Source organism: Spinacia oleracea, chromosome 4 (assembly GCF_020520425.1).
Source record: "Spinacia oleracea cultivar Varoflay chromosome 4, BTI_SOV_V1, whole genome shotgun sequence".
NCBI classification, from domain to species: Eukaryota; Viridiplantae; Streptophyta; class Magnoliopsida; order Caryophyllales; family Amaranthaceae; genus Spinacia; species Spinacia oleracea.
The window spans coordinates 2,729,764-2,845,535 of NC_079490.1; the positions used below are offsets into that span (position 1 = coordinate 2,729,764).

Genomic DNA, 115,772 nt, shown 5'->3' on the forward strand with positions numbered 1-115,772 from the left:
GCCGTTTAGGCCGAAAATAGTCTAATTTCTTCGGAAATTAGACTATTTCCGACCCTTATTCTTGTTTTTTCATTGTTTTCTCTTTATGTATTGTCTTGTTTTGTTTTTTCTGTTGTTTGGTTCCCAACTTATTCTTGGGTTGTTCCCAATTTATTTGGGTTTTTCCTAGAGTTTTTTAAGTTCTTGATTCTCATCCATGGATGAGAATTTTTTTAGGGTTTTTAGGGTTTCAATAATTAGGAAGGAGATTTGGATTCATACAGGTTTAGGGTTTATCATCAACTCGTCAATCAGAACAATTCGTGCGCATATTGCGAAGGGCTCTACTTGGAAAGATGCGAAAACATCGAAAATCACTACTCGCGTTAAGCTAGAAGCGGTGGAGTACGAGATGTGCTTTAGGATGCAGAATAGTAATTGTTTTGATTGTAACAGTTATGTATTTTCTTTGAATCCGTGGTATGCAGATCTATTTTATTATTGTAGATGCCGTATGACTGATTATTAATGAAATTGTTCTTTCCCGTTAAAAAAAAATAAAAAAAATAGGTGAGGTGATTTTACCTACCTGGACAAAATTCCTCTCGAGCCAAACCAATATAGATTCACAGGAAGAACTCCTTAAGGAGTGGGAGGAAGGATAAGGGGATTCATAGCTTTTACAAAATTTCCTTTATATAAGTGTTTATACCAACCTTTTGGGTCAATAACTAACATTACTTCATACTTCGTACCAAGTATATATTTTATAAAAGGAAAATTTGGTAATATTAATTCAACCTTTGGCCGGTTTTCTTTTATTAATCCCACCTACGACATATTTTTTAATAATCCCACCTTTACTACCCAACGACTTTTATTGGGCTTAAGTGACCGATAACTGGTGAAAAAATCATCGAGATGGTGATGAATTGATGATGATGACTGAATACATCTAGAGAGAGTACTTCCACGTAGGGATATATTACCGCCGACAATAGGTTTATGACGTGTTGGGCCCAATAAAAGACGTTGGGCGGTAAAGGTGGGATTATTAAAAAATATGTCGTAGGTGGGCTTAATAAAAGAAAATCGGCAAAAAGTTGGATTAATATTACCAAATTTTCCTTTATAAAATCATGAATGTACTTTGGATTTTATTTTTCTCAATAGAACGAGCTTAATTCTCAATTCAATTATTGTTTCTAATTGTCAAAAAAAAAAAATATATATTGTTTCTTTTACCCTAATTACTTAATTGAAGTAGCGATGATCTGTTATAAAATTCAATTACAAATCATTATAAACAAAAAATGATACGCTAAATATCAATTTAACAAATACTCCGCATGTACTACTACCAAAGAGTATTGTGCATTTGTGCATGCAATCATAGTTTGTGTAACTATACCAATGATGTCTTGGCCTAGTGGTTAAGATTGAGGGCCTGTGTATAATAGGTCTCAGGTTCGAATCCCCCACCCCCATTTGTAATTTATATTACCTTTGTGGCTCATTCGCAACAAAAAAAATAGTTTGTGTAACTATTAATTTCGAACAAAAGGCAATAAAGAGTAGACACATGATTTGTAAGCCTACTCCCTACCAAAATAACAAAGTTAATGAAAAATAATACACGGAATATAAGTTTAACAAACACTCCTTACTCCAGCTCCGCACCTACTAAACATAGTAATGAGTATGGCGATAGTAATTTATATATGTAACTATTAATTTCGAACAAATGAAGTAGAGAATAGACACATGATTTGTTTGGCCTACTCCCTACTAACATAACTCAAACAATCAAAGTAAAAATTAAAAATTTGGTGTAAAGGAAAGAGGTTGGGGTAGCGGCAGCCTGTGAGGTATTTCATAATACCTCACAGGGGTATTTTCGTAAATTTACACAAATATCAAACAAATTAGGAATATGACAAAATGAGTAGGACAATAGGAAAATGACAAAATTAATAAATAAAAGAGAAGAGAATGACAGAAAAGAGGAGAGAGAAAGTGATATGAAGTACCATTTCTCTTTTACAATGTACCATTCTTTAAAAAACAAGTACTATTTTCTTTTAAAATGTACCATTCTTTAAAAACCTGTTGGAAATAATGCAAAGAAAGAGTATTACCATATTGTGAAAATGTCCCACATTGGTAGAAATGAAAAGGAGGCCTTTCAAGTGGAGTATTTAAAGAAAATAACTTTGTCCCACATGGAAAGAAAACAAGCTTTTCCCTTTGTTTAAATATAGGGAAGTAATGTTTATACTTTGAAGTACTTTCCCAAGTGTTGTGGGCTAGAAGGGGGAATCCCCACGCGCGCCGCCGCCGCCCGTCCGGCCGGTTCGTGTTCGTGGCACGTGCGCGGTGGGGCCTCCTTTTTGGGCCAAGTCGTAGCCGACGGTCCAGTCTTTATGAGGCCGGTCAGTTACGTAGCTCACTCCACAATCGTAACGGTCGTATTTATTACGTCCCTTGATTTTCGCTTCCGTTTTAATTACTCAAATCAATTCTGATTTTCAGTTATCAAAAGTTTTATTACATGATCAATTCTGATCAGCGGTTACAGGTGCTTTAATTACCCAATTAAACGTTAATTTTCGGTTACAAAATCTTAGTGGCTTTATAATCAGTTTGGGGATCAGTTTTGAAAGTACACCGAAAATCAAACTCTCTCTTCTCCTATTCTGAGCATTATTGTGAGTTCCATGTTTCTCCTTAGTTGAGTGCACATTTTGGAGAAACGCTGTGTAAAATCTTGGGGGGCAACGCCTTTTCCGATTGCACCATAGTCGGGGCGAATTTTGCTTCTAAGACAGTGTTTCGTAACACGTCACAGCTTTATTTACATCAAATATTCGGCCCACATTTTATTAACATTTTCGGATTTTACAGTCTTATTTCCTACAAAAACAAGTACCATTTTTTAACAAAACACCATTTTTTTTTACAAAATGTCATTCTTACTTAAAAAATACCATTTCATTTCATTTTTTGTACCATTACATCATTTGTTCGATCCATAATCGGTCAAAAAAAATATGACAACAAGCAGTTTTGTTTTTTCTCTATTTTCTCTATTTGTTGGTGTTATGTTTTTGGTGATACATCACAGCATGGGATTTTTACTTCCTCGTAAAGGAAAGCACAAGCAAGTTGAAGAAAATATACCACACATGGACATGGCAAATGAGCCCCCCACAAAATGGGGTCCCACCAATGAATGGAGGGGAAGAACTTCAGAAGTAAATGGTTGAGAGGGAAAGCTATGTGGACTTTGAAGTGAAGGTAAAAGATCTATTCACCTTTTTTTTATATAATTTGTTTTTTCCTATTAATTTTCATTTATATAAGTGTTTAATGTAACTTTTTAACTAAAGACTTTTATTTTTCTTCACCTTATTCTTATGGTTTATATTTTTTTTAATCAAAAGTTAGAATAAATAAAGAACAGTTCAGATCAAACCATAGTAGACCAGAGCATACCACGAAGAATGATACCAAATTAGAAAAATCAAACAGATCGACCAAGTAAAGAAAACAAAGCAAAGCTATGAATGTTTGTTATTTTGCATTTTATTTATTTACTCCATATTAAGATTTGGTTATGTTTAGTACACTAAGTAATGAAAATATAATACGCATTTTAAATCTCTCAAACTGTTGAATCAACCAAAACTCGAAGACCCTGAATCATGTGAATGCGCATTTGTCAACCCGACTCGAAAGTACCGATCAAAATCAACTCAAATCGAAAACAATTCATTATGATCCGACCCGATTCGACCCGTTTAACAGGTCTAATCCGTTCTATTGGACTTATTTTGACTGAACTTATATTATCTGAATTTAACTGAACTTATTTTATCTGAAAAAAAACTTATTTGTGTAAATGTTTGGAAAAAAAACTTATTTTAGATTATCTGAATTTATCTGAATTTAACAGAATTTATTTTATCTAAAATACGTCAAAATAAGTTGAAACAGAAATTACGAGGGAGGGTAAAAGATCAACTCACTTTAAAAATAAAAAATAAAATAATTTTAATTTATATAGAGAGGGTGTCATGTGACTTTTTGAACCCAACTAAGTTACAAATGCTAGCCAACAAATACTTTCTACTCGTACTCCCCTTTTTTTTCTCTCTCTCTCTCCTAAAAACTACACTCTTTGCCAATTTGCATAAATTCTGATTATTGGACTCACAAATCATCCAACATTTTTTCACTTCCCCCCAATTCTTTCTTTTTTTTCCAAAAATAAAAATAAGGTTGTTGATAATAGAATTTAGTATCAGAGAAAAAGGTCAGAAATTCAGAAGATTATATACTAAAAAGTCGTTATTACCCCCCATTGTTTCTGCTGTGATCTTCTTCTTTCTGCTGCTGATACTGTCTACTGCCACATTTTTTTGTTTTCTCTCTCCTCTGCTCTAAAATTCAGTTTTTTTTTTTTGTGGAAGAAGAAGAAGAATCCCTTTTATGGGTTTGCAGTCAATTTTATCATTTTGAGTAATAAGAGAATTCCCCATTTTTCTGAATTTTCTATTTTTTTTTGTTGTCTTAAATTCGGCACAATTAAGAGTTCGCACAATTAACCCAACAAAGAGAGCGGTGGTGGCTACTACAAGGAGATTAGCGTCGGATTCTGGTGCGTTTGCTGAATGGGTGGCTTCAGCTGCAAGCAACGCCGCTGATAAGAGTAATGATCTTTCACTGGGCTTCAATGCTGGGCCTGCAGCCGCCGTAACGGCGGCGTCTGCGGCGAGCTTGTGGCCCACTTCGTCGAGGGTGGGATACGGTCTTCCGCCTGAGATGGGGATGTTTGTTGTTGCTCCTGCAACTTCGTTTCAGCATGAGTCGTCGTTGATGTTGGATGGGCCGCACCACCATCACCACCACCATCATCATGGACATGGTGGTGGTGGTGGGAATAACGCCGCTACCGGGTTGGGAGTTGGGATGGGTGTCGGCGTTATTCCCCTCTTCAACGCTGGCCCTTGCCTTAACGTAGCTGGTGGAGGCGGCGGGGGTGGAGGTGGAGGAGAGGGTGGCGGTGGTGGTGGTGGTAATTTAGACGGACATGATTCTTTCATGGGCCGTAATCGGACGGGTGCAATGCAACTTTGGCAAACCCAACAACAACAAATGAACAATTACCCGAAGAAAAGCATCAATTTCGACCCGAATGGACTCGGGTCAAGTTTCCTCCACTCACCGCCGCCGTCTTCTGCGGTGGGGTGCGGTGGAAATCTGACGTGTCAAGACTGTGGAAACCAAGCTAAAAAAGACTGCAGTCATCGGAGGTGTAGGACTTGTTGTAGGAGTAGGGGTTTTGACTGTTCTACACATGTCAAGAGCACGTGGGTTCCCGCTGCACGGAGGAGAGAAAGGCAGATGGTGGGTGTAGTTTCCGGCGCAGCGGGGACCCACGGCACTGGTGGTGGAAGTGTGGGAGGTGGTGGTGGTGGAGGTGGTGGAGCTTCTTCCGGGTCTACTTCTGGGGCGAAAAAGCCTCGTCTTATCTCCTCTCAAAACACCGCAACAACCTCCCACACTTCCACCTCAAACACCCCTCCTCGAAGCTTCGACACCAGCTCCAGCCACCAAGGTAACTAACTAACTAACCATAAACCCTCCGTTCGGTATCGCTTTTTGTTTTCCGTTTTTTTACAAAATTAAAAATCAAAATATAAAAAACACACATTAGTTTCACTTTCAGTTCAAAATCAAGCTTGATTACTGTAAAATATAATAATTTTGTAGTTCATGATTCAACCTTACTTTTAAAACCAAAATATAAAAATCCCACATAGCAGTTTCCATTTTTTTGTTATCAGTTTTCAAAATCCGCATAATTAGTGTAAGTATAGCGTAAACATGATAATTTCTTAGTTCATGATTCAATCTAAATTATATTACTTTTAAAATCAAAAACTAAAAACCAAAATATAAAAACCATACACATTAGTTTCCATATTTTTTGTTATCAGTTCTCAAAATCAGCATGATTACCATTTCTTTTTGTTATCAGTTCTCAAAATCAGCCTGATTACTTAATATTTTAGTTCGTGATTTAATCTAAATCACATGTCTCTTAAACCAAAAACTGATAGTGATATCGAACTGTTTTTGATCAATGAGTACATATTTGATTTGATTTGATTTTGATTTTATATTTGATTTGATTTTGGTTGAAATAGATGCGAGCTTTAAGGAATCGTTGCCGGGGCAAGTGAGAACCCCCGCCGTGTTTAAGTGCGTAAGAGTGACGGCGGTGGAAGACGGCGAAGATGAGTTTGCATATCAAGCAATGGTGAAAATTGCTGGACATGTTTTCAAGGGCTTCTTATATGATCAAGGGGTTGAACCTAGAGATGGGTTTCCTAATTTATCCGAGTTACATTTAGGTGGTGGTAGTGGTGGTGGTGGAGGAAGCAGTGGTGGTGGTGGTGGAGGAAGAAATGGCGGTGGTGCGTCTTCTTCCTCGCCGCTTCTTGATCCATCTGATGTCTATGGAGCAGCAGCTTCTGGTACTGGTGGTTTGCTTGGAGGTTCAACTTATGGTAACAATATAAATTGACAAAAAGAATAAAACCCAAACCCCATTTTAGAAAAATAAATTATAAATAGTCTTAGAAGTATTTATTTATCTCTCTATCATGATCATGAGTAATTGAGGGAATTTTCCTCCTTTTTTTTTGAGTCTTTTCGAAAAATATTATTGTTGAAAATTTCAAAAGGACTCAAAATTAAATCAATTAAATTGTGATTTTACTACTACTACTAATATAGCTAGTAAAATCCTTCTTGTATCCATCATTAATTATTGATAATGGTATTATTATTCCGATTAATGAATAGGGTTTTCGACTCGAAATATAATCTTTTTACCTCTTCAATTATATCCAATTTCTTCTCCATATGAATTCATCATTCAGAAACTTGGCATGCAAGGAAACTTTTTCAATACATGATCTTAAATTCTTAATGTTTCTGTGATTTTCTGCCATTGGAATGTATGAATGATTTTCTTTGCAGAGAAAACCAAAGAAAAAAAGCTTTACTACTGCACATTTTCACAGAGAGACAAAGACAATAATATGGTATGAACATTTTTATTTCTCTTTACTGTTATGAACTCCTGTGCAATGTATGTAATGTCTTTTCTGTATTATTATTATTTTCTGAAGCAAAAAGGAATAATTCTTCATATTTTCCTGTAATTTTTCTGAAATATAACAAAAATCAACAGAAATCATAAACATATTTTCCGAGGCCAGAGTAACGTTTTTTGGGATACCCGATTAGTAAAACAGGAAACGTAATAAGAAACGGAGGGAGTATTAACATTTTTAACATATAATAGTGAATAATTCTTCATATTTTCCTGTAATTTTTCTGAAATATAACAGAAATCAACAAAAGTCATAAACATATTTTCCGAGCCTTGAGTAACTTTTTTGGGATACCCGATTAGGAAAACAGGAGACTTAATAAGAAACGGAGGAAGTATATATTAACATTTTAACATATAGTACTGAGTTATATTTTATGACTAAAAAAACATGGTATCATATCATATGTATATGATTTTTTTTCTGTTGTTTTTTCTGTTCTACCAAACTTATTTTCCCCTAACTTGCTGTTTGTTTTCAGTTTGGTTAGTTTAGTTCTAGATGAACTAGATATGTGAATGTATGTACCTCTTTCACCATTAATTATTAGTCTGGCTTGTTGTGGACTTTAAAGATTTGGGGATAGTTGTTGCAAAGTCACCATCATTTATTGGCACAAAAGAATTTTTATTTAAGGGTCTGTTATAGATCGTCTTATATAGCACATATAACTATACAAGTACTACAAGAATTGATTTTGACACACCCACTGTGATACACAGGTTTATGTGCTTTAATCAGCATAAGGTGTGTCAAAATCAGTTTTTCTGGTAATTATAACCCCGCCTCAGAGTAAAGATGGGCAAACTCGTTCATTCTCGAGAATTTAGTAGAGGGCGAGATCTAATTGTCGAGTGAACATTTAGTTTTCGCTTACTTATTTTAAGGCTAATTCGCATTTCTTTCTTGGATTAGTAACAAGTTTTTCAATTGCATGATGAATTAATCAATCAATGCCTTGATTTCCTTGTTTCTTTACCCTTTATATCTTCCTTAAGGGTGTGCTATAGATCGAGTTATATATAGCACATACGAGTAATGATAGGCAAACTCGTTCATTCTCGATATTTAATCGGGAAATCCCAAAACGCCGTAAAGATTTATGTTGGGGGGCGAGTCCTAATTATCGAGTAAACCTTTAGTTTTCGCTTAATTGTTTTAAGGTTAATACACATTTAGCAATGTCTTAGATGTCCTTGTTTCTTTACCTTTTTTATATACCTTAAGAAAAACTTCTGCTTTTTCCCTATTCTTTAGTTTCAAAATTTCAATCCTCTTATTTTCTACTATACCCTCAATGATTATACATCCTTGCTGTTTTGCATAAATTCTTTTACTGTTGAACACTGTACAAAATCTACATACATGTGCTTCTCGGGAAATGATTTTGGCATAACGTATAATTGATTTTGGCACACTACCGTGACACAGTTTTCCTTGCTCTACTCACAGTATCCATGTTTCTCAATGTTAGAATCAATGAGATCATCAACCTAGGATAAGTGTTGTGCTAATCCCTTTCGCGGCGCTTGGGATTTGGGAGTATTTGTTAATTAATCTTAATTTACACTTTTAATTAGTTTTTTTTGCCAACTTGATGTGATTCTATGTTTAATTATATAAACTATCACATGTTGTCGTTTAATTGTACTTTGTTCTTTAATAAGAACTGTGGATATGCATGCATTTTAACCTGTTTCTTCTTCTTTGTCTATTTTATGTTTTTGTATGCCTACAATTGCTGACTTATTATGGGTTTGTTTTGTTCTTACCCCTAATTTGGTGCCTCTCTTGGGATTTCTGCATTTTCTTAACAAAATTTTGGATTTTATTTTCTCAAGTTTTTAACCCTGGTGTAATTCAATGTATTTAGATGGATACGGGTTTTGGTACTAGGATTTGAAACATCGGAATTAAGTGTGTAGTTACTTAGAAAGTTTTACTCTGATCTTTACAAAATGGAAGAAGTTGCGTACCTAGTTGTCTTAAATGGAAGTAGTTTTCTACACCTCTAGAAAAATGAAACCGTTTGCTTATTGCAATTCCTCGAAAGTGTGACTAATTGACTCCTTTTCTTGATGGAGAGCTAGAGTTTAACGGGAAATGATTTTGGCGCACCATTTAATTGATTTTGGCACACCTTTTGTGAGAATACGGAAAATTGTGCTTTATTCACAAGAGTTGTATCAAAATCAACTGAGTGGTGTGCCAAAATCATTTCTCGATTGAGCTTAACCAAAAGATCGAGATGTCAAGGTGACCTCTCTGAATTCATGACATGTGAATCTATTATAGTGGATTGCATTTCTTTTAAAAAATTAGGTTAGTTTTGACATGCTAATTATCTACATTATGCATGAACATTAGGTTAGTTTTGCATCTTCATTAGGTTAGTAATGGACTAATGGTGTATCACATGCTATTAGACTCTAATTTTCCTGAAATTGTCGCCATCGTGTTAATTTACGAACCTAATTAACAATGTTGGTTAGTAATTTTGAGGAAAATTTGGTTTGATTCGGGCTAGAAGGGATGAAATTAGAGACTCTAATGAGATTGAGCATGCAGTAACTTTTAACATGTTTTTGAACTTTTTTACCTGTTCATGAAATGTTCAGAAACTCAGGAATTTACTGCTGATATGGTTTTCTTAAACATGGTGTTCGAATCTGCATCGTTTATGGCTAGGTAATTTGTTCAGTCCCGAGTTCTAATTTCGAGTTAACAGATCTGATCTCGATTTCATATAGAAGGCGAAAATGCAGTTAAAACTAGTTTCTGCTGTATAGATCTTCATCATCAGAAATCTCTGAAGATTTTCCTGTGCATTGCTTAAACATCAGACGATTTATCATAATTTTCCCTTAAGTATGGATTAGGGAGTATGTGTTTGTGTTAATTATGAGATTAGTTCATAATTGAAGTTGTTCTGGTCGAGAAAAAAAGATGTACTCCCTCCGTCATGAAGTTATAGACTAGCTAGTAATGACGTTTAGTCAATTTACGTACTTTCTTAAGATATCGGATTATCTTAATCCCGGTGTGTCCTAATTTCGCGATTATTTATGAACGGAGGGAGTATATGACGTGATTCGGGATTATACTTTTTTATGTATGTAGTTCTTGTTTGATGCTTTGTCCAGAAAGAGAATAGTAGTACACTATATCAAAGACTCCCTTTTTTCAGGGCTTGTGTGCTTTTACTTGAATCTTTTTGGGTTAAAGAATCTGTTTTTTTCTTTGTTGCATATGTAAATGTTGGGTTAAACCAATTTTTTTATGAATATGGAGTACAATGTTTGATAGTTCGTTGTTATGCTCGGTTTGGTTCAATTGAATTTGACTGAAATAAACCTCATTCTATTAAGATCTTCTTCCTAATAGAGTTCAGCCATGTTTGACAATTAGCGTTTAGTTTTAGCTGTTAGATGGTTTGACTAGATATTAGAGGTTAACTGTTTATATATTTTTTTGGTGTACCACCCGACTCACCCTTAGGCTAATCCGAATTTGGGGCGAGTTTTGAGTGGATAGGTTCCAGTCCCCTCCCAACTGTTGTTGTGGGGGGACCGAACACGGGGTCCTCCCTACCAAGTTCAACCTCGATCAATCACCACTGAACCAATAGGTTATTGGTGGTTAGCTGTTTATATTAGTTGTTTGTATAAAGTGTTAAGTAAATTTGTTGTTTAATGTGTCAAATGATTCTTAAAGAACATAAAATGATGTAGGTAAGTAAGAGTTGTAATTTCTTTCAATAATAGGAAAACATTGTCATTTTCTTCATACCCGCTTATTCAAACCCTATATTTTTTCATCGCAAACCTGTCTTCCAAACCTCTCATAACTAAACATTTTATTTTCTTCTTCTACGACTTGTGGAAGAAGTAAAATGTTTTGAGATCATGCACGTTGTTAGGTTCTATGCTCATTTTTAGGTTGATGGTGGTCCGTACAAGTGGGGTCTACTTGAAGATGCTTAAGTAGGGAACTTGTTCCAATAAATATGTGACCTTTGTTTGAACTTTAGGGTTAAAAATCTTAATGGGAATAATATTAAGCATATAGTTTAGTTATACCTTATATTAATTAATATAATATTAAGCATATAGTTAAGTTATACCTTATTATAGTATTAATATATCATATTAAGGTGTTGATTCTTGATTAGAGAAAAAACGGAAAGTAAGCAGAAAGGGGTGCCGAAAGGAAAAGTGGAACTTAGCAAGTTGTGGGAAAATGATTGGTTTTTGTATGTATTCTTTCATTCTTGCCACTAGGAATTTTTGAAGATGGAAACAATAATCAATTTAATATTCATTGATTTTATACCTTAATATTAGGGTTTTGTTTCATTGTTTTGAGGTTTTTTTGCTGGTAGCACAATTGGTTTTTACTATCGATCAGGGATAAGATCGTGTATTCTGTATCGACACCTTAATGTGTATTCCGTATCGACCAGGGATAAGATCGTGTATTCCGTATCGACACCCTAATGTGTATTTCGGTAGCACAATCCGTTTGTACTATCTTTGTTTACTTTTTTTTTTTACTATTGACTGGGGATAAGATGTACTACCTCCGTTTCAGAAAGTTCTTTACAGTTACTATTTGTACGGAATCAATGCAATATTTAACTATTAATATATCCACTTTCGTATGTGGAAAAATTATAAAAAGTTGATATTCTGAAAATAAATACCGAGACCAATCTAACAAGATCTTACATATAACGTTTTGATGTATATAATAGTGGGAATTACGGTCAAAGTTTTTATATTTTGAACACGTATCCAAAGCGTAAAGAATTTTCAGAAACGGAGGAAGTACTCCGTATGTGGGAAATTTAGAATTTTCGACACGCTTTTGTGGTGGTCAGAATAATTTTAGGGGAAGCCCTTAAGATCATGTCCATATACTTGACTGACGACAATTTCTGAGAATGTTACTGATTTTATGTTGGTTATCAGTTGTGGAAATCTGTTGACTTTTTTCTCTTCAACTTGTGTACATAAAATACCAAAGTTGACCTAGACCGATGTTGACTTTGTAATATTCAAAAATCAGGTCAACCTGTTGAATCTGTTACTGCAGTGTGCGAAATTAAGAATCAATGTCATTCTGTCAAAAAAAAAGAATCAATGTCATTCAAATTCAAAACATTAGGATGACAAAACACAATTAAGCTAAGTATACATTATGTTGTTCGCGTTCAGTTTCACTTTTCAGTTTTTGGTTTTTTGTGTTTTGAAAGTTGTATGATTTAGATTGAATCATGAAAAATAATTATACCTATAGTACGTAATCATGTTGATTTAAAAATCGACAACAAAAAGCTGGAAATTACTTTTTGTGGTTATCATATTTTAATTTTTAGTTTTGTAAGAAACAAAAAACTGGAAGAAAAAAAAGATAACGAACGGGCCCGTAGGTCGTAGCTTTGTTGAGTGGTGCAAGAAGTCATGTAACCAAGTTAATCTTCATATAGCAGTTGTTCACTTTGTATCTTAACCACTTGGTCTGAGCTTCTAATCTCAAACTTTGGGAATGAATAAGATAATTAGTTAGCCTTTTTACCTTTGACTGGATCATGCAGAACGATAGAACTAGTCACTGTTGTCAGCACCAGACGCCTTGTTACTAAAATAAAAAAATACTGAAGTCATTTTGTAAAACTTCATCCTAGTTAAGCTCTTTATACTTGAATGATAAAATGCAAATTATTTTTTTACAGTATAATATATATAACCCTAATTAGGCCTTGTTCTTCTAAACTTTATTTGGCTGAATTGAACTGAACTGAACTGAACTTAATGGAGCTGAAGTGAACTGAACTTAATGGAGCTGAACTGAACTGAACTGAACTTAATGGAGCTGGATTGAACTGAACTGAACTTAATGGAGCTGAACTGAACTTAATGAAGCTGAACTGAAATAAACTGAACTGAAATTAATGGAGCTGAACTGAACTGAATTAAACTGAAATTAACGGAACTGCAAAAAAGTCCAAAAGAACAGGGCCTTAAAGGGATTAGCAATAATATTAACCAAAATTAACATGGTAATAAAAGTAGGTCCATATCATTAGGATTACGTAAGTGGCATAGTGGTGTGCATGTGAAGCCGAAAGATAAGTCAAGTTGTTAAACGGCTTCTACTCTTATTTTATACACTCTTTTGTTACCCTTTTTGGGAGCACCATGTGCAAATCATTCTTACTTATGCATTAATATTGATGATCTACTTATTTTAATTAATTGAAATTTACCTAAAATTTGTGTATAAAATCCACTATAATAGTTATAGCCTTATAGAGTTATAGGTTAAGTAGCATAATTACGAAATTGATGATGATTGTGAAGCCGATTTCGGTGTGGTTAAACAAAATTGTTTTTTTAACGATAAATATTGGTTGTAATGATTTGAATAAAGGTAATAAGTTATGTTCGAGAAATTTAGATAATTGTGTTGGAAGTTCTTGGTGAAATCCATATAAGTTGTTCTACTCCCTCTGTCCCTTAATACTCGACCTGTTTTGACCGGACCACGATTGCCAATGCACAACTTTGACCACCGATTTCTTTAACTACATATTATAAAAACTTATAAAAATATTAATATCTTGAAAATATATATTAGATGAAGCCAACAATATATTATATACTAACCTTTGTTTTCATATACTAGAAATAAAATAACGTCAAAGTGAATTATGTGAATAGTACAAAAAGTCAAAACAGATCGAGTATTAAGGGATAAAGAAAGTAATTTCATAATTAATAAATTGGTCGAATAAAATTGATTGAAAATCTCAAGGAAATAACCTAATCACGTAAGTTCATGCTCTGTATAAGATAAGTTTAATTAGATCACTTTACCTCTGCATTTCCCCTCCGACAACCTATTACTATGTATTTATTAGTTGTTTGTATTAGATGGTATGACTAGCGGGTTGAATTAGCGATTTGTTTAAAGTGTTTGGCAATCAGTGTTAGTTGTTTAATGTATAAAATGGCCTATTAAAGACAATTGATATAAAGTGATGCAGAGTTATGATTTTATACAATATTAGGACAAGTTTGTCACTTTACACTAATTTCTACAAACCTCTAATGCAAAAAGCTCATAAATGAGCTTTTTCAAACTTAGTTTTTTCATCTTAGAACTCCTTTCCAAAACTTTATAACACTCTTATTAGATTTTTGAAATGATCACACCTATAATTCACCTAAAAAGTTATATTTCCTTCAAATCTTTCACTACATTGTATCTTTAACGACGGGTTAAAAATCCTGTCGCAAAAGCCTTTTGTGACGGGGCTAACAACCAAACAAAGACGAGAACAACCGTCACAAATGCCTTTTATGACGGATTTTCCATTAACGACGACCATTTTTTATGACGGGTTCGCGACATGAAATCTCGTCATTAACCAACGATTATTAGAATTTCGCGACGAGATTTCCCGTCGTTAATGGTACAATTTTTTGTACTGTTTCGTAGCCAAAACACTCCCTTATATGTATTTTTTTATCCACCTTTTCCCCTAATTGATTCCTCCATGTTCTTCCCCCTTTTCTCTTTAATAATTCTTCAATTACAAACATCTTTTATTTTTTTTTGGTCAAAAACATTAGGCGTTTTGGGCATTAACAAACACTAATATGTTCCAATAGTAAAAGATTAAAACGTACACGGCATATTAACTTAAAAAAAGCTAGTGTAAAAAGGAATAAATTGACATTACATATTCTTAATAATAAATCCAAAAAAAATCAAACTTTATAAAAAGTTACAAAAAGCATAATTGAATTTGTGTTGTCCCTCTAAAACTCAAGAGGCTAACTTCTAGAGGCAAGTGTTTTGTTTTTACATTCCTAAAATAGAAATTAAAGGTGCTATTATTAGAAGTTATTTAGAAAATGTGGTTACTAATACAAGGAAACATAAACTAAAGCATCTCTAAACTAGTGTTTGCTTGCTTGCTTTTGTGTTAATTACTTCTATTATTTTTGGTGAAAAATGAAAAGATATGACTTTTGAGGAACCATTTTTGGTAAAAAGGTTAATAGGAAATTAGTAATTGAGACTTAGAAGTTAAATCATGCTATAAAAGAAAGTCCAAATAATGTTATTATCGTTTTTTTTTTTTTTTGTGTTAAATGGATATGGATACACGTACATTTCATATACATGTAAAATTCTCTCTTTGTAATTGTAATTTATAGTGTACTTACAAGTGAGGTTGAGGAGTAGCTCGATTGGTAGTTACATAGCTTCTCATGAGATCTTACAAAGCTTCAAATGAGGCAAGTAGTTGCCTCGCTTCCCATAATATCTTAATCACGAATTGCCTGTTGGTAAAATGGTGATTGAAGCTGAATTTGGTAGGGAGTACTGCATGTTTGATCTCCCGCAACAACAATTGAGAGGGGACTGAAACCTATTCACTCATAATTCGCCCCGAATCCGGATTACCCCTAACTCCCTAAGGGTGAACCGAGGGGTAACACCAAAAATAAAAAACAACTTTTTGGCTGGATGAGGCAAGTAAAATAGAACAAATGTAGTAATTGTATTGGAAATTTATGACAAATCACGGTCAGTTTTTAGTTTAAATTATGATTTGATTTCCTTCATACTAAATAGCTTTTAAGCTACATGTAAAAGATAGCTGTAGGTCAGGCTAGATTGAACCCATAAGCCTAATTAGGCCCAACCCACACCATACCCATTAGTAACGGGCCGAACGGGCCAAAGGTTTCATAATTGGGCCCAGGCCCATGTGCCATTGTTCGTTTCAGGCCGGGCAAGCCGTCGTGACTAAACTTAATTTTATTATATTTTTGCGTATTTTACTATGCCATGTCAGGCCTTGTCATGCTTTTTTTCAAAAAGATGTGACGTAGGCCCGACCCACGAATTTGTGCCAGTGTCGGGCTATGCTTTTTTCATGCCCAAGCCGGGCTTTTTTTTTTCTTTTTTTCGTGCCATCTCGACCCACAACAATATTTAGTTATAGCATGAACGTTCACCAATTTCAAAAGTGCAAAAACTGATCAAAGTAGTATTAATTTGCATACCCGACAAAACAATTTCTTGATCCGCCACTGATATTTATTAAAACTCGAAAGCAATAACATCAAACATGCTTGTAAGTTTAAGCATGTTTTTAGGAGCATGCAACAACTCTAGGTTGTCTTACTCAAAAATCATCACAATCTAGTTCGCATTTGAACCCTAAAAAGCCAAAACACATAAAGCCGAGGTTTACATAAAAAGACGATTTCGCCCTTGCTAGGCCTAGTTGCTAGAGTGCCAAATAAAACTAGGGAAGATACCCTAGAAAGTGACTCATACAACCTCAAACAAGAGTGAGGAAAAATGGCATCTAGTAAAACATACATAACTTCTGCTCAAAACCCTAATAGACAAAAGGGTTTTTCAGTACATTCGACGTTTTTAATCTTTTCGGAACTTTGTTGATGACTAACTAAAATGGTCCTTTCTCACGACTCACGAGACGTTTGCTCCAGCAAGCTCTAATTGAGCAACGGCTGCATTGATCGCGTCCAACATGTCCATCTTCCCTTTACTCAGTGCCTCGTCTATCGGTGTCCTCTCGTGGCTGAACATTTAAAACAAATAAATAACTATCATTACTCTGTTTTGCTAGACTGCAGAGAACTCTTTAGTTCAGTGTATGGTTTACTGCCCGGTTTTGTAACACGGGATACTACGGTGCAATATAGTAGGGGTGTTCATCGGTCCAAACCCGGACCAGACCGGACTAAAGACCGGAATTTTGATAATTCAAGACCCGGAGACCGGACCGGTTTAGACCAGTTGTAGACCTATTTCAATATATATTTTTTTAATTTTTCTACAAAATATGGTAAAAAAGAGAATGATATATACCAACTGTTTAAGGCTTTTTTTGGAAGGTAAAATAAAATCTCACTATATAGTAATATTACAACAAATAAAAGGAGAAAATTAAGTTTTTAAATTGTTTGTATTATGTTTTTTTGAGGAAACATCGGTCCGGTCCAAAACCCGGTTTTAAAGGTTTTAGGACCGGACGGGAACGAAGACCGGAAAATGATATTTATCGACCCGGAGACCGGACCGATTGTCTCCGATCCGGACCGGTTTTTGCACACCCCTGCAAATCTACAATATATTGTTTGAACGTTTCGAATCAGAACAGAATAAACAGGGTTTGAAGATAGTTGTACCTGTTGAGGGTTGAGACATTTGCTCCAGCCAAAATCAAAGTTTTAACCACCTAAACCAGAACAGTAAATCAGTAAATCACCTAAATATGAACATAATACAGTGAATCAGACTCCGTAATTTATCAGTACCTCGATATGGCCATTCAAACAAGCCCAATGAAGAGGTGTGTTCTTCTCATCGTTCAAAGCATTTAGATCCTGTGTTTCATTCAAAAATGACTAGATGTTCGTTGAACAAAAGATAAAAGATGTGACTTGTACAAGAACCATAACACCCTGACTCCCTCCCTGACCAGGGATAGTTACTAACTATGTTACTTGGACTCTTCATTTTACCTCAAGTACCCGTGTCGGATCCTTGACACTCGGACATGGGTCCGGACATGGGTACGGACACTGAACACTTCATGTTTGGACCAAAATCATGATTCTTTTACGCAAAATAGCCGAGTCGGACACTTGGACACGTACCCGTGTCCGACATGGGTACCCGAGTCCGAGTAAAATAGGTTACGAAATGCTGCTTCCAGGATTGACAACTAACCCCACAGACCAACACGTCTTTCCAATAAACTTTTTCCTTACTTATGTGCGCCGTACGAAGCTCCCCAAAGTGTAACTTCCATCCCAAAATTACTCCACAAAACACGCACAACTATGGATTATCTTATCATATACGGTATGTTTTTGAAAAGGAAGATACAACTTATTGGTACAGGTAAGGAAACTCTAACAAAGGCACTGGCCGGCTAATAAGACTGATCAAGAACATCAACATTTGGGAGTCTGAGACCTTGCATAAGTTGCAAGTCTTGCGAACCATTATGATGTGCTCAAACAGCCAAACTTACTGAAACATTTTGTCCAAAAAGATTAAAGAAAAGGGCAAACTAGATAGGGATGACTCAAGAGAGACTATGAGAATCATCAAACACAATTCCGCGCATGACTAATACAAAGTATTAAGGTTCATGATAAGATCTTGCAAATGAATGTTTGTAAAAGTTTTCAGGAGACTTCATCAGTTTTTAAAGTGGGTGCTAGAACCCAGCAGAATTCATCGCTGAACCATCAACCATGACTAATTTGCACCAGCTTTAAAAATTTCGTGTTAGTCCTCACAACTTTTAGTGGGAAATTGAAAGTGCCTTGAATGACAATTTTTGAATATTATCTAAATAGACTTATAGACCACTTAGCACCATAAATAACTAGTGAATAGTGATTGAACTCAAAAAAAAACAGAGTGAGTAGTGTTTTAGGTGTAATTAAATTTCAATTCTACCAAATGATCAAGCGTGCTTAGTTCCACAAATTATGTACTATATAGATGAGGCGAAATCCACTTACCACACCTTTACTTATGAGGTATTCGACAATGCCATGGTTACCATTGGCCGCTGCCATATGAAGAGCTGCATGAATTAATTAAGGAAGATGAATTAACAGACTAACCATTAAAAAGATAAAATTGAGACAGAGTATGACAAGAATTTAGTAGTAGAGTCGACTATCAATCACTTGATTTGAAACGATAAGTCACTAATAAATCACAATGTTGGTCAGATTTTCCTTAATCTTAAAGGTGGAAACACATACGTTTTATTGCCAAAAAGTATATGGAAAAATGAAGAGTAGAAGATAGTAAAAGGATCTAAAACATTGCATCTTGTTCGACAAAAAAAATGCAACTTTAGGGTGGAGCCACCCTGTAACATAATCATAGGCTAATGACACTTGAGTCTATATGGATGGCCTCCCACACCATCACATGCAACAGCATAGCATCAATCATCACAAGGAAACGCGGTGCGCCGCCCTTGGCGGTAAGGTCGTTGGGCACCATCGGACAACGTGGTGCACCATCGGAAAAAGGGTCGTGTGGGTCAATGACGCATCGGAGTGCATCGGGATGCACTACCATGGGCAGGCAACAAGATGGGCAGCAGAAGTGTGTCTGGACAAGAGGAGTGGCAAGGCGCGCATACCCCCTATAGAGCTTTATATTGAATTAGCCATAAATTTCCAGTAAACACCCACGTGATAGTAACATAATAATTGGCTGGTTCGGAGACCAAATAAAGTCTAATGGAGCTATAACTTGGGGTCCCACCTGTTTTACCCCAATGAAGATTAAGGCCGGACCGGATCAGGCTGAGAATGACTCGTTTAGCAGCACGCCGTCTCGGATGGGAGTGCTCTAGGATGGACTTGCGCATTCAACCATGGATGAGTGTGGAAGGTTCTAGATTGGACTAGTCTAGAACACTCTTGTGTAAAAGCCTCCATATATCTAGGGGTTCCTAAGAAGGTAGGAACAATCTAGAATGTTGTAGGCTTTTCTTGTAAAGATGTATATAGAATGTTCTACAGATGGGGATGGTGGTTTATAAAGGCAAACAAGGATCATTTGTACATTCATAGAGTTTCCAATACAAGAAACCATTCACATAAGAAATTTAATCTTACTTCCTACTTAGAGTGATCAAGGAAACCCACGACACTAAGTGTGTCATTCGAGTGAGCGAGCATACGAGTGAGGGACTTGTGTGCTAGCTAATCGAAGATATTTCTAGCGCTAAGGAATCGTGCTACGAAGTAAACATAGACATTACGCATTGTGCCATCGTTGGAGAAAGCTTGACTCGTCTAAACATCAAGACTTGCAGAGTGACGCACAAGCAAGAAAAATAGGCAAAATGGTCAATACATGATAAGAGTTATACTGAAGGTACAAATAACGGGATGATAAGTTCATGGGTTGGTCCTCAACATTCAATGCATCAATGTAACATAGCCATGGAACACGTGTATATCAGTATATGCATGATAATTGCCAACTCAAGGAACACAACTTAAGGATTAGTATACAATCCTGTACCGTATAACCAAATGGTCAATACAAAAGGCAAAGTAATGGCCAATAAGATCATTCTCACATTTACTTTCTACTGTATATTCTGGTTGTTTGTCACAAAAAATATTTCTTTTAAGATTTGAATTTGCCAGCAAAATTATAAACGGTTGTTTCTCGCAAAATTAGACATATAAAAGGTCTGCTTTGAAAATTTTGTCTTTATTTAAAGACTAACCGAAAAGCGGAATGTAATTCATCTCATAACCAACCAGCAACAACGCCAAAGAGAGGGAGAGAGTGAGTAAGAGGAGAAAGAAAATATACGGAGTGGAAAAGACAATGTAAAAATCATCATCAGAATCCAAGTCAGAATCAAATTCATCATCAGTAGTATTATGATGAAAAGAAGGAATATTCTTGGAAATATAACTTATTTCGCATCTTCTTTCCATGTTTCTTTCTTTCCCTCTTTTCTTGGAAAGATGGGTAGCCTAAAAACATTGGCAAGAGTACACTAAAGGTATAAAAGCATTTAAATCAAACAACCAACGGAGTTCATGGTTTGGTCCTCAATAGTCAATGTAATTTAAGCATGGAACACGTGTATATGCATGATAATTGCCAACTCGACTACTCGAGGAACATAACTTATGGAATAGTATACAATCCTTTACTGACACTTAAAATCAAATAGTCAATACAAAAGGCATAGTAATGGCCAAAAAGATTTTCTGATTAATCAAAAGTTTATAGCACCATTTTCACAATATAACAAAGAGTCAAATACGGAGTAGTATTGTTTGTTAATGTTGGCATGTTGCAACTAAATAGTGATACAAACGGTCCAGTAAAAAGAACTAACATATATAATTGACCTCGCATAACAACAACGCAAGTAGAAGAAAGCAGAACAAGTCAGTTGAAGGCATCAAACCTGTTCGCCCTTGAGAATCTTTAGCATCAAGAGAGACTCCACCAGATGCTAGCCCTTTTAGATCCTCAAGATCATCGTATCTAGCAGCCTAAGCAGTAGAATAAAGATAAGTGATTTAGAGCAAAACTAATTCTTTATCATTGATTCCTTGGAACAAAACCTGCCATATCATAGTAGAAATTGTAGTAGCCTTTGTGGAATTTGATCCTACTTTAACTAATTTACTCCAATTTCCCCTCATTTCTATACATGATGAGGAGACGAGAATGGATGATGTTGGTAAAAGGGGTTAATTAAAAAAAACACAAGAATTCAGCAGCATATTAATCGATGAGCTCTCATACTAACAACCCCACAAAATAATTAACACCAATTACTTTGAACAACATAATTTTAGTATAATCACTTCTATAATCCATAAGTTTATTAAAAAGATTACCAAAATCCAGCAAAAGATTCTTCATTTATATAAATAAATTTGAAGGGTACAAATAATTCCCAGATGGGTTTCAAATTCATAATAGTTTGTCATGATTAGATAAATAAAACATGATAATTATCAGTTAATAATCTTGGCTTGAAATATAGGGATTAAGAAATTAATTCATGGAAATAATCAAATAAATAAATAATTGATAGTTTTATCATAGAAGAAAGTAATTACCTCAAGTAAGGCCTCAGCTTGCTCCACCATCTCCGGTGAAATCTCAGCCGCCGGAGTAGCTTCGGCGCCCATTTTTGTGGTCCCTCAAAATTTACAGAGAAAAGAGGAAAATAGAGAAGAGAGGTTTTGCGAGTTGTGTGGTGAACTCAAACTTTGTTCTTTTACAATGGGCTTTACAATTACCCATATTTTTGGGTATTAAATGGGCCTTTTGGTGGATCTTGGGTTTTAAAACGAATACAATAGTACTCCATATTAAAGACCCGATGGGTATATGCACAAAATAATACGAAGTAGTTATAGACCCGGTAAAACTGATCCGAATCTAATAATCCGATTTAAGACCTAGCAAAACTAATCCGCATACTATAAAAGCTCAAAATTTCCACAATTTTGTTTTCCTTTTGGGTAGAGAGAGCTACAAAACGCAAACAATGTAGACCGATCTCTTGTCTTAACACTTTAAGACTTTACAACTAAGCTGGTTGACATCCATAAATTTTCAACTTATACTCCAAACAACACAAAATTGAGCAAACAAAGTTGTATCATATTTAATTAACCGAATTTTAAAACAAGTTCAACCTTAACCACAATGACTATGAGCGATAAAAGAGATAAATTTCTATGTACAATCTACCGATTGTACCGTGCAAGGAGTTTTCATACCGCCATGGCTCCGTGACAATAACTACCGATTGTATTTTTTTAAAGGTGTCTCTTTAAGTCTGTTTATATATTAAAGCATATAGTAAATGATAATATTTTCCACTTGTCTTTTCTGTATCTTTCTCTTCATTTACCCACTTTACCAACCCATATGAACAATTTACCCCTACACTATTAATAGAGTAAAGTTTACGTTACCAAAAAATAAAGTAATTTTTTTTATAAGAGACGATCTTTTAGGGACGGGATGATAGTGGACACTTCACACATTCACACTTCACACAATCACACTAAGGCAAGCCCAAGTCACAATTTGCACCACATCCACAACCAAACAAATCAACCCCTATAATTTCCACGTGTCATGCCACAAACAGGTGGATCCATCAAGAAATGACACAACCAAAAACCCCAATATTTTTGGAGCAACAAGTCATTCAAAAATCAAAATAATTTACCCATTTTCAAAAATTGAAAAAAAAAATTAAAAAACATGGACCAATATTTATATCAACCACACCATTTCCAATTTGTTTTTTTAATTATTCCCTCACAAAATCAAAAAAAGGGAAGGGGCATTTTTCCATTCAAAAGGTCTTGCGCGCACAAGGTGTATAATAAATTTATTGTACACCAAGATAACTTTTATGCATTTTTTTTGTAACTTTAACTTATTTTTCTGTAACTTTTATATTATAAAAATTAAAAAGTTAATAGATAAACATTTTAAAGGGTTAAATGATTAATTTATACATTATTAGTGATTTTGAAGAAATAATTTTTATTCAAATGAAAAAATTTATCATTAAAAAATAGATAATTTTTACACATATAAAGGTAACTTTTAAGCATTTTGAGTCAACTTTTACTCCGGTATACAATATTTATTGTACACCCATTATAAATAAGAATTTGTGTTTTCCTCTTCTCCCTCATCCACTTTTTCTCTGTCAATAATTTTTTTTTTTTTTTGGGGCAGAATCCTGAAAAAGTATAAGAATTATCCCATCTTTGATTCTCTCTTCTTCCCCCTCCTTATTAGTTTCTTCCTTGGGGGATTCCCTTTTTATTTTTACCCCCCATTTTTCTCTCTCCATTTTTTTCTAATTTGAATCCTCCATAGTTTTAGCAATGACTTCACTCACCGCCTTTGTCGACGAACACCTTACTGCCGATCTCATCAATAACAATCAGGTAAACTAATTGAACCCTGATTCTTTAATTTTATTTTTGTAATGTTAAGTAGATCTTATTGGTTTTACTTGATTTTGATATGTGGGTTATTCGATTTATTAGGGTTTCATGTTTGAAATTGACGCAGTTTGAGGATATGAGGTTATTGTTTTGATTTCGGGTTCTGGGTCGTCGATTTATCAGGGTTTCATGTTTGAAATTGATCCCAAATTTGAGGATAGCAGGTTATTGTTTTGATTTTGGGTTCTTGGTCATTGATTTATTAGGGTTTCATGAGGGAAATTCATTTCTGTTTCGGGATTTGAGATTATTAGTTGATTTTAGCTTCTGGGTGATTGAAAAATGAGGGTTTCTTGGCTGGAATTGATCCCAATTTGGGGATTTGAGGTAGTTTATTTGATTTTGGCTTCTTGTAATTGATGAAACTAGGGTTTCTTGTCTGAAATTGACCCTGTAGTTTATTTCTTATTTTTGCTTCTGGGTGATTGAAAAATGAGGGTTTCTTGTCTCAAATTGATCCCAATTTGGGGATTTGAGGTAGTTTATTTGATTTTAGCTTATGGTCATTGATTGATCAAATATTTCTTGTCCGAGTTGATCAAGAGTTGGGGATTTGGTTTGATTTAATCAGCATTTGTTGATTTCTTTGTTGGTATTTGATTGGAACAGGGGAAAATGAAGGAGGAGGAGAGCGAAGAAGTTGAAAGGGGCGAAGTTAGTGCTGTGGTGATTCATGATGGTGTATGTGCCATTTGTTTGGATGATATTGAGCTTCAAGAAACTGCCCTTGTTAAAGGTTGCGAGCATGTTTACTGGTTTGTCTCGTCCTTTTTGTTTTCCTAAGACTTACATTTGGTCTATTAATTCGTTTTTATAGCATTTGATTGAGTGATTGTCGTGTTTTTGCTGTTCTTCCGATATTTGGTCACATGTTGAACGTCTCTTATGCAAATTTGCATTTTGGGAGAATTCGTGCGATTATAATTATCTTATCAAGTGTTATTGATTTGGGGCAAGAACGAAAATATGTCATCACATTGCATTGTTAATTGAACATATTCATCAGGTTAACATGAGAAGCTAGATTAGGTGATTCTAACGTAAATCTATTCTTTGACTGCTGTAAAAGGAAGGCATTATTACTTGTGCGCTTGATTAGAGGGGTTATTGGAGCAAAGAATCTGTTTCTTTTGTTGTGTAACTAACTACTCCATATTTTTTAACTGCTATGGAAGGAAAGCTTGCCATACTTCATACTTGTAGACTTGACATGGGAGATGTGGGATAAAATGTGGCACGTTTACTTGTGGTTAGATGTTAATGATTATTTTAGTGCTTAGTTTGATGATGAGCTCGGAATCAAAGGAATTTAGCAGTTCTGGTTCTGGTTCTGGTTCTCACCTGAATATACAATGTTAGTTCATGAGCAGTATCACAAGTGTGTCCTTATCATGGGGCTTGTTGAGCGCAGCCAAAATATATTCTGACACTTTTTTTATGTCATCTAAGTAGCTCTTGTAGTAGAAGCTAAAGGGCATATTTTCTTTCGCTTGCATAGATAAGTTTATCAGAAGTTCTATTAAATCCTTTAGAATTTAATTGTGTGGCAAAGTTATTTGGAATGGGTAGAACTGTTGTTGGATTCCAATCCAAAGTCTTTTGAAGGAAATGTTAATCTTATTTATTATGATCATGAATGGAATAAAATAATGGTGTGCTTTTCTTTCCATTACTTGAGTAAATCAGGAATGTTATTGATGCTTTTTTTGTTTCTTTTTCAGTGTGAACTGCATCCTGCAATGGGCGACATATCATGAGAATCCTAAATGCCCACAGTGCAAAAATCCATTTGAATCTCTTAGTGTTCATCGTTCACTCGATGGAAAGTACGTCTTTGATCTCTTCTCTTTGTTTGGAAATTTCCTTTCATCTTCACTTCCCTTTTAAAAGGGTATAAAAGAACATAAAAGCGGAAGTATAGGTATAGATATTTACTTCTCCCCTTCATTTATAGCGCACCTGATTTGCTACTTTATCAAAAAAAAAAATCTGCCATTGTTGATATACTCCGTAGTGTTGAAGGATTCATCATGTGCATTTTGCTTATGTATAGTGGTACTCTTCATCTTGCAGCTTGCACGACTACATGCTTGAAGAAAGTGTATGCTTGCTTGTGAGAGCCTCATGGTTTACACCTTTGGTTGTCGAACATCAAGATGACTTTTATGACGAACTGGAGGATATTTTGTACTACCAATACCAGTATCAATATGAATATGAGCATCTCAATGATGAAGATATTGAGGATGATTACTTTCACAACTCACCAAGCCTCCGCATTGGCAACCGTAGGTGGGGCGATAATGGATACGTAAGGGCGGGTCGCCTAGAGGCCCGACCGGTCCCTAGGTCAAACCCGCAAAACACCGGTGCTAGTTCATCCCGTCAGAGGAAACAGAAAGAAGTGGTGGAGAAAGATGTGGATAATGTCGGGTCTTCTTCTGATTCGTCTAAGAAGAAAGAGGTTGGAAAAGAGCTGGTTGGGCGCCGTGCCAAGAGGGCACTGAAGCGCGAGGCTGCTGACAAGGCGGCTGCGGCGAAACATCAACAGCATTTGGTTAGGTTAGGTAGGAGTATTTGATGATATGGGGGTGGCAATTCGGGTCAATGGGTCAGTTTCGGGTCTACGGGTCAGGTTTGGCACCCCTTGTACAGTATCTTTCGTCTCTTAATTTCCGCGTTGTAAAAATAACGGCACCATAGCTGACTGACTGGTTCTGTTTTAGTTTAAGAATTGTATACTCTGCTAAGTAGTAGATAACCTTAGTTATCATCATCATAACCCATTTATTTCTGGGTTGGAACTTCTTCAAGAAAGCTATTGCAACAACCTTTGAACTTGGTTCTTGTGAATTCTTTTGATTTGTTCATGTAAATACATTTATTGACCGCGTTTCTGTAAATATTTTGACTCTTTTTCTTTCCTCTCTTTATTTTTTCAGGTATCTACAAATCCTCTTTTGTGGAATCATGTTGTTGAACAATCTTTCATTTGCTTAGATAAGATTATGCTTTTTGATATGATCACATTTGCTAGGTTATTTCTCTGCGCACACTATTTTTGACTAGTTACCAGGTGAAACTAAAGATAGCTGACCCGACACGAAAAAGCCCAGCCTGATATCGGCACAAAAAAAGCACGGTCTGGCACGAAGCCGTGGGCCGGGCTTGGGCCACATTTTTTTGGAAAAAGCACGGCAAGACAAAGCACACTAAATTTAGTAAAATTGGGCTTATACACGACAGCCCGGCAATAGCCCATGGACCTGGGCCCTGTTTTGAACTTTTCAGCTCGCCGGACACTATGTAGGGTGGCCTAGCATGGGAACGACCCGCCACGACAACCTATGGGTCTGGGTCTGTTTTGAACTTTTCAGCCCGGCCCGACACAATGCAGAGTGGCCTGACTTCGGCCCGACCCACGGCCATCTTTAGGTGAAACTCCATCCCTACGAGAACCATGTTTGACCGGCGTTTGGTGATGGTGGACGGTGGTTGTTCAATCGTATTCGATCATAATTAGTCAAATGACTGCATGGCTATTTACATATAGCTAATCTGAATGATTTGTGAGAATGAGAACATCATTAGTTTCCTAACCATGTATTAAAAAACAGATATTTTGTTGTATTATTTCTTGGTGAATGAATTGACCTATTTGCTTGCCTTGCAACTCAGGAAAGTGGTAGCTAACAAAATAAATTGAATTGTGAAAGGAGTTGCAATCAAAAACCCTAGAATTCAATAAGTGGGACATCCCCCCAATTTGCTTTCAGTGGAGAGGGAGGCCTCATCACTAAAGAAGAAGTGGAAGCTGCATTGTCAAGCAAAGCAAAGGTCCTTTCTCTTCTTCATCTCTTCCTCTACTTTTAAATATCATTATCTTCTATATATGACCAAGCACATACTAACCATAATCATCTCAAAGATGAGAAAAAAGATCCAATTTTGAGTACATGTTTTACCTATAATTAGTAGTTAATTTTGAAAAACATATGGAGATTGGATAAGATCATAAGAGATAATTAGATAAAGATGTGGTTATTTTGGGTGGTGATTTGGGTTAAATTGGGTCGAATTCAGGTCAATCGGGTTCAGTTCAGGTCGGGTTCATTAAGAGTTGGGAAAATCTAACACGACACGAAACGGACACGAAAAAAGCGGGTTAGTGTCAAGGTTTTTACGACCTGTTTAGTTAAACGGATCAACACGATAAGACACGTTTAATTAAATGGGTTGGGTTAGTGTTGAGATTCTCAACACGAAACTGACATGAATTAAACCGTTTAAGAAAAAACAACCAATAATTTGATGTATTGGGTTATGAAATTTATAATGGAGCCAATTATATCGAAAAAACACGACAACACGACACGAACCGAACACGAGAAAAACGGGTTGGTATTAAGAGTTTTCGACACGATTAGTTAAACGGGTCTAAACGGCACAACACGTTTATTAAAAGGGCCAAATTAGTGTTGAGCTTTTCCAACCCCTTTATATTCGACACGGACACGAACACGACCCGACACGACACATTTGCCAACTCTAGCTTCATATTTCTCTCATGAACTTCAGGTCGGGTTCAAGTCGAGTTATCGGTAAAGTGTCAAGGATTGCTAGCTCTAGGTTATTATGATTGCAACCCTAAAAAAAAAAAAGGAATGACATTATATTCCTTTATAACATCATTATCATAGATGCATTCATTTATTTTTCTCCAATTCCACCTACTACTACCTTTCACCCACCTCAACTTGCTCAAATTCCTTCCATTCCACTGTTCATCCAAAATTCTTCTCTGTCTTTTTCTACTGAATTGTTTTATGCTTTGTCTTGAGTTCACTTCAAGTTGTTCTGTTCATACCTTTAAGAATCACCCAACTTTCTTACAACACTTAAAACAGAGTTTTTTTTTCTTATTTTAGTTAACTAATTAGCTTCTTCATAATCAAATCAAAATACTCTCTATTTTTTTTTTGTGTTAGCACCCGGTTCACCCTTAGGGCTAATCCGGATTCGGGGCGAGTTCTGGGTGGTTAGGTTCCAATCCCCTCCCAATTGTTATTGCGGACGAGTTCTCCCTACCAAGTTCAGCCCCAATTATCACCACTGAACCAACAGGCAATTGGTATCAAAATACTCTCTATAAAAAGCTTAACTTTTCTTTCACAAGTCTTTCCTTTTATAGTTTATCTGATTGAGAAAATGTTACATGATCCAAATCCATAAACATCAACCCAACTTTTTTTTAACCCTTTCTTCATCATGGATCAATTCGAATCATCATCAGGAAAGCTAGAAATCTTCATCCACCATGCTAGAAACATACACAACATATGCATCTATGATAACCAAGATGTTTACTCAAAATTCTCACTTACCTACAACCCGGATGAAATGGTTTCGACCCGGGTTGTTTTAGGAGGAGGTAAGAACCCGGAATTCGAGGAGAAGTTAGAGTTGTCTGTTAAGCAAATCGATTCAGTCCTCAAATGTGAGATTTGGATGTTGAGTAGGGTAAGAAACCTGTTGGAAGATCAACTTTTAGGGTTCTCTTTGGTACCGATTCCTTTGATTATTAACCAAGGTGGGAAAATAAGTTGTCAGAATTTCAGTCTTTCTTCAACCGATCTCTTTCATTCCCCTGCTGGAACTGTTCAGTTAAGTCTTTCATTATCAGAGAATTTCTCCTCTGTTTTTTCATCTGCGAATAACCTTAATTCGTCTATTTCTTCTGAAGTGGTTCTACTTGACCCGAATGATGATTATTCTAGTGTTCAGTTTCCTGATATAAGTGCAGTGAAAGAAGATCAGGTTATGGTTGCTGAGTATTTCAATTCGAATACCCGTTCTTTTGGGTCGTTTTTACATCTCGGGTCGGATTTAAAAGCCGGGTTTGATTACGAAATGGCCGGAAATTCTTCGGAAGAGAACGATCACGAACACGAACAAGAACACGAGAATCGGGATTCCGGGATTTTGAGCTCTACAACAAGTATAAGTGATGATCAACCTGAAACAGGGGAGAAACAGAGTGAGGTAGATGGTGAGACTAGAAATGGGGGGAAAATCAATGAAATAGATGATTGTACGGGTGAAAGTTCGGGTTATGGGAACCCGGGCCGGGTTTTTTCGGGTCAGGGAGAGGTGGAGCAGTCAGCAATGCAGCAGCAGATTGTGGATATGTATATGAAGAGTATGCAGCAATTTACAGAGTCTTTGGCAAATATGAAGCTGCCCATGGATCTTGATCCGGGCCCCGGTACGGGTACGGGTACGGGTAATGAAGGTCCAGGGAATGTGATCCGGGTTATGGAAAGGGGAAATGATTTGGATGTTGAAAACAAGAAGAAAGATGGTTCAAGAGTGTTTTATGGTAGCCGGGCTTTTTTTTGAAAATGGCAAAAAGATCTTCGAAGAAATTATTAGATGGTTCTAGATAACGTGAAAAACGGTTGAAATTGTACTCGGATCTAGTGAAAGTCAAAGATATTTGATGGTTCGAGACGTGGATTTCAACTAACTTACTCGGTAAAGTGTTGAGAGGTAACCTGGTACCAAAGATCTGGATCGAATCACGTCTACATCATTTGACTCTTCTTCGAACCGAAAAGAATCCAGTGAAAGATAGAGAATTCATGTGTTATGTTGAGTTAGTGACATGGTTAGTGAGTACTTGTGCCAAGGAGGAGGTAAGTTTTGATTGAACTTGAAACAATGTACGTAATCTAGATATATCAGCCTAGATTTTACTTGTGTATTCGGTCTCTGTCGTGAGTCGTGAGACTTGCTACCTTTCTAAATTTCAATCAAGTTATTGTATTTAAATGTTATGGTTAAGGCGTGAAATGTAAAATTGCTTACATGTAACACATTTAAAACGTTTTCTACATACACCCGAAACAAGTAGTTGTTACAAAAAAAACCTTTTCCCTTCTAGAAATTTAACTAATTTAACGGTTTAATGAGCATTGATTTCAAATATATTGGCTTTATTAATTTATTTTTTAATGTTTTATTATTGGTGGGTTATCCATCCATTGAATATGTAGCAATGTTCATCTTCAAGTTTAAGCAACAAATTTTATGCTTTGGATGATGAACACTATGTAATGTGAGTCAATCATGAACATGGATAACAAAAAGGCAAATGAAGTGTGGCTTTTTGTGATTTTGTGTAGATTTACTTTTTAGAAGTTTCATTATTGTGTTAAGGTAGTGGAACAAAAAGCAAATTGATTGATAAGAGGAATAGGATGGGAATTTTGAAGCATGTTTTTGCACCTAACTCCCTCAAAACCTATTCTCTTCTAATTACTGGACAGGTCGGTTTAAGGTCGGTGTTGGCTAAAAGTGTGTAGTTATAAAAGCAGTTACTTTAAAATAAGTTGATGTTGGATGAGTCAATAAACCAGCATGAATGAAGAAGAAGAAGAAAGACAAAGGCGAGTACATATGAACAAGAAGATACAAATACAATTTATTATATCATAACTATTTTAGTTTCAAAATTATTGCACTATAATTTCGACCTTATATTGACTATGAAAAACAGAATTTCTTCCCAATAAATGTTCCTTTAAATTGACCTTAAACTTAACGAGTGAACATTGTGTTACTAGCTAATAACCAAGCCTAGGTATGATACAAAAATATAATAATATGGACGATAGAGTATATTCATCACTTTTTGTTTCTAGTTTTTCTTTTTCTAGAAAAGTAAAGGCAACAAAATTACGAAGTAATAACAATTTTTTTTTACAAAAAATAATTAATCAATTACCCCATTTTTATATTAATTTAACAAATTCAACTCAAATCTTCTAAAATTACGTGTCAGTCAAATTGTAAAACATAAAAGGGAAAAGAAAAAAAAGAAAAAAAGAAAAGAAAAGAAGAGAGTGCATGTTAGATGATTAGATCAATGTGTTATTGGGCTTTGTATTTCCATAGGTACATAAAATAATCACATACTCCATAATTGCATGTGATGGGCCAGCAGCTTGGGCCTTGGGCTGAATTATTGCAACATCATGAGCAATTCAGCGGACATCACAAAGTCACCACTAGATTTAATAATTATCATTAGATAAATATTTTTAATATATTATGAAACTAGAAATAAATCAATAGTACACAATAAAATTAGAAAATAATCAAGAAATACAATTTGAATTAGGAAATAAATCACGAATATCACATTTCATTGCCCACGTAGTTCTTCAGAAGTTCCTAAGCAATGTTTGATATAGAAGTATACAAATTTGTACTAAATCCGTTTCATAACGATGTTTCAGTTCAAAATTTTGAATTTACTCATAATTGAAGATAATTTTCTACTTCCTCCGTTCCGAAAATATCGCACTATAAATGACTTTTACTCCTCCAATCATTACTTTGACTCTTAATATCTCAAATCGTGTGCAAGAAAAAATTATAAGAAATTAATATTTAGAAAATATATATCGATACGAATCTAACATGACCCCACATGACTAAAATTTTCTTACGTACGAATCACAAAAAAAAGGCAAAAGTCGTAGTGTGAATAGTGTAAACAACAAATGGTGCAATATTTCCGGAACGAAGGAAGTATATTCTTTCCAATACATTAGAAAAATTTATATTTATTTAAGGTCTTGTTCAATAAAAATTATATTTATTTACGTACGAATCACAAAAAAAAGGCCAAAGTCATAGTGTGAATAGTGTAAACAACAAATGGTGCGATATTTCGGAACGAAGGAAGTATATTCTTTCCAATACATAAGAAAAAATTATATTTATTTAAGGTCTTGTTTAATTCGTCTTAATAATGTCAAAAATATTGGAGAGAAAAATTATACTTCGTTTAATATATGTTCATTGACAAACATGGAAAATAGAAACTGAAACATTATTATGGAATGGAAAAAGTATATATCAATAATAAACTTGCAAGTAATTATAAAGTGTGTAACTAAAAAATTACTCAAAATGTACTTGAGATGCTCCTTTTTCTCTCTTGTCAATATTATCCATTGAAAGTCAGTGTTTCTCCTAAATACTTAAAGTGGAAGTTTATCCACCCAGTATAGTTGTATAAGTTTAGTTAAGTTCAAATTGAATGATTAAAACTCGCATATTTAGTTAGAATGAAAATTTCTTTATGGATTGCATTGTTTGTGTTACGTACATTATGTGAACATGATGAATTATTTCGAGACTGACTATGCTAAAATATGGAGAAATTTATATTTCGTGTCTCATTATTCATAGGTAAATACCTCTATTTACCGTGCAAGGAAAAAATCTTACGCATCGTAGGCTTTCCGATTTTCATAGACTTCTATCACATAGCTAACTTATCACCTCAGATATTTATCAACTAGCATATCCTCACTTGTTTTACTCAATTGTAATGGCAGTAACACCAACGATACGATTACAGAAGTAAATTGATATGCACATTCAGTGTTTTGCTTCAATTTTCCATCTTCAATATTAGCGATGGATCAACTTGATGAACTGAAACTGTCTTCACGATTAAAAACCTAGTTAAATTAGGTCATTCAATAAACAAAATTGGTGGAGAAATTTCATTGTTGAAAGACAAAGTAAATTAGATTTTCGATCAAATTTCTTTGGTGGAGATATATCATGGTTGAAAAGCCAGGTAGATTAGGTTTTTTTTTATCAATTTCTTTGGTGGAGGAATTTCATGGGTAAATACCTAGACGACCAAGTAAGAAATTGTTTTGAGTAAATGAACACTTGAAATGAAAGAAGGTTAAACTCTTTCCCAAACTTATTACCATTGATCACGAATGCTTATTGATTTTCCTTATCGGTTTATTATGTTCTTTAGAAAATTCCATTTTCAATCTAATTTACTTTTGATAATTCCCCACTCTTTTACTTTTCCCAAGATGTTAGTATTCTCGATCTCCACTTCTTTTCATTCATTTTCTATCTTAATATTAAAATGATCATGCATGCATGTACCGTTGATTTAAGAAACACACCATCCATCCATTTCGCTTAGGAAATCGAGAGGATACCATCCACGGTCCTCTGACCACCACATGGGTCCACTTTTTTCCAAGAAAATGTTGTTTTGAGACTCATTTTTTGAATAACTTCATGCTTCACTTGGTTTCAGTTTAAATGTTCTGAAAAAATGAAGGGGCATTGAACTAAAGAAAATTTTATGTACCCCTTTCTCAAACACACTTAAAGACGCACATTTATAGTGTACAGTATATAACGTCATATTTATGAACAATAATCTTTCAGCTCAAAATTTGATAGAATTAAATTTCATATACGCAGACAACGCCTATATTTCCGCGAAAATAATCCAGCGAAACTTTCAAAAGTATCTACAGTATACCCGCGCATTTTCTATATGTAGTAATAAAATCAATCGTTATTTGTTTCTATGAAGATTTATTGCTTAACATATCAGTGCATGCAGATTAACCAATTGTTGCAGTGTAAATACCATATATATGATTTGACAGTTCAACCCGAACTTCATTCAGAATACTTATAACTTTAGTCCTCACTACATAACTATAACTTCAATTACGTAAAAAATGTACTTAAAAATGATAAATAACGAAGTTCTTATTCACAACAATCGATAATATAAGTAGAGATAATGTTTTATATCAAGTTTTTTAACATATATTACACACACCCCCTTGTCATTTTGTGAAAAAAAGAATTGAAAGGAGATTCACATTTCAATTATAACTATAAGGTTAATCTCATAAACCTCATGTGCATGAATGCATGGTTATGGAAAGAAAACTCCACCTTAGTTGGCAAACTCAACACTAAACTTCATCCACCCTTGAGACCTTATTTGATATCCTCTATATATATATATAAAACCTTATAAATACTACCTCACCTCTCTTATAAAGTTATAATTTATTTTCCAAAATTCATCTTCATTTCATATCTTTATTCTTGAGAGAGGAAAAAAATGGCCAAACTTCCAATTCTTTCACAAACCCTTGAAGAAAACCAAGTTCAACCCAATGTCTCTCATGACGTAACCCTCATTAGTTCTAACCATCTCCGCAATCCAAACTCACCTCCAAACCCAGAGTCAAGTCCGCTTGAAAACAATATGCCAATTTCACCCATTCATTCTCCCACCACCACCATTAACTCTCATCCGTTTGGTGAACTCAATGAGCAGGCTTTGCCAAACTCAGGGGCTGTATATTCCAGCGATATGTGCGAGAGAGATCCCACAGTGCAAGATCTTCCCAGCAATGTGGTTAGAAAGCAGACGAATAGGGGAAGGCCTAAGGGATCCAAGAACAAGCGCAAGGCCCCGGTCTTTTTACCCCGACCACAACTTGAGTCCAATGGGAAATATTGCGTTCTTAAGATCGCAGCTGGATCTGATATCATGGAAAAGATCAAAGAATTTGTAATGACCCTAAAATTCGGGGTCATTTTCTTGTCTGCGATGGGAAAGGTACAAAATGTTTGGTTTGAAAATGACTCAGCCCAAGATCCCCCAATTTACCATAGTGGGATCTTCAAATTGGTTTCTATCAACGGTGTTCAAATAGGGCCAAATGTCTTAACAAATAAGGGAGAAACTGGTGAGCGGTTATACTCATACTTTGATTTGTGTAGAAACAATCATATGTCAATTCACTTGAATGGGCTTGGGGGAAACTTGTTTGGGGTTGTAGTAGGGAAACTAGTTGCTGCTAGTGACGTGTGTATAACTATGCTACCAATGTTCAATTGTGATTTTTATGGTCTCTCTAATGAGGGTTTTGATCAAAAAACGCAATATACATGCAAAGGTGGTGGCTTCCTAACCCAAGGAGACCGAGAATATTGTGTGGGCTCATCATCTGAAGCAATTGAATTTGTGGGTGACGAGAGTGATTGGAATCAGAATCCGAAAGATGAAAAACGAATCCGTTTTTCTGATTTTTAGAAAACATGTGAAAGGATACAATTGCACCGTATTGCGTTTTTTCAATAAGTGTAGAGGTACATGATATAAGTTCACTAAAAGAACCTTGTCACATCATGACCAATTAAGTAGACTTATTTTGTTGTTGATCTAAAACTAAATCTGCTTAGCTAATTGGTTTCATTGTTTAACTAATTAGTTTCATTGATTAATTAATTGATTTCAGTGTTTAACTAATTGGTTTCATTGCTTAACTAGTTATTTTCATTGCTTAACTTATATGTTATCAATGTGGTCTTTTGTGTAAGACTGCCTTATATAAAAGTTTGTGCAATTTTTATGACTCAAAACGTTATGGTTTAATAATAAGTTTTCTTCATTTCTCCAAAGCATTACTTTATTAAATAATTCGTGAGTATTGTATCACAAAGTTTTCAATTATTTTCCGTGTAAACCAAATCCAGTGATACATTAAAAAAAAATCATATGCTTTTGTATATATTTTATTTTATTAACTTTTATTGTAAATAATTGTCAAATTATTAAAAATATTCCATAAAACCGACATTTTTTACGCGAGTCCTAAGATAGTTTACACGAGAAAATAAACTTGAATCGTACCCAAATGACCCACACCTAACCATAAAACCAAAATAAACATAACCTATACCAGAATGAACCTGACCCGCTTGTACCCAAACTAAAATTTTCTTCACCCGACTCTAAATCCAACTTGAATAGACTCGGCTAGACTCGACTTGAATAAACTCGACTCAAATAACCCATTTTCCACTTCTAAATCCTAAACATCCTTCATTCGATAATATGGTAAGAAATCATCACTAATTAACTTAAAATCAAAATTAGCTGTCTTGATTATCTTCCTAAATGGTTGTACATATGTCCCTTCCTAAACGGCTATATATGATATGTTCCCTTTCTAATGAGAAAAAGGCAGTTTCACACGTGAGGTTAATAAAATAAAAGGATAATTTTTTTTTTATTCAAACGTGTGCTTAATCTATCTATATCTTCCCATATGTCTTGCTCGTGCTCAATTTAGAATACATGTATTGTATATCGGGGTAATTTTTACTTGATTTTTTTAATTTTTAACATTGATTAAATTTTAAATAAATATTTTTAAGTAAATAATTTTTATTAACATTTTTAATTACACAACCTTTAAATTAAAATATTGGAATATATTCTGTAAATTAAATAAAAATATTACGGAGTAGAGTATACTCCGTAAATTAATTAAAATATTTGGGATTGTAACATATTAGCATATAGTCAAGTGACGTTAAATTACTAAACAATAATACGTACCAAATATTAATAATTCCCCGTAAAATGGGACTCGTGAATAAGTATTTACTCGAACGGATTAAACTAATACTACGAACGTAAAATTTAGCAAATAAGTAATGGTCCTGTTTGGTTATGAGTTGTTAGGTGATTTAACTAGTTATGAGCTCGTTTGAACGAGCAATTATGTAGTGTTTGTTAAGGTGTTAATTTTTTTTGAAAGCTTGTGATTTTTGTGGGAATATATGATTTATATAGAGGTGAATTTGAAAGTTGAAAAATACATAATTAGATGCACGGTGAATTAATATTGAGTGCTAAAGAGGGAGATGAAGATAAAGGTGTTGAATGAACATATGAATTAAATGGTGAATTGATATTAAATTAGGAATATAAAGTGAAGGAGGTGTTAAAGCTATAAAACACTTCGTATAACAAACAATAAAAGGAAAAATTGAAAAAAAAATATATGGATGAAAAATGGGGTGACACGTGTCATCTAATCATCGATGGTTTTCCTTATTATAGATCGACTAGGTATAGATTAGTTGTTTGCGTGAAACTGTTTTATAAATTACGTGGTAGTCGTTAGACGTTAGCTGATTTATATGTAAAATTAAATGACATTAAGGACATTGACATAATTTATTGTTGGATACTTTATTTCTTATTAATATTAGACAAATAGTTCATTATGTTGATTATTTCTTTTTATTTCATGAATAACATAGAATAAATAAAATAAATTATGTTTTAAAAAATTATTCTTAATTCTTAATTTAAAATACTAAATATATAATAATAATTGTGCACTTGTGCCTTTGGGCCGGGCATGCGGTGCTTGTTAAGCCCAACAAAGCCCATACTCCAATGCCCATGTGCAATACACCAACATCCTCGGCTTAAGTTCTTTTGGCTAAGGGCTTGTCCAACGCCCATAAACGCCCTCAAGTAGTCAAGTAATCCAAACACATTGACACTTTAAATTAAAGTGACCTTATTTTTTGAAGTCACAATTTCATTTTTGATAACTTTTACACACATTTCAATTGTTTATTATTTTTTACTTTCCTATTAGCCCACTTAAATCATAAATAATTTCATTTTTGATAACTTTGATACCCAGTTGTTTTTTTAGATTTTTTTTATTGTTTACTACCCCGCTTAGAGCTGTCAAAACTGACCCACCCGAAAACTCGGCCTGAACTGACCGAACTTGTAACCGAACATGACCCGAAATTATGGAAAAACAGGTAACCTGTAACCGACCTATACCGGACCCAAAAAAATCGGTAACCGATTTTAACCCAATGGTGTATGACCTGCACCGGAACCTGACACCCGATCGAACGATGACCAATAATCGAATTGACCTGACCGAACAATTATCTGAACCCAATTTGATACCCGACCCGACAATGATCTTAACCCGACTTGTGGAGTAAATATTTTGCGCTTGAATATTTTGAGATGACCAAATCAGTTATTGACTCGATCTTAACCTGTGTCCGAGAGTGAACCTAACTTGAATTTTAACCGACCCTAAAATTATCTGATTCGAACTTAGCCCCAAGACAAACCCGATTCAAACCAGACTGCATAAGATCCAAACCTGAAATATGACCCGACACGAACCCGAACCCGAAATGGGAAAACCCGATATGATACGACCTGAACCGGACTTGTACCCGTAATATATGGGGAAAATCCCCGACATAACTCGACCGAACACGATATGAACCCGAGTTATAAAATGACATGATACGACCCGATCTGATCATGGTCCGATGACCTATTTTGACAGCTCTACCCACTACAAGAAATTGTACTATTAACGACGGGAAATTCCGTCGCGAAAGGCCAATAATCGTTGATTAACGATGGGATTTTCTGTCACGAACCCGTCATAAAAGGGGGCCGTCGTTAATAGAAAATCCCGTCGTAAATCCGTTTAAACCCGTCGTAAAAGACATTTGCGACGGTTATTCCCGTCATTGTTTGGTTGTTAGCCCCGTCGCAAAAGGCTTTTACAACGGGATTTTTGACCCGTCGTAATTAGGTTGTCGTTAAAAATACAAATTCTTGTAGTGACCCACTTGTTTCATTTTTATTAAATACATTAATACCTGTGACGGTGAACCTATGACTCCTAAAAAAATGGGAAAATGTTTTAAAATGGGGTGAATTAAATCGGGTCTCAGTTCGGTGGCTAATTTCTTTTGATTCCTTGACTGATTCATGCCCAAGTATTTTTACTTTTACTTTTACTGTAAAAGACGGTGGTCAAAGTTTTGGAACCAGCCAATCCAAATGAGTGGTTCAGCAACTGTGTTCACTTTGGTTAGTTACTTTAATTAGTTGGTTAATCAATTAATAATTTTGTACCTCAAAAGTATAAAGTTTAAGAAATGGTTAATAGAACCATTATTTTATGTAAGTACAAACATAATTTTAGCACATCACTTTATAACACAACTTTATATATGTACTATAGAAACACAATTTTATGTATTTGTATAATACGATTGTCAAATTCAGTGTTCGGTGTGTCAAAATTACTTTCCATAAATTATAAAATATATTCTTATGATCAAGGTATAAGGAAGGCATTTACAACGTATATTTTATACAATTAAATTTCTCAAATGTTTTTGGATCATGAAACTTGTTTAATACCAATTATAGTTGATCCATACTCCGTAATTTTGCAATTAAAATCATATATAATTTCATGCATGCCCTAAATTTTTAAATGTGTCACCTGTTTTTTTATTCGAATAAAAAAGTCAGTACATCATTTTTTATTTAACATAAATTTTCCCCACTGGTACACTAGACCGACTATTTAAGAATGGGGAGTTTCGTGTTTGGTTACGAGAGGTTAATTTGGAGAAGAAAAATAGATTTTTAAGATGAATTAGAGATTTTACCGTATTAAGAAACTAATAGAAGTACTTAGTTATGATTTAAGATAGATTTATTTGAAGAGAGATTTTGGATAAATTGAGAAACCATTTTATAAAAGCTCACAACATATGAGCTTTGGCATTCGAAGTTTGAAGAAGTAATGTGAAATGACAAATTTGTCAATAATATTGTCTAAAAGTACAACTCTTACCAACCTACATCATTTTATGTCAATGTCTTTAACGGTCATTTTACACTATAAAAAAAAGCTAATAGTTAACAATTGATTTATCAAACACTTTAGAAAAATAACTAATTCAATGCAACCAGTTAGTCAATCAAATCGGCTAGTAAAAACAGTTAACAACTAAGAGCTAAACAAACTAGCTAATAACGGGTTAGACGTACTACTAATTATAAACGTACACCAATATGTGTAATTGTGTAGTACTCCGTAACCATCACTAGCAAAGTGATAAGAACATGTACCAAAAAATATCTATATCCATAAACTTATACGAATTGAAGTACAGAACATTACTTTCTACGGAGTACTCCCTCCGTCCCGGAATACTCGACCCAGTTTGACCGGCACAGAGTTTAAGGGACTTGAATTGACTTATTTAATTTAATAGGTAGTAGTTGATAGTGGGGTATTATTTTAATGTAGTTAGTGGGAAATATGTGAAGGGGTGAGGTTGGGGGAGAGTAGGAGTTGAATTTTTAATTATTTTTTGTATGGAGTAGGGGTAGGTGGGTTAATAGGGGTGGAGTGAGAAATAATATAATATTGTTAGAATATTTCCATTTTTAGAAACAGGTCAAGTATTAAGGGACGACCCGATAAGGAAAACAGGTTAAGTATTCCGGGAAAGAGGGAGTATTTTTCTAAGTGCCATGCATATCTAATAATGTACGAGTAGTACCTATTTGGGGAACATGCATGTCTTTTGATCGAAAATCATACTTGTACAATTCCTACGAAATCATCTTATTTTAAGTTAGGGATCCTACTAAATCATCACTTATCACATGTTGGTCAATCTGGCTATGTAAGTCTACTTTTTAGCCACTCCTAAACATTTCGCAGCTGATAGCATTTGACTCTGTAAACTCAAATTAAAGTCATAAGGTGAGTTCCCCACCAACCCCACCTAACTTGTGTTGGTTCAGTATGAATCAAAGTAGTCATAAGCAGTGACGGAGTCAAAAATTTTGAATCGGGATGTCGACATTTTTGAATTGTGGTCTCGACATGTTAGTAAAACAATTGTTTAATTAGTCCCTATTTATTTACTTTTTCTAATAAATATAAGGTATAAACGTTTTTCTTTTACAAAATTGGGTGATCGGATGCCCACCCTTGACACACCTGTCTCCGCCACTGGTCATAGAACAAACAAAATGACGTTACTACCCTTGTGCCTTGGCCATGAAATTGATCACATGATAAAAGTTCCCGCCACAACATTACATATATAATGGTCCCATTGAAAATCATTTGCGATAATGTTCTTCTACATGACAACAAATTTAATTGTTTGTGATATGAAATTGTGGCCTCAAATCTCATTAGATCATATAATAGGACATGTTATCCATGTTATTATACGACGTAGGACTTTTCTAAGCCACCCAAATGTCTTTTTATCTAATGTTACGCAACCATAACCGCAAAATTTGTCCTATAGATTGTGATTGCTTCGTTACAATGATTGTTTTAAATTTGTACACAAAACCCAATATGCTAGTACGGTCTACGGAATATGATATATTGATCTAAGTTTAAGTATGTATTAATAAAGATTTAGCTCAATCTTGAAAGTTTTAACACGACATATACACAAGGCTTCCTGTTCTTCTGAACTTTATTTGGCTGAGCTGAACTGAACTGAATTGAACTGAGTTGAACTTAATGGAGCTGAACTGAACTTAATGGAGCTGAGCTGAACTGAATTGAACTGAACTGAACTGAATGGAACTGCAAAAAAGTCCAAAAGAACATGGCCTATATGAGGATCATATAGACAAATGTATATTATTATTGGTTGTAGATTGTGGGTCACACACGCTACCAGAACACCCTAATTTTTTCCTGTTTAAGTCGCTGACGTGATCGATTTTCACTGGCCGTCGTCTATCCCTGCCACATTAGCTACATAGACCTTGTGTATGTGTAACAACAACACAGATTTTAGACATAAAAAGTGTAGCAATAAGTGTAGTCAAACTTTACTAATTGCTATGAATCTTTCTTAATCTTGTAAACAATCAAAGGCACAAAGTTTGATGTCTGTTTTTTTTGATAATGGTCAAACAAATAAAAATTCAAGTACAACGTGACCAAATCATATTAACATTGATCATGATTTTGTATGCTACATGCTAGACCTCGTAACCTCACAAATCATAATCCAAGTACATTGCTACTCCATTATTTTAATATATCAACTATATCAACACTTTTATTGTACATCTAGAAGAAATATGTCTTCTCTTCATGCTCTAACTCTTAAGGTCAAACTTAAAAAAAAAAAAAATTAACGTTTGATGTCTTGAATTAAAAAAGGTAATTAATAAATTATTATTAATTTAACCAATTGTCTATAAACAACTTTCATTTATGTATATTTTCTAAAATAAATTTACAATAAAGGTTAGATTGACCATAAGAAACTTAAGAAGCTATCTTGTCAACCCATGTGACTTGTGAGAGAGAGGAAAAGAAATAAGTAATGCAATCAATATTTAAATAATGATATGGAGTAATAAATTAATTATAGTTTATATTTTGATATAGAAGCTTCGTTCTATTTGACTTATTTTGTCTTGAATTATATTATCTGAATTTGTCTGATTTGAAAATATCTTAACTTATTTGAGCTTATTTTATCTGAAATTTAGAACAGTTAGTTTGTATGAAATAAACTTATTTGTGCGTGAAAATGATTGAAAAAACTTATTTTTTCCGAACTTATCTTATTTAAACTTATTTCGTATGGAATAAGTCAAAATAAGTCGAACATAATAGAACTTGAAAAACCGAGTTATCAAGAGTAAATGATATAGACGTGATTCGATTTCAGGTCAGGATCACCCCTTGTGATATCCAAAAATATATTTGATCAAAGTTCATTCAAAGTGACATTGATGAGGCTTTCATGAACTACTCCTACATACTATGATAAAAGATTTGGACTATTACAAGCAAAACAAATTAACCAACTATTTCATCATTCTCCCTCATATATTTGGTAATTGCTACATTATAGATTCAACATTACAATAAAAAAAAAAAAGACATCCATATATAAATAGATGTACATTTAAAAAAAAAGAAGGAAAAATGAGGAGAGAAATTATTATTACTCGGGAAATTTCAAAGACTAATTTTACTTAATTAAGCCGTCGATTTGCCAGGAGACTTGTTGCTAACTCCGCCGCCGTCAGAAGGCGGAGCATTCGGCGGTCCAGCATTTTGACGACGGTGATCAGGTGGCGAATAAGGAGGAGGAGCTGATTGACGGTTGGAGTTGTGTTTTTCATCAACGGCTGTGATCTGATCAATCAGGAAGCAAGGATTATCAGACGGTGGTGAATCGAATGACATGAGTTCGGGAAGTATCACACGCGACGCTTGGCGACGGTGGCGAGACATTTTTCGCGGTGGTTTTCGCGGTGGAGAGAGAAAGAGAGAGAGAGAGAGTGTGAGTGAGAGAAGAGTGGTGTTTGGTTTGTTTTTTTACTTTGTTTGATTAATAAATAAAAGTCGTTTAAATAAGAGGTGGATAATAAGTTGTGTTGAATGATCTCTACGCGCTTTTTGAATCCGTTGGATTACAGTGAGAATCATGTTGGGTGTACTTGATCAATAGTATACTACGGTCTCGTTCTGTTTATCTGATTTTTACTATACCGGACTTACTAGTTACGGAGTACGTGGTGTTGATTGACATTTGTTTCCGGTGATTAAGTTTTATTTTATCGGAAGAATTGAACCTGGTTTTCTTTTACTACTGTAACGTATTACATGTTGGAGGTATTGCATGCGTGATATTATTTTCACTATATGTGTAGCTATAGAGTATACTTTATATTATGATGTCGTTCTCTTTATCTAATTTTTACGACACCAGACTAGCTTACTAGTTATGGAGTCTTGATCGCCATGATAGGCAATATTCTAGTGATTAAGTTTTATTTTACAGAAAATTAAGCTGGTTTCCTTTTACTATTGTGATACATCCCTGTTATTTTCATATTGTATACATCTGTTGAGTTGAATTGAATTTTATGCAGTGCTATTGTTTAAACCAATCAAATGAACAAAGGATTGTTTTAAGGGTTTTTCTAAGGTAAAGCAACTACGAAATAACTTAAGAAAAGAGAAATAAGAGAGTAAATGTGAAGTTACATGATCACGTGTTGGGTACCCGATAAAGTGAATGAGAGGTTGTTTTTAGAGTTTCTCTGAGGTAAAACAACTACAGGGTATAGCTTATTAAGAGAGTAAATGTGAAGTTATAGGATCACGTGTTATTAGATGATGAAAATCATTTTGAAAGGGAAATAAAATTCAAATTGTTTTTCAACATTAACACGTAACTACAACGTAACGGTTTGTGAAGAGAGTAAAATTGCATGGACATGTGTCGAATTCCTTAGAAATAAAGAGAATGAATCTATATACATAAATAATTTCAACTATTCACACAAGTTACAATAGTTTATTTAATTAGTTGTCAGTTGTAAGATCATGCGTTACTGGATGAGATAATTATAACATTTTTCAATATCGATTAACACGAAACTGAAACACTTCTATTATGATCGAGATCGAGCTAGTAAAACTAGCGATCAGACCTACGTGGGGCCAAACTCTCGATAGCCACCTAAATTATAAGATCATGTGTTCCCCTATTATTTCTGTATATTACCATTGATGAAAAATCATGTTTCACATGCATATAGAACTATGACTTCAGATATTAGTGTGCATGATAAACTTCATATATATATGCTACCCTAAAGGCATCAAAACCATTACTCCGTAATAATAACTAACACTCCACGAGGAATAATCCACGTACTTTATCAGTTTAAATTAGTGTTAAAAACTCGATCTGCATAGTAAAGAATGATTATGATATTCAACCTAATTCCTTATAAATCACATTCGATCAACCAAGCGTGACCTATTATCTAAAGAACTATAACAAAGAACGAGATCCTAGAATTCATAATCAATATCAAACTATACCATATAGATTGATAATCATAATTAGGAAAACACTTTCAATTTAAATTAGCTAACCCTATCTATCTCAATTATATGTCACACATTGACAAGGTCAACATGATTATTTTATAACTCCCCATAATAATTTGACTTCGATTCTAACGATATATGCATAGAAGTCGGGTGCACTTATAGTAAGCTAAAATATTACCTAGGAGTTATCTTAATCTAATTTTAATTAATACTCTAATCTAAATGAACTTATCAAGGTTCTTGCACATCCCTCAATGTTTGTGTGGAATCTTATCTTTTGTGTAGAATCTTATCGGAATAACTCTGTTCCTAAATATTTTTATTTGGTTGGTTACACTTTTACTTGAGTAAGAGTGATTAATTTTCCCGTTCCCTCATTTTTTCATTATACGTAGTCTTTAATGCAATGCTTTGATTATTAATAGATTTAACTTCGTTTTAGTAAAAGTTATAAAAAAATGATACTCCCTCCGTTCCTAAATACGTGTCCACTTTGGACATGTACACGGTAATTAATAAAATTGAATGGTGTATAAGAGATAATGATTGAGAATGTTTTTTTTTTGGGAAAGGAAAAAGTAGATAATTGTTTATTGGTAAAGTATAAATAAAAGTGGAAGTAGTGATTGAAAAGTGGGAAAAGTATAGAATGTGTAAGAAAAGGTAATAATGATGTATAGAAAAGTGGGAAAAATGTATGGAAAAGTGGGAAAAGTGTATGTCCAAAAACAGAAAGTGGACACATAAAAGGAAATGCCATAAATGGAAACTGGACACATATTTAGGAACGGAGGGAGTATTTAGAAAATTTAAATGGAAGAAATTCAATGAAATGCATCCCACGAGTTACTATTTTTTCTATTGATTATTCTGCTAATTATAAAACTTTGACCATGTGAATAGTAAATACGAGGAACATTATGGACGGAGGAAATTGATTGTTGCAGAAGTAGATAAATTAAAATGTACTATGCACCATTAATTAACACTAGTTAGTTAAATTTAAATGTCGTGTACTTATAGCTGATTCACAGTAATTAAAATGTACTTCCTCTATTTTCTTAAAATTGTAACACTTTGTAATGTAGAGTACGTGCGTTTTCCGTACTCGTGTCAAACTAGATCCACCTTTCAAAAAGTGGAGAAAATAGATTGTTGCAGAAGTAGATAAATTAAAATATACTATGCACCATTAATTAATACCCAAATAGTTAAATTAAAAAACGTGGATATGTAGCTGATTCGCAGTAATTAAAATGTACTTCCTTTGTTTTCTTAAAATTGTAACACTTCGTAATGTAGAGTACGTGCGTTTTCCATACTCGTGTCAGACTAGATCCACCTTCCAAAAAAGTGGGTACGAATTTTACCACCAGACGAAGATCCGACCCATTGCCATCCCACGTGTCAAATTGTGAATCACTTGAAAGCAAACAAGAAAGTTACCACTAGTGGTGTTGAACAAATGGAATAGTTCCTATTAGTTCCTATATATGGATTGACCATGTGTGGATTAAATTTGAATGATTATAGAAACTTATTAGCAAACATTGAACATTGATCATCATATCGTTGTTGTGTCCTCAATCAACGCATATATATTGTCAGCCTGCCTTTGGCTTATTTGTGAATTGTCCTATTCAACCGTATCTTCCATCACATGCCACAAGGTAGGAGATATGTTTTTTTGTTTTTGTTTTTTTTTCTTTTCAAAATGTTATTTTTATTCAATTATTTTGGTTTGGAATAGATCCATAAAACCATTACTTTATAGAGTTTGAAGATTCAGGTTCAGACTCTGATTCGCATAATATGAAACAGAGACTTCTCTCGCGGATGTACATTTTGATATGACTTCATCCTTTAGGCATTGGTCTAGCTACTTGGCAGTCTTGCGCCACCTCCGTTGTTGTCAGCAGGTGTGACCTGTAATGTTGGATCAAACTTATCATCTTGCAGAATTAGGGTCATTATTATTGCAATTTTGTCCCCGATGTCAGTAAATGTGTAGAGGGGAGAATCGGAAAACAACCACAAATTAATAACTTTGATAAGGACTGAGGTAATGTTTAATTAGTTCACCTCGTTTCATGAATTATTCATTTCAACTCATAAGATAAGCTTCTGTATATATTTTGTAACCACGGTTTACATATGCAACTCTTAATAACACAATTTCAGTCATTGTTTTCTAAAATTGATTACAATATTGCATAGTAAAATACATTGATCATTGTTTTTTGAACACATTTCTATTAATTAAACTTTACAACACACTACGTATATACTACCACACAAAAAAACTTTACAACAAATTAATCTAAGACTTGCTAAATTTATGGAACTTTACAAATTAATGGATAATATGTCCTACATTGTCTTACAAAGTTCTTTTGTCCTACATTGTCGAAACTCAATTGTATAAAGTTTTAGTTGAACATGGCTAATACATGATGTACGGTTTGCCTTTAACTTGACACTAATATTAAATTAATTAATTGCTAAAAGGCTGTCGATCACTTAATTGATTAAACTAATTACAAAAAGATGAACAAATAGCTCAACTTGGGGGACAACCTTGTTTGACAAAGCAATCAAGTTTATAGACATGTAATAATCAATTATGAGTTACCAATTGCTGAATTGCCTGTTAGTTTCATGGTAATTGGAGCTGAACTTGGTAGGGAAAACTCGTGTTCGATCCCCCGCAACAATAATTGGGAGGGGACTGGAACCTATCCACCCATAACTCGCCCCTAGCCATATGGGTGAACCGTACACCAAAAAAAAAATCTATGTTGAGTTGGTTTCCTCCTCATTTTTCTAAGAAAAATGGACAATATATTTCTTAGGTCAAAGGTTGTGGATGTATATAAAGAGAGGAAATAAGGAGGATTTTTTGATTTTTTATACATTTGTTTATTTGTTTTTGTTTTTATTAGCTAGCTTAGATAATAATCTTTATCGATCCGAATGCATGCACACAAAAAACACAAGTACATAGATAAAAGAATACGAAGTATTACGTTGTGATAAAAGAAAATCTATTCTTTTATATTTTATTAAACATAAAAAAAAAAAATAACACAACTCATGATATTTTAACAAAAAAAAAAATGATGTTTATCCACTATTTAAAATGCTTTGCCACGCAATATACAAAAATGTTCCAAAAGAGGGGAGATTTTCTTTGCCAACTCCTGTCCATCAGTTTCTCAACAATAAAATTATTTTGAAGTGTCGCTTGTCCTCCAACAATAGAAAATATTATTTTTGTTTATTGATTTTTTTTTTCTTTAACTTGTCACAATCCTCAAAAAGAAGTAATATTTTTTTATAGTAATCAATTTCAACCTTTTAAAAACAGCACATGATATATTAATATAATTTTAAAAAAGAAAATAATAATTTCAAAGCAGAAGAAAATAAATTATTTTAAGGAAAGTGATCAGTTCAAAAATATAAAACAATAATAAAATTACAAGGAAATAAATCATTCAAACATAGAAATAAATTTAAGGAAATAAATCATTACCAAAATAGAAATAAATGTTAGGAAATAAATCATTACAAAAATAGAAATTATTTTAAGGAAATAAATCATTACATAAATGGAAATTAACTTAAGGAAATAGATCACTTCAGAAATAAAAATAAAAAAATATATTAAGGAAACCCATAATAAAGGAAAATATATAAATTAAGGAAAGTGATCAAATACCTGTACGTTACCATGTGAAGTCATGGGAAGTAATCTCCAAATTTGGGAATTTAGAAATTATTTTCTAACCTAATTTAACCTAAGTTTATGTTGGTTAACCAAAAACACTAAAAACAATTAATCCACTTTTCAAGTCAATTAAATTACATATACACCCTTTCTTAGATCACCAAACTCTACAAAATTCCACAACAATCAAGCAAACTTTGGTAGTTACAACTTCTAACCTCCAAAATATGTAAACATCCATAGTATAAATTACTTGCTATTTCAATCTCAAAACAAACCTTACAACCTCCCAACAAAACAATGGCAAAATGTTTTAAAAAACCCGTCACGGCAGACGACACGATAATCCTTTTCTCGACCTCGGACTCGAACGAGGAGTTATCCGGTTGCTCCTCCTCGTCGTCCTCCTCGAGCAACCACTCTCCGCCGCCATCGGCCACCGCCACTAGGTCCCACTCCACAACTACTTCCACCCCTTACAAGCTTATTGTCAAAAACCTTTCCTACACCATTAAAAGAAACGGGGGCCCATTTCAAAAGCCCAAGCCCAATGTTGAGATCCTTAAATCAGTTTCCTTCACAGCCCAAAGCTCCCAAATGCTAGCAATTGTGGGCCCAAGTGGGACAGGGAAATCAACCCTTCTTAGAATCATATCCGGGCGGGTAAAAGAGAAAGAGTTTGACCCGAATTCAATCTCCCTAAATGACCACTCAATTTCAAGCCCAGCCCAATTAAGAGCTTTATGTGGGTATGTGGCCCAAGAAGATGATTTACTCCCTTTTCTTACCGTTAAGGAAACTTTAATGTTTCGCGCCAAATTTCAGTTAAGACAGTTAAACTCCCAAGATAGAAAAAACAGAGTAGATAACTTGTTACAAGAACTTGGTCTTCTCCAAGTTGCAAATTCCTTTGTGGGTGATGAAGAAAACCGGGGAATTTCCGGGGGAGAGCGAAAACGGGTCTCAATTGGTGTCGAATTGATCCATGACCCGCCCATTTTGCTACTTGATGAACCAACTTCCGGGTTAGACAGCTCAGCTGCACTAAATGTGATTGAACTTGTTTCTTCAACAATGTCGAAATCAAAGCAAAAGACGGTTATTTTCTCGATCCATCAACCGAGTTATCGAATGTTTAAACACATTTCTCATTTCTTGATCCTGTCACATGGTTGTGTTGCTCATAATGGAACAATCAAATTGCTAGAGGAAAGGATCTCCCATTTGGGTTATGAAATTCCATTACAATTAAACACACTTGAATTTGCAATGGAGATAATCTCCAAATTAGAAGATGAAAAACCAAACATTTGTTCTTCTACCCCAATTTGGAACAAGGGTAAAAATTTAAACTTTTACCCCCCAAATGATGAAGGGGTTAAAGGGTATTTCTACAATAGGGGGTTAGAAATAAGAATCCTTTGTTCAAGATTTTCAAAAGTGATTTATAGAACAAAACAACTATTTCTTGCAAGAACAATGCAAGCACTTGTAGGAGGGATCAGTCTAGGAACTGTGTATGTCAAGTTAGGGAAAGATGAGGTGAGCGTAGGAGAAAGATTAGGTCTTTTTGCCTTTAGTCTAAGTTTCCTCCTTTCCTCGACAGTCGAAGCCTTACCTATTTACCTACAAGAAAGAAAGGTAATAATGAAAGAATCTTCAAGAAAAGCTTACAAAATGTCATCTTATATGATAGCAAACACACTAGTATTCCTACCCTTTTTGCTTTTTATAGCCCTACTTTTCTCGATTCCCGTGTACTGGATTGTAGGGTTAAACCCTACAATCCAGGCCTTCTCCTTCTTTGTTTTCAACGTCTGGCTGATAATCTCCATGGCTAGCTCGCTGGTTATGTTTTTAAGTTCAATATCACCCGATTTTATAGCAGGGAACTCGCTCATTTGCACCGTTTTGGGTGCTTTCTTCTTGTTTTCGGGGTATTTCATACCAAAAGAGATCATTCCCAAGTATTGGATGTTTATGTACTATCTTTCTTTGTATAGGTACCCCTTGGACTCTATGATTGTTAATGAGTATTGGGGTATGAGAAATGATTGTTTTTCATGGGCAACTAATGATCATACTAGTAGTAGTAGTAGTAATTGTTTGATGAATGGGGGTGATGTTTTGAGGAATAGAGGGCTTGATAGGGATATTAGATGGGAAAATGTCGGGCTTATGATCGGGTTTTTCGTCTTGTATCGGGTCGTTTGTTGGGTTATCTTGGCTAGAAGAGCTGCAACTACGATTTTCTAGTTCGTTTTCATGGTTAATTATTCAAGAGAATTTCATGTAAAACTTCATTGTTGTTATGCGTAATTACATAGTTATTGTTTATTACTTATGTATTATATTTGGTCAAAATCAACAACAAACCGGATCCGTGGCGCAATGGTAGCGCGTCTGACTCCAGATCAGAAGGTTGCGTGTTCGATTCACGTCGGGTTCAAAACCCCGAAATTATCCGGATTTCTTTTTTTATTTTTTTAACAAATTCTTTCTACAGAAGCAACAATAGCGCACAACAAACTTAAAAAATATTCTACCTTTTATTTTATTTTAGAATATCAACCGCTACTTTTACCGAACACACATATCAGTTAAGCGCTACCCGTTACCGCTAATTTTGCCGAACAGGGCCTAAATAAATACTCAAGTTATTAGAGTTGGTGGGGAACTACCTTGTGATTTGGAGGTCACAAGGTTGAGCTCCATTACTTGCGAAATATTTGAGATTGACTCAAACGTAAACCTGTGTAGCTGGATTAGTTAACCTGTGATAGGTATTGGTTCAGTAGAGTCTCTTCTTCATACCTAATAAAAAAAAGGGTTCCTTAAACAAATACTATAACCAAATTAGAGCTTAATGTTATGGAAAGTAACAATTTATTTGCATTCTCTTCTATTACCAATCAGAATTTACGTTACCTTCAAAAAAAGAATTACGTGTAGTTGTGTACCTGAAAAGGTAAAATAGGTACATCAACGCCAAGGTAAAGTCCATTTTGTTTAAGTCGCTTAAGCGAAGATTTTGGGAGTTATCTGGCTAAAGGCAACTTCATTTACGCGCTTATGCGAATTTTAAGGTAGTTGACTCGCTAAAGCTCTGCTTTTAGAATGAAATCGCTAAACTCCAAAATGAAAGAAAAGCCTAATTAAGGAGGTTATTCAATTCATTTGAATGTAAGTTTACTATATTTCTAAGTGAGCAACCTTTCTCGAATATGAGTTTTATGCTAGGTTGGTTCACTTACTCACTTGGGTATACCAACTTAATTAGTCAATATCCGTAATTAAGAACTGTAATTTTACCTAGTTGCCAAGTCGTGTACTCAATTGTTTAATTAGCTTTCTATTGTATTTAAACTCATTTAATCATCAAAACCGAAGTATCAACTACCAACCAAACATTAACTTTATTGTTTACAAAAAGTCTTATTTAAGACCGGTGTAAAATAAATATTGTAATACGGAAGTAAAGTTAACTTAAAATAGCAAGCTTCGGCTTGCAAGGGAGTAGAGGCAAGGAGTCTCTCTTGCGAACCCTGAAGCGCTTGGCAAACTCGACACAAGCAGTCGCAAACGGTTGGCAACAGGTCCCCTTTCCGGCTAGCAACAAGTCCATATAATGTAAAATTTATCTATTGCATTTTTTTTATGATAATTTTTTTTTAATAAAAATCATCTCTCTTTAAAATCACTACTAATATATAAAAGGTAACCCGATTAGTTGAACCAAAACAAAAGTTTAGTTCCTATTTATCACCTTTATTTCTCAAAAGTCTCAAGATTTATTCGAAATAAACTATGATAATCTACGTGTACACTAACGCAAAACCTAGTGTTATAACGAAAACAAGAAAGATATAAATAACGTAAATAAAGAACATATAAATTTTACAGGGTTCATTAACAATGTGTTAGTTACGTCCACGGGCAGAGGAGATGAATGTTTTTTTGATCTTGATGAATACAAATTACAGAACAAAATTAGGTTATGACCTAGAGAATTGATATTATATACTTTCTAGACAGATGCTGAAAAACTCAAAAAATAAGCCCCAAAACAGATAACCTTAGTGTAGAATAACCGGTACAGTAAAGAGCTTGACCGGTTGGGTAGTTTGCTCGTCGCAGTAAGGAGCTTGACCGATTTAGGCACATTCTAACACCTAGCTTCCTAACAATAAAACTATTAGACATACTTCCTAGCGGCAATTGAGCTTTACATGCATATATGGGATACGGTTTTATGTATGGTACAATGGATTGTATAATAAAGTTTCCATAGACTATTAGACATATATCATATTTATAGAATTAAACATGACAACAACAACGACAACTCTTTTCCTGCGACCTTAAAGTTCTTGAGCCGAGCCTATGTGTCTTGAGTCTAAACAGACGTGGTCCATATCAAGCCCACTTGTTTCATGTCAGATCAAGTCGTGTCAGAAATTTAAAAAAGGAGACCTAGACACGGTCCAAACCCATATTTCCTCGTGTCGGGCCAAAGGCTAATCTTAGTTAATTTAAAGTGCTTTATCGTGTCGGGTCGTGTCATTCCTAGTTTGTCGTTCTTTTGCAAAACAAGGGCCCAGTCAGATCACGACTTCATTCTCCTTACAAACCGCGTTTTTTCCGTGTCCATGTCGTGTTGTGTTTTTTTCTTTCTCTAACCATGTCGGGCATTGGGCCGGACCCAACCCGGCCCGACCCGTGCCATCTCTAGTGACGGAGTCATTCAGTTATAATTCCCATTTCCCCTCCTCCTCCCCCCTCAACACATTCTTCCATGAATGTCCCACAACTCACTTTCCATGTGATTGCTTCAACATTTTTACTAATCAAGCTTCCCCCCTTTTTCTCTCTCCTCTTATTCCACTGCTTCTGCATCATTCCCAAGTCCCCTGTTTTCACATTTATTTCAATCCCAATTAATGCACAACATTGCCATAAATGCCCTTTTTTCCAAAAATTAATTCATAACATTTATTAATTTATCGGGGGTTACAATTCTTATAACCCATTTTCGTTAAACTCATTTTAATTCCCAGAATTTTCAGCAAAAAAATTTCACAGAAATGAAGAATGTTATGAGTGTGAGGAAAACTGTAAACAGGGGATCTCTGTTTTTGTATGTGGCAATAACAATCGGGTTTTGTTTTGCCACTTATTGTGCATTATTATTGAGTGCTCATGATCGGGCCCGGGTTGACCCGGTTATTAAGATGCCCGAGGAACGGAAACGGGCCGGGTTCCAAAACCCGAAGAAGTTGTTCCATGTAGCAGTAACGGCTACTGATACACCATATAGCAAATGGCAATGTAGAATAATGTACTATTGGTACAAGAAGGTTAAGGATTTGCCCGGGTCCGGTATGGGTGGGTTTACTCGGGTTTTGCATTCGGGCCGGGCCGATAATTTGATGGAGGAAATCCCTTCTTTTGTGGTGGATCCTTTACCCGATGGAATTGACCGGGTGAGTTATTATTATTTGTGTTTGAATCAAGTGTTTTGATTAGTTGATTTAACATGAATTGGTTTTTTGGTCATTTCACTTTATATTTTTTTAGATGCAAACATATATTCTGTAGTCTGTTGTAGGGGAAATGATTTTGGCACATCCACTGTGACACATAGTTTTCCGTGATTTAAAGTGTGCCAAAATCAATTTCTCCTTAATGCAAGGTCACTTATCATTGCATATTTGTGTGAGGATCCGCTCGAGTTACATGAAAAATAGAGAGATCGATAATTTTAAAGATAAGAAATTAATACTCTCAAAACTTTGTTATAATTCTCCATTAACTAGACTGTCCACAAAAGGCTTCCATTCCATGGTAGACTATTGATCGATTTTAAAAAAATTAGTGGTACAATATTGATTTTAGGTAGTAGGTCTAAATAATTAGCTACTTGTTGTATTTAATTGAATATTTCCTTGTCATTTGTCAAAGTCTTGAGTCTTGATGACACAAGCTCTAGTCAATTATTTGATTTCTTAATAATTTTATATTTCATTTAACATATTTTTATGTAATCCAAAGTCCAAACCATAAAACATGTTTACTTGTTCTAAATGGACCCTATTACCCCGCTTGTTACGGGAACCTGACTTGTTGTGAAATGATTTTTTATTTATTTATTAGGGATATGTTGTGCTAAATAGACCTTGGGCATTTGTGCAATGGTTGGAAAGAGCAACAATTGAGGAAGAGTGAGTGAATGCATAACTTTGAAATTCTCCATCCTCTTCTATACTCCCTTTGTTCGGAAAAGTTGTCACGTACATTTCCTTAAAAAGTAACGGTGTGGATTGAATTTTCTTATTACACGCCTTTTAATTGAGATAATAATGTGACAACTAATTCGTGATGAAGAGAGTATAATTTTCTTTGCTTTCTTAATTGTTTTGTGACAAGTGACATTTTATCAATCTTGGTGTAGATATGTGTTGATGGGTGAACCGGACCATATATTCCTAAAACCCTTACCAAACTTAGCATACGGTAAATACCCGGCCGCATATCCATTTTTCTATATCCAACCCGCCCAAAATGAGAAGATCATAAGGAAGTTTTATCCGAAAGGCTCAATATCGAATGTGGATCCAATCGGAAATTCCCCTGTCATAATCACAAAGGTACATTATTAGCTATTAATTTTCTCCCTTACATACTTTGTTATTTGGACGTTTCATTTTATTTCAAGTACCCGAGTCCGATTAACATTGATTACAGACGTAAAATTTGTCGAGGATAACATAGAATATCTTAAAAATGAAAATACTTCGTATCTTTATATGCATGAAATGCACCACTATGTAGAACATAAGATATATTACCTGCACATCATAGGTTTTCCCAAGTCTTATAATCTTTTATGACATATATATCGTATAGCTAAGATATAACATAACTCTATCACATATGATATACAGTCTCAACTGAAGAAAATCGCGCCTACTTGGTTGAATATATCCTTGCAAATAAAGAATGATCCAGAAGCAGACCGCACCTTTGGCTGGGTGCAAGAAATGTGAGTAAGACCCTGTTATATTCACCTCATTTCCCCTTATTTCAGGAAAAATAAGTCTGTAATGCTAATAACGTGCCCGTGTGATGAAGGTACGCGTACGCCATAGCTTCAGCATTACATGGTGTGAAGCATATTCTTCACAAAAATTTCATGGTTCAACCTCCATGGGACTTGGATATTGGTAGTAAAACTTACATCATACATTTTACCTATGGTTGTGATTATACCATGAAGGGAAACCTTACTTATGGAAAGATTGGTGAATGGCGTTTTGACAAGAGATTGTATCTTAATGGCCCTCCACCGAAAAATCTTACACTGCCTCCTCCTGGAGTTCCTGAGACTGTGGTATGTCACTACGCTCTGTTCTTTTCACATGGTCTGGTCTGATTTTTCTGACTTCTGTCTGAATGTTTTCTATTAGTGTCTTTTGTGCTTTCTGGCCTAGTTTGATGTTAAGAAGAATTAGTAATAAGCAATAAGGCTTTGTTCTCTTCACCGTCCAAATTTTGTAGTTTATGTTTCAAGAATGGTCCGAGTTTTTCTAGCACGGTTGGATTTCGATTTTTTCTAGTCTAGTCTGATTTGATCTGTTTTTTTGTTGTCTGATATGATTTTGAAAAGAATAAGTAATAAACAATAAGAATAAGGTGAAAAAAACATAATTTTAACTTATATCACCACTTACATTATTACTTCTTTTCTCATTGCCTCTAAAAATGCTTCCTCCAATAGATACACTATAAAATTATGCATTATTAGAGACGGATACTATAAACATCTCAAACTTGAGACGGATTACTAAAATTTCGTCTCTAAATTTAAATTGAGATAGAATTGTATATGGAGTTTCAAAACTTATGTCTAAAATTTGTAAACGATTTGCCAAATGTCTCAATTTTTTTTGAGACGCCCTCTATAGACACTACAAGAAATTGTACTATTAACGACGGGAAATCCCGTCGCTAAAAGCCAATAAGTGTTGATTAACGACGGGATTTTCCGTCGTGAACCCGTCATAAAAGGGTGCCGTCGTTAACGTACAATCCCGTCATTAACCCATCGTAAAAGACATTTGCGACGGTTGTTCCCGTCTTTGTTGGGTTGTTATCCTCGTCGCAAAAGCTTTTTTCAACGGGATTTTTACCCGTCGTTATTAAGTTGTCATAAAAGATACAAATTTTTGTAGTGAGAGACGCCATATTTCTGTCTCAAATCCGTCTCTAATCATTATTTAGAGACGGATTTGGATTATTTAGAGACGAAAATTCTTGTCTACATAAAATAATTATTTTGTAGTGATACAACAACTTTCTAACGATGTATATGTGGATATTTGGTGCAGGTAAGACTAGTAAAGATGGTGAATGAAGCTACGGCCAATATTCCTGGTTGGGAAACTCTTTAATTGACGTCTTATGAACATAACATACACATAATTCGTGTACAAAGTATAGAAGGTGTTTTTAGTTAGTTGGGATTAAAAAAGAAAATGTACTTGATCGAAATTGAAAGCAATAGTATTACATACTACCTTCGTTTCTGAAAGTTCTTTACAATTATTATTTACACGGACTTCAATGCAATATTTAATTACTAATGTATCTGATTTCGTATGTGAAAAAATTATAAAAATTTGATATTTTGAAAATACATACCGAGATCGATCTAACAAGATCTTACATGTAACATTTTGATGTATATAATAGTGGGAATTTACGGTCAAAGTTTTTATAATTTGGACACATATTCCAAAGCGTAAATAACTTTCAAAAATGGAGGTAGTAACATGTTATGGAGTATGTATGGAGTACGTATTCGTATTTGTATGGGTTTAGACTTTAGAGGCCGAGAAGCCTCCATGTAATGACATACTCCGTACAAGATTTGTTAATAATCAATTGTATCACGGCTTAAAGGTCGCATGTTGCGACCTTTATCATTTTCGTCAATATCCCGTCGTAAAAGACATTTGCGACGGTTGTTCCCGTCTTTGTTTTGTTGTTAGCCCCGTGACAAAAGCCTTTTACGATGGGATTTTTAACCCATCGTTATTAGGTTGTCGTTAAAGATACAAATCTTTGTAGTTATATTAATTAAGTACTCCGTATGAATAATTTACACTATACGTACCGTCGATTTTTTTTTTTAATAGGTAAGAAGAAGGGAGCCTAACTGAACCAGCACCTAGCACAGGTTAACCAGCCCAGCTCCGCAGGTCATCGCTTGAGCCACTCCCAAACATTTCGCAGTTGATGGGGCTCGAACTTGTGACCTCCAAGTCACAAGGTGAGTTCCCCACCAACTCCACCAACTTATGTTGGTATACGTACCGTCGATATGATGTCAATGTACGGAGTATGTGTTATCACATGTACATATTATAAATGTTACGCGTATATATGTGTTTCATTGCAATAGCTTAAAGAGGAAGTCCAAATACATGCCTGGCATGTATTTGCAAAAACATGTCAACTCCAAATAAAAAGGTAAATGTAAATGTTAAATATTTTTGGGGGGAAATGTATAACGGAATTGTAAATTTGTAAAACGGGGTGGTGACTTGGCATTGCTGAGTTGGTATTGGTATTACAAAAATGGTATTGGTATTACAAAAATGGTACTAAACTTTTTTTAAATGAAATTCATTTTCCTTAAATGGTACTCGTTTTGTACTAAATTTTATAAAGTGGTATTAATATCACAAAAATGGTGCTAAATATTTTAAAATGGTATTCATATTGCAAACGGGATTCAAGTTGGCAAACGGGGTTGACTATTCAACAATTTCAAAATGGATGGGAAATTACAAACAAGCCCATGGCATGTATTTCATAATACATGCCTGACTGCGATTTTGACGCCCTCATAGCTTAAATGATATTGTATCCTTTAAATTTCTAGCCAGTACTCCATAATAGATTAATTTTGAGCTTATTTTCATTAGAGAAATTCCAAGTCAATCTCATCGATCGGGATACTCAACAAATAAGAGTACACCATCAATAATTATTCAGCCAAATATATACAGTATTTTCATTAATTTCCCAATCAATGAGAATAACTCGTACAACCTCTTTTCAGTGCGTCTCATCACCCAAAGCATCAAAGTTACTCTTTAAGAACACTACAAGAATTTGTATCTTTAATGACAACCTAATAACGACGGATCAAAAATCATGTCGCAAAAGCCTTTTGCGTTTGCGACGGGGCTAACAACCAAACAAAGACGGGAACAACCGTCGCAAATGTCTTTTACGACAGAGTAACGACGAGATTTACCATTAATGACGCCCCTTTTTATGACGGGTTTGCGACAGGAAATCCCGTTATTAATCAACGATTACTGGCCTTTAACGACGGGAACTCCCGTCGTTAATGGTAGAATTTTTTGTAGTGCGAAGCGGCCGTTTTAGATTAGGGTTTGATGAAAAGCCGAAAAACGTGTCGTGTAGGGTCGTGTTCGTGTTTGGTCTCGACAAAATTCATCAAGACTATGTAAATCGTAGGACGGTTGCATAATACATAGTATGACAAATGAATCTAATCGGGCCGTGTTGGGTTGGTCTCGTGTTTCCTCTCAGTAACTTCCACTACAAAAATTTGTATTTTTTATGACAACCTAATAACGACGGGTAAAAATCCCGTCGTAAAAGGGCTTTTGCGACGAGGATAACAACCCAACAAAGACGGGAACAACCGTCGCAAATTTCTTTTACGACGGGTTAACGACGAGATTTTCCATTAACGACGGCCCCCTTTTATGACGGGTTCGCGACGGAAAATCCCGTCGTTAATTAACAATTATTGACCTTAAGCGACGGAATTTTCCGTCATTAATAGTTTCTTGTAGTGTTCGTATTCATATCGTACCGGTTTCAATTGTGTCATGTCAAATACTGCCAGTCCATTCATTAACACTCTAGTCGACATAGTCCACCGAGGTCAATATAGAGAAAGTTGGAACCGTTAGATCGGATTTTTTTTTGTATTATTATTAGGAGCAATCATACACGGGTCAAAATCAAGACAATTCGGGTAATACAAAATGGGCTAAATGTTTGTCTATACACTTACCAAAAATCCATGTTCACATATATATACAACTATACAAGTCAAACAAAATCATGCAACAACTCTTGTTTTCTTATGTAATAATACAACCATTTTATTTTTTTAGCCTTTATATGACATTTCAACCTCCCATTCTCTATTTAAACTTCATCAAACACCTTAATTTGATGCTTAATTCCTCCCTTTTTTTTTCTTTCCTTTTTTTTTCTTTTTCTGGTGTAGAGGCAAATCAACAAAATGGTGTAGACGAGATTCGATACCAGATTTTGGGTACCAGCTCTCAAAACTTTACCAACTATATCAGTTGACATCTACTCACTTCCCTTCTTTTTTTGGATTTTAAATCCATTTTATTTCTTAAGTTTTACTATTTTATTGAAGTTAAGATTCAAATTATAGCAAAAATACTACAATGATGATGAATGGGAGCAAAATAATGGGGAGGGGAGGTATGGTTTTGTTTGTGGCACTATTTATTGGGTTTTGTTTTGCAATCCATTATTCTTCAACTCTATCGTTAACAAATACCCAACTAAAAGTATTGGGTAAGTACGGCCCGGCCCGACAAGTTGAGCTGGTTGTCGAGACGCCCGTGGACCCGAAACAGGACGCAGTTTCGGGTCCGACCCGGATGAAGTTTCATGTAGCGGTAACGTCCACGGATTCAATCTATAGCAAATGGCAGTGCAGGATTATGTATTATTGGTATAAGAGAGTTAAAGATTTGCCCGGGTCCGATATGGGCGGTTTTACGCGGGTTTTGCATTCGGGTCAGCCCGATAATTTGATGGAGGAGATCCCTTCTTTTGTTGTGGATCCTTTACCCGAGGGTGTTGATAAGGTGAGTCCATGAATTCCATTAGATAAACTATTATTTCTTGGGTTGACTAAAAGAGTCGAATCTTATGCGCCTAACTTTGAATATTTTATTTTTCTTTTGAAAAAAAAAAATTAAAACGCGAAAGTTAAGTAAGTCTCAAGACCGTGTTGAATTTTCTTATCTAAAATCCATGCCTCTTTTTATCAATGTACTTGTTTTAATCCCGCTCGCCCCCGGCCACTGAAAGGATAACCATATTTATATCATTACGTACAAAAGCTCATGACTGAATGATACAAATTATTATTATTTTAGTATTTTGTTTGGTAAAAAAACGACATTATGTATGACTTAGATTAGTGGATAAGTCTTTGTTGTATGAAATTCGAGGTAAACCATATATTTGAAAGAGGTGGAAGGGTGAACGTCACGTGGAAGATGGACTTGATTAAGAACGCCTTTTAATGCATAGTATAGATTTTTATGTGTTTGGAATTGAAAATGTATCATTATATATATGAGCTTGAAAACTTTTTATATATGTAGGGATACATTGTGTTGAATAGACCATGGGCTTTTGTTCAATGGTTGGAGAAAGCAACAATTGAGGAAGAGTAAGTGTTTCACTTGTCATAGATTTATGCAACATCTTCAACTCAACTATTTTGTACTCTCGTTGTCTCATTTTACTCGCCTCATTTTGACCAAAAACTCATAATAAAATGAGACGGAGGAGTAACAAGTGGCATTATTTTACAAAGTAATTAGTACAATTCTTGATGTATTGTTTGTAGATATATTTTAATGGGTGAACCGGATCATTTGTTTGTGAATCCGTTACCAAACTTAGCACAAGGAGAAAACCCGGCTGCATATCAATTTTTCTACATCAGACCCGATTTGAATGAGAAGATCGTTAGGAAGTTTTACCCGAATGGATCCATATCGAATGTGGATCCTATTGGAAGTTCTCCAGTCATTATAACAAAGGTATAAGCTATTAACTTTTATCCTAGTCCCTAATTTTCTAGTTTTCTAATACTTTCTCGTTTCTTATTGATTTTCCTGTTTTGGTTGTCCACGTTTTCCATTACACATGTTTAACCATCAATTCATTAATTTCGTATGCGTAAATTTTTGATATTTTGAAACCACTCAGTGAAACAAATCAAACAAGACACCACGTGACTATGTTTTTTTCCTTACATTTTGTTTTTTTTTGTAATAGTCTTTGCTGAAAGAAATCGCGCCTACATGGATGAACATTTCGTTACGGATAAAAAATGATCCCGAGGCAGACAAGACCTTCGATTGGGTACAAGAAATGTGAGAGATTTAATTTAATTTTCCCGTTACTAGTTCAAATAACATTATTATAAACGTGACAATCAATTCCAGACGTAATTTCATCGTTCTAACGTGTGTTAAAATGTGCGCGTGTAACACGTGTAGGTACGCCTATGCTATAGCTTCAGCATTGCACGGTGTGAAGCATAAACTTCATGAGCATTTCATAGTGCAGGTATATATATACAATCGAAAGATTGGGTAACATTAGAATCAATTTTGCATTTTTCGTGTTTTAATCGAATTATAATTGTACTTAATTTGGTAATTCTAATGTTAATTACGCGGTTATTTCAGCCTCCGATGGATGGGAATGTTGAGATTAGTTACATCATTCATTATACTTATGGGTGTGATTATAACAACAAGGTATGTAATTATATATACTCATTGCTTCCTGCGTTGACTGAGAGACTGTATACGATAGGTTTCAAGTACGAATCCACTGCCTTCATTTGTAATTTATATTACATTTATAGCTTATTCTCGCGCGCGCATAAAAAATACACTCGACTTGTTGAGTTTAGACATGTACCACCTTTTCGTGAGTCTGTACTAGGTATGCGTATTGCTTGTAGTTACAGCCAAGGCAATTAGAACATCGGGCCGGTAATAAAAATGGGTGTGGGCTGAGTCGGGTTTTGTGCCTTACCAACGTACCTGGGGCTTGAACGGGCCCACCCCACGCCAAGGCCACTTGTTTCGTGTTGTGCCGTGTCATAAATTTCATAAGGCGGCCTAGGCACGGCCCAAGCCACGTTCCCTTGTGTCGGGTCGGGCCGTGCTTTTGTGCTCAAATTTCACTTTAATTTAACTTGTTTTGTGGACTTGTCGTGTCTGTCCTTGCCGTGTCTTTTCCAAAAAATGTGGCCCAAGCTCACGTGCCGACTCGCGCAGTAGATTCGTGCCTAAGCCTAATTTCACTACAATTTAACTTGTTTTGTCGTGCCGGGCCATGTTGTGCCCTGTCATACTATTTTTTAAAAAGAAAGTACGATTATAGCCCATGACTTTGTGCTCATGACATGCCGTGCTTTGTTCATATTGGGCCATGCTGTACCTCGGCCCGCCCGGGCCATTGTCGTCTTTGGTAAAAATTTGTTTGTAACGCTGCATTTAATTAGCTACTATTTATTTGATCCAAAATTCACAAAATTATGCAGGGAGAGCTTCTTTATGGACAGAAGACAGATTGGCGTTTCGACAAGAGATCGTATCAAGATGCCCCTCCACCCAAAAATCTTACACTGCCTCCTCTTGGAGCTCCTGAAACTGTGGTATGCCTCTAAATTTGACCTCATCAATATTTACCCGGTCTGCTAGGCAGACCCGACTCTACTCGAAAATTAGCAGGTTTTGGCAGAGTTTTTAGGCCCGTTTTCCGGACCCGGCCCAAAATTTAAAATTTATTGATGGTTTTTGGCAACGTAAAGCTACAATTTTAGTTATAAATTTAGCCCGGCGTGAAAAGTCCGCTACTTTTGGCCGAAATTGCGGGTTTTGGACACACAAAATTAGCCTGAACCTTACCACTACCCGACCAGACATAACGGGCTGATTTTAGGCTATGGCCCGGCCCGGCCTTTGATCAGGTCTACTCTAAATTATACTACGTAAGACTTACTTTTTACATAGTACATTACATACCCACAGTACACGATTATTTTTCTTAACCAACACAAGTTGATAGAGTTCAGAGTTGATGGAGCTCACAAGATCGAGCTCCATTTCAGCTAGCCTTATGCGTAGCTGAGTTGATTAACCTTAGATAGGTGTTGGTTCACTAGGGTTATTAGTTTATATATTACCACTACAAGAATTTCTTATCATTAATGACAACCCAATAACGGCGGGTAAAAAATCCCGTTATAAAAGCCTTTTTCGACGGGACTAACAACCAAATAAATACGGGAACAACCGTCGTAAATTTCTTACCGACATAAAATCCCACTACTATTTACCTTTAGCGACGAAATTTCCTATCGTTAATCGTACAATTTCTGTAGTGTACTTTTCGTAAGCATTTTAATTAATTGCCTGAAAATCTAGCTCTTTTTTTGAGTATTTTGTTATGCTACTCTTTGGTGCAGGTAAGACTAATACAAATGGTGAACGAAGCCACGGCCAATATACCAGAATGGTAAAATCTCTAATACAGTGTACTTTTTACGAGCAAAACGTACATACATCGATCTCTCTTATACGAAGAAATGGACATCATCTACAAAGAAAGATGCACTTGAAGTGTTAAAAAATGTTGTAATCTTGTATGTACAGAGAACCCAAATATTTTCTTGCCAAATTGACACTACAAAAATTTGTATCTTTAACGACAACCTAATTAGGACGGGTCAAAAATCCCGTCGCAAAAGCATTTTGAGACGGGGCTAACAACCAAACAATGACGGGAATAATCGTCGCAAATGTCTTTTACGACGGGTTTACGACAAATTTACGACGGGATTTCTATTAACGACGGCCCCCTTTTATGACGGGTTCGCGACAGGAAATCCCGTCGTTAATCAACGATTATTGGCCTTTCGTGACGGGATTTCCCGTCGTTAATAGTACCATTTCTTGTAGTGTGATGATACTTTTGGGAAAGAAAAGTGTTTACCATTCACGGCTCGGACCCAACATGAAAAAAGCACGGCCAAGAACGAGCAGAAGTCGTGGGCTGGGCTAAGACCTCATTGTTTTTTTTTTTAAAAACACGACAAGACACGACATGATCCGACCCGACACAACTAGGCTTAGTTAGGCACAAGGCCTGACCCGGACCAACACAAGAGCACATGGGCTTAGCAAGCCGCATTTTTAAAAAATTTGTCGTAAATCATCCCAACACGAATCAAGTGAGCTTGGCATGAGCCGGGCCCATTCAGGCCCAGCCCAAGGCATATGGGACTACACAAAACACGACCCTGTCCAGCCCAACCCACCACATTACCATCTCTACAAATGTTGATACAAAGCATATTTCCCACATTTGTGATAATGTTACGTTCCAAATTACACTAAGACCAACTTCATATCTGAAACTTTGGCATATAATACAACTAATCTACCTATATATTGATACAACTATATACAATTATTATATGTCGTGTCCGGCTCGGGCAGGTCAGTCGGGCTTTCGTGCCTAAGCCTCATTTCACTCGATTGAATAAAACTTACCATGTTGCCAAGTCATGTCGTGCTTTTCGTAAAATAAAATAAAATGCGTACCAAGCTAGCCCACGGCCCACGACTTCGTGCTCATATCGGGTCTGGGTTTTATCGTGTTGGGTCGTGTCGTATCTTGGCCCGTCCTGGCCCAATGCCATCTTTAATCAAGTTGCGACAACGGAGGTAACTTTAAGTGGACTTGGTGTGGGGTGGTACTGGCAAGCCCCAAGGCACGTGGGCTTGACATGAAGCCCAGACCAGCCCGACCCGACCCGGCCCATATTGATGATAATGTTACATTGTTATAAACTTATAATTCCCTTCCAAATTACAGCAAGAAGCCAAGAATAACTTCTTATCTAAAACTTTTGCATACAATTTCTTAACTACATTGATACAACTTAACTACAATTGTTTAAGGATGTTGTTGTTGTTGACTATCAGATTTTGAAGGTCTTGAAGTAAGAGAAGGCCTCATTTTAACAATCTGTTCATCATCAACGCCCAACTTCTTAGCAAGCCGTGCTGCCTCGAAAAACCGTTTCACTGCCTCCTCCATGTACTCCTTCCCTTGCTTCACCGTCTGCCCTTTCGCTATACTTTCCGGGTAGCTCGAAAGCATGTTATCGCCTTTCAACACCGCGGCGAGGTGCATCAGCTCTTGCTGGAACTCGCTCATCGGCCTGTTTTCGTCGGCCTCCGACTTCCTTATCTTCACCGGCGTCGGCAGTTGCGCTGTACGTAACCAAGACACAACACATGAATTTTGGTTACACTGAAGTACTGAGCAAAAGGAAATAAAGCTAGAAATTCACTGATCTAATATACTTAAACATGAATGTTGGCCGGGCCGGGCCGGGCCGGGCCCGGCCTGAACGGGCCCGGCACACACCTAATCCACTTGCTTGGCCAGAAATTTCAAAAGGGGGACTAGCTACTTAGAGATGGACTTGGGGCGAGTCGGGTCTTGTATTGGGCCTGGATGGGACCGGCCCGACCCACACTAACCCATTTGCTTCAAGTCGGGCCTGGCCGAAAATTTCAAAAATGCGACCCCAAGACAATATGCCCTCGTGTCGGGCCAAGATGGGTTTTCGTGTCTAAGCCTCGTTTCACTCTAAGGCTTCTTTTTATTTAACTTATTTTGTCCAAACTTATATTTTCTAAACGTATCTTAACTTATACTCCTTATGAACTTACATAAACTTATTTTATCCTACAAAATATATTTTTTGTCTGAAATAGACGTATTTTTGTGTGAAAACGTTTGAAAAATACTTACTTTTTTATGAACTTATTTTTATCTTAACTTATCTGAACTTATTTTGTTTGAAAAAAATCAAAATAAGTCGAACAAAACATATCCAATATTTAACTCGCTACGTCGTGCTTTTTCAAACAAATAAAAAACTTAGCGACTCTAGCCCATTCCACCTCTCGACCCATGACTTTGTGCTCATATAAGGTCGTGTTGGGCCATGATGTGCATCGGCCTAAGCCTGACCCATTGTCATCTTTAATCAGATTACCATAGGGAACCTGGAGTTTACGCAATGCGAAGTGTTGGATAAAAACATTTGCACAGTTTTTTTTTTATGCACGCGTGTCCACGATCTAATTTAGTAATCTATATTATATATTAAAAGGCGATTATAAGAAAGTTAAGGACTTAAGGGTTACATAAGGTTTGAACCCTTGACTAGTTTAAACAATAAAGCCTTTACCACTAGGCTATTAAATGCTTCTTATTATCATTACCAAAAAATATATAAAAGTAAATGTGAATGTTATTAATATAGTAACCCGGGGTATCGCCCGGGTCCAAAAACTATTTTACGACGAAAACAAAACACAGGGGACTGGGGTCATGAGTTAGAAGTGATTAAAATCCTGGCTCTACCACTGATTATGATTATAAGACCCCTTATCGCGAAAAACCCAAAAACCTAAAACAAAATGCATATTATAAGTTCAGTTTAAACTAACCTGGACAATCTGTTCTTGGTTCAGTCCTGGTTTGTACAATGCCCTCAAAGGTGCCAGCCCAAGCATCCCTTTTGGTTAAGAAAGGGCTAGACAGGTTGAAGAGTTTCTTGACCGTAGCTGCAATCGACGAGTGCTCGTATTCCGATGTCGGATACGGTCCTTTAGCCTTATGTACAACTGCAAAAATGTCAGTAATCAGTAAGGGTCTGTTTGGCCAAACTTCTGAAAAGACAGTTAGTCAGTAATCCACTACGAGTACGAATTATTGAACCATCATTGGTTAAAAAAGTTTCATAAAATCAATTAATGTAATGGATTAAGGAATCTCAAGTGAATATAACATGAAAAATAAGACATTACTTTTACAAAGGTTACATAAAAGCCAATGTGAAATGAAGAAAGTTGTGACACTTTCTAGACTATCACATGATTTATATTGCAACTTGTTAGGCTAAAATCTAAAGTAACTATTCAGATATTCTGGCTAGTTGCAGTTGAATGTCAGATTGCGGTGGCGGTTTTAGGTCCTGTTCTTTTGGACTTTATTCAGTTTCATTCGGTTGATTCAGTTAAGTTTCTAATATTATTTTCCCTAGAAAAGACGTGAACCTAACAATCCATGCAACCTAGATTACATAAGGATTTATATATGAGCATTTTTGTTAGATTCGTCTCGATATATAGTTTCAAAATATCAAACTTTTATATTATTATATAAGTAGTATCACCTACAATTATAAAAAATATGAAAATATAGATCGAGACGAATCTAACAAGATATTAATGACTAAATTTTTGTATTGACAAGCGTAAAAATTAAAATGGTGCAACAATTAAAAAACAGAGGACGTAGTTCAAATAGAAGGCGGAAGTTGTTTTAGATTACTTACCAGTACCCTTTTCGATCCAAGGCGAAACCGCAATAGTTGGGACCCGAACTCCCAACCTATCGAACTTAAACAAGAAAGGTTCAGGCCCCACTATCCCGTCAGGGCTAGGGATCCCACTAGCCGGGGTAGGGACATGATCGTAAAACCCACCATGCTCGTCGTAGGTGATCAATAGTAACGTTTCGTTCCACTGCGGACTAGCCCTTAGGGTTTCGTACACTTCCTTTACGAACAACTGGCCTTGGTACACGTCGTGCGACGGGTGATCGTCGTTAGCCGGTTCCGACTTCGTGTCCGTGTAACGTTGTTCGATCACGACGTAACCCGGGAGCTTCCCTGCCCTAGCATGCCTTTTGAAAAACGTACCATAGGGTAAGAATTTGGTGACATACTTGAGCTTTCTTAGGTTGCGATAGAACAATGTGGCCGGAATATTTTGGTAGTAAATTCCAAAGGGTATCCCTCCACTTTCCAAGTTCTCGAATATTGTCCTTTGTGGGTAGCCTGTTCAACACAATTATGCCATTACAATTTACCATCATGTAATAATATTTTATTTTTTCTCCCAGATAAGTCGCAATGACATTATAAATTATAAATAATAGGAGTGAAATCAAATCAGTGACTTATTGGTATACAAGGTGATCGGTATTTACTACTAGACCAGGATATCATTGGTATCATGCGGTAACTGTAATTAACATGCATTTTCTCATTTTGACTATGTTTTGTTCACCTTAGTTTCACTTATTTCATGAAAAATTAAATTTAGTTAAATTAAAATAATATAAATTCAGGAGCAAAATATCGTACACATATATCAAAATGGGTCAAAATGGTATTACAAACTACAGCTAAAATATCGTACGCGGGTGATCAGTATTTACCACTAGACCATAATCTCATTAGTATCATATAAATAAAATTTACGGCCATTATTTACCACTAGACCACTTGACAAGATTTACGGCCATTATGTAGTCTGATTCACGTAACTTGAGATTGAATCACGTATACATTATAACAAACAAATAATCCATATAAACACGAATCAAATTTGGTTCGACTCAATCGAAAAAGTAATCTAATTTTTACGATAAACGGAATACGTGAAGAACAAAACTAGCCGCACACTGGCTCAAGAAATTTACCTTAAACAATTTAAACCCAAAACAAACAAGACGGTAAAAAAAAAGTTACCTTTAGCAAGTAAGGCTGGGATATTACTAGTAGCTCCACCCGAAGTAGCCGAGTGAACAAAAAGCCGGTTCGGTTGAGTCGACGAAGGAACCGAAGCGAACCACCGGTCGAAACCCGCGAATTCCTGAACCAAACTTTTGTAAACCGGTACCATTTCCGGTCTATACCCATTCATAACATGTCTAGCCATATCCATACTCTTATTAACATCATAAGCTTGTTGAGCAAACCCATTCATACGGGCCGGTTCAGACCCGGTTTGACCCAACCCGAAAATCTGTTCCCTTATTGCTTGAAATGAATGACCCGGGTCCGGATCAACCACATAATGGGCCGTATCGTTGTACAAAATAAGTGGTGAATCCGGTTCAGAGAGGGAAACCCGGTTTGACTCGGACCCGTTTACGCCGTCGATATCCGGGTTGAGTCTTTTCATCCAACCCAACATGTGGTCGAAAGACCGGTTCTCCATTACTAAAATGACAATGGTTTTGATTGGGCTGGCCCGGGTAAGTGACCCGTGGGTTAAAAGAATAATTATGGTTAAGAAAATTGAATGAAAGAAGATATTGTTTTTGTTGTGAAACTTCATTGTTACTCAACTCTCTCTTGTGTTTTCTTTGGTTAGGAAATGGGAAATGGAGAGAGAAAGTTGAGTTATATAGCTAAGTTTGGTGGGCAAATATTGGCTTTCTCCTTGAGTTCTTTCCCTTTTTATGTGGTTATCTATTTGTCCATTTGAATGTTAGGCTTGAAAATATAAGGTGAAAAGAAAGTCTCAATTATTTATGTAGTTACTTTTGATTGTGAATCTATAGGGAGCTAGCTCTATGTGATTATCTTTATGCGTGCGACGTTTGAATCCTCGAGGCTTGAACCTATTACATATGCGCTACGGCGTCTGGATCCTTGAGGCTTGAACCAGATAAGCTATTCCGCTATTTCATGTACGCAACGGTGCCTGAATCCTCGAGGCTTGAACCAGACAAGCTATTCCGCTATTCCATATGCGCAACGGCTCCTGAATTCTTGAGGTTGATCCAGATTAGCTACTCATATGTGCAACAAGCATTAAACATACTGAGAAAATAACACGTGATGATACTAACCTGCATCAAGATACATGCATCAGTATAAGGCTATAGGAACAAAAGCTTAGAAAGTTGCTTCACACAGGACAAGTTGCGTCATACACACATATCACTAGAAAAAATGTTAACACCTGAATAGACCACATATTAGGTTGACGGGTTTCCACCCAAAAATCAATTGGTGATATGTGGAGATGGCCACCAATGTTATATGTAAGCGAATATAACTCTATTTCTTTCATTTGAGACAATTAGTCTCAACTCACGTGTGGATTAATCTTACCGCTTAATTGTAATTTAGAATTGATTAACTTTATGTCACACAATTCGAAGAGGATAGTTGCGGGGCATGTGAGTAATCCGCAATTGCGCACGATTGGACAGAGAAAAGAGGGAAAAGGAGACAAAGCAAAAGGGTGAATGGTATGTCGTTTTGTGTGTGTTGAGCCTTGTGTTTGTAGATGATATTGTCGTTTTATTATGTAAATATTGTCACACCATATCTACAACTTAGGGAGTACTTTGTACGAAGAATATCACATATTCACATGTTACGTTAACAAACAATATAGGACTATCACGGGTTCAAGACTTCAAGGACCTCCCACTATTCACATGTTACGTTAATTTCGGGCCGGGCCGGCGGGCCGGGCTCATCTTGATCAGGTCTACTTCAATTACTTGCCTTTAATTTTTTTGTTGGACAGAAATGTGCCTCTATTTAGGGATTCCTCTAAAAATAAATTTTGATTTTATTTACGTTAGACGGCCAAGAAAGATTCGGCTAAAAAATTTGTACGTTATGAATTTATGATTAATGTCAGATCAAGCGTCATACCCGTTATTTCGGGCCAAAATAGCGGGTTCAAGGACCTAGCACTATTCACATGTCAAGCGCCAATTCGCCAAACCCACTATTTCGGACCAAAATAGCGGAATTTTCGAGCCATTCGAATCTCGTCCATTTTATAACTGGAATTCAATTTTGAGTTGCCCAATAACTGCCCAAACCTTTTTTGATTGGGCCGGGTCTGAAAAACGGGCCTAAAATTCTGGCCAAAACCGCTATTTTATATTGCAAAGAAACAAACATACAAAAACACAGAGGGAGTGTACTGTAATGTTATATTGCATATCTGGTAGAAAGTTTAAGATAACAACTTGACAAACAGAAGGTTTCAGAAAATAAAATACAAAGTACATAGTTTTCGGTTCAAACAACGTAACAACACGTTTTCGGTTCAAACAACGTAACAACACGTTTTCGGTTCAAACAACGTAATAACATTTACGTTCAAACGACATAAAAAAAACACACGATAAAAGGAAACGGTCATCAGTTTTTACCCTGATGACTATTAAGAAACAAGCCCTAAGAGAACAGAGGGCATTATGCTTAATTTCTTCATGTATATACTCTCCAATGCATTTCGACTCCAGAACACAACCGCCAGTAGTATCCTAGAAACTCCGGGAAAGAAAACGCTAATTCCAAATTCCGTTCATTTTCATTCCGGGAAAGAGAACAGCAGCCAATCCAACTGACGAGAAAACTACGACGAGCATCACACCACTGGACAAACACACTGACCACTTTGAGACTCCATTAACAGCAGTTTTCTATGTATGTAACTTGTCATCCATCTGAGTGAGTGAGTGACCAAATCTACCTGGGATATCGTGGTCAAAAAGGAGAAAGATGGCGACAGAAAATCATTAACCTTGTGGAAAAGTAGCCATTTTTAATCGTTCCTCACCAGAGGAATCTGCAGAATCTGCGTAGACAACGATGTTTGAGATCAGATGTATACTTCGTATATCACAATTTTACACATTTTTTCAATTAAAAAGACAAAAGTTGATCAATAACAATAAGTTATGTAGTGGAGCTACCGCAATTAAAGAATACTTCCTCCGTTTTGTTTTTACTTGCACCATTTGATTTTTCACCATCTTTAGCCATTAATATCTCTAATTATACATCAGCTAAAATTATTAAAAGTTGATATGTTGACCCTAATGATTTTGGTTAATGACAAAACACAAACTTCCTAATCTGAGTCAAGTTTGTGTGAAGGTTAGGCCATATGTTTCCGAGTTGGAACAAGCTGAGCTGAGGAGTTTTCATGATAGAACAAGCTTTTGTATTACTGACTAACATTTGTTGTTGGTAAAGGAACACCAATCACACAAGTTCCAGAAAAGAGTTTCAACCGGAACTCTGAAGTTCCAATGAAGAGTCAGAGTTGAAGCTCCATGAAGTGTCTACATAAGTCCGGAAAATAATGAGTTTTATTTTAGGATTATGTAAGTATTTAATATTTGCTCTTTAGTATGTGGAACAAAGGAACACGAGGTCTTAGCATAACTTTCGAGTAGATTTAGGAAGTAATTAAAATCGATTTTCTATAAATTAAGAAAACGAATTTTTCCTCCTTAATAATCTCTCTTGGATTCTGTGTACAAATCCTTGGTCAGCACTCAGCAAGGAAAAAGATTTCTGGCTAAAAGATTTTATTTCCTAAAGCTTCTCTTCGGTTTAAAACGGTGTTGCCTGAGAAATTGACTTAAGTACTCCTAGTTTATCTGAACTACCTAATCGTGTGAATTGGCTATCAAGAAACTGGTGGTTAGTGGGTAGTTGAGGGAAACGAGGACACTAACCTAGTTTAGTTCCTCTATAAAAGGCTAAATCCTATTTCAAACAAAACACATCTGACAAACTATTATCTTACATTCTTACCGTTCTTAAAAGAGTTTTCAAAAAGATCAGATTGCTAAGAGTGTGTTCCTAAGTTCCTATTACTACTAAGCTTTTATTCTATACTAGAGTTTTACAAATTTTGAGTTGTAATTTTGGGGTTAAAGGGTAGAGTGATCTTTGAGAGACTTTGAGGGAAGTCTAAGAGTTGGAGAAAGTAAGGCAAAGTAATCAAAGGGGTTGCTGTGGAGAGCTCGTGTTCGAGTGGAACGCGAGTTATTGTATTTTGTAATCGAGGTATTACTTAATAAAAAGAGTTGGGCGTTTTTACTTCTTGATTAGCGTCAAGAAGTTTCCTCAAGTTATATTGTTCTCTCGTACTTTTGTTACTTCAGTCTTGAAGTTTTAATTCCGCAAGAAACTTTATCCCAAGTTCCAAATACAATTCACCCCCCAAGTTGGAGGTTTTTACTTTTTGATTAGCGTCAAGACGTTTCCTCAAGTTATATTGTTCTCTCGTACTTTTGTAACTTCAGTCTTGAAGTTTTAATTCCGCAAGAAACTTTACCCCAAGTTCCAAATACAATTCACCCCCTTGTTCCGCGTGTTCCAATTAGAATATCATGATATTTTGAAAATATATACCGAGACGAATCTAACAAAATCCCACATGACTATATAATTCATTATGTATAAATCACATAAAGTTGATAAAAGATAGTGTGTGAATAGTGTAAAATTGCAAAGAAAGTAGAAGACTATTACGGTAGTAATGTAGTATCAAAGGAATATACTCACAAGTTTGGCAGTTAGTCCTTGCTGGACACCTAACACCACCCATCACCTCGTACACGGAAAAGACATTGAGAGCAGTACAAAAGCTGGGGTGTGCACTTGGCAAAATAATGCAGGACAGGATGTTCACCAAAATCAATCTCCGGGCCTTGAAAAGAAGGAAACAACAGTCAGCATGGGTTTAGCTCAATGCCAATAACTTAGCAATGAATACTCGAGGTTCATGAGGAATAGGCTCTGTTCTGTTCACCTTATTTCCACTTATTTCAGGAAAAATAAGTTCAGATAAGTTCAGGAAAAATAAGTATTGGCCAAATATAATTTATAACTAATATAAGTTCAGTTAAGTTCAGTTAAGTTCAGATAAGATAAGTTCAATTAAGTTCAGATAAGATAAGTTCAATTAAGTTCAGATAAGATAAGTTCAAGATAAGTCTAGATAAGATAAGTTCAGTTAAGTTCAGATAAGTGAAATTCAGGTGAATAGAACGCACCCTAAGATGGCACTACAAGAGAACGGCACTCACCATCCACGTCATCAAAACACCGTCAAAGAATTCTCACACACGATATTGGCCAGTCCAGGGGGATTGTCCTTGGTACTGCTCCGGCTGAGGAGTGAACTGATGAAGATTTCCAGTCATAGCATGCTGTTGCTCAAGCAACTTGTTGTGTCCAATGTTATTATGGTTCAGATTTTGAAAAGGCTGGTAATCTGAATAGCTTTTCAAGTTCCCACCTTGAAATTGAACGGCAGAACCCTGCATTCCCGGAAACGGCATTCCAATATTCCCATTTGAGCTATTCATATGACTTAATACATTGTTATTACTACCAGGATTCGGTCCCATACTGTTTGCTGAGGGTGGCATGTGATACCCATCTAACCAGCTATAGTCATCAACTGCTAAAGACCCGTTACTAGACATCGGCATGCTAACATGTTTCGGAGGAACATGGCTAAACCCGGGTGGAGGCCCAAGATGCCTAACGGGCCGGCCCGCTTGACTCTTAAAAGCCGTTGAAGAAAACGACGGTTGCTTTACACCCATATTATCAGGCGGGTTTTCGGGAAATGCAGCATAATCCATCTTGGATGAGATCATAACTTCTGGACCTCTTCTGTAGTCTGAGTATACTAAAGCAGGATCCATGAAACTCGCAGGTGGTTGAGGAGGCATCCGTGAACCAGTTACCGGAAAACGCATGCTTCCTTTCATTTCGGAATTCATTTCATGGCCGTTTTCCGTAAACCTTAATCTGTTCATCCCATCTAAAAGAGAAGCTTGTTGTTGTTGTTCAACAAGCCATGATGAAGAATTAGGCAAATCCCTCACTGGAAAATGCTGTGGGGCCACATTGCCAAATGTCGGGATACGTTCTGATGTTGTAACCTGTGGGTAGTGCACACTGGATGATACAGGTGGGGTACTTCTTTCCTGCTTAGAATCTTCCGGAAAGTTCCATGTTGATTCAATGGCAGCATCAATCTTCTTCTTCTCAACAAGTGCTGGTTTGAAAACAATCTCTTCATCATCATCATCTCCTTCACATAGTTGTTGAACATTTTCCCTCGTTATCATAGAATTAACAGATGACACTGTAACAACTTGCTCAGTTGAAGGTGATTTGGCTATCCCCATATAGGAGTTTGGCTTGTTATTGTCAGAAACTTGTGGTTGAACTCCAATAACAAACCGTTTCGCCTTTGAATCGAAGGACACGGATTTTCGATCAACCATTGCTACACTAGCCAAAGCTCTACCTGCAGAAATGACTCTTTTGACCCGAGTTCTCTTTTCTTTGGTGCTGCCACCAACACCGGTTGACTGCTTTCTAGAAAAATCTAGAATATTCTGTGCAGGAAGAATGGGCGAAAACCCCCTCAACTCAAAATCCTCTGACAAAGCAAGTCGGCTTTCAGTTTCCCCTTCATCATACCTAGCCATGTTAGTAAAACAAGTTTCATCCCCATCGTCATCAACTGTAACCAGACGACTAGCAAGAAGCTTATTAAGCAAAGCTATGGAATTCTTCCAGAATGATGATTTTGCAGCAATTGGTTTTTTATCATCATTGGTGCAAGCTGCGAAATCTGGACAACACGCTAACCACTCGAGAAATACCAGAATTCCAGGTAAAAGGAAACTAGATGAAGGATCATGAAGTTGTACTGATCTTTCGACAATAAGACTCATAAGCTCAAAAGTAACAGAACGGGCGCTCTCACATAGAAGATTGTGTTGTAAGATTTCAGCATAAGATTGACCTTCGTTTTTCTTACTCACGTTGAAAAATGTGTATACAAGGATAGCCACGAGTCTCAAAATGGCAAGTCCGTTCTCATTACTATCTCTGCCGAAATTCAACTCTTCCTCTGCTCCAGAAGAAAGAAGCTCGTGAAAAGCCCCTCTTACTGAAGAAAGAACAGCAGCAAATGTCTCCAGGCTAAAAGAAGAGAAAAATAAAAATTAGAAAATACTATAATCACTTTTTGGTGCGTTAAAGATGAAAATTTAAGTACCTAGTCCGAGTGAATAAAATGCCATGTAGCCGAACAAACTGAGTACAGAATTCCTTATATTTTTCCTTGATACTAACTTCTTTGTCACCATTGGTCTTTGTTGTCTCAATCAGCTGAGTATAGCTTTGACGATTCTGTAATGATTCCGACATTATGTCAGAAAAAAAACTCTATTGTACAATCAGTCAACCAAGCCAACATGGACAATACTAAATGAGATTACTCCCATCTCAATGCTTAAGATGAAAGTATGAAACCCTAGTTCTGATAGACAATACCTAGCTTATTCCTTATCAAGAAATTGAAAAAGAAAAAGAAAAGCGTAATTAGAATCTTATCAATATGAGGAAGTTCAAAGAACATGAGAACACCTTGACAAGGCATTTCAAGAAATGGATTATGACACACCGCTCTTGAAGTAATGAAAACATAACGCATGCCTGGAGGATACTTATCCAAGTTTTATATAAACATTCTAGGGTAAAAAGCATGCAAACAACCACCTCATCCCTCAAGCTTAACCAAGTACTGGGACACATGAAGTTCATTGCGAAGGAGTGAGAACCCCAACTAAAGAACTATAATGTTAAATGTAGAATATGATCACTTTTTTCTTCCAAAGATCAACAAACCACTGATTTCTTACGTATTATCTTCAGAAAATGGGAGGAATTCTAATTGATGCAGGATTATGTACCTTTTCAAATGCGATAACCAAGTTATCTTTTGCAGTTGGAAAAGGAATCTCAGCAGCCAAACTTCTAAAGTACCGATACACAGCCACCAGTTCATCACTTGAGTAAGTAGACAATATTGCAAGCTGACAACAAATAATTAACCCGGAACAAATTATAAATCTTGCAAAAATATATACAAAAAAAAAGTTCCTCTCAAAGAATTACGGAGTAAGAAAAATAAAAACCAACAAACAAATAAATAGGCCACTTAACTAAATTGGTTGGTAAAGAAGTTAGCACCCTATCGCCACATTGGTAAAAAAATTATTAAAGGTAAAAGCTGGTGTGAAAGTTAACAACCGGCGACATATAGGTTTTGTGGCCAGATCCTGCGCGTAATGTTGAACTTCTTTTAGCTATTTTCAACCTTTTTGTTTTTGATGATAGAAATATTGCAAAATCCTTCTTCAATTACAAATCTCCCTCTTTTAGTTCAACTTCAATCACAATGAAGAAGCTTTGAGTTTAAAGAAGCAGAAGTGGATCAGAAATATTCATTTTAATGACCTCGTTCCCAATTGTAATACCCAAAAAAAATGAATGAAATAGACCCAAATTAACACCTTTTCCCTCCCTAAAATATAGTATATTATGTCATGAAACAAGTCCTGCTCTCACGAGAGGCCGTTGTCTAGCTCAGACGAGAAATATAAAGCTGTTCACTAAATCATCCAACACTTCCATCAATCACTTTCTTTCCTTTGATGAGCTATTTTATTCTTTTGTTGAATTCTGATAAATATAAAAAGAAATTAGAGAAAACAAAAACTACTTATGTTTTAGGTGCATCTCCTCAATTCATTGTTGCTGCTAGAGGGAAAGGCAGTGGAAGAGCAACAGGCGAAACAGGGATACTGTTTTCAGAATAATTTTCGCAAACAAAAAAGAAACATGCACAAACTCTGACCCAAGAATTAGACTTATATGTCGCTGGTGGTTATCTTTTATACCTATATGTCACCATCAGTGGTACCTAATTCTCTAATCACCCCCACGAACCACGAACCAAATAAACGAATTATAACATGAAAATGGTACAATTTTGGTCTAATTTAGCAAATTAGGTAGCGAATTGCGTACCCGTACCCAGTCTCATACTAGCGAATCAGGTAACACTGGTCACCATTGAAAACTTTAATATTGCCAATGTGGCAAACGGGTGCTAATTTTATATCAATCTGATTAATTGGCCCAATTAAATAGATAAGTAAGATAAAAAAACCTGATGATGTGGATTCCCATTGGATGGCCAAAGAGATGCAGCTTGCAAATAGTAACTTGAAGCTGCAGAAAACTCACGAGCTCTAGATTCGCCCTCCCCATATACGCCTTTGTAACGTGCAAGATCACCTAGATAGATGAGAGAACGATGACACGATACCAATGCTTTTTTTACATCAGATGATTTTGCAGTGTCAGTTCCCATAACAGCTTCACTGTCTGAATCTTCGGTAAAATGCCCTAAAGGGAGACCACACTTTGCTCTAATTTTAAGAATCAGGTCATGATAGAAACCAGTAGCTTCAGATAGAAAGGCCTTAAATTGGACACGTATTTTCGTTATTCTTTCTTGTTGAGAAGCTCTCCCACCATTAGTAGTTGCAGCAGATGATCGTTGAGCAGCACTGAAGTGTGCTCTAAATTCCTCAATTCTCTTGTAATGAAGTTGCCATAGGGAAAATTCAACATTATGTTTTTCAGAAAAAGCATTATCTTCAAGTATTATTGCCTCGTAATTTTCCCGCATCTGATACCAAGCATTGGGATCAGATGGAATCTTTGCCTGGAGTGACTTCTGCCGCTTCTTATCCAACTCAGCATTCTACAGGAAAAGATTTTTCTTAAGTCCACAAGAGGAATATAACTTAAACAACAATGTGAATCTATCTGAATGATATTTTATGTCCAATTATAAAAGCATCAATAGGAAAAATAGGAGTGCATGCACAAAATAAGATCACACATAGCAATATCTTACTTCCTATGTTCTTATTTCCATGACACAATTGGGTTTTGGACACTGTTCACACAAGCTCCTTCAACTTTCTTTAATGATTTATACTTAAGAAGTATGGGGTATTATTAAATTCGTCTCAATAAATAGTTTTTAAATATCGACTTTTTATAATTTTTTCTTATCCATAATTGAAGATATTAATGTTTGAGATCATGTATCGGAAACATGCCTAAATAATTGTGTCATGTAAATAAGAATGGAGAAAGTATACTACAATGAAGCATAAACGAAAAGTGCATCGGCAAACATGCCTAAATATTTGTGTCATGTAAATAAGAACGGAGGAAGTATACTACAATGAAGCATAAACGAAAAGTGCAAAACATAGAACGGAGAAGGGCAAAACATAATACCTTGTTATACAACTGTTGAGCCTTTGATGCTGAATTAGGTGTCTTTTCCATCTGAACAATCGTCAATTATGACTATCTCAATCTCACTCAACATTAACCCTGATCATAACATTAGTAAGAAAACCCATCATTAAAATCTCAATAAAACATTGGAAGGAAAAGGGTGTTGAAACTTCCGCATCATATAATCAAACCATATACCAATGCAGCAAACATCCGGTGCCTCAAATAGCTCAAGAAGCTTAAATAACATCTGAAACTTAAATAACATCTAACATGTGCAAGCATTGAACTTTTAATTAACAAGACACTTAAAAGGGCCCTGTTAAACTAACTGTGTCATCATAAGCTTCTCCTAGTCCGCAAAAGCCGGGTATAGACCCACTTCTAAATTTGCAATAATCAATGAAAATCAACTCTGATCTTTCGTGACCGTCTTCAAAATCAAAACCAAAAACCAACTGAACCCTACAAAAGCATAAGAAAATACCCAGATTGCACCATATTCAATGATCATAAGTTCATTCTGGTAGCCCAAACCTTTATTAGTGTTTAATTCGACATGTCAAACCCGGCAAATAGAAACCCAGATTACAGCAGTAACCAACTAAAACTAAATTTCCCAGCTCAAACAAGTCTAAATTGATGATACTATTGCTTAAATTTACAAGCTTAGAAACAAAAACCCCAACACAAGCAAAGATGCTATAACCCAATTCTTGATTTAAAGTAAAGGCACCGATCAACCAACAATTGATATTCAACGCAAAAATCAACAACCATTCTTAAATAATCAAAACCCAGAAAAAAGTTCATTAAACCCAGAAAAGGGTTCAATCCGAAACACCAAATTAATCAAACACGCAAGAAAAAGACCCAATTTTTAGGGAAAAGGTACAAAATTGACAATTGGGTACCCTAGAACTCCAGTTTAAAAAATCAGAGAAAACAAAAACAACCCAGAAATGTCAATGAAAAATAATACAGACCCAATCAAATAGCTAGAACAATCGGAAATTAAAAACAAGAAATTGAAGAAGATAAGAGTTGAATTAGTTACCCTAGGAAGACTGGTGCAGACAGAATGGAAGGTGGAGTAGAGAGAGAAAGGGGTAGAATTTGTGTTGTTGGTGGGTCAATCTTAGAGAGAGAAAATTACAAGTGAGAGAGATTTGGGGAAAATTTGACTCAGAGGCTCAGGTCTAGGAGAAGTAAAGAGACGGAACAAAACACGTTATGTAGAATTTTGCAAATACACAAATTAATTTTCACAAATTTTAATTTTTGAAAAGATTAGGGTTCTTCATGTCAAAAGATAGAGAAATTTGGTTATTTTTTACCCTTTTTATGTTTGATTAATTAATTTTAATAAGATTTGAATGTAGTGTGAACTCTTATGATAGGATTAATTGTAGTTTGATTTAGTGTTGGCGGTGACCGTGAAATTGATTTGTTGGTAAAGAATCACTAGGGATCACAATAACTATCAAATATTTGAATAGAATCAGATGCGGATCACACATATAGATTATCTTTATAGATTGTATGATTGCTTATTAATGAATTGTTTGCCAATATAAATAAAATAAAATAAATACGAGTAAAATAAATAAATTTATGTTGACTCTTTATTAGGGTCGGTCCAACTAGGTTAGCCAGTGTGCTATACAATATAAATACAATAACATAAAATATTGTTTAAAAAAATAGGGTTCTTTTATGGTATGATTAATTGTAGTTAGTATAGGTCGTGAATAAAGAATCATACGAGATCATAACAACCATCGAATGTTCGAAAGAAATCAGATTATGAATCAAATGCAAATCACACAAACAAATTTGTTGGGGATTATATAATATGATTGCTTATTAATGAATAGATGTTACTATATAAAACAAAAACAAAAAAAAAACATATTTAAGATAACTCTTTAATAGTCACAGTGCATGAAAATATGACATGTCTACGAAGATGATGTAAGTATTGATTTGCTTTAGTGATGTGGATTTGAATAGCTATGGTTAAGGTTCAAAGAATCAAGGTCAACATCATGGTTCGAGTGAGAGTTGTACAACAGAAAAGAAACTTGGCATACAATGAGTCTATTACGCTTATTCCCAGTACTATTAGGAACTTAGGATAAGTCATGTCTGTTAATACTTTAGTAGGAGTCATACACGGTTTGACTAGAATTGGAGTTTTTGTGTTTGTGTTCTACGTAATTTAGAATTCTCATATTGCCTATAGGTCCTTATGTTGTTACTTAATTACACATTGTGATTAAGATTAATAGATTTTTGAGTTTTGTGATAAAAACTTTTGAGAGTAGGTGAGATGCATATTAGCCCATATTAACGTTTCTAGTTTGATATGCTTGATCAAATTGTTAGTTTAGTCGTTCGACTCCAAAGTAACACCCAAGTTTTGTAAAGTATGTCTGACCGATCAGAATCATATCATTAGTTATAGTTTTAAACTACTTATTCTAGTGATCCGGGACGCACTTTTCAAAAATCACTAAGATCATTGTTCAAGGAACTAAGAATACCATGACACAATATTGGTTGCCCCAATTATGAGACTTGTTCACCACATCATTAGTTGCCCTAATTCCCTAAATTTCATAAGCATGAATATTCCCTCTTTTTTTTTTTTACTTTGTCAACACTAGTTGTACCATTAAAGTGGTGATAAAAGTTACAAGCACATTTCATTGAACGTGAAGTCATAGATTCAAACATTGATGAGCACGAGATAGGAGAAAAGTTCAAAGAACTGAGAGATTTGCATGAGAAGTTAAAAAAACAAAGGTCTTTTCGAGTTTCACTGCAGATGAGGACGAAAAGGGATCGCAAAGATGGAAGGAGCAACTTCAAAACTAAAAATACCGTGATACAAGTTGTTACCAAGTTTCTCAAAACCAGAAGTTTTAGAAAGGAAAGGAGACTAAGGAGACAGGCTGCATTGCTGGTTTGAATGTAGGACAACGGCTGTAGTGCCAATCTGGGCGTAGGACACTGCAATGGGTGTAGGACAACGGCTAGGATGTAGGACACCTGCTGCAGTGCTGGTTTAGATTAAACCTGATCAACTACAGCCCGGCCCAAAAAAAGTCCTGGTTTGGGCAGCCTCATATACGCGTTTTTAGACCAACACCCGAATCTGGCCCAAAAAGGTCCAGAAAACCCTTTTCGACCTGAAAAGCCCGCACCAATTTTTTTATGCATGAGTTTTTATGTTAAAGCCCGACCCGGCCCGACCCGAATTTGGTCACCTCAAGTTTGGATGTAGGACACCGCATCGGATTTTGGACACCGGCTGCAGCATGGTTTGGATGTAGGACACCGGCTGCAATGCGGGTTTGGATCTTTCAACTCTGATCTATGCTATAAAACTGCTGATATTGTGCTGCAGTTGCAACTGTGTGTTTGATTACCAGATTAATCTGGGATGAAATGCTTCCCCCATACCTGCAGAACACCTTATGAACCATATCCAGATTTATTCTTGCTTAACACTTATGCTGTCAATCTTGTTAAAGAAGGGACATGAATTGTGCCTCTGAAGCTTAAAACAAGTACCACTGACAAAGTCTGATATTGTTACAAACTGTTTTCTGTCAGCATTTTCTGAGTTCTGTACATATTTTGCACAAACAAAAAAGCAGAAGAAGTATAAAAGTAACAAACCTGGAAATTTTTTGCAACTTCATATATGAATAACTTGATAGTAAAATATTTACAGCACAGGAAATCATTTCCTAGATTAGCTACAACAAACAGTTGCAGAAAACTACCAAAAAATAAAAAAAAGTTTGAAACTCTTTCTTTAACATGTACAGAATGTGATGGATATATTACCACAAGTCCACAACATTTTAAAAAAAAAACGAAAACTATAAACAAACTTCATACTCCATACTTGATGATTTGATGTATGATCATTCATTCTATCTTCACGTTTGTTCGCCAACTCCATCCTTTCCACCCCATGTTGCTCAACCATCCAAATTGAAGCAAAGGCTGTCCTGATTGAAGCTTCACAAGATATGTTCTGTACGGTACAAGTATGTTCCTGAGACCTGTCAAAAATGTCAGAAATTCAGACAGTTTAATTGATAACTCAACAATTCAAGAACAAAAACGAAAGGAAAGAAAGCAACTCCAGGATTTTTTTTCATATTTTCCACCTTTTAAATTTCAGATTTGTATATTTACCACCTCAATTTTATGAAAAGTTCCGTATTCACCACTTTTTCATCTGATTTTTCATCCATGTGAACTCCAGTTAACCAACTTCTTTAATTTTCCTCATCTTTCATTTAGGTTTCCAATTAAGAAAAAAAATTAGTTAAATAGGATTCACATGGACCGAAAATTTGATGAAAACGGATAAGGGTGGTGAATTTAAAACATTTCACAAAATTAAGGTTGTAAATAGAAGGTAGTAAATACAAAACCTGAAACATAAAAGGTGGTAAATATCAAAAATATCCAAAATCTATATAAAAAAAATGAATGCAAACTACCTTGAGTGCACATTGTCCTATAAACATGAGCAACATGTTTATTCCCCTTAGTCTGCACATGAGTCTTCTCTAAACACTCGAGAAAAGCCAGATCCGCCTCCAACAGCTTAGCTTGGTCATGAGTGTCATAGCCTATATCATGACAATAGCAACAATAATCCAACCAATCTATAGGCCGTTTGTCCCAAACGTGGGACCCGCCGTCCTTCCCACTCGACCAATTCGGCCCACAATAATGACCGTATCTAGGAAAGAACTGAGACAAGAAAGCCCGTGGGCCCGTATGCCAAGGAACCTTAGACACGTACGGTCTGAACCGTAGTTGAGGGGACTTAGTAGCGGTTTGCAAATCACTAACTCGTGATCTTGCTCGTCTTGTTAAGTCTTTGTTTATTGTAGTTGGAATTGGTAATTTATGTTTGAGATTTACGGCCCAAGGGATGATTGAAAGAAGGGACCATCCGAAGAAGTTGATGTCAATTGAAGGGCTTTTTTCGTGGGATTGTGTAGCTGTAAGTGGGGATTTCAGTGTTTGTTCCATCACATTGTTTTTCTGGGTTTTATCAGGTAACTTGATGCTCATCACTAAAAGAAGGATAAGCTAATCTTGATGCGAAAGATGTACTTAATTCCAGATTAAAGAAAGAACACCCCTGTCATTTTATACAGAACATCAAATTGTCAATACAACATAAACAAACATGTTAATCATCAGAATTTTCATTCCTCACCAAATCACCTGTTATTCAAAAAACTCATACAACACTTGATCACTCCAAACTAGACCGGAATTGTAATGTCTGAAAAATCATTTTGATACTCGAACATGACAAGAATGAAAAGGAAAAAAACTCTCTTTGCCCTCTACAAATTAGACTCAACATATACCAAAATTCGAGTTTCCACTAGTATACGGTGCTAGACAACGAAAACTCAAGCCGGAATTAAGAAATTCACCCATACTCTACTGACAACAAGTTCTACTACTGTCTGCTAACGCTTGATCACCAAAGCACCAGTTGCATGTTATCCTAAACATTCAAAGTAGACCGGAATTGTATGTCGGAAAAAATTATTTGATACTCGAACATACAACAATGAAAAAGAAACTCTTGCCCTCTTCAAATTAGACCCAATATAGACAAAAATTCGAGAAAATCCACAAGCATATGGTGCCAAACAACGAAAACTCAAGCCGAGTCTAAGAAATTCACCCATACTCTTCTGACCACAAGGTCTACTACTGTATACTACCTCAGAATTTAATTCCTCGCAAAAGCACCTGTTGCAGGTTATCCTTCGCATTCAAAGAGGTCATACACCACTTGATCACTCCAAACTAGACCAGAATTGTAATGTCGAAAAGTTCATTGAGTAATCAAACATGACAAGATTGACAACAACAGCAAAAAAAACAACAAAAACTTGCCCTCTTCAAATTAGACCCAAAACAAATTTCGAGAATCACTAGTCTATATTGCCAGGCAACGAAAACTCAAGCCGAGTCCAAGATATTCACCCATACTCTTCTGACCATAAGGTCTACTACTGTCTACTACCTCAGAAATTTCAGTCCTCAGAAAAGCACCTGTTGCATGTTATCCTTAGCATTCAAATAAGTCATAGAACACTTGATCACTCCAAACTAGACCGGAATTATAATGTCTAAAAAATATTTGATACTCGAACATGAAAACAAGGAAAAGAAACTATTGCCCTCTTCAAATTAGACCCAACATATACCACAATTTCGAGAATCCACTAGTATAAACTCAAGCCCAAGTCTAAGAAATTCAACCACACTCTTATGACCACAAACTACTGTCTACTACCTCAGAATTTTCACTCCTCACAAAAGCACCTGTTGCATGTTATCCTTATCATTCAAACAAGTCATACAACACTTGATCACTCCAAACTAGACCGGAATTGTAATGTCGAAAAGTTCAATATGCTACCTCAGAATTTTCACTCCTCAAAGTTTCTCAAACATGACAAGATTGACAACGACAAGAAAAAAAAATCTTACCCTCTTCAAATTAGACCCAACATATACCAAAATTCGAGAATTCACTAGTACACGGTGCCGGACAACGAAATTTCAGGCCGAGTCTAAGAAATTCACCCATACTCTTCTGACCACAAAGTCTACTACTGTTTACTACTCCCTCCGTTCCTAAATACGTGTCCAGTTCCCATAAATAGTGTTCCCTTATAAGTGTCTAGTTTCCATTTTTGGACATACACCTTTCCCACTTTTCCATACACTTTTCCCACTTTTCCACACACTTTTCCCACTTTTCTATAAATCATTATTACTTTTTCTTACACATTCTACACTTTTACCACTTTTCAAGCACCACATCCACTTTTATATATACTTTATTAATAAACAATTATCTACATTTTCCTTTCCCCCAAAAAAACATTCACAATCATTACCTCTTACACTCCATTCAATTTTATTAATTACCGTGTAAATGTCCAAAGTGGACACGTATTTAGGAACGGAGGGAGTACCTCAGAATTTTCATTCCTCACCAAAGAGCCTGTGCAAGTTATCCTTAACATTGAAATAAGTCATACAATACTTGATCACACCAAACTAGACCAGAATTGTAATGTCGAAAAGTTCAGTCAGTACTCAAACAGTCAAACATGACAAGATTGACAACAACAACAACAACAACAACAACAACAACAACAAAAGATCTCTTTCCATATCCAAATTAGACCCAACATATACCAAGATTTAGAGAATTCAATAGTATACGGTGCAAGACAAAGAAAACTCAAGCCAAATCTAAGAAATTTACCATACAACTACCACTTCCTGACATGGTTTGAGCTGCATACTATTTGCACAAATGGTGGCGAAAACATCACCAATCATATACAGTGAGAAAAACACAGTTACATGCACATCTTTTAATCATACCTCTTTGAAAAATTTGCCAAAATTCTCTTAATTCATACCTAATTTTCCAGACTGTCCAATTTTTTTTTGCCATAATGGGTATTTAATAATGTCAAAACAATCATCTCCTAGAACCAAAAACCTCAGCTTCATAAAGAAATAAACCCACTTCAATTACTCTTCAATTTCGACCCCAATTTCCAAATTTCACCCCATAAATCATTAATAAAAACAAGGGTTTCATTACATAATTAATCATCTTCTTCCACTTTCCTTAATTTACCCAATTGAAAACAAACAAACATGAATCAAACCCTAAAAAGGAAAATTCCCAGATAAAATTCAGCAAGAACAGCATTAAAATTACGCGGAATTATGTAAAATTCAAGCTCAAATAACAGAACAAAAGGGACTTACATTCGCAATTGGGAAATCGGGTGTTGGATAGGAGAGAGAAAGAAGTGGAAACTGGGGTTGAGTGGCGTTTTTGTGCTTGTGTTTAAGAATTGGTGGATGGAAACAACATTGGGAATTGCGAAGAAAGATTGAAATTCGGGCGTCTTTCGTTTTCAGCGAATTTAATGGTGGATATTCATTTTCTTCAATCTACAGTTTACGAATATACTGCAACAAAATTAATTTGTTTCGCCGCATATTATTGGGTCGGTTTTTCTGTTGGATTTAGAACTACCCAGCATTTCGTCTACTTTTGTGTGGTCCCGGTCTATAACTCCGGGTCGGGTTTGAATCGAGTAACTAGCTTTTTGGTCCGGAAGATACCCGAGTTTTTTTTTTTTTTTTTTGAGAAAAAAGGCCCCGGCCTCTAGTTCTCATTAGCACTTAAACAAAAATCCAAAGCAATTACATCTTCAATCATACTTGGACAACTCCCTACCCACACTCTCGTAGAAAACTCGAGTGGGTAAGGTGAGCCATAGCATGAGCCGCCATATTGGCCTCCGTAAAAATATGAGAAAATTGAATTACATCAAAATGTCTAGTAAGTGCAATGATTTCTCGGATAAACATGCCTAGATAAGACGCATCATTCTTCTTGCAATTTATTAATTTAACTACTTGCAAGCAATCACATTCTACTAATACCTTCTTTGCATTACATTGCAGTGCCATCTTCAAACCAAGAACAATAGCTTTTGCTTCTGTGACGATACCCCGAGTTACTACATTAACAACATTCACGTTTACTATAATTATTATTTTTGCAATAATAACATAGATTAGTGGTAAAACCTATTGTTTAAACTTAGGGTTTCAAACCTTATGCGAATCATGCTTGATCACGTATGCTTTCTTATAAGTCGGGTTATTTTGATTTTTCGATTATATGTTAATCTAACGGGCTACGCAATTTATTAAATGTTTTGTAATAGTTAACGGAATCCAATGTCTAACTGATTTTATTTAGAGCTTCCCCCTGATTTATTATTGACTTTTGTTGTGCACCTTTATAAATGGTATGTCTCTAAAGCACCTAAAATCCATCAAGTCCTGCAAAGCAAATACATTCTCGTCGTCGGCCTCGCTTGTGTCGGTTGTGCGCAAACAAGCGCTCTGATTGACCATCGGCCCTCACTATTGTAGTCAATACGCAAGCCTGCAAGAGTGCCATTTTTGAACCAAACACTTGATCATACCCCCTAAGAGCTCGGAGGAGCCGATACACTCATTCTACACAAGGCTTGTACTATTGATGCTCCATAACCAAGAGTGCGTCGCATGACCCGATTTCAAAAGATTTAGACTGTCACAACAACGAGTAACGTCACTACAAAAATTTGTATATTTTATGACAACCTAATAACGACGGGTAAAAATCCCGTCGCAAAAGGGCTTTTGCGACGGGGACAACAACCCAACAAAGACGGGAACACCCGTCGCAAATGTCTTTTACGACAGTTTAATGACGGGATTTTCCATTAACGACGGCACCCTTTTATAACGGGTTCGCGACGGAAAATCCCGTCGTTAATCAACAATTATTGACCTTTAGCGACGGGATTTCCCGTCGTTAATAGTACCATATCTTATAGTGCGTTAAGGAGACCTAGGGTTTTTTTTTGGTTTACTTAGTCTAGTGAATGATGAAAATTGTGAATTTATTTTAAGCATGAAATTTGTGATTGAATTTCTTCTAATCATTATGTAGGTTCGATAAAAATCAATTGCCACCGTAAGTTCGTATTGCTCTTGCCACATATGGGCACATGGCATTGAAATCTCAAACATTTAACGAACTATTTGTTGGTTTGATGTCAACCAATTTTCATCTAAACATCAAGTGACATCATATTTGTTACATTGAACTAGTTGTAAACCAAATTCGATCAACATGTTATTGAAGGCAACTAAAAGCTTGAGATTGAGTATGAACTTTTACAAACTAAATAAACATGAATTGAAATAGAACAAGAGGATACTTACTCGATTCGTAACAAGTAGGGGTGCAAATGAGCCGAGCTGGTCAATAAACTACTCGAATTCGGGCTTGTTTAAAGTTCGTTCATGTTCGTTTATCTATTAAACGAGCCGAGCTTGAACAACTTTTGAAGCTCACTTAATAAACGAGCCTGAACATGAACATAGGTATGCTCGTTTATATAAGTTCATGAACAACTCGTTCATTTATGTTCATGAACAACTCGTTCATTTATGTTCATGAATAACTCGTTCATTTATGTTCGTGAACAAGTCCGTCTAATAATGTTATGTATCATATATTTTACCATATATACGTCAATAAACATATACAATAAGAATTTTAAGTTTGTTGAAAATTAATGTGCAACAAGTTCAATAATATAAATAAAATCAAAAGATCGGGTATTAGCATATTACATCTTACAAAAGAACACTAACCTTAAGAAGGGAGTAAAAAGTAAAAAGAAGCAATATTAATGAGAATAGAGATGAGGGTGAATTGTGTTTGAAAGCAAACTCCACGGTTGATGAATTTATTGATCGCTAGGTTTTTTCTTAGTAAATAGTAAAGCATGTAATTTAGAAAACTAGAGCTCTAAGTGACAATAAGGGGAGGAAAGGAGTAAGGGCAATCTAGAACTTTCATCACGAACATACCAATACCCAATAAAATAATATTATGTTACAATCTTTAAGTTTTTAAATTCCACTATCCAGGATCAACTAGGTAAACGCACTGCCCATCATGTGACTATTGCACCGCAATTTAGAAGGTGGACCATGATGCACATAGAGTATGGTGCACCTTAAGAACATTAGTATATAATTAAAAGAACATCTGGTTACGTAAAAAGAACATGGACATATATTTTTATATATTTTTAATAAATTGTGGTTTTTTATAACAAAAAAGTAAAACATTATATTGCATGTTCTTTTGTTTATGCACATGTGTTCTTTTGGTGCACATGGTGCACCATGCTCTATGTGCACCATGGTCCATAGTCCATGGAGTAGTGTTAATCCAAACCTATTTAGTATTTACCATCTAAGCCCTTAGAGAAGGAAATGTTAGATCTAAAAAATTTCAAGATTCCTTTATTAGAGGCTTACATTTAAAAAACGAGTTATATAGCAAACATTTGACATGAATTGTTTGAATCCATAAATTAGTGTTTAATGTAGTGTGGGTAACAATAAAAAAAAATATCCACAATATATTGGTATAAAAATGAAGTACTTGGATGAATTAATCATATTGTATTATATATTATATTAAAGACTTGGAAATTCCTACCACACCGTCCTTCTTGGCTTTCCTTTTCCATGCATCCTCGCTTTCTTTATTGCTTGCTCTCTTGACAACAATACTAATCACACACAAAAAAAAAATCAGAAACCATTAACAATATAATAATAAAATAAATTTACATAAAACTATATCAAGGTTTGATCAGCGATGTTCAGAACAATTTATCGATAAAATAAAATTGCATAAAACTTACCTCGTATCAGTTTTCTTAGTTGTTCTAGACATTGATCTGGTTGTCACCATCCTACAATACAAAGGTTTGATCGATAAACTTTGTGAATAATTTTTTATTGCCTAAAATTCATGGAGATATATGTAATAACACAATTTTTATCTTTTAATACTTTTCACACGCATCGCGTGCATACAAGACTAGTGTATTATTAAGTCAAATCACTACTCTTGAACCTAACACCTATAATCTTGCTACTACAACAACAACAACAACAATAGCAACAACAACAATATGAACAGTACATTGTGACATTTCTCGTTCTAATTAAAGGTAAATTGTTAACCTACTCGATTATTGAACAAATATTGTTTCTTAATTAATTTGTTAATTTACATGCATTTCCACTACAATTAAAGATGTCAATTTCATAGGTGGACAACACTCGCACCATCTCTAGATTCAAACATCGATCAAAAGGGTTTCTCGGCACCATGGTGATGATAAAGGTCGCAAGTTGCGACAACATTTAGTTGTCGCAATCTTACGTGTCGCAGTTTAATTGGTACATATAGGCGCCACGTAGGCTATGCGTCATCAGAATATTTTTACTATGAATTCAATATTTTTACTATAAAAATATATAAATAAGGTAATCAATGTAAAGAAGGAAACAAATTAGAATATTAAGATTTTCCTAACTTTTTTTGAAAGGTATATAGTAGATTATATAAGTTAAATATTTTAGTTTCCAATTTAAATCATGACACATAAGCATGTCATGTCATCATTGTGACACGGCTTAAAGGCCGCATGTTGCGACCTTTATCATTTTCGCATTTTAATTATCGAATGTCGAATTAAATCAATTAAATAATTACTGTTAGAACCCTAATTTCTTGAATTATACAGCCATGAAACATTTGCATGCATCAACCTTCATCCCGAATCAGACATTGCAGCCGCAACAACAACAATAACAACAAAAGACGACAACAACAATAACAACGACAACAATAACAACAAACACGACAACAAGAACAACAACAACAAAGATCGAAATAGTTAGTTTTGAAGCCCGTGCGATGCACGGGTTTTGTTTTATTTGTTCTTTTTTAGTAACGGTTTTGTATTTATGTTATTAGGTTTTGTTACGTTGAATGGATGGTTTTTTTTTTTTTTTTTGGGAAGACAATTAGTAACTATTAACAATAATAATAATTAAGTTCATTTGGAAGATAAAAATGACACACATGCATTAAGTAGATCTAAATTCATTTTAACTTAATTTATTTCCTATGTTTGGTTTAGTGGCAAACTTAAATGAAATGGTGCATAATAACTGAGCAAAAGTGAACCTATTACAACAACTAAATAATTGAGCAAAAGTCTAGACTAAACTAAAGTACTTGTTTTTTTTTTAGTGTGATAAAGACTTCAGCAACTTCCGATCTATTTCTCCACAATCAAAATGCAGTCGTCTCTATCTCTTCAATCATCTTCCCCAATCACAACCAGATCAAATCTCACCTTCGATTTCCCATCAGTTTCAGCTAGACCTCTCAATCTCAATGTCAATGTTGTCCCCTGCAATAATCTAGATAAGAAAACTAAATAAATAATAACATCATAAATAATATATTTAATTAACTCTACAGAAGAAGGAAAAAAATATGTAGCATTGGTCTTCTATTTCGATAGAATCTCCAACTTCATTCACAACCATACCAACGACATCTAAAAAGAGAAAAAAAACAACAAAGGAAAAAAAGACAAAGTATTTGGCAAAATTGTTTCACAATAACTTAAATAAACTTTAGTACGGAATAAATAACAAAATCATACATACCAGGAAGTGAGTAGTTTTTAACAAACTTATTCAAGTGTACTGTAATTGTACACAATCAAATCGATGCATTGGAATCTTATCTATATTCACAACGGCACTAACAACGGTATTTTGAAAAAATTGTATCATTATCTTGTTGTCGCCAACAATACGGTATTGTTCCTTATTAGGTTGGACCGAAAAATATCTGATTGTATAGATTTTTCCCTAAGTTAATTTTGGACGGAAGTGCTGGACAAAATTGGATTTAATAGAGGCATGCACATAATCACCCTGCAGTTAAAATTATAACAGTTAATTTAAAAAGTGTGTTGTAAAATCATAAAGTAAATATTAGAAGAATTATATACCTCTTCGTCGATGAGGACCATGTCCAAACTAATTAAACTATTTTGTTTGCGGAAGTTCACCACATCAATCAAGCGCGAAACACGTACTTTAATTTTCCAGTCGTTCCTACTGGAATTTAAATCATGGATCAAAGAAGTAGCCATTGATAACCAAACTAGCTTAAAAGTGAAAGATGTGATTGTGTATGAGTTATGAATTGAACAATACGACCAATTTATAGGATTTCATCAATTATAAATTTGAATATGATTAGAACTTCCAATTTATATCTTAAAGAATTGTAGTGTATTAGTATACGTTTATCTACGTTTATCTTAAACGTTTAGGTTATATCTAAGGTTTTTTTTAAAATTATTAAAACTTAGATATATATTGAGTAGGATTATTAGGACTTTTTGTTTTTTGGACTCTTCCCATCAAACGTTTATCTACGTTTATCTAATACTAAGTTTTTTTTATATATAATTAAAACTTAGATTGAGTAGGATTATTAGGAATTTTTGTTTTTTGGACTCTTCCCATAAAACGTTTATCTACGTTTATCAAATACGTTTAACGTTTTTTTTTAAAAAAAAAAAATTAAAACTTAGATATATATCCACGTGGCATCTACTTAATTATATACGTGGCACTTGAATTTTTTAATTCAAAAATAAATAAGAAATCTTCTTTTTCATTGGCCGAGAGCATTACTAATCCTACGTGGCGCTCTAATATCTCAGCAAAAGTGCCTCCTTTATATATGTATATTAGATTAGGTTTTTTTTTTTTTCCAGATTTGAAATTAAAAATCACTATTTATAAGTACAAAGAATCTAACGGCTATATTTAGTTCTTTAGGTTTCAGAAAACTACCCGTTATAAGCTAATTCAACACTTTAAAAACCAATTAGGTATTTGGTACAAGCTTAAAATAGAGGTATATAGTGCAATAAGTTCACTAATAAGTGTATTTGGTGAATTATATAAACATGACTCAGCGGAGCACTAACAGATCGTGAAAAAAAGGTTATTTGGTGCACTTAATTATAGATAGGGGTATATTATGTTTTTTGAAAGCATGTGGTGGTATTTGGTGCGTTCCGTGAAACCTCGAGGACATTTCATTAAAAAAAACCGTTTTTTTTTTAATTTGGGAAACTTAATTAGTGATTCTAGGTATTAGACGAAATTCCGATGGATATTTAACAACATAGATTATCTTCGGAGTAATAATGAAGTAATATAAATTTGTTCGATTTTGTGTAATGAAATTATGATTTATAAGTTTGGGGACGATTTTGTGTCTTTAACGGTAGATTAAGAATCACTGCCTGAGTTCGATTTTCATTATAAGTGAGGGTTCGACTTTAAATTGTGTGAGATAAAAGAAATTGGGAAGTGATTCTGAATTTCGGAAAGGTTTGTTGAATTAAGAAGATTCGGAGCTTCAAAGTTTTTCACTTCCATGTCAAATTTCTGGGTTGGGGTTCTGATTTGGTTTGCGACATGGTTGTTAATGAATGAAACACATTAGTCTGGCCGTAAATGAATTTAGTATGAACTTTTACATAGGTTCTATACGTAATCTATACCTAGTATTTAAAAAGAAAAACCATAAATCTATAGATGACATGTGCCATCCCCTTTTTTCATACATCGTTCTTTGACATGTGACATCCCCTTTTTTAATTCATCATTTTTTTCCAATTGTTTCTTATATTTTACGACTCTAGCACCTATTTCACTTCATATTCTTCATTCAACATCGATTTACCATTTTAATTCATATATCATTATTCAATCTTTTTCAATTCTCTCTTTCTTTTAACACTTAATATTAGTTTCATCATTTAATTTAATTTTATGAAAAATACTTTTAACCTTCAAATTTCTCACCTTTTTTAAATCATATATTCCTACTCAAATACAAGCTAGCCCTCCAAAAAAATTGAATTCTAAAAGATAGTTTAACAACTACTAATTGCCCGTTCTTAGAACGGGCTTAAGAGCTAGTTAACCCTTTATATACATCACAAGTTAATGAAGTAGTTTGACTTATATTTATTTTAGTATGTAATTTTATAAGTTTGTATCTGTAATTAACCCTTATATACATTATAAGTTACCAATTGTCAATGTCTTCAGCCTCACGTTACAATGGTTACTGCAAACATATGCAATCCTATTACATGTCAAAAAATAAAAGTATACCCTATAATAAAATACAGATATTTATAGAAAGCATCATATAATAAATAAAATACGGAGGGAGTGCTAAATATTTTGTAATTGTTCACAAAATCTAATGTCTAACTTATTTTAATTAGAGTTTCCGCTTGCTTTATTGTTATCGTTTTGTTGGAGGTTTTTATAGAGGGCGTGTTGCCCCTTGTTCTCAGTGGCGGAGCCACGGACCACTTTGTGGGGTCCTTGACCCCACTTGATTTTTTTTTTTTTTTATAGTTAAAATTTCAATTTTTTTAAAAAAAGTTACATAATTTTAGTGAAAGTTTCATCAATTTTTAAATAGTGACCCCACTATCTCGAATTTCTGGATCCGCTACTGCTTATTCTAAAGCACCCATAATCCATCCAGTCCTACAAAACAGATATATTCTCGTCGTCAGTCTTGCTTATATGTATTGTGTGCATGTTGTACACACACAAGTGTCTCGATCAACCATCCACCTTCACTCTTGATGTTAATATGCAAGAGTGATAATTCTAAATCAATATGGAAGGTTTGATGTTCAACAATGTTCATCTAATCATCAATCAACTCCATAATTGTTACATTGAACTAGTTATAAAAACCAAATTCGATCAACAAGTCATTGAATGCAACTAAAAGCTTGAGGTTGAGTATGAACTTTTCTAAGCTAAAGAAACATGACATTAAACAAGGGGATACTTTGCTCGATCCTTGTACATGACACAAAATATACAACATTACCAAAAACATCGTATAAGACGAGGAGCACGCGTAAGAAGAGTAACATACACTAAATTATAAGAAGATAACCATTCTACTTATTAAAATACTAAATACATCGTTCAAGTTCTATTTTCTTCGTTCTTTTTTTTTATACTTTGATACAAAACAATGATATACACATACAATACAAGCTACCATTCTACATGGTAACCTTAAAGAAAAGGTTAAAAACCGGAAAAATGAAAGAGAAAAATGTCCAAATCCACGATTTCACGACCAAAATACACTAAAAAATTAACACAAAACTCTCTAAATTTTAAAAAAGAAAGGTCAAAAGCAGAAATCACTCAGAAAAAGAAAAAAAATTACAGGAGAAACTATATGCAATCAGTAAAAAGGATGTACAAAATAATGAACACCAGACTTATTCAGGCTTATCTCTTTGATATTTTTCTGGGTTGAGCAATGTGGAGACACGGTCAGCTCCATGACGGGGAAGATGGTCTGTACAAATAGTCTTGAGAGGTTGCTACCCCGTAGTTCAAATCGAGGTTGTGAAGTTGTTCCATCAGTTGAGATCTTCGTTCCTTGAAAAAGTCGAGTCGGGTTGTTAACTCTACTAATGTAGATGATGCTGCTGACGGGTGTCGGGGGAAATCCAATACCTGCATCAAGGTATAACAAGTGAATGATGAAATATGAAATCAATGATGAATTTCGGGCTGAAACGCGCCCAAGATAGGGGTCGGGCCAGTTAGAGAAGCTACACAGAAGACAATCTTAGTTTCCCAAGTGTAGAACATTTCAGAATGAAAGAAAGGTCAAGAAGTATGGGATATTGGATTAGGCCTTGTTCTGTTCGACTTATATAAGTCTTATTTTTCAGACAAAATATTGACTTATTTCAGACAAAATAAGTTAAGTTCTGATAATATAAGTTCAGAAGTTCGACTTATATAAGTCTTATTTTTCAGACAAAATATTGACTTATTTCAGACAAAATAAGTTAAGTTCGGATAATATAAGTTCAGAAAAAAAATAAGTTTTTTTCCGGACATTTTCACACACAAATAAGTTATTTCACACAATATAACTACATAAGTTCTTTTTAGATAAAATAAGTTCAAATAAATTCAGATAAAATATAAGTTCAGACAAAATAAGTCGAATAGAACGGAGCTTAAATCAACATTGAAATGTTGGATAAATACACCAAATGAACTGAAGAAAACCAATAAAATCAACAAGCAAAAGAAAACTGATTTTCTTTTAAAAAAAAAATAAGAACCAAGTGTGTATTTTCCAAAAGTATAACAGAACTCCATACCTCTGGTACCCTCGAAGTGGATGGAATAGAAGCAGAATCAACACCACCAAATTCATCAAAGGACATGTTGGCGGATTGTTCGGTACTTTTTGAATCACTCAAGCTACTTGCCTCTAGAAACTGCTTGCGAGGCTGCCGGCTGCTGCTTCCAGTAGCGGACATTTGTCCCTGTCCCTGTCCCTTGACGTGACCCCACTCCGGCAGCAGCGAACCCTCCTGAAGTTAACATTGCAAGACACGTTTCATTAAGATGGCAAAGGAGAATAGAGAAAATCAAAAGTTCTTTCCAACAAAATTTGCGAGCTTAGAATTATTTTTTTATGACCATAGAATACAAAATTTATGAGCTTACTATAAAAAAAAAAATTACAGTTATTCACTAACACCAATACCAAATATGTGATGTGATAATTGTCCAATTATTAAAGAAAAGGCTAGTAAGTAACTCAATCCATATTAATTATACGGAATACTATATAATGTTCTAGACTCTAGACACACCAATCTGCTATCCCAGCCATCCACGAAACAAGAAACGTAACTATGGGTAAAACAATCATATGAACAAAGGAGAATTATGAAAAATAAAAGTGTAACAGAACTCAGAAGAACAAAGGTAAATAGGGAATAAGATACAAACTTTTACAGTTCCAGAAAAACTAACAAAGATCATTTCAGGGAGTATATACCTCACTTCGTTGTTTCCTTTCATGATTACAGAAGGCAAGGGTACTATCAAAATCTTGCTGAAGGAATCTCCTGCGCATAAATGAATAAAAAGTAAGAATTCTCACTTTTTATAGGAATTGACAGAAAGTCAAATTACATATCAGCAAGACTTAACAAAGCATGGTCACAATTAACGAGGGTAATATGTTAAACAGACCTTCAACATACACCAATTAGACATAAACTAGTGTGTGGTCCGGGCGTTGCTCCGCATTTTACTTTTAGTGTGTGGCCCGGGCGTTGCTCCCAATTTAAAACGATTGTGTTTTATATTTATATGAAAAAAGATAACATATGTTGTAGCTAGCTAAGATGGTAGAAAGTGTAACTTCATTTCAGGAGTTTCGGTGTTCGATCCTTGTTACATACTATTTAGTTGTCAATAACATGTCATGATGTTTATTAGTGGACGTGGCGTAATAAGGAGGGGTATATGTGACACATATATGTTCTTATAAACGCGTTTTATATCAGTATAGACATACTCCACCCTTTTCTTTTATCCCCCTACACGGCTACACGACACCCCTAGCCCCAGCTTTATTTGGAGATACAAATGTTAACTAAGGCCCAACTTGACCATTCAGCAAACTTAGAGGTGAACCCCAGGCCTCCAGAAACCTCCCCGGAGGAAGAAATGTAACTAGAAGGAACGCAGCTGGGAGCTTAGTCGGCACATCATGAAAATTTATACAACTTTGAAATCACATAGTGAAACCTTTAAGTACATCATCCTATCATATAAATTGAACTAATTAAAGGTTCTCCTGTTGCACCGCTTATAGCCACTTTTTAGCTTTGGGATCAGAAGCCTAAAGTTTGGCAAATGGGAGTATGGGCTGAGGAGCTTCATCAATTTTTTAACTGAACCCAACTTGAATATGGGTTTATAAAGTTGTCACTGTTAAGTGTTAACCCATGTTATCATGAGTACTTACAAATGATTAACTTACTGCAGGTTCAACTCGATAGTGATTGAAACACATATAATGCTGCACATACTCAAAGCAAGAGCAATGAGCAATCCATGAAACAAAAAAAAGAGATACCCTCGTACCTGTCACATGCATCAGATAGCGAACCAAACTGATGCTGCCGTTGCTGATTGAGTTGGTGGTGCAATTCGGCCACCTTTTGCTTTAATCGAGCTACATCTGCCTCGGCAAGAGCAATCTCCTCAAGCTCGGCCCTTGTCTTCACATTCAGCACAGCATAGTTATTATGCAGAAAATAGAATTGCAAAGAAAGCACGTGAGGGTTGAGAAGAAATGTGAATATGAAAAAGAGTGATCTAATTTACTCACCTTGGAATCCATACCACGTGAACTCGGTAGTTGTCCAGAGGACATGCTTAAACCAACCTCCAATGCAGCTCTAAGATCTCTTTCAGCTTGTAGCTGTTCTTGCAATCTTTGAACCTGGCAAAAATGAACATTTCATATAATACTAAGTGACTGTAAAATTCACATAATATTGTCCAAGAATGCAGAGGAAGATAGTTACTTCAGGAGGATCAGTCAAACAATAAAAAATTTAAAAATAAACAGCAGCAAGAGATGAGCTCGCGCTAGCAATAAAGAGCCTAATTTATACTCCCTCTGTTTGGAAATAATAGGGACACTTCTTTTGACACTATTCACAAATTTCATTTTGACTATCATTTGTGATTTATGGGTAAGGAAAAATATAGTCGTGTGAGACTGTGAGGTCTGTTTGATTCGTTTCTTTATGTACTTTCGGAATATCAACTTTTTATATTTTTTACAAAAACACAATTGGAGATATTAATGTCCAAACATTTATATTGGCAAGCGTGAAAAGGTAAATTATCCTCATTATTACGAAATGGAGGGAGTATGTTGCTAAATCACAAAATAAATTTTAGAACATACAGCTTTGAGATCTACAGAGCGTGAAAAGATGTAAGCCGTCTTGTTCATTAATATGGGGTTAGAAAGATTGGCTTTGCTGATGATCTATTACTTTTCTCAAGGGCTTGAGTCAGTTAGGCGGATTATGAAAGCTTTTTCTACCGAATTGAACTCCTACTAAAAAAGCGCGTAAGGGGCAGAGTATAAATAGAGGTTAACATACATCTTGTTCAAGCACTAAACGTCGCTCATGCAGAGCTTGTTTCCTTCTCTCCAAACTAGCTTGCAATATCGCATTTCCCCTTGCCTGCAAGACATAGAAAATAAAAAATTGTTTTAGCAACTATATTATATAAGCAGGCAAAACTGTTTCAAACTTTCAACAATTCTTTTTCAATTAACCTCTTTGGCAATTCGGTGTCGCAAGTCATTCTTTGTAATTTCAAGCCTCTGTATGGCAAGTCTGTCAGGAAAACAGAACAAGTAAAAAAAGGAATCAAAGGAAAAATATTTAAGCAATGTTAGTAACAAAACAAATCCAAGAGCAGTAGGATCAGGATAATGATTACACAAAGTTACAAACAGGACATGAATTCTGCTCCTGTATACATCTAGAGCACCTAATAAGGCTAATACTACAGAGAGACGGGAGAGAGAAGAAGAGATCTTACTCTTCCTCTCCTGAAGAATCAACTGACTCCATAGACGGCGTTTTACGGACCTGAAGAGGAAAACAAATGTTATCAGAATCAAGCGACTAAACTAGATGTTACCAATTCATCAAGCATATATCATCCTCGTTCAAGAGTAAGAACTAAAACCATACATCAGCTAAAAGAACGACCATACACCATTCCAGCACGCATAAAAGATTAAAAGTGCGTTCTATTCACCTAATCTCCACTTATCTAAACGTGTTTGAACTAATTAGAACTCATATAAGTTGCAAATTGAACTTACGAGCCCTTATTTTTTCTGAACTTATGTTATCTGAATTTAGTTTTCCTGAAATAAGTAGAAACGAGGTGAACTTAAGTCTAAGAGGTCGCATTATTGTAAAACAACAAACTGTTCATCCATAGTAAGGAATTAAAATACGCGCAATAAACAATTTTAGCCCAGGTCAATTTAATCTACTTATAAAGCACAAGAATAGGATTAGATTAGGAATCTCTAATTGTTTCTGGTTTCATGGTTTCCAAGCTTAATAACTGCAGTCTTGGAGGATCAAGCTCTAAGAAAACTAGATATAGCAGCGACCCACACCACTTTCTACCCAACTATTTGGTTTTAAAATGCTTGTTTAAGGCGGTAACATGGCGTAAAAACTAGCCCGAGTTAACTCGTATCGCCCGAGTTAACTAGGTTTTGGAGGCTGTCGATACGAGATATCCCGAGTTGTAAAGGTGTTTTTGAACACGGCGAGATTTTGGCAGGTACAACCGATCCGAACCAATTTTGTCTGCATTAAACGTTATTAGCCTCACCCTACTCAGTTTTTAGCCAAATTCCCTATGTTTTCGACAAAAAGAAAGGGAAAAAGGAAAGAAATGGAGAAACTCCACTGAAATAGAGTACAAAACTCCATTTTAAGATCTAAAATAAGAGAGGAGAGAGAAGGTGGACAAAGGAATTCATTTAATTATGTCACGTGTACGGTTTAGGGGAGGGGGAGTAGTGAGTGGGGCTAACATGGGGCTTCTTTTTCAAATTTCAAATTCCTACGCGACAACCGTGACACGGTCCGCGACTAACGCATCATTTCCGTTACCGAAACTCCGCGACCGTGACCCATACCGCATTTTTTATCTATGGGCGGTAAGAGTGTAAAAATGAAAAGAATGGAAAACTTAGAGGCTTCTTATAACATCAGACACCCTTGTCCATTTGCTGTAAAAGTCTAGAAGACAGCTATTGTTCTTGGTGTGCCATGAACAACAAATAACTCACCATCTTTTTTTTTGGACCTCCAACTAGAACCTTATATTTCGCATCTTGTTACAGCTTTAAGCAATAGATTATGGGTGTTTTCCAGTAAAAAGACTTGTGTAATCTCACGTAAGTTCAACCGGCTCAAGCCAATATCGAAATGCCTCACAAGTCACATCTCAGTAAAGGAATAGAAATTGCAGTATATTTCAGGTTAAAGCAATCAACTGAAAAGTGACTGAACTTCTCTATCAGTGCACTATTTTCATAAATAAATAAATCCATAAAGAAAGAAATTATACAAGACATCAGAAATTATAGCCGTATACTGGCTGCGCTCAGATATACGTCATATATCTTAGGTTATTGTATCCGAGAATCATTAAAGATTAAAGCTATACTAGCAATGATGCATGTAGCAGAGAAAGAAGAAGGAAGAGAGCTTACAGCGCCTCTGCTCCAAAAATTTGACCGCTTCACACCAGAAACTACGAGTTTACTAGTTGGTTTTTCAGCACTCAATTCGGGACCTGTAATGGGTAGCGGAGGTCCTGGATCCATCGATGACAATATCTCCCCCATTGAACGATAAGATTCCCCAGTAAGTAGCTTAGGACTATCCACATTTGTCGAGCTTTCAGTCACCTTTACTGGTTTATTGTGTTCACTTAACTCGCCGTTACAATCCCTTAACGTTTGAGTATCTGTGCAAGGTTTAGAGTTGACAGAAGACGCATTATTGGATCTGGGCGATCCATCAGAATCATCACCTCCAAAAGCCTGAACCTGTATGCAAAGCACAGAAACCAAGTACAGTGAGTGAGCCCGTATATCTAATTATATGGAACCTCCTGCTTAAACTCCCAGATATGATCCAGGCATGTAAGCAGCATTCCAGTACGGAAAAGTAATAAGTTAGTGCCATTGTATTAATTTCAGCACATTAGAATTTATAGTGGCGTGCTCACAATCACCTTACTTATGCACTGTTATTTCTGTGCATGTGAACACTTACGCTTGCATGCATACAGAGCACATATAATTAGATATAGAGTAAAAAAATTATGAGCTAGAGCATGCGTTCATGGTCCAGTGACACAGATATCAGAAATTTAAAATCTCTAATATAGGAGCTGGATACAAATCTTATGAACTATTTTGCCTCTTCACAGATTTAAACAAGTTGGCGGGAAAATAAATTGAGAAGAACCTTATAGTCATAAAGGTCACTGCCACCATAGCCACTGCTTTCACTCAGTTTACCACTCAACACACGTTCTTGGTCATCATCGGTTTCTTGGTCTGCTTCATTCTCAGCATTATGATACCCATTTCCTTTAACCTCCAGATTTTCATCATCTGTGGAATCATCACTCCCACTATTTTCAATCCGAGAGTCAGCTGAAATAGAGCATCTCTGTAAACTATCATCCTGAAAGAGAAACAGGTGAATTCACTTAGCAGAACTATGTTTTTATGATATATGACAAAAACAAGTGTCAAATTACTCGAGCAAATAGGCAACAGCTAAACAAGATTGAATCAGAATCAAAGGTGTGCCCATAGCCTCGTTGGAGAACCAGCAAGGTAGTTTTTAAGCACACTCTGTATGATCATACAGAAAAGTAAGACAGGGAGGCAGATAACAAACGAAAATAACTTACATCAAAGACATTCTCATATTCCTCCAGAAGAGTTGCAATAATCGCCTGAGCATTATTGGCAGCATTTGCAGCGGCCAGAAGCTGGGCTGAATTATCACCATTCATATCAAAGTCGTCATCCAGCTCACACTCGCCTGCTAGAAGAGGACGTAGAAGTAAAGGGGCCATGCAAGCAGCAACAGCAGATGGAGTCATTCGATTATCAGAAGAATGAGAAGCAACTGTGTGCATCATTTTCAAAATTCTGCAAAACGAGATGAATAAGTAAAGATCAGAAGAAAAGAAATGAAAAGGAGCAATAATCTTAACACAAATCTAGAAAGAAAACCAACACTACAGAATCTCTCCAAAGATTATTGCACACAACATTCTAAGAAAGGCATGTAAAACACACCACTCAGATATCCTTCTCTATGAGATATAGTCAATATCACTCAAGTCAATTTTAATGGATACTCAAAACCATCAACCCATGCAACCGTATGAGTTCATTTACCTCCATCTCTGCCAGTATAAAGGTTCCTCAAAATTATACACCCCCCGCAGCACAGTAAAACAAAAAAGTTAAATCGCTATCAACGGAACAATATAAGAAAGCAGAAGATAATAGTTGTTCGGGCATAACTTAAAGACAAAAATACAGTACTCAAGCTCTAGATATGTTTGTCACAAAAGATGAATACAATATCAACATCTTTGACACAACCGGCTACAGGCCCAAGTTGTGATACTCAACAGGCAATATTACAATCCCCTGTTGTAGGACAAAACTTGGGCAGTCAATTTATGTCTGTCATTGCTACTGTCACCATACTAATGCCAAAAACCATTCATTCTATTAAGCATGGATGCATTTACACATGTTTTTAAAAACCAAGAAAAAGAGGAAGGGCAGCAAATGTGTAAAATCTCAAACTTGTGCCAATTGGCGACATTCCAGACTTGAATGCAGGAAAAAGAAAACCCCATTGGATACAAGCACGGTGAAGCACCATAACCTTAAGTAAATATACTACACGAAACAACTACATGTTTCTCTTATGCCAAAAAGAATGGGGCGGAGCTGGACCAAATATGCTAAATTCCAGAAGTGAATCTCCCAAAAGGTCAAACAGATATTTATAGAAGTATATACATAAATTCCAAGATGCCGCATATAACAGCAGAATTCACAGGCATACGAATAAGGAATAATAGTCGGAGAAAACACCTTTGCAACAATCGCCTATTAGGTTCAGGAAACGTCTCCAGAATTGCTGATCGCATAGCATTCGCCCGTGCTTCCTTACGATCGATTTCTGAAAGAGTAATCCAGGAAAGAAACAACATTTTGTTACCATCCTTGGCACAAAAGGTAAAAGTACTGAAGTGTGCTATATTGTCCATGATTTTATAGATCAATAACAGCTGTATGAAAGGGAGGGGTGGAAGTTCCATAAGAGAATTCCACAAATGTAAGAGTTGCTAGAAGTTGATGATGTTTGCAATTGAAAATCCGGAAGAGTTCACAAAACAGAAAGGTTTCTTTAGTTCAAAGAGATTAAGCGCAAATCCAAGTTGACGTAAATAAAATTTACCTAGCAAAACAGTTAAATGGGTGAATTCGGCCCAAGGAACTTAAACAGTTCAAATGTTCAACCTAAAACAAACATATGTTTTAACAGTTAAATGAGTGAATTTTTGCCGAACTTACTGTAAGCCTCAAGCAAAGCAGTGCAGCAAGATGCTGGAACAGGAGAAGAAGGAAGCTCACGAAGGACATGCTGCACATTCAATGTCCCAGAGCTAAATATTAGTCATGAGACCGAGCTAAGCAGCTCAAATAGTCAAATCAATGAAGAAATTCAAAAGTACCTTCACACAGTCACCGACAACATGAGCATCCTCGTTGGGATCAAATTCGTTATTGCCTGAGAAATATATACCCCCGGGTTTGAAAAATGTATATATATCAGACCAACAAATATAAGAAAACATAAATTCTGAAGGGATAGAATTAGGCAAAAATGAACCTTGTTCGTAATCTTGGACTCTGCGCTCCACCTCTTCAACATCTGCTGACTGTCGCAAAATTCCTTCCACTTTAGTCCCTGCAACAAAATAGAGGACACTGTAAGATAAAGCCATCACCGCTACACAACTACTAGTAGATATCAGAAGCAATTTAACCACATGATGAGATGCCACATCTATCAGTCAAAAACTAACATTTATACAGCCTCCTATGCATAAGAATCCACATCCCCTAACATTCAGTTTGGCTGTGAAATAACAGCCAGAAGTTCTAAATTGGAGTTTTAAAAGGAATGATGCAAGAGCATTGTGAATTCTAAATACGGAAGGGGGGGGGATATAGAAATCAAAACACGGGTATAATTCAACAAATAAAAGCAAAAGCTGAACTAAAACAAGTTGCAGCGCTGTTCATAGTATGAAGTGAAACATAGAAATAAAAAAAATAAAAAAAATAAAAAAGAGGAATTTGGAAGATAATGGGAGATGGAAAAGCTATAAATCGACGAAAATCTAACGAACCGCATTCACTACAAAAAAGAGTGCTATAAAAGCTCCCGGAGGAAAGAACTTTAGTCTTATTCTTTTTTATGAAAACTCACCATAAGTTTCAAGAAATCTGAGAGCTTTCTCCAAAAAAGAAGGTCCGCCATCTATATCCTCCAAAGCAAGCAAGATTGGTCGTCCAACAACCAATGACTTAACAGGACGCTTATCCCTCCCTGAAAAAAATCCCCAGTCAATTTTCTCATTGAAAGGACTCAAGGAGATCCGCCATCTTGAAAGACATACCTCACAATAAGGAGAAAAGCATAGAGAGAAAAAATTCTTTTCTAATTATAAAAAAAATTAACAAACACATACATTGATTAAAAGATCCATCAGTGGCATCACTTGTGTCATTTCGGAATATGCCATTATGACCCATCACAAGGGCAGCGCTTGGTGCCTGTGCTAGAGCTTGCTCCAGGGCTGTCTTCCATTCATATAAATCTTCGGATGTCTCAGCCTAAAATATTATCAGAGGCAAAAAAGAATGAATAACTAATAGCAAAATATTTCCAGTAACTAAATATACATAGAAAAAAGAGAAAAAATCCAAACACAATCACATACGTCTAATAGAATAAATGGTGAGTGTTAAGAGATACCTTAAGCGTGAATGCCCGACCATCACGCCCATCAGGGAAAAGCACTGTCAGCAACTTTTTGTCCTCTCGTACAACAACACTGCAAAAGAATCACCTCGGACTGAGACAAGGCAAGATAATGAGAATAACAAACAAGAGAAACGAGTAAAATAAGAACATACCTTCCTGAATTGTTTAAATCAATGCCACCCAGTGTCAAATTTACTTCTCCACCTCTTTGAGGAAGAGCACTCTATACAACAGCCACAAAAAGTATATATCAATTCACAAACTTTAAAAATAGAGGCAAAATGGAATAGAGTACAGATGGAACTCTGTAGTGCAAACTAGCAATGCAGATATTTTTCCCAACAAAACTGGCATTCATTGTAAATTAATGGTCTCCATCACAGTTCATACTTTATAGCATAAAATAACTAAGTAATGAGGTAAAGCACATTAAGTCAAAGAGAGGTCAAATGTATTGGCAGGGTAGAAATGTAGAATAGGATAGTAGCTCTTTGTATTTGATGCAGGAGGGGGTTACTATAACCAAAAGCAGGGAAAGGGGAGAATGATACTCCAAGATTAAAATATATAAAAAAGGAAAATGAAGCATGATGTAGCATAATGAATGGGAAAAATATCAGTTCAACTATAGTAGGCTATCATTGATAGAGTCCATCAAACAACGAATGTATCATGAACTACTCCGTATAATTAGAGATATCAGCATTCATACAGACAATCCATCAACTAAATGCATCAAGAATAAATAACAAAAATTCAATAGAAGTTCCACCAAGGATAATAGGAAATTTCTTAAGCCTTTCAGATACTCTCCACAAAATAGAACCAGTGTCTTTTAGCCATCCCTTCTCAACAAAATATGCTCGGCTAAGAATAACATTCTCACTGATAATCAGAAAGGGTTCATCTAGGCAATTTCCCTGGTCAATGGAATGGGCAAAAGCAAGTTTTGCCTATTTTGAATCTTAGAAGAACAAAATTACCTGGAAACCGATATTCTAAACACCGCATACATTGAATAAATTTCGCTTATCATAATTCAAAGGTAGGACGAAGCAACCAGGGCTACACAATATAGGTTTTTATGGGAGAATTGTCAATCCATCATAATTAAGTCTTCCATTCAAGGGCCCTTATCGTTTGAAGTCATAATGGTATTGAAAGAGAACAACAAACTTCGCTTATCATAATTCAAAGGTAGGACGAAGCAACCAGGGTAACACAATATAGGTTAAAAACAAAGGAAACCAACAAAATTTATGGGAGAATTGGCAATCCATCATAATTAAGTCTTCCATTCAAGGGCCCTTGTCGTTTGAAGTCATAATGGTATTGAAAGAGAACAATCAAACCATTAATAGTCTTAGGAACAATTAATTATTGCTGAAGTGCCAACTATGCATTGAAAATGAAAAGCAGGATGTTTCTTCATCTAGCATCCGGTAATAGACTACTTTAAAGGTGAATTACGCAACTACCCACTCAACTGACCAATGGCAAAGCCAAATATAAAATTTCCCCATATACTGCAGAATCCACATATTTTCGTACGATCATCACACAGAACAACAAACAAGAACTATCAACAATATAATTTGTTATCGAAAAATACCAAATGCACGAGGAGGGAGTTAGCAAGCATTAAAGAGGTAGATGAGACTTACAGGGTCATTTTTAAAGAAAACTAAAGATGTGCGCGTCAGAATAAACCAACGCTTTTTCCAAGATTTCCAACCCAATCCTGCAGCAATACAAGGGAAAAATAATCATCACTTATGCTCCTGAAATCTTTTTCATACAGGTCACCAGAACCTCACAGTACTGAATCAAGAGGATCAATGATCAACAGAATTTTGAATGTCAATAACGGAAAAAAGGATACTTCGAGCATCAAGCCAAATGAAAGAAGCAGTTGTTCCAAATTAATATAGACTCAAAATAAATAGTGGTTCAGTTTATCATGGAGCGAAACAGGTGGAAATTATTTAAACTGAAGATATACAAGATCTCTCGTAGGACATAAAATAGTCAAAAAGCACACACAATTACAGAAACAAATAGTATCAGATTTCACAAGCTAGAAAGAATGCATAAAGAAAGGAGAGAATAAACCAACCTTTGGACGAGATGAAAAGTGGTCCACTCTTAAAGACCTGTAAAATTCAATGCACATCAGAACCTATTACAGATATAGGCAAATAGAATCCAAAAAATACACTTCAAACTTAGAACAGAAACAACAAATAAACAGAAAAGGAAAGACAATCTCAAACAAACGATTTTCCCTCCTCTCTTTCATTGATGTAGAGAGAGAAAGGGGGTAAGAGGTGGAGAGGAAGAAGTCCAATCCTCCACCCCCCCCCCCCCCCTTTGCGCCAAGGAAGGAGTGTCTATAATCTTCTATAAAATCTTGTGTACCCTGCTCAACCACAAAGCTCAAAGGTGTGAACTATCCAGTATTCAAGTATAAGGTTTTCCTCTCGACTTTGAGGAGAAGGTCATAAAAAAAAATACAAATAAATTGCATCAAAGGGTTTGGAGTTACCCATATCCCCAATTCACAATAATATCACAAAAGAAATTGTGGCTCTAACTAATTGTTCACCCTTTCCAATTGTAAGTTCTATTTTATCAATGATCCTGTTTAATATATCTGCCAAAGGTAGGGAATTTCCCAATTTATAGAGGAAGCAGCTAGTAATCTTATGCCCACCAAAGTGCTCTAAAGAAATAAGGCAGCACGTGTTTCACATCTCGGAGCCTCACAACTTAACAAGCACACTGAGTTCTCATATAAGCAATTATTACAAGTATACCCCTGAAGGCATCCGTAAAAATCAAAAAAGCATGCAAGGTCTTGTGGAAAATTGGGAATATTACGCTGCACGTGATCATTTGTAGGTCTAACCTTACACTTTTTGTCATGCTTTCTAGTCTAGGATCTTCAGTTGTATGAACCTACCTCCCCCCCCCCCCCCCCTCTTCTTTCACCTCATGCAACAGTTGCTCACCCCATGTGTCATTTGCTTATTCTCTCTTAAATTCGCATTGCTGTTTAAATAAAATTAAAAGTATGTTTACTGGACTTTTATTTGAAAACAATTTCCCTTTGCTGCTTCCCTTTCTGGGGAAAAATGTTTATCTTCACAAGTACTCTGAAACTGAAAGTCTAGAAGAAGTCTCTACTGGTCTCCGTTGGTTAAACTCAACAATCAACATTACCTACAATTGAACTTCTCTAGACCTGCCATAAAGAATCACACTAAGTGATGGTCGTTATAAACAACAAGTCTTCAAATCACCATCTTCAGGGTTAATAAGTTAACGCATTATTAGTCCGACAACTAACTAACTAACCACTCAAAAAAAGATAACTAATAATTCCAATAATGACGGCATTCCTCTTCAAGAATCAATCGCCTATCTTATGAAGTATGAGCATCTACCGTACAAAATCCCATATATCATTCCTAATAAAGGATTATTTCATTTTTCTTTATATATATAAGAATTCCTAACAAAGCATGTTAAGAGTTAAATTTCCAAACTTGAACCACCTCGCATACGTTTGACGCGAAATATTCATGTCTGGGACTGAGCTTAGAGTGAATTTATTTCACTTGATAATTTGGAAGCCTACGGACCAGTGGGATTGCGAAGGTGGTCAACATAATGAGTTTTGTTGACATATGCAACATAAGTAATTAATTAATCAACAACAGCATAGTGCATACATTATTAATCAATCAATAAACAAAATGACACAATAAACAAACCCATTGTTAATCATGCCGAGAACATCATGAACTGCATACACGTTTTCGAAATTCGCGATTATAAGGGGCAAAAAATCTAGACATTTCCTGCTCAAATCTCAACTACCACAAACATCAATCAATTATTACAATTACTAATAATAGAAGAAATCCCTAAGCTCCCATTTCAACCCAAATTACTATATTTAAGAAAAATCATAGCAATGTATCAATGCAGCATACAATAAACACCGAATTAATCATTAATACCAAATCAAACCCTAATAATAGAATTTAAAACACCAAATAACAAATTCCGAGCATAATAAATGAATTAATTAATTAAATTCAAATTAAATTAAAAAAAAATTGAAAAGAGAGTGAAACAGTACCGTATTAGAAGGACCGAGTCTAGGACGTTCAAATGCAGTAAGAGAAGCCGCCATTTCCGCACATCTAGAAGCTTCTAATTCACTCAACTACGAAGAACAGCAACACTCAACACTACTTTTACCGTGCCAGTGAATCGGCCGGGTCACCCATTGAGTCGACCCAGCATAAATCGGCGAAGAATCGGAGAGATCGGAAACCGGGGAAGGGAGGAGAGAGGAAATTGAAATGGGGTGAAAAAGAATTTAGGGTTTTTTTTTTCAGAAAGTATGGAGGAGAGAGAAAATTGTAAGAGAAAAGGAGATGATGGTGGTGGTGGTGGTGAAGAGGACGCCAAAACAAAAAGCACCCAACTGTCCTACTAAAGTTTTAGCAGCAATACAAAAACAAAGCCCCAATTTTAATTTTAAAAAAATAATTATTAATTACTCCATTTTTTTAACTTTCTTTTTGGGGTTCATGTTAATTTTTTTAATTTTTTTTAATGTACTAATCTTATCGAACACGATTCGACACACTCTGGTAAGTTAGCTGAAATTGAGGAGCTTTTTTTAACTTTCGTTTTGGGGTTTATGGATTTTTTAATGTTTTTTTTTTTCCTGGACTAATCTTATCGAACACGATTCGACATAATCTAATAAGTTTGCTGAAATTGATGAGCTTTTTAAAAAAAAAAATTGATGCAAATGAAATTGAAGAGTTGATGGGTGAAAATGATAAGATGATGAAAGGTACCTGATTAAATACGGAGTAAATTGTTTGTTAGAATTAATGATTTAAGAGACTAAAATATTTTAAGATAATAAATTACGACGTGTTCTATTCGAGTTATTTTAACTTATTTCAGAAAAATAAGTTCAGTATAAGTTCAGATAATATAAATTCATGAAAAATAAGTGTTTCCAATCATTTTCCCGCACGAATAAGTTTCTTTCAAAAAAAAAATTTAAAAAAAATCAAATAATATAAGTTCAAATAGGTTTAGATAAATCCATATAATATATGTTCATTCAAAATAAGTCGAATAGGACGAAATCTTAAAAGCGAGAACCTTAAATTGAAATGGTACTCGAAGTAGCATCTCAACTTAAATCCATATTAGGACCTTAGATGCTACTTAAGGCGTTAGTCGATCAAACCGCTTTAATCATATAAGGTGATTTAAAATTTCAACACCTTGTTAACTAAGGGCTCGTTCTGTATCGTTTTTTCTTTCCAGTTTTCTGTTTTTTACAAAACTAAAAACCAAAATATGAAAACCATAAAAAGTAGTTTTCAGTTTTTTGTTATCGGCTTTCAAAATTAACATGATTACAATAGGTATGACTATATTTAAATAAATAATTCAATCTAAATCATATGACATATGAAACCCAAAACTGGAAACTGACAGTGATACCGAACGGGCCCTAAGATACTTGAAATGGCTTGACAAACAGAGCCAGAGTTAAAAAGCTCATTTATCTGATCATTATATTTTAATATTTGATCATGTCCTCTAACACTTTGCCAGAAGACCTGTTTTTATTTTAGTGATATTTAATATTTATTTATTATTGTTTAGATAATTGAGTGTTATTTTTGCAAGGTTAGGTAAAGTGTAAAAAGGGTAAGTGTATAGTGAAGTATAATTCAACATTTTAGTTCATACTACTTTTTTGGCATAGATTATGGGATGTGGGGAGAGGAGAGAGGTATTTTATGTTGTGGGAATTTCATAGTATTTGTATGAGTTTGTTGTGTCTTTGTCAAGTATGGTCAACTGACCACTACTACTCAACTAAGCAAGAGGATTAGTGAAGATGTGCATTAATATGCTTTGATTAGGGAATATAATAATAAATTGTCATTAAGTCACTCGTCATTATTATGTGTGATGATGGATGTCTTGGTGTGTTTGTGTGCAATTTTATGTGTGAATTTTTGTGTCAAACTTAAATAATTATACTTATAAAATAATTGTCGTTTTATCGTTTACACGATAATTTAAGAAAGAAAACTAATAGATTATGTAAATAATTTTATGTAACCATAGATATTATTTTGTATATCGGTAGATTGATTTAGTGTATAATTTACCTTCCTAATGTACACTAGTGTGTATACCTTTTGAAGTTCATGAAAACATGACGAAAAATACATGTCTAGTGCTTTTTGAGGATTTTTGGGACAGTCTAAACGTTCGTACAAACTTTTCTATAAGACGGTCTTACACAAAAGACCACCTTGGTATCATATAAGTTAAGCACTTGAACTAGTTAGTTAAGCACTGAAACCAATTAGTTAAGCAAAGGAATTAATTAGTTAAGCAATTGAATCAATTAATAAAGTAATGCAACCAATTAGTTAAGAAATTGAACCAATTAGTTAAGCAACAAAAGTGGTCTTTCCGGTAAGGCGGTCTTACACAAAAGTTGCCGAAACGTTCATGTACCTCCTGCTTCGACTGTGGGGGTGTGATAAATTATGTAAATAATCTTATGTAATCGTAGATATTATTCTGTATATCGTAGATTGAGTTAGTGTATAATTTACCTTCCTAATATACACTAGTATATATATACTTTGATGTTAATGAAAGTATGACGGAAATTAATCTTTCAAAAACAACAAACTCTAGTATCCTGATTCAAAAAGTCTTGCGCGCACAAGGTGTACAATAAATTTGTTGTACACCAAGATAACTTTTACCCATATTTTCGTAACTTTAACCTAGTTTTGATTAACTTTTATATTAGTAAAAAAAAAGTTGATAGAAATGATTATATGATTAATTTTATACATTATTAGTGGTTTTGAAGAAATATGTTTTTACTGAAATGAAAAAATCTATCACTTAAAAATAGATAACTTTTACATATATAAGCTTAACTTTTACACATTTTGAGTTAACTTTTACACCCTTTGTAAATACTCCATCCGTATTTATTTAAGAGATACACTTGGCCGGGCACGGGTATTAAGAAGAAGAATTAAATGAAATAAAGTAATAAAACAAGTGGGGTTGATAGATATTTTAATAAGTAAAACAAGTGGGGTCCATGTCATTTTAGTGGGTGGAGGGTGGGGGTGGGGTGTAGATAGATTATTCGGTTTTTTCATGAAATGTCCCTGAGGTTTCACGAAATGCACCAAATACACCCGCGCATTTCAAATTACATAATATACCCCCATTACTGAAAAAAATGCACCAAATGCCCTTGAATATCTTTAATGACTAACGGCCGTTAACTCTGTTAGTATTAACCTCTAATTGCCTCTAATTAACTCTAGCTAACAAATATAATTGAATTTGAAGCCCAAAATTGAAGAACAATAAATCTGAAAATTCAAGAACAAAACCCAAAAAATTGAAGAAGAGAATATGAAATTTTGAGAGTTTAATACCTAAAATCGAAAATCTAAACTACAAATTCGAATTCTAGTGGCTCTAATCTCTCTCTAATTTACCCAAATTCTGTTGTTTTTTGCCCTTTGTTGTTGCTGTTGCTGCTATTCTATACTCACAAAGAACCCAGCTGCGCTATTCTCTATCTTGCTGCACTATTCTCTATCGATCTGAACCCAGCTGCGCTATTCTCTATCTTGTTGCGCTATACCTAAAATCAAAATCTGAAAAACATAAAACAAATCTTGTTGCGCTATTCTCTATCGATCTCCTCTAATCGCAACTGCTCCCTCGAACCAAAAAGAAGAACATAAATGCTGAAGAACGATTTCGAGAACGAAGTTCTAATTTGTATTGGGCGAGGTAGAATAACAACTAGGATAGAAAATAGCGCAGGGTAGTTAGAATTAGATTAGAGAATCAGAAACAATTCGTAGATTAGAATGAATTTCGTTTTCAAATTTTTATTTCTTTTCCGATTTTGTGTTCTTGTTTTTGTTCTTGGGGCCGAGTTCTTCTGCAGGAAGAGATAGCAACAGTAGCAGCAAATAGGAGAGTAGAATAGCAGCAATTGGGATCGAGGGACATTGGAATCGAATTTATAGTTGAGAATTTAGGAATCAAACTCTCAAATTTCAGATTATATATCTTTTCCAATTTTTCTGATTTGTTTTGTTCTTCATTTTCAAGTTTGTTTTGTTCTTCATTTTCAGACTATCAAACTCTCCATTTTTTTTTTGCGCTATTCACGATTTCAATTCACTCGAAAATTTGGGTTCGGATATTTGGGGGTTTGAGTTAGCAATTTATGTTTGATGAAGATGGTTTGAAGAAGGAATATTGTGGTTGGGTTCACCATTTTGATGATACCCAGAAAATGGCGTGAGAATGTGAGATTAAGAGGAGAGAGGAGAGTGAGAGGAGAGAGGGGAATTAGAGTTAATTAAGATTAATTAGACTAATCAGTATTTAATTATGGTTAAATTAGGATTAGTTAGATTAATTAAGAGTTAATGTTAACGGAGTTAGACTTCCGTTAAGTCTAGGGGCATTTGGTGCAAATAAGTTTAAATAGGGGTATACTATGTAATTTGAAACGCGCGGGTGTATTTGGTGCATTTTGTGAAACCTCAAGGGCATTTCATGAAAAAACCGTAGATTATTTAATTAGATAGTGAGGTTTATAAGTTACTAAAAATGGCAAGTGTATCTCTTAAATAAATACGGCCGGAAAAGGCAAGTGTATCCCTTAAATAAATACAGAGGGAATAAGAATTTGTGATCCCGATTTATGTTTTTTTTTTTTAGGTTGTTCTATTATAAGTGGGCATGTTTGATAACACACAAGGTTAACCATTAACTAATGTAACTAGTCTTA

At 35.3% G+C, this 115,772-nt stretch overlaps 11 protein-coding genes and 1 non-coding gene across 13 annotated transcripts; 7 read left to right on the plus strand and 5 right to left on the minus strand.

Annotated features, from left to right (window-relative positions):
* Window positions 1-4,075: 4,075 nt before the first annotated feature.
* On the plus strand, window positions 4,076-6,895 carry LOC110783309 (protein LATERAL ROOT PRIMORDIUM 1). The gene is made up of 2 exons (XM_021987634.2): window positions 4,076-5,599; window positions 6,192-6,895. Exons 1-2 carry the CDS (start codon window positions 4,804-4,806, stop codon window positions 6,569-6,571), a joined length of 1,176 nt encoding a protein of 391 aa, XP_021843326.1. The 5' UTR covers window positions 4,076-4,803; the 3' UTR covers window positions 6,572-6,895.
* A 9,483-nt stretch (window positions 6,896-16,378) lies between these two features.
* On the minus strand, window positions 16,379-22,018 carry LOC110783310 (uncharacterized). Its single transcript, XM_021987636.2, has 6 exons — window positions 21,860-22,018; window positions 21,196-21,283; window positions 18,755-18,819; window positions 17,534-17,602; window positions 17,405-17,454; window positions 16,379-16,794 (listed from the first exon to the last, which is right to left on the minus strand). Exons 1-6 carry the CDS (start codon window positions 21,929-21,931, stop codon window positions 16,683-16,685), a joined length of 456 nt encoding a protein of 151 aa, XP_021843328.1. The 5' UTR covers window positions 21,932-22,018; the 3' UTR covers window positions 16,379-16,682.
* A 1,449-nt stretch (window positions 22,019-23,467) lies between these two features.
* On the plus strand, window positions 23,468-26,715 carry LOC110783311 (uncharacterized). The gene is made up of 4 exons (XM_021987637.2): window positions 23,468-23,722; window positions 24,392-24,537; window positions 25,504-25,608; window positions 25,856-26,715. Exons 1-4 carry the CDS (start codon window positions 23,660-23,662, stop codon window positions 26,361-26,363), a joined length of 822 nt encoding a protein of 273 aa, XP_021843329.1. The 5' UTR covers window positions 23,468-23,659; the 3' UTR covers window positions 26,364-26,715.
* Window positions 26,716-28,507: 1,792 nt separating this feature from the next.
* LOC110783312 (uncharacterized) lies at window positions 28,508-30,767 on the plus strand. Its single transcript, XM_021987638.2, has one exon. The coding sequence runs from the start codon at window positions 29,051-29,053 to the stop codon at window positions 30,179-30,181; it is 1,131 nt and encodes a 376-aa protein (XP_021843330.1). The 5' UTR covers window positions 28,508-29,050; the 3' UTR covers window positions 30,182-30,767.
* An 18,454-nt stretch (window positions 30,768-49,221) lies between these two features.
* LOC110783234 (ABC transporter G family member 23) lies at window positions 49,222-51,479 on the plus strand. The gene has a single exon (XM_021987545.2). It carries the CDS (start codon window positions 49,238-49,240, stop codon window positions 51,191-51,193), a length of 1,956 nt encoding a protein of 651 aa, XP_021843237.2. The 5' UTR covers window positions 49,222-49,237; the 3' UTR covers window positions 51,194-51,479.
* TRNAW-CCA (transfer RNA tryptophan (anticodon CCA)) lies at window positions 51,315-51,386 on the plus strand. Its single transcript has one exon. It is a non-coding gene; the product is annotated as a tRNA-Trp (tRNA).
* Window positions 51,480-53,614: 2,135 nt separating the features above from the next.
* On the plus strand, window positions 53,615-57,544 carry LOC110783235 (hydroxyproline O-arabinosyltransferase NOD3). Its single transcript, XM_021987546.2, has 6 exons — window positions 53,615-54,420; window positions 55,091-55,158; window positions 55,389-55,584; window positions 55,882-55,979; window positions 56,069-56,327; window positions 57,325-57,544. The coding sequence occupies exons 1-6, from the start codon at window positions 54,022-54,024 to the stop codon at window positions 57,385-57,387; spliced, it is 1,083 nt and encodes a 360-aa protein (XP_021843238.1). The 5' UTR covers window positions 53,615-54,021; the 3' UTR covers window positions 57,388-57,544.
* Window positions 57,545-60,186: 2,642 nt separating this feature from the next.
* Window positions 60,187-64,923, plus strand: LOC110783314 (hydroxyproline O-arabinosyltransferase NOD3). Its single transcript, XM_021987639.2, has 8 exons — window positions 60,187-60,894; window positions 61,420-61,487; window positions 61,668-61,863; window positions 62,102-62,199; window positions 62,326-62,395; window positions 62,518-62,589; window positions 63,384-63,497; window positions 64,311-64,923. Exons 1-8 carry the CDS (start codon window positions 60,466-60,468, stop codon window positions 64,362-64,364), a joined length of 1,101 nt encoding a protein of 366 aa, XP_021843331.1. The 5' UTR covers window positions 60,187-60,465; the 3' UTR covers window positions 64,365-64,923.
* Window positions 64,924-65,670: 747 nt separating this feature from the next.
* Window positions 65,671-70,211, minus strand: LOC110783315 (non-specific phospholipase C2). The gene is made up of 4 exons (XM_056841999.1): window positions 69,465-70,211; window positions 68,265-68,768; window positions 67,375-67,551; window positions 65,671-66,123 (listed from the first exon to the last, which is right to left on the minus strand). The coding sequence occupies exons 1-4, from the start codon at window positions 70,054-70,056 to the stop codon at window positions 65,804-65,806; spliced, it is 1,593 nt and encodes a 530-aa protein (XP_056697977.1). The 5' UTR covers window positions 70,057-70,211; the 3' UTR covers window positions 65,671-65,803.
* Window positions 70,212-71,666: 1,455 nt separating this feature from the next.
* Window positions 71,667-80,901, minus strand: LOC110783316 (nonsense-mediated mRNA decay factor SMG7). Of its 2 annotated transcripts, none has more exons than XM_021987641.2 (8): window positions 80,743-80,901; window positions 79,683-79,781; window positions 78,535-79,134; window positions 77,273-77,395; window positions 76,576-76,709; window positions 74,579-76,499; window positions 74,055-74,199; window positions 71,667-72,330 (listed from the first exon to the last, which is right to left on the minus strand). In XM_021987641.2, exons 2-6 carry the CDS (start codon window positions 79,731-79,733, stop codon window positions 74,612-74,614), a joined length of 2,796 nt encoding a protein of 931 aa, XP_021843333.2. In that variant the 5' UTR covers window positions 79,734-79,781; window positions 80,743-80,901; the 3' UTR covers window positions 71,667-72,330; window positions 74,055-74,199; window positions 74,579-74,611. The 2 variants fall into 2 exon arrangements, with proteins under 2 accessions (XP_021843333.2, XP_021843334.2); XM_021987642.2 differs by having other exon boundaries at window positions 74,546-76,499.
* Window positions 80,902-83,364: 2,463 nt separating this feature from the next.
* On the minus strand, window positions 83,365-87,761 carry LOC110783318 (uncharacterized). Its single transcript, XM_021987643.2, has 3 exons — window positions 87,546-87,761; window positions 84,212-84,864; window positions 83,365-83,764 (listed from the first exon to the last, which is right to left on the minus strand). Exons 2-3 carry the CDS (start codon window positions 84,792-84,794, stop codon window positions 83,628-83,630), a joined length of 720 nt encoding a protein of 239 aa, XP_021843335.1. The 5' UTR covers window positions 84,795-84,864; window positions 87,546-87,761; the 3' UTR covers window positions 83,365-83,627.
* Window positions 87,762-96,240: 8,479 nt separating this feature from the next.
* On the minus strand, window positions 96,241-111,361 carry LOC110783319 (rho GTPase-activating protein 7). Its single transcript, XM_021987644.2, has 22 exons — window positions 111,009-111,361; window positions 108,978-109,014; window positions 108,526-108,602; window positions 107,014-107,084; window positions 106,853-106,931; window positions 106,566-106,710; window positions 106,304-106,423; window positions 105,701-105,778; window positions 105,543-105,598; window positions 105,382-105,451; window positions 104,899-104,986; window positions 103,689-103,932; window positions 103,235-103,456; window positions 102,472-102,810; window positions 100,767-100,816; window positions 100,498-100,558; window positions 100,319-100,402; window positions 99,529-99,642; window positions 99,282-99,418; window positions 98,185-98,254; window positions 97,496-97,711; window positions 96,241-96,833 (listed from the first exon to the last, which is right to left on the minus strand). Exons 1-22 carry the CDS (start codon window positions 111,060-111,062, stop codon window positions 96,648-96,650), a joined length of 2,598 nt encoding a protein of 865 aa, XP_021843336.1. The 5' UTR covers window positions 111,063-111,361; the 3' UTR covers window positions 96,241-96,647.
* Between the last annotated feature and the right edge of the window lie 4,411 nt (window positions 111,362-115,772).

Coding starts and splice junctions, on each gene's coding strand:
- LOC110783312 (XM_021987638.2), top strand. CDS start 29,051: ATGGATCAATTCGAATCATCATCAGGAAAGCTAGAAATCTTCATCCAC.
- LOC110783235 (XM_021987546.2), top strand. CDS start 54,022: ATGAAGAATGTTATGAGTGTGAGGAAAACTGTAAACAGGGGATCTCTG. Junction 55,585..55,881: donor CCCCTGTCATAATCACAAAG/GTACATTATTAG, acceptor TATGATATACAG/TCTCAACTGAAGAAAATCGC. Junction 55,980..56,068: donor TTTGGCTGGGTGCAAGAAAT/GTGAGTAAGACC, acceptor CGTGTGATGAAG/GTACGCGTACGCCATAGCTT.
- LOC110783311 (XM_021987637.2), top strand. CDS start 23,660: ATGACTTCACTCACCGCCTTTGTCGACGAACACCTTACTGCCGATCTC. Junction 23,723..24,391: donor ATCTCATCAATAACAATCAG/GTAAACTAATTG, acceptor TGATTGGAACAG/GGGAAAATGAAGGAGGAGGA. Junction 24,538..25,503: donor GGTTGCGAGCATGTTTACTG/GTTTGTCTCGTC, acceptor TTTCTTTTTCAG/TGTGAACTGCATCCTGCAAT.
- LOC110783318 (XM_021987643.2), bottom strand. CDS start 84,794: ATGAGCATCAAGTTACCTGATAAAACCCAGAAAAACAATGTGATGGAA. Junction 83,765..84,211: donor TAGGACAATGTGCACTCAAG/GTAGTTTGCATT, acceptor CATTTTTGACAG/GTCTCAGGAACATACTTGTA.
- LOC110783316 (XM_021987641.2), bottom strand. CDS start 79,733: ATGGAAAAGACACCTAATTCAGCATCAAAGGCTCAACAGTTGTATAAC. Junction 77,396..78,534: donor ATGGGAATCCACATCATCAG/GTTTTTTTATCT, acceptor ATTTGTTGTCAG/CTTGCAATATTGTCTACTTA. Junction 76,500..76,575: donor ATTTTATTCACTCGGACTAG/GTACTTAAATTT, acceptor CTCTTCTTTTAG/CCTGGAGACATTTGCTGCTG.
- LOC110783314 (XM_021987639.2), top strand. CDS start 60,466: ATGATGATGAATGGGAGCAAAATAATGGGGAGGGGAGGTATGGTTTTG. Junction 60,895..61,419: donor TACCCGAGGGTGTTGATAAG/GTGAGTCCATGA, acceptor TTATATATGTAG/GGATACATTGTGTTGAATAG. Junction 62,396..62,517: donor ATGAGCATTTCATAGTGCAG/GTATATATATAC, acceptor CGGTTATTTCAG/CCTCCGATGGATGGGAATGT.
- LOC110783319 (XM_021987644.2), bottom strand. CDS start 111,062: ATGGCGGCTTCTCTTACTGCATTTGAACGTCCTAGACTCGGTCCTTCT. Junction 106,424..106,565: donor TGATGGATCTTTTAATCAAT/GTATGTGTTTGT, acceptor GATTTTTTTCAG/GGAGGGATAAGCGTCCTGTT. Junction 99,643..100,318: donor GTTTAGTGCTTGAACAAGAT/GTATGTTAACCT, acceptor CATTTTTGCCAG/GTTCAAAGATTGCAAGAACA.
- LOC110783234 (XM_021987545.2), top strand. CDS start 49,238: ATGGCAAAATGTTTTAAAAAACCCGTCACGGCAGACGACACGATAATC.
- LOC110783315 (XM_056841999.1), bottom strand. CDS start 70,056: ATGAAGTTTCACAACAAAAACAATATCTTCTTTCATTCAATTTTCTTA. Junction 68,769..69,464: donor CCCAGCCTTACTTGCTAAAG/GTAACTTTTTTT, acceptor TGTGTTGAACAG/GCTACCCACAAAGGACAATA. Junction 67,552..68,264: donor TTGGATCGAAAAGGGTACTG/GTAAGTAATCTA, acceptor ACATTTTTGCAG/TTGTACATAAGGCTAAAGGA.
- LOC110783309 (XM_021987634.2), top strand. CDS start 4,804: ATGGGGATGTTTGTTGTTGCTCCTGCAACTTCGTTTCAGCATGAGTCG. Junction 5,600..6,191: donor CACCAGCTCCAGCCACCAAG/GTAACTAACTAA, acceptor TGGTTGAAATAG/ATGCGAGCTTTAAGGAATCG.
- LOC110783310 (XM_021987636.2), bottom strand. CDS start 21,931: ATGGGCGCCGAAGCTACTCCGGCGGCTGAGATTTCACCGGAGATGGTG. Junction 17,603..18,754: donor ACCTCATAAGTAAAGGTGTG/GTAAGTGGATTT, acceptor AATGAAACACAG/GATCTAAATGCTTTGAACGA. Junction 17,455..17,533: donor GTTTGAATGGCCATATCGAG/GTACTGATAAAT, acceptor GTTCTGGTTTAG/GTGGTTAAAACTTTGATTTT.